The following is a 116,535-nucleotide window of genomic DNA, read 5'->3' on the forward strand; positions in this document are numbered from 1 at the left end:
GAGGAGTATAAGATAACCAGAGGGTTAGATAGGGTGGACAGAGAGCCTTTTTCCTCAGATAGTGACGGTTAACACAAGAGGACACAGCTGTAAACTGAGGGATGATTGATTTCAGACAGATTTTAGCTGCAGTTTCTTTACTCAGAGAGTAGGCGGGGCCTGGAACAGCCTGCCTGCAACAGCGGTAGACTCGCTGACATTAAGGTCATTTAAATGAGCATTGGACACACATATGGATAATAATGGAACGGTGTAGGTTAGTTGGGCATCAGATTATATTCACAGGTCAGCGCAACATCGAGGCCGAAGGGCTGTAACTTTCTAACTTCCATGTTCTATGTAACATGGTTATCATTAGGCCAGCTTTTAGCTCAATGTTTTATTCAATTTATGTTTCAATGCCATAATAACATTCGAAATCATAGCCTGGAGTACTAGATTACGAGTCCTGTGATATTGTCACTGAATCACCAGTTTCACTTAGGAACTACTGTCCACGATTCACATTTCACCAAGGGATGTGCTGCTAATGCCTGCACTAAGGGATGTGCTGGTAACGTCCATACCAAGGGATGTTCTGCTAACGTCCACACAAAGGGATGTGCTGGTAACGCCTGCACTAAGGTTTGTGCTGCTAATGCCCATACCAAGGGATGTGCTGCTAATGCCCACACCAAGGGATGTGCTGGTAACACCCATACCAAGAGATGTGCTGGTAACGCCCATACCAAGGGATGTGCTGGTAATGCACGCACCACGGGATGTGCTGCTAACGCCCACACCAAGGGATGTGCTGCTAACGCCCATTCCAAGAGATGTGCTGGTAATGCCCAAACCACGGGATGTGCTGCTAACGCCCACACCAAGAGATGTGCTGGTAACACCCACACCAAGGGATGTGCTGCTAATGCCCACACCAAGGGATGTGCTGGTAACGCCCATACCAAGGGATGTGCTGCTAACGCCCATACCAAGAGATGTGCTGGTAACGCCCAAACCACGGGATGTGCTGCTAACGCCCACACCAAGAGATGTGCTGCTAACGCCCATACCAAGGGATGTGCTGCTAACGCCCACACCAAGGGATGTGCTGCTAACGCCCATACCAAGGGATGTGCTGCTAACGCCCACACCAAGGGATGTGCTGCTAACGCCCATACCAAGGGATGTGCTGCTAATGCCCGCACCAAGGGATGTGCTGCTAATGCCCGCACCAAGGGATGTGCTGGTAACTCCCATACCAAGGGATGTGCTGGTAATGCCCATACCAAGGCCTGTGCTGGTAACGCCCATACCAAGGGATGTGCTGCTAACGCCCGCACCAAGGGATGTGCTGCTAACGCCCATACCAAGGGATATGTTGCAAATGCCCATACCAAGGAATGTGCTGGTAACGCCCATATCAAGGGATGTGCTGCTAATGCCCACACCAAGAGATGTGCTGCTAACGCCCATACCAAGGGATGTGCTGCTAATGCCCACGTCACGGGATGTGCTGGTAACACCCGCACCAAGGGATGTGCTGCTAACGCCCGCACCAAGGGATGTGCTGCTAATGCCCGCACCACGGGATGTGCTGCTAACTCCCATACCATGGGATGTGCTGCTAATGCCCATACCAAGGGATGTGTTGGTAACACCCACACCAAGGGATGTGCTGCTAACGCCCATACCAAGGGATGTGCTGCTAATGCCCGCACCAAGGGATGTACTGGTAACACCCATACCAAGGGATGTGCTGGTAACGCCCATACCAAGGGATGTGCTGCTAATGCCCACACCAAGAGATGTGCTGCTAATGCCCATACCAAGGGATGTGCTGCTAATGCCCGCACCAAGGGATGTACTGGTAACACCCATACCAAGGGATGTGCTGCTAATGCCCACGTCACGGGATGTGCTGGTAACACCCGCACCAAGGGATGTGCTGCTAACGCCCGCACCAAGGGATGTGCTGCTAATGCCCGCACCACGGGATGTGCTGCTAACTCCCATACCATGGGATGTGCTGCTAATGCCCATACCAAGGGATGTGTTGGTAACACCCACACCAAGGGATGTGCTGCTAACGCCCATACCAAGGGATGTGCTGCTAATGCCCGCACCATGGGATGTGCTGCTAATGCCCGCACCAAGGGATGTGCTGCTAACGCCCACGCCAAGAGATGTGCTGCTAACGCCCACACCAAGGGATCTGCTGCTAATGCCCGCACCAAGGGATGTGCTGCTAATGCCCACACCACGGGATGTGCTGCTAACACCTGTACCAAGGGATGTACTGCTAACACCCATACCAAGGGATGAGCTGCTAACACCTATACCAAGGGATGTGCTGCTAATGCCCATACCAAGGGATGTGCTGGTAATGCCCATACCAAGGGATGTGCTGCCAACACCTGTACCAAGGGATGTGCTGCTAACACCCATACCAAGGGATGAGCTGCTAACACCTATACCAAGGGATGTGCTGCTAATGCCCATACCAAGGGATGTGCTGCTAATGCCCATACCAAGGGATGTGCTGGTAACGCCCATACCAAGGGATGTGCTGCTAATGCCCATACCAAGGGATGTGCTGGTAACGCCCATACCAAGGGATGTGCTGCTAATGCCCATACCAAGGGATGTGCTGGTAACGCCCATACCAAGGGATGTGCTGCTAACGCCCACACCAAGGGATGTGCTGCTAATGCCCATACCAAGGGATGTGCTGGTAACGCCCATACCAAGGGATGTGCTGCTAACGCCCACACCAAGCATTTGGCATGCTTCTGTGGTGAGCTGTCTCCTTGGTTAAAACTGAATGGCTCATTAGCCAATTTCAGAAGGCAGTTAAGAGTCAAACAGGTGGCTCGCGGTCTGAAGTCATCTGTCGGCTGGGCCAGGTAACAACAGTCCTTCTCTAAATGATGTTAGTGAACCAATAGGTTTTTAGAGAAAAAGAAATTCATGGTCACCATTACTGACATAAATTTTCAGTTCCAAATTTGGTCATTGAATTTGTCCAATGTTTTACAGCCGTAGATTTCTGTGGGACTAAGTAATGGATGGTGGTTGGGCTGTTGGCTTTCATGCAGCTCTATGAGCATTTAAATGTCTTTGTTGTTATTGGTGGTCCTCTGTGAGAATATTACTGTGGTTTACCATGTTCTGGGGGAGATTAATCATGATAGACAACATTTGGTTTTCGAGTGTAATGTTTTGGTTTATGGATGTTATCCATTGCTCTAACTGACTGCGTGGAGTTAATGATGATTTAATATTTCAAGATAGAGGCTAGCCTCCACCAGTGTAATAATGTTAGCTGGACATTACTACTCTTCATGGAGGTTAATGTTCCATGGAAGAGCTGTGTACTATTTTGTGAAAATTAACATGTTCACTGTAGCCCAGACTCTCAGCCGCACCGCACGCTGCCCTCGAAGTGGCTGCGAGGGGGGACGAGACTGTCACACACCTCCTTCTGGAATGTGCCTATGCAGAGGAAGTCTGGAGAGGAATGCAGTGGTGTTTGTCGAGGTTCGTCCGAGCAGCGCCGTGACGTGGGACTCCGTGCTCTACGGCCTGTTCCCCGGGACGCACACCGAGACGAACATCAACTGTGCCTGGAGGATCATCAACTCGGTGAAGGACGCTCTCTGGGCGGTCTGAAACCTGTTGATCTTCCAGCCGAAGAAGTTGACCCCGACTGAGTGTTGCAGACTGGCACATTCCAAGGTCCAGGACTACGTGTTGAGGGATGCGCTGAAGCTTGGGGCAGCTGCTGCCAAGGCGCGCTGGGGAAAGACCACCGTGTAACATCTGCCTGTCTAAGCACAGGGGGCCGAAGCAGTAAGGGGGCTCTGCTGACCTCCCTGTTAAATTTGTGGATAGTAATCGTACAGACCTGTCTATGTGAATGATCACTCTGTCTCTGTCAGCAAGGAAATGGAATGTTTACGTATGTATGGCATGACTAATTGTACAGATCATCGCAATATTTATGAATAAAGTATATTTGAAAAACAGTTCACTGCAAGTGAGTACAATGTCGAGGGTTATTGTTGCTCTAAGAGAATCGAATGTAAGTTGTGTTTCGCTTTCAAAAACAGAAGTTGCTGGAAAAGCGCAGCAGGTGTGTCACGTGACCCCTCCTCGGAGGGTTTTGGTTTTATTTTTCAATGCGATGTGGGTGGACATCACTGGCAGCTCACCAGTTAGGACCCATTTCGAATTGGCCTGGAAATGATGGTGGTGAGCTGCCTCAGTGAGGCGGAGTGAGATCTATAGCACAGAGAGAGAAAAAACATACCTAACTTGGCTCACCAAATTTCCAGCACTTGACCCATAGCCTTGGTACCTTCCTGAACCGCCGCAGTTGTTAGAGGTTCTGGGCACTGACGATGCTAATCGGGAGGACTTTGCCCCAGCGACACTGAAGGGACAATTATAATTCCACATCAGGATGGGGTGTGGTTGGATGGAGATTTTGCAGGCGATGCACTTCCGCTGGATCGCAATAGCCTCAGTACAGTAGCAGGATCTAACCTTAAAACCCAATCGACGGGGGAAATCAATGCCAAAGCCGGGCACTGATGTGGAGGAAGGTTTTAATTCGCTGTTCGGTGGTTCCCAGGATCTGTCGCTCACCTTTAGCTGTTGTGAGGAGAGGCAGAGTCAATGTGGCACAATGCCAGACGGGACAGAATTGGATTACCCTCAGGACTGAGGGCGGTGAAAAGCTATACATTTAATGCATTTTCCTATTCTGCGGTCAGCCACTAATAATTCCATTTCATGTCACAATTTGCCTAGTGGGATTGAAGTTTGTGGCAATAAACCAGTAGCCCTCCCCCCCCCCCAACCCTGTGCAACAGTATCCTGTAGATCTCATTCTGGAATTTAGAACAGGGCATGGAAATAAGGAGATTTATGTGATACGTTCCGAGACAGTGGCGTTGTATTGGGTTGACCAGCCCGCGGTGTTTGGAGCTGGTATTGGGTTTGAACTGGTACATACTGCTCCAGCAAACCAGAACAGGGAATAAAACATGTGGGTGTTGGGAATGTGAAGCATTCACAAACAGAACTGCTGGAGAAACTCAACAGGCCTGGCAATAACTGTGGAAAGAGAAACAGAGATAACGTCTCAAATCCAATACGACTTCTTCAAGACTTCGAAATATTAGCCCTGTTAACATTGGGTGGTTCAGTGGTTAGCTACTGCTGTGTTATACCGCTGGGGATCCGTGTTCGGTCCCACGTTTGGGTGACTATGTGGAGTTTGCACATTCTCCCCGGGTCTGCGCGGGTTTCCTCCCAGAGTCCAACGGTGTGGAGGTTAGGGTGAATTGAGAAATTGCCCATAGTGTCCAGGGCCGTGGGAAATGCAGAGGTACAGAGATGGTCTGGGTCTGGGTGGGGCTCTCTTTGGAGGGCCGGTGGGGTCTCGATGGACGAACGATCTGCTCTGTCACCTCTCTCTGCAGATGCGCCAGAGCAACTCTTGCGGGGAGTTGGCTTTAGTTATCTGGATGGAGTTAGTATCCTTTATGAGAGCTGGAGGGGAGAGGAGAGGTAAGGGGCCTGAATGATGGGCGGGTGCCTCCCCAGATTGTATGGGACCTGGGACTGGGCTGTCTCTCTCTCTCACACACACACTCAGCTTGCAGCCGAGTTTATCTTTCACACCAAACTGCAACAGAACAGGAACCTCAGCTTCCCCTTCACAGAACCCCGGGACAATACTGACCCTCAGTGCTCAGTAAAGCAGGCAGAGTCTGTCAGACTGTTTAAATAGATCACACAGCGAAGAGAGGAAAACCGCAGGACGAGTTCGAAAGAGCCAAGCTCAGCGAGTGTTTACAAAAACACCACCAACACAATGGCCTCCTCTGCAATGTGACTCTATCATTTAGACAATAATTGTGAAGTCCAGGATGCTTTATTGTCCCTCCGCTCCCTGTAATTAAACCATGTAATTGTCGTTTTGAACCAGTATCCAATAGGATTCCAAATGCATCTGTTCACTTTAATTCAAGGCGAGGAATCCCCAGGATTGTTCATATCAAAAAAGCCATTTCTCACTGACTGTACCGTCTTATTTTTTAAACAAACCAGAAATTGTTGACCCGAGCATCACTTGAAATCAATTCTAATCTCCTGCACGTTCTAACACGGTCCATGTATGAAGTTTTCTTTAATCTTCTTGAAACTTGTGAGGGCAAATGGAACCAGGTATAGAGAAATATCTTCGATTATTTCCCCCAAAAGGTTCTATAAACATGAGGATTTAACCTTGCTGCTATTTTCCGTGTGCATTTTGCCAGGAGTGTGCGGAGGGAGAGAGAGTTGGACAAACTGTTGGCTTAGGAGCAAGAGGGAGAGGAAGTACAGTATATGCTGTGGCGGGACAGCACAAGGCATGAACTAACTGCACGCTTTGCTGGGGACAAGTTCATCCTTGCACAGCGAGTTTCAGTGTTTGTTCCTTTGAAAAAACTACACAAGAGCAGCAGGTGTGAGTGCACAGGTGCCCTCACGCTGGATAAATATTGATTGGCTTGCCAGGGGCTGATGTATGGCAGTGAATATTTCAACAAGTCAGTGAATTGAAGCTCCAAAAGTGCAGTGGGGCCATGGAGAAATCAGACGAGTAAATCGTGACACCTACTGGTGGAGGCCGGTACTCCACCCAGCCAGGAGCTGTCCAATCTCCTGAGCGGCTTGACCAGCGTCTTGCAGCTGCAAGTTTACCAATTCTCATTCTCAACATTTGCACAGTGTTGGCGAGGCTAGCATTTATTCCGTATCGTCAGTTACACTGGAAAGGCGCTGGTCGCTTTTCGTTTGATTAGAACTAATTTTGATACAAATAGTACCTTCCTGGGCCATTGCAGTGAGCAGTTAAAAATCAACAGTTTTGGTTTGGGACAAGACAAGACAAGACTGGGTCAGAACTTCAGGTTCCCGTCCCCCAATAAAGAGCGTCAGTGAACCATACGAAACAGGAACCGTTCGGCCCCTCGAGTCTGCTCCGTCATTCGGTAGGACCATGGTTAATGCGATATTACTCACTTTAAAACACTGCAGCTGCTGGAAATCAGAAACATAAACAAAAACAGAAATTGCTGGAAAAACTCAGCAGGTCTGGCAGCATCTGTGGAGAGAAATCAGAGTTAAAGCTCCTCAAGCCTACTTTCCTGCCTTTCCTCTGTAACACTTGATTTTCCAACTGATAAAGAATCTAGCTCAGCCTTAAATAAACGCAAGGTCTCTGACCCCACGGTTCTCAGTGGCAAAGAGTTCCAAAGATCTACAGTACTCCAAAATAAATTCCTCAATTTCAGTCTTAAATTGGTATCCCTTTATTCTGAGATGATGCCCTCTGGTACCAGTCTCCCCATGGGGGAAAATACTCTCTCAGCATTTACTTTGCCAAGTCCTTTAAAGGTTTACATGCTGATAGCTTCATAATATTTTTCCTCTGAAATTGGTTTATTTCCAGATTGTACTTTAATGGAATTCAAATTCAAAAAGAGCTGCCATGATATTCAAACTCCTACTATCTGGTTTGTGAGCTCACTTCGATAACTGCAAAGTCTTCACATTGTTGTAAAGGATTGCCGGGTCAGAATAGCAATAGGATACACTGATTGTAATCCTGCTTGCAGTTGTATCTTTGTAGTACCATTGTCATTGGATAATGATGTGGGAAAACGTGAGGTTATGCACTTGGTAGGAAGACTAGAGGAGCGGAATGGTAGTTAAATGGAGAATGACAGCAGAAAGAAACAGCACAGAGGGGTTCAGATATCTTCATGCATAAATCACAAAAAGCTAGCATCCAAGTCCATCAGGTAATGGGGAAGGCAGATGGAATGGAATTTGTAACTAGGGGTGTCTTAATAAAGCAGTACAAGGAATTAGTCAGGCCACACCTGGGGTACTGTGATCAGCTTTGGTCCTCTTCTCAAAGCTGAAAATGTGTTGCTGGTTAAAGCACAGCAGGTCAGGCAGCATCCAAAGAACAGGAAATTCGACGTTTCGGGCCAGATCCTGATGAAGGGCTCTGGCCCGAAACGTCGAATTTCCTGTTCCTTGGATGCTGCCTGACCTGCTGTGCTTTAACCAGCAACACATTTTCAGCTCTGATCTCCAGCATCTGCAGACCTCACTTTTTACTCCTCTTCTCAAAGGAAAGATGTAATGGCATTGGAAGCAGTCTAGAGATGGTTCACCAGATGAATGCTGGATACAGAGGAATTTTCTTATGAGGAGAAAGTGAGGACTGCAGATGCGGCGACCAGAGCCGAAAATGTGTTGCTGGAAAAGCGCAGCAGGTCAGGCAGCATCCAAGCAACAGGAGAATCGACGCATCAGGCACGAGCCCTTCTTCAGGAATGAGGAGAGTGTGCCAAGCAGGCTAAGATTAAAGGTACCTTTTATCTTAGCCTGCTTGGCACACTCTCCTCATTCTTGAAGAAGGGCTCATTCCCGAGGTGTCGATTCACCTGTTCCTTGGATGCTGCCTGACCTGCTGCGCTTTTCCAGCAACACATTTTCGGCTCGAATTTTCTTATGACGAGAGGTTGGGTAATTTGGGCTTGTACTCATAGGAGTTTAGAAAAATGTGACAAGAACTTATTTAAATATATAATATAAATATTACATAGGGAATTGACAAAGTTTGAAAGATCTGTCAGAAACATTTGTCAGAGAGTGAAGGACCAGAAGGTATAACCTCAGAGTGCAAGGTCAAACATTTAAGACACAAATGAAGATTGTTTTTGCTCAGTTGGCATTAAATCTGTGGAATTTCTTACTACATAGGGCTGCCAAGGCTGGTCATTGATTATATTATAGGTTTATCCAAAACGTGTAGGAGGAAAATGAGAAAGGAAATACAAGTGAAGAGAGAGTATGAGAAGAAACTGACAGCCAACATAAAAGAGAATGTAAAGACTCATGATCAACAAACAAATAGTAAAAGGGCAGTAAGCAGGGCTTTGGACACAAAGTTAGGTCAGGGCTTATTAACCAGGCCTCGGGCTCTAGCATACACAGGGCAGATGTGGATCACTGTGTCAAGTCAGAATGCAGAGCCACTGTGCTTGGTATGGGGACAGAGCCATTGTGCTCATGTCCAGAGGTGAGGCTGAACCTGGAACAGCTTCAGAGTCAGTGTTTTCTGTCCCTAGTTGAACGAGTGATAGCGTCAATTAGGAATTAAAAAGACCATTTGTTAGTGGTGGCAGAGGGCAAAGGTTGAGTTACTAAGTAACTGTCTTTACCAAGATAATGCTACTAAAGTCATAGCAAAAGAGGTGATAGCAGTGACATTAGATGGGCTGTAAATTGTTCATGAGGAAGTATCAGAGAGAGTGGCTGTAGTTAAAGTTGGCAAATTACCAACCACAAGGAATGAACGCCTGGGAACCCTCCAACCACAAGAAATGAACTCAGATTTCTCCAGTTTCCTCATTTCCCCTCCCCCCACCTTGTCTCAGTCGGCTCCCTCAACTCAGCACCATCCTCCTAACCTGCAATCTTCTTCCTGACCTCTCCGCCCCCACCCCACTCCAGCCTATCACCCTCACCTTGACCTCCTTCCACCTATCACATCTCCATCACCCCTCCCCCAAGTCCCTCCTCCCTACCTTTTATCTTAGCCCACCTGGCACACTCTCCTCATTCCTGATGAAGGGCTCTGGCCCGAAACGTCGAATTTCCTGTTCCTTGAATGCTGCCTGACCTGCTGTGCTTTAACCAGCAACACATTTTCAGCAAATTACCAGAACTGACTGTGATATATCTAAAGTTACTGAGGGAAATTGCACCAATGCTTGTATTAATTTTTCAGTCCTCCTTAGATTCTGGGACAGGACTGAAACATTGCAAGTTTTACACTTTTTCAACAGCATGTGAAAGGATATGTTCAGCAACAATAGATCAATCAGTTTAACCCCAACAGTAAGAAATCTTTTCAAAACAATGATCCAGCTCAGGAGGAACACACTCTTGGACAAATATGGATTCTTTAAGGAAAGTCATCATGGGTTTGTTAAACATAAATTATACTGAACTAACTTGCTGGGTATCACTGAAATAACTGACATGGTGTCACAGCTTTTTATCTCATGTTCATTGGGACAGGTGCAAAACTATCAAATTAAAAAGACAACAACAATTTATACTTCTTGGGAAAAGACTTGCTGTTTGTTTTGCAAGTGACCCCGAACTTGTTAAGGTATTCCCATAGTCAACCTTTCCAAGTGAGTTGAAATATCTTTTGACAATCTATCATCATTAAACTTAGTCATTAAACACAAATATTTGGTTTAAATCAAATCCCTCATAAAATCAGAATCATCCTCTGAGCTACCACCTCTGATTTTTAATTTAAACTTTACTCCTTGAAGTCATGTTGTTTGGTTTCCTTTCACTTCAAGGTTAAAGCTTCTTAAATTCCATTTCCATTGCCCTCTTCTTGCTATATTCTTTTTTTATGTTTCCTAATTTTCTCTAAAATTTCCTCTAAGTCAAGATTTTCTCTTTATTGTTATTCAAATTCAAACTAAAGTAATGGTGATATTTCAATTTCAGGTTTCTCAGTTTTAAATTCAAAGCGTTGGGTAATCTATTGAAGTATCTCATCCTTTTGAGATCCTGCTTTTACTTCTACTTCAACTTATCTGTGAATTCTCTTATTTTAGTTTGAGTTAAATACTTCAAACAATCCACTAGTGTATTTTCTACTCCCCAAAAACTCAACCAACATTCAAAGCCATTTCAAAAATCCAACCAATGCAATTAACTTCCTCACAATGCTTCTGTTTTCTCTCTAAGACCTCCACATACACATTTCTTTAACAGAGACACACATCTCTAATCCCAGTGAAGCGTTTCCATTTGTTAGAATCCCAGCTGATGGACAAATCAGATTCCAGAGTGAATCCTGGCTTGAAAGATCATGTGGATGTAGGTTTGCTCACTGAGCTGGAAGGTTCATTTTCAGATGTTTTGTCACCATACTAGGTAACATTTTCAGTGAGTCTCTGGACTCACGTATTATGGTGACGAAAAGTCTGAAAATAAAAAAATAATGAAAACTTGGCGAGCAAAACTACATCGAGAACCTCAACCTGAGCTACAAACCGTCTCAAGATTTGCTGAAAGATCATGTGTTATTTTTTGTTTTGCTGAAAATGTGTTGCTGGAAAAGCACATCAGGTCAGGCAGCATCCAAGGACATTTCGGGCATCACCCTTCTTCAGGAATGAGGAGAGTGTGCCCAGCAGGCTAAGATAAAAGGTAGGGAGGAGGGACTTGGGGGAGGGGTGATGGAGATGCGATAGGTGGAAGGAGGTCAAGGTGAGGGTGATAGGCCAGAGTGGGGTGGGGGCAGAGAGGTCAGGAAGAGGATTGCAGGTTAGGAGAGCGGTGCTGAGTTCAAGGGATTTGACTGAGACAAGGTGGGGGGAGGGGAAATGAGGAAACTGGAGAAATCTGAGTTCATCCCTTGTGGTTGTTTTGTTTTGTCAGTTATTGGGGTGGTTAGTCACTGAGCATATTTACACGGCCTACTGATTGTCTTTAACTGAAGAGAATAGAAGGACTTGAAAACAACAAACTATATAAATGTAGAAGACAGTTATCAATATCTAAAACACACCAAGCTTCACTATGTTTCCTGACACTATCCATTTCAGACAAAATCCCAGAGATTTTACACCCTGTCTCAATACTTTCGAATTCTTCTTAAATGATTTCTGACTGTTTCTTTGTCATGGATTGTGAAGACAATCTGATGAGGGGAAACCATCAAATAACATAAAAATGGAGTAAGAGCTTCTTTAAATGTAGAAACAAAAGAGAGAGGTAACAGTGAACATTGATCCCTTACAGACTGAGGTTGGGGACATAATAATTAGAGCCAGGAAATGGCAGAAGAGGTGAGTAAGTAGTTTGCATCAGGCTTTATGGTAAACTACACAAATAGCATTCCAAAGATACTAAATAATCAAGTGGGTAAAAGGGAGGTGGGGAGTGGGGGAGGGGAGGGGGGAGGATGGAGGGGAATAAAATATAATAACCATTACTAGATAAAAGTTACTGAGGAAACTAATAGAGATAAAGGTTGATATGTCCCATCGTGGTTGCATCCTAAGATATTAAAGGAAGTAATTACAGAGACAATTGACGTACTTACAGTAATCTCCCAGGGTTCCGTAGATTCTGGAAAAGTCCTAGAGAATTGGTAATCTCCCAATGGAACACCTTTAGTCAAAAAGAGTGGGAGCCAAAAACAGTTAATCGTTGGTCAGTTGGCTTAACTTTTGTCATTGGAGAATAGAGTCATAGAGATGTACAGCATGGAAACAGATCCTTCGGTCCAAGCCACCCATGCTGACCAGATATCCCAACCCAATCTAGTCCCACCCGGCCCATATCCCTCCAAATCCTTCCTATTCATATACCCATCCAAATGCCTCTTAAATGCTGTAATTGTACCAGCCTCCACCACTTCCTCTGGCAGCTCATTCCGTACACGAACCATCCCCTGCATGAAAAAGTTGCTTCTTAGGTCTCTTTTTTATCTTTCCCCTCTCACCCTAAACCTATGACCTCTAATTCTGGACTCCCTGACTCTATTTAAGACCATAAGACCATAAGACATAGGAGTGGAAGTAAGGCCATTCGGTCCATCGAGTCCACTCCGCCATTCAATCAAGGCTGATGGGCATTTCAACTCCACTTACCCGCATTCTCCCCGTAGCCTTTAATTCCTCGTGACATCAAGAATTTATCAATCTCTGTCTTGAAGACATTTAGCGTCCCGGCGTCCACTGCACTCTGCGGCAATGAATTCCACAGGCCCGCCACTCTCTGGCTGAAGAAATGTCTCCGCATTTCTGTTCTGAATTGACCCCCTCTAATTCTAAGGCTGTGTCCACGGGTCCTAGTATCCTCGCCTAACGGAAACAATTTCCTAGCGTCCACCCTTTCCAAGCCATGTATTATCTTGTAAGTTTCTATTAAGTCTCCCCTTAATCTTCAAAACTCCAAAGAATACAATCCCAGGATCCTCAGCTGTTCCTCATATGTTAGACCAACCATTCCAGGGATCATCCGTGTGAATCTCCGCTGGACACGTTCCAGTGCCAGTATGTCCCTCCTGAGGTGTAGGGACCAAAACTGGACACAGTACTCCAAATGGGGCCTAACCAGAGCTTTATAAAGTCTCAGTAGCACAACGGTGCTTTTATATTCCAACTCTCTTGAGATAAGTGACAACATTGCATTCACTTTCTTAATCACGGACTCAACCTGCATGTTTACCTTTAGAGAATCCTCGACTAGCACTCCCAGATCCCTTTGTACTTTGGCTTTACGAATTTTCTCACCATTTAGAAAATAGTCTATGCTTTTATTCTTTTTTCCAAAGTGCAAGATCTCGCATTTGCTCACGTTGAATTCCATCAGTCATTTCCTGGACCACTCTCCCAAACTATCTAGATCCTTCTGCAGCCTCGGGACTTCCTCAGTACTGCCCGCCTGTCCACCTAACTTCGTATCATCGGCAAACTTCGCTAGAATGCCCCCAGTCTCTTCACCCAGATCATTAATATATAATGTGAACAGCTGCGGCCCCAACACTGAACCCTGCGGGACACCGCTTGTCACTGGCTGCCATTCCGAAAAAGAACCTTTTATCCCAACTCTCTGCCTTCTGTCAGACAGCCAATCCTCAATCCATTCCAGTAGCTCACCTCAAACACCATGGGCCCTCACCTTGCTCAGCAGCCTCCCGTGTGGCACCTTATCAAAAGCCTTTAGGAAGTCTTGATAGACCACATCCACTGGGTTTCCCTGGTCTAACCTACTTGTCACCTCTTCAAAGAATTCCAACAGGTTTGTCAGGCACAACCTCCCCTTACTAAATCCATGTTGACTTGTTCTAATCAGACTCTGCTCTTCCAAGAATTTAGAAACCTCATCTTTAATGATGGATTCTAGAATTTTACCAACAACCAGTGCAGTGTTTATCCTATCCATGACCCTCATAATTTTGTAAATTTCTATAAGGTCACCCCTCAGCCTCCGATGCTCCAGGGAAAACAGCTCCAGCCTGTTCAGCTTCTCCCTGTAGCTCAGATTCTCCAACTCTGGCAACATTCTTGTAAATCTTTTCTGAACTCTTTCAAGTTTCACAACATTTTTCCAATAGGAAAGAGACCAGAAGTGCATGCAATATTCCAACAGTGGCCTAACCAATGTCTTGTACAGCCGCAACATGACCTCCCAACTCCTGTACTCAATACTCTGACCAATAAAGAAAAGCATACCAAATGCCGCCTTCACTATCCTATCTACCTGTGACTCCACTTTCAAGGAGCTCTGAACCTGCACTCCAAGATCTCTTTGTTCAGCAACACTCCCTAGGACCTTACCATTAAGTGTATATGTCCTGCTAAGATTTGCTTTCCCAAAATGCAGCACCTTGCATTTATCTGAATTAAACACATCTTAGCCCCTTGGCCCATCTGGTGCAGATCCTGTTGTAATCCGAGGTAACCCTCTCTGCTGTCCACTACCTCTCCAATTTTGGTGTCATCTGCAAACTTACTAACTGTACCTCTTATGCTCGCATCCAAATCATTTATGTAAATGACAAAAAGTAGAGGGCCCAGCACTGATCCTTGTGGCACTCCACTGGTCACCGGCCTCCAGTCTAAATAGAATGTCATAGCAGTGCATTTAAAAGAACACAATACAATTAAGCAGAAACCGAAAGAACTGTGGATGGTGAAATCAGAAACTAAAACAGAAGTTGCTGGAAAAATTCAGCAGGTCTGGCAGCATCAGTGCAGAGAAATCATGGTTAACATTTTAGATCCGGCGACCCTTCCTCAGAAGTAAATATGATTAAGCAGATTCAGCACGACTTCATGAAGGGCAAATCATACCTGGCAAAGTTCAAGTTCAGCAGGTAATAGGGAAGGTAACTAATGTGGATTCACAGTTAACCCAGGCTTTGTTAGATTTTAAACAAGGCTGATTGACTCTGATTGCTCAGAGCATTGCCCTGAGAAATGAACCAGAGAAAAACTACGAGCTACTTTGTTGAGTTCAACCAGGAACAGTTTATGTACATTTTCTTTTTGTTTGTGAAAAACAGGGCCCTGTGTATTAATGTATATGGCTTCCAGTACACACAGGTACACCACACTGTGAACCCAACTGACAGTCCTATATTGGTTGTCAGTGTAACTCCTCACACATTTGGGATTATCTCGCAAATGTTGTCCAATTGCAGAATCACAGCTCGTTTAGATTAGATTTCTTACAGTGTGGAAACAGGCCCTTCGGCCCAACAAGTCCACACTGACCCGCCAAAGCGCAACCCACCCATACCCCTACATTTACCCCCTACCTAACACTACGGGCAATTTAGCATGGCCAATTCACCTGACCGGCACATCTTTGAACTGTGGGAGGAAACCGGAGCACCCGGAGGAAACCCACGCAGACACGGGGAGAATGTGCAAACTCCACACAATCGCCTGAGGCGGGAATTGAACCTGGGTCTCAGGCACTGTGAGGCAGCAGTGCTAACCACTGTGCCATGGTGATGGGGGAGGGGGGGGTGGTGGTGAGGTCATGGTCAAGGGGGCAGTAGGAAGAGGTATCTTCGAGTTGGTCCCTGGCTTCAATGGTGTAGGGGTCAGTACCACTGTGCCCTCCACGACCCCCCGACCCTGTCCACTGATTTGATGATGAGGTTGGGGTTGGAGTAAAGGGAGTGGAAGGCTAAGCATTGCGAGGGTGAGTGGTTGGAATGAGTGAGGGGGGTGGACAGTTTGAGGCAATCAAAGTCACAATACCAGTTGGAGACGAAGTGGTTGAGGGTGAGTGGAGGCAGGAGAATGGGTCCTCAGAACGTGGTGGGGAGGGGGTAAGTCTTGGTGGGAAAGGCAAGCTCGAAGGCGGAGGCGGTGGAAGACGTTGAGATGGGAAGGAGTGAATCTATGGAGGAACTGGGAAGCAAAAGCCAATGTCCCATCAGTCTGCTGAAAAAGAAATCTAGTCAAGCTATTCTCACCAATTTGCAAGTAAGAACATCAGGATATTAATATAAATTCTGTATCTAATAAACAGGATCCTGTTCTAATCAGTGTGGGAACAAAGGCATTGTCAGTATTAGAGGTAAGAGAAAGGACATATTTAACCCAGTACTGTCAATGAGAAAGCACAAATCATTGTGGTGATCGACTTATCAACTACATGAGAGAGGTGTGTCCCTGACACATGTTAAACGCACCAATAAGAAGCAAGGCTAAAGGTCCTTGTCCTGAACTACTAACAGAGAATCAGCATTGCTGGGGTGGTAGGAGTGAGTCATGCAGTTTGCTTGAATCGAAACAACTCCCAAACTTCAGGCAAGTCAAGCAGCAGTGTCGTGTAGAAAGCCTCAGCCATGGATGCTGCTTTTCAGAGGAAGAATGCTGAAAATGTGAAGGTAATCATTGAGCTGGTAATTCGAATTGAAATGGAATTGTATGCTGCTAGATTCATCTTCTTTACCTTTCTGTCACTTTCATTTCATCAGACCCTCTGTCACCCAGAAAGCTTTTTGAATATCTGAGATTACTCGGGTTTGACATAAGGCATGGACACAGCTGGGCAGCCCATCAAGGGCTTGTCTTTATTGAGTGGAACAGTGTGCTGTGTACTTACCATCTTAGTCTCCTTTCCTTTCCTTGAGCTTTCTTTGATAGAGAGACAGATACCATCGGTGCATGAGGCAGAGAGAAAGTCACTGGGACAGCATGAATGTAACCTATACATCTAGAAACTCAGAGATTAAAGCAAAGCTCATTTTACATGCTGTCCAATTTTGCCATCTGTTTAAAACAATAGGCAGCAATAGCAGTAGGTTATAAAAGCAGTGACTTTGCAGAGTTATCCAATCACTGAATTGTTAAATGCAGAAAAGGCCATTCAGCCCATCATGACTGCATTAGTTATTTTAACTACAGCTAATCTCCTGTCTTTTCCTTGTATCCCTTGCACACTGTTTCTATCCAAATAATCATCTAATATCCTCTTGAATGCCTCAATTGAACCTGCCTCCATCACTTCTCCAGGCAATGTATTCTCTACTTTAACTACTCACTGTTTTGTCTCACATTGCATTTGCTTCATTTGCATCTCACTTTAAATCTATACACCTCTTGTTCTTGTTCCTTTCACAAGTAGGAACAGTTTCTCCCTACCTGCTCCATCCAGCCTGTTAGAACTTAGAACATAGAAAAGTACAACACAGAACAGGCCCTTTGGCCCATGATGTTGTGCCAAGGTTTAATCCTAATGTAAAAAATATTAACTTAACCTACACACCCCTCAACTCACTGCTATCCATGTGCATGTCCAGCAGTCACTTAAATGTTCCCAATGACTCTGCTTCCACCATCACCACTGGCAACGCATTCCATGCATTCACAACTCTCTGCATAAAGAACCTACCTCTGATGTCTCCTCTATACCTTTCCCCTAATATCTTAAAACTATGACCCCTCGTACCCGTCAATCCTGCCCTGGGGAAAAGTCTCTGGCTACTGACTCTATCTATTCCACTCATTATCTTGTATACCTCGATCAGGTCTCCTCTCTTCCTCCGTCTCTCCAGAGAGAAAAGTCCGAGCTTTTTCAACCTCTCTTCATAAGGCAAGCCCTCCAGTCCAGGCAGCATCCTGGTAAACCTTCTTTGCACCCTCTCCAAAGCCTCTGTATCTTTCCTATAGTAGGGCGACCAGAACTGGACACAATATTCCAAGTGTGGTCTCACCAGGGACTTGTACAGCTGTAGCAAAAACTCACAGCTCTTAAACTCGATCCCCTGTTAATGAAAGCCAAAACACCATATGCTTTCTTAATAACCCTATCCACTTGGGTGGCAACTTTGAGAGATCTATGTACTTGCACACCCAGATCCCTCTGTTCCTCCACACTATCAAGAACCTGTCTTTAATCCTATATTCAGCATTTGAGTTCGACCTTCCAAAATGCGTCACTTCACATTTATCCAGGTTGGATTCCATTTGTCATTTCTTAGCCCAGCTCTGCATTTGTTCATAATTTTGAAAATCTCTATCAAATCTCCTCTCAACCTTCTCTCCAATAGCACTGTCCCAGCTTCTTCAGTCTATCCCCATCGTTAAAGTTTCTCATCCCTGGAAACCATTGTTGTAAATCACTTCTGCGTCCTGATGTGTTCACATCTTCCCTAAAATGAAGTGCTCACACATGTACACAATACTCCAGCTGAGGTCTAACAAGTGTCTTGTATAATTTCAATATCTTGTGGAATTTCTGTTTGAGGGGACTTCTTCAAGTTATTCTTTTGTGTTTCAACCTTTTGGTTGAGGAAAAATATATTTCCTGCATTTAATCATGGAATCATAAATTGCATAGCACAGAATGTGGTCATTCACTCCATTGAGTTTGCACGACTTCGCTTGAGTTAGAACCTCCTACTCCCAATAAATTAAACAAAAAAAGAATTAGCAATACAGGCTAACTAGACATTGAATGAGGGTAGAACAACAAGTAGGAACTAAGAGATATTAGTAATTGAGAAAAGGGGAATGATGTGGCTGTGAACTAGAGGGCTTGAATGGCTACTCCGAAACAGTTACTTTATCAAGAACCTATGATCAGACACCATAACTGGTCAGTTCCAGGGGACGCTCACAGGAGCATAATCTGTACTCAAGTTGATGCTAGTCCAAGTGGATTTGAAGGCAATTTAAGTTAAAAAGCCAGGTCAATTAAATAGATTTCAATCTGCTTTGTGAAAGAGAGAGAATGAGGCAGAGAGGTTGTGAACACATTTCCAGAGCTTGAGGTCAGATAGCTGAAGACACAGGTACAACTGCTGGAGTGAACAGATGGGGATTGGACAAGAAGACATTACACTATGATCCAGCATTACAGCAATTAACTTCTGTAAAGATGAATAAACCTTCAGAAAATTGTGACCTTGGTGAAAATGTCTAAACATGAAGTATTAAAATGCCTTTTCTTCTTACAGATGATGACACTTCTGTTATGTATATCTCAAATTCCCAGTTTTAGTTCAACGACAAACACCAGTAACATTTTACTAGCTCAGCTTCACTTTATAAAGGACATGAAGCCTTTGGGGAGGATACAGAAGACAATTAGAGTCATAGAGCCACAGAGTTGTACAACACAGAAAAAGACCCATTGGTCTAACCCGTCCATGCCAACCACATATCCTAAACTAATCTAGCTCCCATTTGCCAGCAACTGGCCCTCATACCTCCAAACCCTTCCTATTCATATACCCATCCAGATGCCTTTTAAATGTTGTAATTGTACCAGCCTCCACCACATCATCTGGCAGCTCATTCCATATACACATCAATCCTAAAGCACCAACTTCTGCCTGAAAGCATTATCCCTTTTAAATCTTTTCCCTCTCACCTGCAACTGGTTCATTTTCTGATCCAAATACATAGATATGGATACGGTAAATAGGCAAAGTCTTTTCCCTGGGGTTGGGGAGTCCAGAATGAGAGGGCAAAGGTTTAGGGTGAGAGGGGAAAGATATAAAAGAGACCTAAGGGGCAACTTTTTCATGCTGAGGGTGGTATGTGTATGGAATGAGCTGCCAGAAGATGTGGTGGAGGCTGGGACAATTGCAACAATTAAGAGGCATTTGGATGGGTATATGAATAGGAAGGGTTTGGAAAGATATGGGCCAGGTGCTGGCAGGTGGGACTAGATTGGGTTGGGATATCTGGTCGGCATGGACGGTTTGGACCGAAGGGTCCGTTTCCATGCTGTACACCTCTATGACTCTATGACTCTAAACCTGTGCCCTATAGTTTGAGACTCCCCTACCCTGGGAAAAAGACCTTGACTATTCACTCCATTCATGCCCCGCATGAATTTATAAACCTCCATAAGTTCACCCCTCAACTTAAATTATTGCAGTGATTCACATCAACACAATCAGATTAACCTTGACCTTAATGAATGGTGGAACTGGCTCAAGGGATTGGATGGTTGTCTTCAGCTCCTATTTCATTTGAGATGTGATGGAGATGTTTCACATCACAAAGGATTGAGATACAGTAAACAAAATTGTGATAGCTTTTTGTTGGGGTGCCCATGACCAGATTTGAGATGATTGACAGAGATTGGTAACATGAGGGAAAATCTTTTTACTCAACTAATGATCAGGATTTGAAATCATTAGATAGAGGATCTCTGTGAGCATCAGCATAACATCTCCCACCAAAGCTATAGTTGTGACCGCTTTCTCACACACTCCTGTCACTCCTCAGCCATTCTGCCCTCGCGCACAGTCTGGTTGATGAGCTTAGCTTCACTGGCACTCAGTTACTGATTCTCTTATTGTGAAAGCTTCCTCACTGGCTTGAGGCTCCTATACCACTTATTTCACTAAGTGTCCTCATTATCAGTTATGATTTTATGATGCAGCACAGAGTGACCTACTCAACATTATTGGTACAGACAGTATTACAACACCACAGACTGACCCTGGGATGTTCCAGTCATTGAAACACTTTTGAAGTGTAGGCAGATCAGAGGGTGAAAGAAACAGGCCAGGCATGGTGATGCAAATACTCCCCAGTTGCCTGGAGGGTGCAACTCCAACAACACTCAAGAAACTTGACGCCATCCAGGCCAAAGCAGCCCGCTTCATTGGCACCACATCCACTCCCTCCACCACCGACACTGAGTAGCAGCAGTGTGTAACATCTACACAATGCATTGCAGAAATTCATCAAAGATTCTTAGACAGCACCTTCCAAACCCACGACCACTTCCATCTAGAAGAACAAGGACAGCAGCTGTATGGGAATACCACCACCTTCAGGTTCCCCTCCAAGACACTCATCATCCTGACTTGGAAATGTATCACCATTCCTTCAGCATCATTTGGTCAAAATCCTGGAATTCCTTCCCTAAGAGCAGTGTGGGTTTACCTACAACACCTGGACTGCAGCAGTTCAAGAAGGTAGCTCACTCCCACCTTCTCAAAGGCAGGTCCTAGCCATAAAGAGCTGTGGAGGCCAAATCATTCAATGTATTTAAAACAAAGATAGATTTCAAATTACTTAGGGGATCAAGGGTTATGGGAAGAAGGCAGGAGAATGGGGTTGAGGAACATATCTGAAAATGTGTTGCTGGTTAAAGCACAGCAGGTTAGGCAGCATCCAAAGAATAGGAAATTCGACATTTCGGGCATAAGCCCTTCATCGAATTTCCTATTCCTTGGATGCTGCCTAACCTGCTGTGCTTTAACTAGCAACACATTTTCAACTGTGATCTCCAGCATCTGCGGACCTCATTTTTTACTTGAGGAACATATCGACCATGTTCAATTGGTGGAGCAGACTCAATGGGCTGAATGGCCTTATTCTGCTCCTATTTCATATGGTCTAACTAGGGTTGGGGCCTAGTCAGCGATCCCCACATCCCATGACTGTCATAGAGTCTTAGAGATATATCGCACGGAAACAGATCTTTCAGCTAAACCTGTCCATGCCAACCCAATATCATAAATTAATCTAGTCCCATTTGTCAGCATTTGGCTTATATCCCTCTAAACTTTTCCTATTCACGTACCCATCCAGATGCCTTTCCGATGTTGTAATTGCACTGAAATTAAAATAAAAAAACTGTCATACTATAGGAAATACAACAAGCCCCCATAAACAGAAATACGATAATGACCAAGGTGAGATGGGCTTCACTTTGGTTTCACAGGTCGGTGCAACATCGAGGGCTGAAGGGCCTGCAATGTGCTGTAATGTTGTATGTTTTATGTTGATCTAATGTTTTGGTGATTGTGGGATAAGTATTGGCCAGGAGTCTGGAGATAGTACCCCTGATTTCCTTTCAAATAGTGCAATGGAATCTTTTACATCTACCCATGAGGGCAGACAGTCACCCATTGTACTCTATGCCACTCTCTCCCCACCCCCACCCTCCTCTAGCTTATCTCTCCACGCTTCAGGCTCACTGCCTTTATTCCTGATGAAGGGCTTTTGCCCGAAACGTCGATTTCGCTGCTCGTTGGATGCTGCCTGAACGCTGTGCTCTTCCAGCACCACTGATTCAGAGTTAGCAGATGAGGTTCAGTGCAGAGAAATGTGAGGTAACTCATTTTGGTTGGAAGAACATTGAAAGACAATAGAAATAGGGGGTCCAATCCTAAAAGGGGTGCAGGAGCAGAGGGAACTGGGTTTATGTATGCACAGATTGTTGAAGGTGGCAGGACAGGGGTGAGAGCAATTAATAAGGCACACAGTGTCCCCGGCTTTGTTAATAGAGGCATAAGGTATAAGGGCAAGGAGGTGGTGCTGAACTTGTACAAGACACTGGTTAGACCTCAGCTGGAGCATTGTGTACGTTATGGGTAGCATATTACAGGAAAGTTGTGAATCCATTGGAAAGAGTGCAGAAGCGAATTGCAACAATGGTTCCAGGAATGAAAAGTCTCAGTTTTGAGAACAGACTGAAGAAATTTGGACAGTTCTCCTTGGACAGAAGAAGGCTGGGAAGAGATCTGACAGAGGTTTTAAAAATCATGAGGGGGTCGGACAGAGTGGGAAAAAATGAGCAAGAATAAGAGCACGTAGATTTAAACTGAGCAAACGTGATGTGAGGCAAACCTTTTCCATGGGGAACAGTCAGTGTATGAGATGTGCCACCTAGAAATGTGATGAAAGCAGGTCCAACTGACGCATTCACAAGGACATTGGATAATTGTTTGGATTGATATAATTTGCAAGGATATGGATAATGGTAATGCTAATGAGTAGGATAATGTCACTTAGTATGATGCTCATTTGAGGAGCTGCAAATATGATAGTCTGAATGGCCTCTTCTGGCACAACAATTCCGTGATTCTGATTCTGATTCTGTGAAAGCTATCTGCACGGTCTCACTGTCTTTCTCGGACTCCATTCAGCTGATTACCTCTGTACCAGCTCTTTAAATGGATTCCCCTCTCAGTCCCTCTCTCCAATAACCTATTTTGTATACACTTGTGTGTGATATATATTCTCTATTTTGCCTCTATTGTTTAATGTGCATTCAGAAACATGCCTAGTAGTGTATTCTGTGTCCCCTTAGGGAAGAAAATATTTCTTCACTACTCCATCTGTTTATTTGGAATTGAGCTTAAATTTATGATTCCAGTCTCTGATTCACTGCCAATGGAAAACTATCTTTCACTAACTCCATCAGAACTTCTCAAAATTTTAGGCACCTTAATGAGAACATCTCTTGGAATAATTGATATTGAGATGAACAGAAAGCCAACCCTGAGCATGAATAAAAAGTCAGTAACAGGAGCAATTTAGTTTAATTTAGAGAGTGTTTTTAAAATTTAGAGCTCTCACTATCCATGGTGCCCTTCGTTATAAGTGGCATGTTAAATGCATTCCTTTCCTTGAATCATTTCTGTGTATCTGTTATAGAGTCGTAGTCATTGAGATGTGCAGCACAGAAACAGACCCTTTGGTCCAACTCGTCCATGCCAATCAGATATCCTAACCTCATCTAGTCCCATTTGCCAGCACTTGTTCCATATCCCTCTGAACCCTTCTATTCATATACCCATTCAGATGCCTTTTAAATACTGTAATAGTACCAGCCTCCACCACTCCATACACACATCACCCTCTGTGTGAAATGGCTGCCCCTTCTCATTTAATCAAAAAAGATGTTCCCATCTAACTTTTGCGAGAAAATGGAACTGGCAAGATCAACATGTACTTCCAATCCCTATTTGCTGTTGAGGTGGTGATGGTGAGCTGCCTTTTTGTCCATTTGCTGTAGTTACACCCAGAATGTTGTTTAATAGGGAATTCCAGGATTTCAATGCATAGCCACTGAAGGAACAGTGATATGTTGCCAAGACAGAATGGAATGGTGAATTGGATGGGAATGCGGAGATGCTGATAAACTGACAACTTCTGGCCCATCTTTTTGGTTGTGGAGGTCAAAGGTTTGGAAAACATGTTGATGAGTAGCATAGGATAACATCTTCAGGGATTGATGTAGAATTGGAACCCTGGAGACTGTGTTATACTTCTGGCCAATCTGTAACAAGTTGTTTCTTTTCACCCTTTCTAGAGGTCAATATACATTGAGGAAAAGTCTACCATTGGTGATGAAGTGACTCTCATTTTCTCGTTAAAGGAAGAAGTTGGTGCTTTGGCCAAAGCCTTGAGACTGTTTGAGGTAATTATTTACTATCTGCTTGTGATCATTAGCTCCATAGCTCATATCTCTGATTCATATTAAAAATTAAAACAACAAAGCTCTGTCCTCTGCTTCTGATTCCTCACCAGTACACCCTACATCCTTCCAATCTGTCTTACTTTCAATCATTGCAGATAGCTACACGATAATTAATTCACTTATGCATATGGAGATTTTAGATTAAAGTATATTAGTAGTTTGAGATATTCAGAGAAGTCAATATTTGATCAGAAGTTGTTTTTAATGAGAAGGACCACACTACCTTTTAAAATTCAGTAGAGCAATCTGCTTTGACTCTTCTTGAGGTGATACAGGTATGTGGAGTTTACATGTATCTTGTACCATTCGGAATATTTTCTGTATTAGTCAATGGATCATATCACAATGTCAGGATTTCGCTAGGTGATGTAAGACCTGCACCATTCAACCCCACAGGGTGCTGGATTTAGGAACTCTGAGGAGAGGGGTGGGAGAGGGTCATGGGTGCGGAGAAGGATTTAACCTTTGAGTTTCCAGTGGGATGGAGAGCTGCGTCATGGATTCCTCCTCCCAGATTGAGCTTGATTGCAAGCTTGTCTGCAGCCATGCTCTCCACTTCATTAACCAACAAGAGTGAAAACTTGAAAAGGACAACTCTTGTTGAATGTAATAGCTGTTCACCTCAATTCACTTCCCCAAATTCCTGCAAGTTTGTCTTCTTTGAGTGCACTTTCAATTATTCTTTGAAAATCCCATTAGAATCCCATTCCAATGTACTTTCAGGTCATGCAATCCAGATTATACCAACCCACTGTGTGAAGAAAATTCTAATAACCCCCTCAATTCTTTTGCCAATTATATTCAATCTATGGCTTCTAGTTGCTAACTCACTTACTGAAGGAAACAGACATTCTGACCCTGCTCTGCCAAACTACTAAACGTTTGAATAAAAATGTCTGAATTTATATGGAGCATTGAAGTCACAAGGCACTTCATAGGAGCATTATCAAACAATATTTGATATATCGCTACATCGGAAGATCTTAGTGACTTAGTCACCGAGCTAGTTTGAACGTGGAGGTGCTGGTGTTTGACTGGGGTGGACAAAATCAGAACTCACATGACATCAGGTTATAGTCCAACAGGTTTATTTGAAGTCACAAGCTTTTGGAGCACTGCTCCTTCATGAAGTGAAGTGGAGGGAAGCACACAGGCACAGAATTTGTAGGTGGACAGATCATTGCAAGATAATTCCAGGTAATTAAGTGTGTCAAAAGATAATACAAATGGCGTAGGCCTCAATTAATCAGATCATAGGTGTTGGAAGAGCACAGCAGTTCAGGCAGCATCCAAGGAGCAGTGAAATCGACGTTTCGGGCAAAAGCCCTTCATCAGAAATTCCTGATGAAGGGCTTTTGCCCGAAACGTCGATTTCGCTGCTCCTTGGATGCTGCCTGAACTGCTGTGCTCTTCCAGCACCACTGATCCAGAATCTGGTTTCCAGCATCTGCAGTCATTGTTTTTACCTAATCAGATCACAGGTCATCCCTTCACTTGTTATTCAGTTGTTGACACTAATCTGACACTGTCTGTCATTAGACTGAATAATAAGTCTCTGTAGGTTATCAAAAGTGTCAGATAGTGTGAGTAAAGTGTCAACAACTGATAACAAGTGAATGATGACCTAGGATCCGATTAATTGAGGCTTATACAATTTGTATTATCCTTTGACACTCTTAATCACCTGGAATTATCTTGCAATGATCCCTCTGCCTATAAGTTCTTGCACCTGTGCACTTCTCTCCACTTCACCTGAGGCAGCAGCAGCACCTCCTAAAGCTTGTGATTTCAAATAAACCTGTTGGACGATAACCTGGTGTTGTGTGATTTCTGATATAGTTTGAAGGCACTTTTTAAAAGAGGATGAAAGAGGTTTAGGCAGGGAATTTAGAATCCAGGCAAGACTGCAAATAGTGCATTGATTAAAACCAATCATGGTTAAGAGATTAGATTTAGAGGAGTGCAGCAATTGTGGAGAGCTGTAGGGGAGAAGAATGTTACTGAGATAGAAGTGAGGATTCAGATCAATCTGAGTCATTTAGTGAACAATCTGTTTGTACGATCTCTCCAGAGAACTGAAGTCCCTCACCTCTGCTCCTACTGGCAAATATTCCCGGTAACAGAGAATCCCTGGAGTCATACAGCGTGGAAGCAGATCAACTCATCCATGCTAACCAGGTTTCCCATACTAAACTGGTCTCATTTGCCTGCGTTTGACCCATTTCCCTCTAAAGCTTTCCTGTCCATGCACTTGTCCAAATGTCTTTTAAATGTTGTAATTGTACTCATTTAAACTACTTTCTCTGGCAGCTCATTCCATACACACACCACCCTCTGTGTGAAAAAGTTGTCCCTTTTGTGCCCTTTAGATCTTTCCCCTCTAACCTTAAACCTATGTCCTCTAGTTTTGGACTCCCCTACGCTAGAGAAAAAGAAACCTTGGCTACTCACCCTATTCATGCTCCTCATGGTTTTAAAAACCTCTGTAAGGTCAGCCCTGAACCCCGATGCTCCAGGGAAAAAAGTTCCAGCCTATCCAACCTCTCCCTATAGCTCAAACCTTCTACTTTTGCAAATTTTGCAAAGCAGTTTTTAAATATATTCATATTGTGTCTTTTCCTTTGGTGTCACAACAATGTCTGACAGGTTCCATGAAGCCACCAGAATCATGGAATCATAGAATCCCTACAGTGTGGAACCAGGCCATTCAGTCCATGAGACCACACTGTCCCTCTGAAGAGCATCCCACCCAGACCCAGACCCCTACCCTACCCTGCATTTCCCATGACTAATCCACCTGATCTGCACACCTCCGGGCACTGTGGGCAATTTAGCTTAACCAATGAATCTAAATTGCACATCTTTGGATTGTGGGAGGAAGCCCACATAGGCATGGGGTGAATGTACAAACCCCACACAGGCTCAGGGAGAATGTACAAACCCCACACAGGCTCAGGGAGGATGTACAAACCCCACACTGATGGGCACCAGTGGGTGGTATCAGTAGATCCAGCATCATTCCTGAATTGCTGGAGTCCCTTTGGTGAAACTTGCTATTTTCACCTTCATGCAACATTGGAATTGACATCCCTATGTACTTCATTTCTGCTGTTTTGCTGAAACTTCGTAAATATTTGAGTTCTGAATGACGCAAACTTGGCCAAGGTCAGTGACTGTATGCCAGTGACTCTCAGTTAAGTCATTTGTACTTGTGCAAATGGACTTTAACAGATCAGATAACGGGAAGGGTTCACTTTGTGTGTCAGTTGGCTGCAGCAACCCATGCAGAATGTCATAATGGCTGTTACCACTAATTATCTCTCGCAAATAAAATCCTAACCTATAATTCATTGTATCTAAGTACCAACTGCCAAAGTGAAGAGAGAAGTGGTTTCTGGGAGTATTTTCTTTTACTATTGTCCATTACCTGGACCATCTCTGACACCCCCCTCCCTTTCCTGGACCTCTCCATCTCCATTAATCATAACCCACTTGACATTGACATTTTTTACAAACCCACCGACTCCCACAGCTACCTGGATTACACCTCTTCCCACCCTACCTCTTGCAAAAATGCCATCCCGTATTCCCAATTCCTCCGCCTCCGCCATATCTGCTCCCAGGAGGCCCAGTTCCACCACAGAACACACAAGATGGCCTCCTTCTTTAGAGACCGCAATTTCCTTTCCCACGTGGTTAAAGATGTCCTCCAACGCATCTCGTCCACATCTCGCACCTCCGCCCTCAGACCCCACCCCTCCAACCGTAACAAGGACAGAACGCCCCTGGTGCTCACCTTCCACCCTATTAACCTTCGCATAAACCAAATCATCCGCCGACATTTCCGCCACCTCCAAAAAGACCCCACCACCAGGGATATATTTCCCTCCTCAACCCTTTCCGCCTTCTGCAAAGACCGTTCCCTCTACCTGGTCAGGTCCACGCCCCCCTACAACTCACCCTCCCATCCTGGCACCTTCCCCTGCCACCACAGGAACTCCAAAACCTGCGCCCACACCTCCTCCCTCACCTCCATCCAAGGCCCTAAAGGAGCCTTCCACATCCATCAAAGTTTTACCTGCACATCCACTAATATCATTTATTGTATCTGTTGCTCCCGATGCGGTCTCCTCTACATTGGGGAGACTGGACTCCTCCTAGCAGAGTGCTTTAGGGAACATCTCCGGGACACCCGCACCAATCAACCACACTGCCCTGTGGCCCAACATTTCAACTCCCCCTCCCACTCTGCCGAGGACATGGAGGTCCTGGGCCTCCTTCACCGCTGCTCCCTCACCACCAGATGCCTGGAGGAAGAATGCCTCATCTTCTGCCTTGGATTACTTCAACCCCAGGGCATCAATGTGGACTTCAACAGTTTCCTCATTTCCCCTTCCCCATCTCACCCTAGTTCCAAACTTCCAGCTCAGCATTGTCCCCATGACTTGTCCGGACTTGTCCTACCTGCCTATCTCCTTTTCCACCTATCCACTCCACCCTCCTCCCTGACCTATCCTCTCCCCCACTCACCTATTGTACTCTATGCTACTTTCTCCCCACCCCCACCCTCCTATAGCTTATCTCTCCACGCTTCAGGATCACTGCCTTTATTCCTGATGTAGGGCTTTTGCCCGAAACATCAATTTTCCTGCTCCTCGGATGCTGACTGACCTGCTGTGCTCTTCCAGAACAACTCTAATCTAGAATCTGGTTTCCAGTATCTGCAGTCATTGTTTTTACCACATTAGCTATATCAGTTGACATCAGTCATGGGACTTGATCAACAAACCAAGTCCATTGTGTTAATCAAGTTTATTCCTAGACTTTTCTTCACATCAATTCTCTCCCAAAGACAGTGACATCATGTTTGGATGTATTTAGACATTTTTGATGATGGTTTTGGAGTGCCTGTGGCAGTGTGCTGCCTATGGGCCAAAAGACTCAAGTTCACATCCTTTAGCCATTGCAGATTGTTTTTAAAAATCTTCATGTCTTTGATTTTATTTGTTCTTTGGATGCAGGTGTTGCAGACAAGGGCAATATTTATTACCTGGCGTTGTTCAACCTTTGAGAATGGGGGTCCTGGGTCTTCCTCTGTAATTGCTCCAAGCCCATGTCGTGAAGACACACTCATGGTATTGTTCGTAGAATTTATGCTCATTTTGACCCAGTGACATTGAGAGAATGTCATGTCCTGGTCAGGATGATGTGTGACTTTGAACAAAATTTGGAGTTAGCGATGTTTCTATTTGTCTATTGCTGTGGCCATTCTAGCTAGTGGAGATCACAGGTTTGGAAGGAGCCATGGTGAGTTACTGCAGTGCCTTGCAGATGCTGCACACTGCAGTTATTGTGCAGCGGGGAAGGAGGGAGTCAGTGTCTAAGGTTTTAGATGGGTCCCCAATCAAAAGTACTGATGGTGCCAGATTTCTTAAATGTTGTAGAACATCCATCTAAGGAATTGGCCCAGCAATATCTTTCATTGCTATATTCATTATGAGGGTATCAATGAACTTACTGACAACAGTACCATTTCAACTGACCCTGCATTGCTCATTTCCATATAGTTCCAGCGACTAACACCAGCTAGAATGACCACAGCAATAGACAAATAGGCATTGCCGGATTTTGGATCTGGAACAGAGATCAGAGCCGATAGAACTGCACTGATTTTAGCATAGTGTGTGGGTATCACTGGCTGGGCCAGAACTTAGTATCCATCTCTAATCATCTAATGGCCAGTTAAAAGTCAATCACATTGCTTTCGTCATATGGAAGCCAGATCAAGAAAGGGCAACAGATTTCCTTCCCTACGAGACAAAGTCAGTTATAACCATCATGTTATCAGTCCCATTGAGGTAAGCAAGGGTCAACCATTCACTTGGGATATTCAATACACAGCATTCTCTGGAAAGAGCCCCTTCTCAAAGCTATCCATAATCTCACTGCTCCTGTAGCCTCCTCCAGTCCCACAACCCTCCAAGCTCTCTCTGCACTCCAATTCTAGCCTTTTGCTCAGCTGTAAATTTTAATCCAAAATTGGTCACTGTCCATTCAGCTGCCTGGGAGCTAAGCTTTGGAATTCCCTCATTACCCTCTCCGTCCTCTCTACTCCTGTCTGCTCTTTTGAAACATACTTTTCAGAGCAAATATGTATTTTTCTAACCAAACCTTTGGTTATTTGCACCAATATCTCCTTTTGTGGTTGGGTATTGTGATTTGTTTGCAGCATCCAAGGAATAGGAAATTCCTTGAATTTCCTATTCCTTGGATGCTGCCTAACCTGCTGTGCTTTAACCAGAAACACATTATCAACTGTGATCTCCAGCATCTGCAGACCTCATTTTTTACCCTTATTGTGATTTGTTTGTTGATCACTCCTGTTGTGGGATGTTTTGTTAAAAAGATGCTAGGCATAAGATGTTGTTGTTATTGGATCCACCTGTAGGCCCAGCAAAAGTAAAGCCAAAAAGTGCCTTTCCCAGGTAAATCAGTTGGACTTTTACAAAACTGGAACACTTAAAGTAAAAATGATGCCAACTTTTTATTTTGGTTCAACTCCACGTCATAAATTGCCATGCTAGGATTTGAGGCCCTACAGTATGGAAACAAGCTCTTAAGCCCAAGAAGTCCACACTGACTTTCCAAAGAGTAACCCATCCCTCATTGTTGCCCTTGACTAATGTACCTAAATAGGCAATTTATCATAGCCAATTTACCTGATCTGCACATCTTTGAATTGTGGGAGAAAACCCCACACAGACACGGGGAGAATGTGCAAACTCTGCACAGACAGTCACCCGAAGCTGGGATCCCTGCTGCTGTGAAGCAGCAGTGCTAACCACTGAGCCACCATGCCACCCCAACAGGATATTAGATCTGAAGTATAACCAGGATACATAAGGCAAATGTGGCAACATCTCTCAAAACATGGGTTGAAGAAAGGATCGGAAAATTGACTTATATCTTTAAAATTACTCAAGGTTAATGCTGACTCTGCATTGATCTGCAATATTCAATGTAAGGCAGGCAAGCCTTGTAGATGATAGCAGAAAAAAAAATGAAGCTTTGAGAACAACATTCAAGAAGCTTGACACCATCCAGGACAAATCCGTCCACATCCACCCCCTCTGCCACAAACACTCAGTAGTAACAGTCTGCACTATATAGAAGATGCTCTGCAGAAATTCACCAAAGATCCTTAGACAGCACCTTCCAAACCCAGGACTACTTCCATCTGGAAGGGCAGTGGTGTCCTCCTCATGAGAACACAACCCCCTGCAAGTTCCCCTTCAAGCCGCTCACCATCCAGACTTGGAATTATATTGCCGTTCCTTCAGTTTCACTGGGTCAAAATCCTGGACAGCAGCATTTCAAGAAAGCAGATCACCTTCACCTTCTCAAGGGTAACTTGGGATGGCTGAGGCAGCAACATTCACATCCTCTAACGGTATGAAAAATACCAAGATCTTGACACTACTCGTTCACTCTTTTTGCTTCTTGATTTATATCCTTTCCTGCCTTCTCCACATTTTAGCCAATTCTGTTCACATCCCACTCACATCAGCAGAATTTGTCAGATCAAATGACCATAAGCACATAAGACATTGGAGCAGAAATTAGATCATTCAGCCCATCGAGTCTGCAAAGGTACTCGACCGTGGCCGACATGTTTTTCAGGCTAATTTTCCCACTTCCTCCCTGTAACTTTTGATCCCCTTGGCAATCAAGAACGTATCTATCTCTGTTTTAAATATACTGAACGATCTGGCCTCCACAGCCTTCTGTGGCAATAAATTCCACAGATTCACCACTCTCTGGCTAAAGATATTGCTCCATATCTCCATTCTAAAGGGTCTTCCTTTTAATCTGAGGATATGCCCTCAGGTCCTCGTCTGTTCTGTCAATGGAAGCATCTTCCTGGGGTCCACTCTACCCCAGCCATTCAGTATTCTGTAAGTTTCAATCAGATCCCTCCTTATCCTTCTAAACTCCATCAAGTATAGTCCCAGAATCCTCCAACGTTCCTCATATGTTAAGCTTTTTAATTCTTGGGATCATTCACATGAATCTCCTCTGGTCTTGCTCCAGGGTCTTTACATTATTCCCGAGCTATGGGGCCCAAAATTGCTCACAATGAATCATGCTGGGATATAGGAATGACTTTATGATGTCAATTTCAGTTATGAGATTGGTTTCAGTAAAAACATTGACCTGGGCAGCTGAGAGAAGAGAAGGAAACCTCGATGCTGTTATACCATTCTCTGACATTGCCAACTCTCCACTCTTGACCTGAAACCTCCAATAATTACAGATTGATCTCCAGAACTTTGCTGCGAAAAAACACCTAGGAGGGAAATCACAAATACAACAGCAATTTATATTTATATAGCACCTTTAATGTGATGAAACATCCCAAGGCATTTTGCAGCAAGTTTATAAAATATGATGTGGAGGTGCCAGTGTTGGACTGGCACGTACAAAGTTAAACATCACACAACACCAGGTTATAGTCCAACAGGTTTATTTGGAAGCACTAGCTTTCAGAGCACTGCTCCTTTATCAGGTAACTAGTGGGGCAAGGATCCTACTGCATTAGCTAACCGATGAAGGAGCAGCACTCCAAAAACTTGTACTTCCAAATAAACCTGTTGGACCATAACCTGATGTTGTGTGATTTTTAACTTTATAAAGTATGACACTGACCAAGATAAGGAATCATGAGGGTCAATTGACCACTAAGTGGTTGCTTAGTCAAAGAGGAAAACTTTAAGAAGAATCTTAAAGGAAGAGAGGGAGGTGGGGAGACAGAAAGATTCGGCAATGGAATTCCAGAGTTTGGGTTACAGGTAACTGAAAGTACAGCCACCAGCGTGAGGCAAATATAACAACAAAAGCACAAAGTTTAGAGCTACAGAGATCTCTGAAGCTTTTTTAAAAAGCTGGTTGGGCATAACTGTTTATAAATAAGGAGATGCCCTTTAAAGAGAAAAATGAGCAAAATTGCGAATCTTTGTCACAGAAAATTGTGAGTCTTTGAACACTGAAATTGTGAACTCTTGCTCAAAAGCTGATGGAAACAGATTTAATGGACATTTGAGGATAAGAGCTGGCAAGTCATGTTAACATTGTACAAGACATGGGTTCGGCCGCATTTAGAATATTGTGTACAGTTCTGGTCGCCACATTACCAAAAGGATGTGGACGCTTTGGAGAGGGTGCAGAGAAGGTTCATAAGGATGTTGCCTGGTATGGACGGTGCTAACTATGAAGAGAGGTTTAGTAGGTTAGGATTGTTTTCATTAGGAGAAAAGGAAATTGAGGGGGGACCTGATTGTGGTTTACAAAATCATAAAAGGTATAGACAGGGTGGATAGAAATAAGCTTTTTCCCAGGGTGAAGGTTTCAATAACGAGAGGTCACGCTTTCAAGATGAGAGGTGGAAAGTTTAAGGGGGATACAGACAGCAAGTACTTCACACAGAGGGTGGTGGGTGTTTGGAACGCGTTGCCAGCAGAGGTAGTAGAGGCAGGCATGGTAGACTCATTTAAGATGTGTCTGGACAGATGCATGAGTAGATGGGGATAGAGGGACACAGATGCTTAGGAATTGGGTGACAGGTTTAGACAGTGGATTTGGATCGGCTCAGGCTTAGAGGGCCGAAGGGCCTGTTCCTGGGCTGTAAATTTTCTTTGTTCTTTTTATTAAGATAGATTCGTGATAAGTGAGAGTGTGAAAGTCTATTGGGGATAGGTAGGAATGTGAAGTACTCAAGTCAGCCATAATCTTATTGAATACTAGAACAGACTCAATGGACTGAGTGGCCTACTCCTACTCCTCAGTCGTATGTTCTGATGTATTTATCTTATAAAAAAAGTGTATTCAGAATATCTGACTGACAGGTAGCAACATCTGATTGGATCATGAATATTCTGTTTTCAGTTGGCCGTTGTGAGGCAGCTACTCTGTCATTACAGTGAGGGATGACTGGTGGTGGTTTAATCTGGGGTTCACCACGTCTTAAGTGAGGTAAGAGGTTGAGAAGGAGAGTCCTTCATGGTAAACCTCAGCCATACAGAAACCACGCTGTTGGTATCACTCTGCTTCATAAACCAGCCGTCCAACTAATTGACCCTTACCCCCAACACTGGCCATTTGATATAACAGACGAGAATGGGTCAATTGATCCTCTTCACCCCATTTACTTGGTTTGGCCTACATGTGACACTAGGAAGAGCATTGTGGTTGACTCTTAACTGCCCTCTGAAGGTTAGATTCCTTACAGTGTGGAAGTAGGCCCTTCCGCCCAACCAGTCCACACTGACCCTCCGAAGAGTAACCCATCCAGAACTAGTGGGCAATTTAGCATGGCCTGCACATCTTTGGATTGTGTGAGGAAACCGGAGCACCCGGGAGAATATGCAAATATATTTACTGTCTATCCACACAGACAGCCACCCGAGGCTGGAATCAAACCTGGAACCCTGGTGCTGTGAGGCAGCAGTGCTAACCACTGAGCCACCATGCCGTCTTAAAAGTCATTAGAGAGAGTTGAAATGAGCCCAATCAATCCATTCAGTTCAAAGACAATAAATAATGGACAACAATTGGCCCAGTCATCGACATTCACATCACACCTGAGGTAATACTGACCTCTAGGAACATTCTACTGTGAGCTGTAGGCATTAGCTAACCACCTTGCCCAGAGAACCAAGTTTAAATGGCAGATTACCATAAGCAAGGCTGTTCATTTTGAATCATCCCAAAATAGATCCAGCCATCCCACAATTGCAACTGGGTTTCCTCCTAAACTTCCTCAAATCATTGTCTGTGCAGAAACAGGATGTAATCAGAATTAGGGGCATTGGTCGAGTGGGAAGTGAACGGAGGATGGATGGATATTATTAGTTTACAATCTACAAACGTATCCCAAGGATGGTTTGATAGCCTGTGAAAATTTCAGGTTTCAATGTATTTCGGGAGAAGGTGACGACTGAGATTTGCTACGGTATCGGGGATAAAGGAGTTATTGAGTAAAGATTGGAGAAGCTGAGATTAAAGAAAAGAAGGTCTTTATTAAATTTGCAAGGGGACGTGACTGACACTTGCTAGGCCAGAATTTATTGCCCGTCCCTAGTTGTCCCTTGAGAAGGTGGGGGTGAACTGCCTTCTTGACCCGCTGTAGTCCATGTGCTTTAGGTAGACCCACAATGCCCTGAGGGAGGGAATTCCAGAATTTTGACCCAGCGACACTGAAGGAAATGCGATACATTTCCAAGTCAGGATGGTGAGTAACTTGGAGGGGAACTTGCAGCACTGGTTCTCCCATATATCTACTAGCCTTGTCCTTTTAGGAGTTGAAAAGTGTGGTGCTGGAAAAGTGCAGCAGGCCAGGCAGCATCCGAGGAGCAGGAGAATCGATGTTTCGGGCATACGCCCTTCTTCAGGAATGAGGCTGGTGTGCCAGGTGGGCTGAGATAAAAGGTAGGGGGGAGGAATTTGGGGGAGGGGCGCTGGGAATACGATAGGTGGAAGGAGGTGAGGATGAGGGTGATAGGCCAGAGAGGGGGTGGGGGCGGAGAGATCGGAGAGAAGATTGCAGGTCAAGAGGGCAATGCTGAGTCTGAGGGTTGGGACTGAGATAAGGTGGGGGGAGGGGAAATGAGGAAACTGGAGAAACCTACATTCATCCCGTGTGGTCGGAGGGTTCCTAGGTGGAAGATGTTTCGCTCTTCCTCCAGGCATCGTGTGGCCAGGGTCTGGCAATGGAGGAGGCCAAGGACCTGCATGTCCTTGGCGGAGTGGGAGGGGGAGTTAAAGTGTTCAGCCGTGGGGCAGTTGGGTTGGTTGGTCCAGGTGTCCCAGAGGTGTTCTCTGAAACTTTCCGCAAGTAGGCGGCCTGTCTCCCCAATGTAGAGGAGACCACATCGGGTGCAGCGGATACAGTAAATGATGTGTGTGGAGGTGCAGGTGAATTTGCGACGGATATGGAAGGATCCATTGGGGCCTTGGAGGGAGGTGAGGAGAGAGGTGTGGACGCAATTTTGCACTTCTTGCGGTTGCAGGGCAGGTGCCGAGAGTGGAGATTGAGTTGGTGGGGGGTGTGGACCTGACAAGGGAATCGCGGAGGGAGTGGTCTTTCCGGAACGCTGATATGGGTGGGGAGGGAAATATATCCCTGGTGGTGGGGTCTGTTTGGAGGTGGCGGAAATGATGGCAGATCATACGATGTATCTGGAGGTGCAAGGTGGTGACCAGTGGGGTTCTGTCCTGGTGGCGATTGGAGGGGGCGGGGTTCAAGGGCGGAGGTGCAGGAAGTGGAGGAGATGTGGTGGAGAGCATCGTCAACCACATAGAAGGGGAAATTGCGGTCTTTGAAGAAGGAGGCCATTTGGGCTGTACGGTATTGGAATTGGTCCACCTGGGAGCAGATGCGGCGCAGGTGAAGGAATTGGGAATTTGGGATGGTGTTTTTACAGGGGGCAGGGTGGGAGGAGGTGTAATCTAGGCAGCTGTGGGAGTCGGTTGGTTTATAGTAAATGTCTGTGTTGTGTCGGGCAACTGGCCACACGACGGCTGGAGGAAGAGCGCCTCATCTTCCGCCTAGGAACCCTCTAACCACACGGGATGAATGTAGATTTCTCCAGCTTCCTCATTCCCCCCCTCCCCCCCACAACCTTATCTCAGTCCCCACCCCCAAATTCAGCACCGCCCTCTTGACCTGCAATCTTCTTCCCGACCTCTCTGCCCCCATTCCCTCTCCAGCCTGTCACCCTCACCCTCACCTCCTTCCACCTATCATATTCCCAGCGCCTCTCCCCCAAACTCACCCCCCCCACCTTTTATCTCAGCCCGCCTGGCACACCAGCCTCATTCCTGAAGAAGGGCTTATGCCCGAAAAGTAAAAAATGAGGTCTGCAGATGCTGGAGATCACAGCTGCAAATGTGTTGCTGGTCAAAGCACAGCAGGTTAGGCAGCATCTCAGGAATAGAGAATTCGACGTTTCGAGCATAAGCCCTTCATCAGGAATAAGAGAGAGAGAGCCAAGCAGGCTGAGATAAAAGGTAGGGAGGAGGGACTAGGGGGAGGGGCGATGGAGGTGGGATAGGTGGAAGGAGGTCAAGGTGAGGGTGATAGGCCGGAGTGGGGTGGGGGCGGAGAGGTCAGGAAGAGGATTGCAGGTTAGGAGGGCGGTGCTGAGTTGAGGGAACCGACTGAGACAAGGTGGGGGGAGGGGAAATGAGGAAGCTGGAGAAATCTGAATTCATACCTTGTGGTTGGAGGGTTCCCAGGCGGTCCTGAGCTGGGGTAGAAAGTCGATTCTCCTGCTCCTCGGATGCTGCCTGGCCTGCTGAGCTTTTCCAGCACCACACTTTTCAACTCTGGTCTCCAGCATCTGCAGTCCTCACTTTCTCCTAGTTGTCCTTTTGGGAGGTAGAGGTCAAGGGTTTGGAAGGTGCTGTTGAAGGAGCCTTGATGAGTGTCAGTTTTGACATGATGTTTTGATAGAATTTTCTGAATTCTGAGTGTCAATAACACGATGACATAAATTTAAGGTCATTGGCAACAGACTAGAGGCGGAGATGAGCAAATTATTCTTACAGTGAGTTGTTAAAATCTGGAGTGCATTGCCTGAAAGGAAGAAAATTTGATATTAACTTCTAAGATGGAATTGGTTGTTTAGAAAGAATTTGTAGGACCATGAGAAAACATTGGGTGAAGGAGATCAATCAGAAAGCTCCTTCAAAAGAGTTGACATAAGTAAGGTGGGCAGAGTGGCCTCTTTTTGAGTTCTCTCATACTAGCATTCCCTCTCTTGGGAGTTTGCTTCTGGGTAAGGGATTGCTCGAGAATGCGTCTTGATCAAGAGCAGGTATGTTAGTTTACACATGGCAAATGTGTGAAGTGTCGGGGTAAGAAGTCTTAGTTCCAAATCAGTACTCACTAGCTATTTGTAAAAACGTCCCTGGTGATACCGACTTGATAAAAATCCAGGCCATTAAGAGAGGTGACCAAAAGCTTGCTGGGTATTCTGGAGTAGGGAGTGTGCTGTCAGTGACAATATGGCTGCCAGCCACACGTACATGCAAATGCTGGAGATGACATAGCCCTCAGCCCAAGTGTTGGATAGTGCCAATTCCCCATCCCCTGCTGTTGGCCAATCTATCTTCCCCCCCCCCCACCCCACTTCCTGCTGCTGCCCAATGCCCTCCCTCACCCGCTACTGCTGGTCACTGACCTCCCCAACCTCCTGCTGCTTGTTACTGCCATTCCCCCCACCCCCTGTTATTGGCCATTGCCCTCTGCCATCTCCAGCCCCTGGTTTTGGCCACTGCATTCCCCACCCCTTGCTGATGAACACTGCCGTATCCCACCCTTTGCTGCAATTCACACAGAACCTCTTAGCGAAAGAGACAGAGCTCTGATAGGAGGAGTGGTTTAGCTAGGGAACCATGGAGGTAAAGACAGAGGTAGCTGAAGGCATGGCAGCAAATGACAATTACAATCAGGATGGACAGGAAATTAGAAATGGAACTGTGTAGAGATCTTGAAGGGTTGTAGAATTTGAGAACGTTACCTGGAGAAAGTGATATGGAGGGGCAAACTTTCAGATGATTCCTCTGCAGAGTTCTTCAGGTTTACTCCTCTGAATTGAATCAGAGAATTGTTACAGCTATAGGGCAAACATTCGGCCCATTGTGTCTGCACTAGCTCCCTGAGCATTCTCTCCATAACAAAATCATCTCCAATATTTGCTACTAGCCATGGGTAGGATTTATTGATGGGCGTCATTTTGTTTTCTATCAGTGGAATCCTGCTGTGTACAAATTGGCAGCAGCTTTTGCCTCAGGACAATTTCAAAATGTATCCATTAGTGATAAAAAGCTTTCACGTGTCATGAAAACAGAAAATGCTCTGTATAAATGCAACAGTCTCGTTTATCAGGAGAAAGCTAAAGCATTCAATGGAACCACATACATGACCTGCCTGTAAGTTATTAAACCTGGGCTTTGAAATAAAGACCAGCAACTTTTGAGAACTTCAGGTTATGAAAAATGCCATTTAAATAAAGGTTACATTGAATAAAAGTAAAGGCACCATAGTCTTACAAGACCTTAGGGCTTCTCTATTATCAGAAAGAGAGATTCCTGGTGGTGGTGGTTTAACCTGAGGGTCACCACACCTCCGGTAAGGCATATGATTGTGAGGGAAGGCCTCACAGCAGGTGTGGGACTTGAACCCATGATGTTGGTGTCACTCTGCAAACCAGCCATCGAAGCTAAGAGAAAATGAAGACCACAGATGCTGGAGATCAGAACCAAGAGTGTGTTGCTGGAAAAGCACAGCAGGTCAGACAGCATCAAAGGAGCAGGAGAATCGACACTTTGGGCAATAGCCCTTCATCAGGAATGAGGCTTATGCCTGAATGCTTAAGAAGGGTTTAAGAAACTGTTTAAGAATGGTGGTAAGGTCAATCCAGGGAACTATAGACCAGTGAGCCTGACATCAGTGCTGGGCAAGTTGTTGGAGGGAATTCTGAGGGACAGGATGTACATGTATTTGGAAAGGCAAGGACTGATTCAGGATAGTCAACATGGCTTTGTGTGTGGGAAATCATGTCTCAAAAGCTTGATTGAGTTTCTTGAAGAAGTAACAAAGAGGATTGATGAGGGATGAGCTGTAGTTGTGATCTATATGGACTTCAGTAACGCATTCAACAAGGTTCCCCATGGGAGACTGATTAGTAAGCTTAGGTCTCATGGAATACAGGGAGAACTAGCCATTTGGATACAGAACTGGCTCAAAAGGTAGAAGACAGAGGGTGGTGGTGGAGGGTTGTTTTTCAGACTGGAGACTTGTGACCAGTGGAGTGCCACAAGGATCAGTGCTGGGCCCTCTACTTTTTGTCATTTACATAAATGATTTGGATGTGAGCATAAAAGGTATAATTAGTAAATTTGCAGATGACGCCAAAATTGGAGGTATTGTGGACAGCGATGAAGGTTACCTCATATTGCAAAAGGATCTTGACCAGATGGGCCAATGGGCTGAGAAGTAAGAGATGGAGTTTGATTCAGATAAATATGAGGTGCTGTATTATGGGAAAGCAAATCTTAGCAGAACTTATGCACTTAGTGGTAAGGTTCTAGGGAGTGTTGCTGAACAAAGAGACCGTGGAGTGCAGGTTCATGACTCCTTGAAAGTGGAGTCACAGGTAGATAGGATAGTGAAGAAGGCATTTAGTATGCTTTCCTTTATTGGTCAGAATATTGAGTACAGGAGTTGGGAGGTCATGTTGCGGCTGTACAGGACATTGGTTAGGCCACTTTTGGAATGTTGTATGCAATTCTGAGCCTTTTCTGGATTGGTCCCATTGCCAATCTAGCTTTCTTTATGCATCCAACCTGCTCAACCTTTCCTAACTAGCCAAACCCCATTGATCAATGTTGGCATCTGCATCCATCTTTCTTCATTTCATTCTGTCACTTCCTATTCCCTTTTCCCATGTGAATCTAATCAATGTCTCCCCAAGTGCATCAGCACTGTGCTTTTGGTAGTAAGTTCGACATTCTTTTCACTCTCTGGGTAAAGAAGCTTATCCAGAATTGCCTATTTATTAGTGTCTGTCATGTTGTATGGCTGTTATTTTGGTCTCCCTCCTCATTAATATGAAACACTGTCTCCCTAACAAACACTTCCATAATCTTATAATCTTCTTTCAGGCCCCCACCTCTACCATCCCTCTCCTGAAGATTTTGTTCAGCCCATTTCATAATTTTGCTTATGTGGGACATTATCTGAACTCTCCACTGACAGCCTTGGAGCAGTTTATTCAATACACATATTGCTCCATGTACATTTCGGGGAAAATAAATTTCTTTGTCCTTCTCTGGATCATCTGACTAGACAAGTAACTCTTTCGTTTGTGCCAAATGTTATGAAAGGGACAATTGGGAAATAACAGTTCTAGGAGGGATATTTTCAAACAACCTATCAGATCTCTTGTTCAGTTTCCGCCTTTCATTTTCCATTTTGCATGTAGTCAATTTATAGATCTGGAAATTATGCAATTATTCTTTAACATTCCAAACAATTCGTTTGGTACTGATTCATTTTTTATGGCTTGCAGTGATCTCCATGCCCCTATCCGCCCACTGCACACTTTCCTTTGATCTGTGACACTGCTTTCTAAACACACACCACGTACTACAGTTGTTTACAAAATACAAGGTGCACTAGCGGTCAGACATTCTCCTCATGGTCACAACATTAAATGTCACCCTGTTCCAAAGCAGTTGTTTCAATGTGAGTGCCTGCAATTTGTTATTCATATCTGGGGTACTGATCCCAGATGTGGGCCAGTTGATAAAATGATGCCTTGGTTAATCTGACAAGCTTTAAAATATGACTCGATGTGAAAGGCTATTTGTACCAATAATAGGATCTGTTAGAGACACAGCATTCCAGGAACACAAATTGAAGATCAAGCAGTTTGAGCATGTTTTGAATTCATAGAAATCCTGCTGTGCAGAAAGAGGCCAGTCAGACCATAACGTCTGCACTAACAAGCATCCCACCATCAACTCTATACCCATAACCCCACATTTGCCATGGCTAACCCACCTAGCTGCTCATCTTTGGACTGTGGAAGGAAACCCACACAGACATGAGAAGAATGTGCAAACTCCACACCAATACTCATCCAAGGGTGGAATCGAGCCCAGGTTCCTGGTGCTGTGAGGCAGAAGTGCTAACCACTGAGCCACCATGTCGCCTTTTTGGGATTGGACCCAAAAGGATTGGCTGCTGCTTTCAGTTTTAGCATGAAACAGGCAATAACAAATCTGCACTTCCAACAGGACCACCACATCCCAAGAACAAAAAACAATAAGCAGTTACCCACTTCGACTGGGATGAAGAGAAATTTATTTGTTCAGAGATTTTAAATGTTTGGAATTCTCTATCCCATACAGACGTGGGAAGTCATTCTGTAATATGCTCCAGACAAAGTTTAATAGAGTTTTTTTGGGGCAAATGAAACTAATAGATAACCAATGAGCTGAAAAGTGCAGTTGAAGTAGTAAATTGACCTTGACAATAATCACAGACAGAGTTGGTTCCAAGGGCAAATATTCTATTTCCTATGTCCTTATACTACAATGTAAGAAATATAGCAGCCAATTTGTACACAGCAAGATCGCCAAACTGTAATGTGATAATGGGACTATTTGATTATGTTATTTGAGAGATAAATATTAACCAGTGAGCCGTGGAGAATGCCCCAACATTTCTTTAAAATAGTAGCCATGGGATCTCTCACCCGAAAGGGCAGAATGGGTTTCATCCTAAAAAGTGGCAACTCCAACAGTCCTTCGAGTAGGACATTAACACACAGCCATCTAAATCTGACGCATGAGATCCAACCCAACCGATGTGTTTGCTGCAGTTCGAGTTACAGTGACATGTTGTTGTCTCAATACTGAAGGGGAAACAAACATAACCAATGAAGTCACCCAGTTAAATAATGCATTCAGCACTGGAAATGTCCACTGGTTATTTGCAGATCTGAGAAAGCAAGCACAAGTTCAAATCAACTGACAAGCAAAATATCTTTGTTATGTTAACTTGGCTGAGTACCATAATGCATGCTGTCATAGATTCATGTCATATCATGGCCCATCGAGTCTGTACCACCAAAAACAGACTAACCCCACACCAGTCCCACTTTTCAGCACTGGTCCTATTGCCTTGAATGTTATGTCCCTACAAGTACTTATCCAAGTACTTTTTAAAGAATGTGAGGTTTCCTACCTCAACTAGCTTTCCAAGTAGTGCATTCAGGACTCCACCACCCTTTGGGTGATGGGATGTTTCCTCAAGTCCCTTCTGCCCCTTCTGCCATTCACGTTAAACCCCCAACCCCCTCCTTGTTCTTGTTAGTCTCCATGACCTGGCTATATTAACTCAATATTATTCAAGAACAATAAGCTAAATATCTCTGCATCCCTGCAGCCATTTGATCATCCAGAACTAGCACCAGTGCCATCTACCCATCGTCCCTGTGCTTCCTAACCCATACTGCCTTCTAGTCCAGTTTCAACCTGATTTTAGATCTTTGTTTTCAAGTCTCACTCCTCCATATCTCTGTAATCTTCTGCAGCCTTACTTCAATAGCACATGTCACAAACAGAATTTCAAGTGCATCTCTTCTCAAACTATTTGAAATCTGTCTACTTGCACAAGCACTTGCAGTTACTTACTTGAAAGATATTTTTCATAAACAAGCCTTTCCATCTTAACTGCTCTCAAATTCTTCGAAGAGTAAGCTTAATCAACTATTACCCATTCCTGCTAAAATTGATGGTTCTTTCTATCAATTTTTATTACATTAGATATTGTTCCAGTCACCTTTTTTCCTCTCACAAGCATTTCTTTCTCAATAGTACTCAGTCTGAGATTTTAGAGAAGATTTGTAGCTCAGGTTGTGAATCAGGTTGTCGGTTTGCTCACTGAGCTGGTGGGCTTGTTTTCAGATGTTTCGTCACCATGCTAGGTAATGTCATCAGTGAGCCCCTGGTGAATCTCAACTAGCAAACAGACAACCTGAGTACTTAGACTATGACATCAACAACCAGGAACTTTTCTCCAGACACTTGGTTCGCATGTGGATTAAATATGCTGAGGAAGTGGTGAATGCGGACACAATTGCAAAGTTTAAAAGACATTTGGATAGGAAAGTTTTGGAGGGATATGGGCCAGGAGCAGGCAGGTCAGACAGTTTAGGTTGGGATTATGTTCAGCATGGACTGGTTGGACCAACGGGTCTATTTCTGTACAGTTCGACTTTATAACTTCAATTTTCTTACCCTCAACTTTCTTATATTTGAATTTTGTCATTTTGACAACATATGGGGAAGTTTGATGATTAATCTGTAACTCTTCAAGATTCTTAACTCAATTCTCCATAACAAAAGCAAAACCATGCAGATGCTAGATATCTGAAAAACAAAACAGAAATGCTGAATATACTCAGTGGGTCAGGTCACATCAATGGACAGAAAGAGAAATTTAATATTTCTTATTGTGGCATTTCATTAGAATGTAGTTCTTCTAAAAGCTCTAGACAAGCATAAGATTGGGGAAGGGAATGAATAGCAGAGTTATATGAAAAACGAAGTGAGGATGTTTGATTGGAGCATGAACCACCAGCATGGACTGGTAGATCAATTGCTGTGACAGATATTCTGTGGAATCCCAACAGTACTGATCTCATGCACACTGACTCAGCATTGTGGGAGTGGCATGGCAGACTTGTCCAAAACAAACCGCTTGTGATACACTTAGGGTTATCAAGTATATCTTTATGCAACATGTTCTAGATATCGTCGGTGTAACTGGGTATGTGACAAAGCTATAATGGTCTGAAGGTAAAGATACAAAATTTAAATATCCCAGACTCCATCCTACCCTGGGATCACTTGAAGCATGGCACCCTACTGAGAGAATTCCTGATGAAGGGCTTACACCTGAAACACCGATTTTCCTGCTTCTCGGATGCTTCCTGACCTGCTGTGCTTTTCCAGCACCACACTCATGACCCTATTGCAAGCATTCTGCTCTATTATAACTTAATGTTGATGTATAATTGTTAGCTGTAATAAGCATCTGTTTGATTCTTCAATACCATAATATTCAGCTTCTTATATTCTGGGAGATAATGTAAACATTGCCCCCCTCATGTAAAATACCATTAGAGGAAAACATACATCATGGTTTGCAGCAGTGACTGTACATAAAACACTCCAATAACTTGTTGGTAGATATTTGGAAAACTGACTGAAGATCAATTGGACAACAGATTGGACAACAGAGAATTCAGACAAACAGCAACATCAGATACAGATTCTAAGATTGTCTTACTTTAGAATAAAACAAATGCTGAAGTTACAAACACTGTCAAACCTAGTGGCTGCAGGCCTGTACATGAGCAGTATACATCTTTCTGTTGTGGTTCTGTTCGCCGAGCTGGGAGTTTTTCTTGCAAACGTTTCATCCCCTTTCTAGGTGACATCTTCAGTGCTTGGGAGCCTCCTGTGAAGTGCTTCTGTGCTGATTCCTGTGGCATTTATACTGGTTTGAATCTGCCCGCTGCAGTGGCCGGTATATAGGGTCTATGTCGATGTGTCTGTTGATCGAATTCGTGGATGAGTGCCATGCTTCTAGTGCCAAACAGAGAACAGCCAGGGAATTCCTAGAAGCATGGCACTCATCCACGAATTCGATCAACAGACACATCGACATAGGCCCTATATACCGGCCACTGCAGCGGACAGCTACTGACAACCGGAAGCGGCAGATTCAAACCAGTATAAATGCCGCAGGAATCAGCACAGAAGCGCTTCACAGGAGGCTCCCAAGCACTGAGGATGTCACCTAGAAAGGGGATGAAATGTTTGCAAGAAAAACTCCCAGCTCGGCGAACAGAATCACAACAACGAGCACCCGAGTTACAAATTTTCTCACAAACTTTGAATACATCTTTCTCCATCTTCAAAAACCGCAACAGACTGTTCCTAAACTGAAAATAGAGTTTAAAAAAAACTAATGAAGCAATTTTCAATGTTAAAAAGCCTTAACTGTGTCCAGACCTTGACTAATTCCATTATACTTTTTCTTCAAATCAGCATAAATCTAAACAAAGTATATGTTATAATTTCACTCCTTAGTTGGTGTGAATCTCACCTACAAACATAAACCTGATAATATAAGCCTGCAATTTCTAAGTTAGAAACCTGCAATTCTTCAAGGAGCAATAACAGGGGAAACATAAAGAGAAGCAGAAGCAAAAAACAGGCAAATTAAATGAGAGAGAAGCAAAACCAGCAGAAGAAACAAAGACTGCATAGCACTTCACTTCTTAAAAAAAAAGACCTGCTCAAAGAAATGGAAGGCAAACATGTAATTATGGATTAGGCAGCATTGAGTGACAACTTTACTGAGTTACAACTTTTCAAACACCATTTTCAGTTCTGTTTTACAGATCAAATGATAGGTGATCCCATGGAAAACACTTTAAAAATCTTGTTTGTTATTTGGAAGCACTCGCTTTCGGAACACTGCTCCTTCATCAGATAGTTGTGGAACAGGATTATAAGACACAGAATTCATAGCAAAAGATTACAGTGTCATGCAACTGAAATTATATATTTGTTCAATGTATCATTTAATTTGCATGACAGCGTAATCTTTTGCTATAAGTTCTGTGTCTTATGATCCTGCTCCACAGCTACCTGATAAAGGGGCAGCGCTTTGAAAGCTAGTGCTTCCAAATAAACCTGTTGGACTATTACCTGTTGTCGTGTGATTTTTAACTTTGTACACTCCATTCCAACACCGGCTGCTCCACATCTTGTTTGTTATTGGCACTCTATGAGGACTTCATAAGATCAACACATCCAGTCTTTCCATGAGCAATCAGACAGATCCAAAAATCATCTGGAAGGTACTTGAAGACCAGCTCAAGATAAGCCAGAACTTCAGGGTTAACAGGCTCCAATTATGTCATGAACACAGTAATCCTTAGTATCTATTCACCAGTATCTTGGAATATAATGCATCAAAGAGTGTGAGAATTATTTCTCTGAAGAGAGTTTGTCAGAGACACTCACTGAAGATAGTACCCACCTCTACACCAATTAAAAAATTACAGGAGTAGTGCCTGAGGACGGGAGGATAGCAAATGTGGTTCCCTTGTTCAAAAAGGGTAATAGAGACAACCCTGGTAATTACAGACCAGTGAGTCTCACTTCAGTTGTTGGTCAAGTGTTGGAAAAGGTTATAAGAGATAGGATTTATAATCATCTAGAAAATAATAATCAGATCAGGGACAGAGAGCACAGTTTTATGAAGGATAGGTCAAACCTAATGAATCCTTTTGAGTTTTTGACAAAGTGACCAAACAGGTAGATGAGAGTAAACCGGTTGATATGGTGTATATGGATTTCAGCAAGGCATTTGATAAGGTTTCCCAAGGTAGGCAAATGTACAAAATGCAGAGGAATGGGATTGTGGGAGACATAGCGGTTTGGATCAGTAATTGGCTTGCTGAAAGAAAACAGAGGGTTGTAGTTGATGGAACATGTTCATTTTGGTGTCCAGTTACGAGCGGTGTACCGCAAGGGTCGGTGTTGGATCCACTGCTGTTCGTCATTTTTATAAATGACCTGGATGAGGGCTTAGAAAGGTGGGTGAGCAAATTTGCGGAAGACACTAAGGTCGGTGGAGTTGTGGATAGTGACGAAGGATGTAGTCGGTTGCAGAGAGACATAAATAGGATGCAGAGCTGGGCTGAGAGGTGGCAATAGAGTTTCGATTAGATTAGGTTACAGTGTGGAAACAGGCCCTTCGGCCCAACAAGTCCACACCGACCCGTCGAAGTGCAACCCACCCAGACCCATTCCCTTACATTCACCTAACACTCCGAGCTGTAGGCCTCAGTCTCTCGGAAGACTTCGCGACGGCTGGTGGGTAAGTTTGGTCGTTTATTTAATAGTTAAAAGTTTAAAGTTTTCCTTTAAAAAAGCGGTAGCAGACCCGGAAGGCGCGCTAGGTTACCTGGGTAAGGTTTTTTTTTCTCTCCCCTTATTTAAACGCGTAGGTGAGTCACCCGAGGCACTACACGAGTAGTGCCTCCCACCCTTCCACCTCCTCTAACCTAATAATAAGACCAATTGTGACTAGCGGGTAAGTGCTGCATTTTCCTTGTTTGTTTCTTTAGATTTAGTTGGTTTTTGTTGTTTTTTAAGGAAAGCTTACTTTTAGAGGGATGGCAGTGCAGAGAGGGCAATGTTCCTCTTGCAACATGTATGAGGTGAGGGAAGCCATTAGCGTCCCTGCTGAGTACACTTGCAAGAAGTGCACCCATCTCCAGCTCCTCCAAACCCGTGTTAGGGAACTGGAGCTGGAGTTGGATGAACTGCGGATCATTCGGGAGGCAGAGGAGGTCATAGATCGGAGCTTTAGGCAAGTAGTTACTCCGAAAGTTCAAGATAGATGGGTGACAGTGAGGGGGAGTGGGAGGAGGAAGCCAGTGCAGGGACCCCCTGCGGTCATTCCCCTCAAGAACAAGTATACCGTTTTGGATACTTGTGGGGGGGATGACTTACCAGGGGCAAGCAACGAGGTTCAGGCCTCTGGCACGGAGCCTGGCCCCGTTGCTCAGAAGGGTAGGGTGGAGAAAGGTAGAGCGATAGTTCTTGGGGACTCGATAGTGAGGGGTACAGACAGACGGTTTTGTGGGGGCGACAGGGACTCACGTTTGGTATGTTGCCTCCCAGGTGCAAGGGTACGTGATGTCGCTGATCGTGTTTTCCGGGTCCTTAAGGGGGAGGGGGAGCAGCCCCAGATCGTGGTCCACGTTGGCACCAACGATATAGGTAGGAAGAAGGGTGAGGATGTCAGACAGGCTTTCAGGGAGCTAGGTTGGAAGCTCCGAGTTAGAACAAACAGAGTTGTAGTCTCTGGTTTGTTACCCGTGCCACGTGATAGAGAGTCGAGGAATAGGGAGAGAGAGCAGTTAAATGCGTGGCTACAGGGATGGTGCAGGAGGGAGGGATTCCGGTTTCTGGACAACTGGGGTCCTTTCTGGGGAAGGTGGGACCTCTATAAAAAGGATGGGCTACACCTGAACCTGAGGGGCACCAGTATCCTTGGGGGGAGGTTTGCTAGTGCTCTTTGGGAGGGTTTAAACTAACTCCACGGGGGCATGGGAACCAGGACTGTAGCTTTAGGGTACAGGACCTTGAGTGTAGGGAGGTTAGGAATAATGCAGCGATCTCTAAGGAGGGTGCCTGTAACCAGAAAGGTGGATTGAAGTGTGTATACTTCAATGCCAGAAGTATAAGGAATAAGGTAGGTGAACTTGCAGCGTGGGTTGGTACCTGGGACTTCGATGTTGTGGCCATTACAGAGACGTGGGTAGAACAGGGACAAGAATGGCTGTTGCACGTTCCAGGGTTCAAATGTTTTAGTAGGATCAGACATGGGGGTAAAAAAGGGGGAGGTGTGGCATTACTTGTCAAAGACAGTATCACAGCAGTGGAATGGACGATGGAAGAGGACTTGCCATCTGAGGTAGTTTGGGCTGAGGTTAGAAATAGGAAAGGTGAGGTCACCCTGTTAGGTGTTTTCTACAGGCCTCCTAATAGTCCTAGAGAAGTAGAGGATAATATTGCGAGGATGATTCAGGAAAAGAGTGAAGGTAGCAGGGTGGTTGTTATGGGGGACTTTAACTTCCCAGATATTGACTGGGAGAGCTATAGCTCGAGTTCATTAGATGGGTCGGTGTTTGTACAATGTGTGCAGGAGGGTTTCCTGACACAATATGTCGACAGGCCAACAAGAGGGGAGGCTATATTGGATTTGGTTCTAGGTAATGAACCAGGCCAGGTGTTAGACTTGGAGGTAGGTGAGCACTTCGGGGACAGTGACCACAACTCGGTGACTTTTACTTTAGTGATGGAGAGGGATAATCGTGCGCCGCAGGGCAAGAGCTATAGCTGGGGGCAGGGAAATTATGATGCAGTGAGGCATGACTTAGGATGTGTGGATTGGAAAAACAGGCTTCAAGAGAAGAACACTAATGAGATGTGGGGATTGTTCAAGGAGCAGCTACTGCGTGTCCTCGATAGGTATGTACCAGTCAGGCATGGTGTAAAGGGCCTTGTGAGGCAGCCGTGGTTTAGTAAGGAATTGGAGTCCCTTGTGAAAGGGAAGAAGGCGGCATATGTAAAGATGAGGCGTGAAGGTTCAGTAGGGGCGATTGAGAGTTATAAGGTAGCCAGGAAGGAGCTAAAGAGGGAGCTAAGAGAAGCGAGAAGGGGACATGAAAAGTCTTTAGCTGGTAGGATTAGGGAAAACCCAAAGGCTTTCTATAGGTATGTCAAGAATAAAAGGATGACTAGGGTAGGTATCGGTCCAGTCAAGGATAGTAGTGGGAAGTTGTGTGTGGAGGCGGAGGAGATTGGAGAGACATTAAATCAGTACTTTTCATCAGTATTCACTCAGGAACAGGACACTGTTGCTGATGTGAATATGGAATCACAAATAATTAGAATGGATGCCCTGGAAATCTGCAGGGAAGAGGTTTTGGGAATATTGGAAAGGATGAATATAGATAAGTCTCCTGGGCCTGATGGCATTTACCCCAGGATCCTATGGGAAGCTAGGGAGGAGATAGCAGAGCCATTGGCCTGGATTTTTATGTCGTCATTGTCAACGGGAATAGTACCAGAGGACTGGAGGATAGCGAATGTGGTCCCCTTGTTCAAGAAAGGGAGTAGGGATAGCCCTAGTAACTATAGGCCAGTGAGTCTGACTTCAGTGGTGGGCAAAGTCTTAGAGAGAATGGTAAGGGATAAGATTTATGAACATCTGGGTAGGAATAACGTGATCAGGGATAGCCAGCATGGTTTTGTGAAGGGCAGGTCGTGCCTCACAAACCTTATTGAGTTCTTTGAGAAGGTGACTAAGGAAGTGGATGAGGGTAAAGCAGTAGATGTTGTGTATATGGATTTTAGTAAGGCGTTCGATAAGGTTCCCCATGGTAGGCTAATGTTAAAACTACGGAGGTATGGCATTGAGGATACATTAGAGGTTTGGATTAGGAATTGGCTGGCTGGAAGGAGACAGAGGGTAGTAGTTGATGGATTATGTTCATCTTGGAGCGCAGTTACTAGCGGTGTACCACAAGGATCTGTTTTGGGACCATTGCTTTTTGTTATCTTTATAAATGATCTAGAGGAAGGACTTGAAAGCTGGGTAAGCAAGTTTGCGGATGACACAAAAGTCGGTGGAGTTGTGGATAGTGAGGAAGGAAGTGGTAGGTTACAGCGGGATATAGATAAGTTGCAGAGCTGGGCGGAAATGTGGCAAATGGAATTCAATGTAGCTAAGTGCGAAGTCGTTCACTTTGGTAGGAATAACAAGATGATAGATTACTGGGCTAATGGTAGGCTACTTGGTAGTGTGGATGAGCAGAGGGATCTTGGTGTCCATGTACACAGATCTCTGAAAGTTGCCACCCAGGTAAATAGTGCTGTGAGGAAGGCATATGGTGTACTGGGCTTTATTGGCAGAGGAATTGAGTTCCGGAGTCCAGAGGTCATGTTGCAGTTGTATAAGACTCTGGTGAGGCCTCATCTGGAGTATTGTGTGCAGTTTTGGTCGCCATACTATAGGAAGGATGTGGAAGCTTTAGAACGAGTGCAGAGGAGGTTTACCAGGATGTTGCCTGGAATGGTAGGAAAATCTTATGAGGAAAGGCTGAGGCACTTGGGGCTGTTCTCATTGGAGAAGAGAAGGTTTAGGGGAGATCTGATAGAAGTGTATAAGATGATTAAGGGTTTAGATAGGGTAGATACTAAGAACCTTTTACCGCTAATGGAGTCAGGTGTTACTAGGGGACATAGCTTTAAATTAAGGGGTGGTAGGTATAGGACAGATGTTAGGGGTAGATTCTTCACACAGCGGGTTGTGAGTTCATGGAATGCCCTGCCCGTATCAGTGGTGAACTCTCCTTCTTTATGGTCATTTAAGCGGGCATTGGATAGGCATTTGGAAGTTATTGGGCTAGTATAGGTTAGGTAGGATTCGGTCGGCGCAACATCGAGGGCCGAAGGGCCTGTACTGCGCTGTATCCTTCTATGTTCTATGTTCTATGTACTATGGGCAATATAGCGTGGCCAATTCTCCTAACCTGAACGTTTTTGGACTGTGGGAGGAAATTGGAGCACCCGCAGGAAACCCACGTAGACACGGGGAGAATGTGCAAACTCCACACTGAGAGTCGCCTGAGGCGGGAATTGAACCCAGGTCTCTGGCGCTGTGAGGCAGCAGTGCTAACCACCGTGTCACCGTGAGTTTAATGTGGACAAGTATGAGGCGATATACTTTGGACGGAGTAATCGGAATGCAAAGTACTGGGCTAATGATAAGATTCTTGGGAGTGCAGATGAGCAGAGAGATCTCGGTCTCCATGTACACAGATCCCTGAAAGTTGCCACCCAGATTGACAGGGTTGTTAAGAAGGCATACAGTGTTTTGGCCTTTATTAATAGAGGGATTGAGTTCTGGAACCAGGAGGTTATGCTGCCGCTGTACAAAGCTCTGGTACGGCCACACATTGGAGTATTGTGTACAGTTCTGGTCACCACATTATAAGAAGGATGTGGAAGCTTTGGAAAGGGTGCAGAGGAGATTTACTAGGATGTTGTCTGGGATGGTAGGAATGTCTTACGAGGAAAGGCTGAGGGCCTTGAGGCTATTCTCGTTAGAGAGAAGAAGGTTGAGAGGTGAGTTAATAGAGACATACAAGATAATCAGAGGGTTAGATAGGTTGGACAGGGAGAGCCTTTTTCCAAGTATGGGGATGGCAAACACAAGGGGACACAACTTTAAAGTGAGGGGGGATAGGTATAAGACAGATGTCAGAGGGAGTTTCTTTGCCTGCATCGGTAGTAGATTCGCCAAGTTTAAGTGCATTTAAGTCATCATTGGACAGGCAAATGGACGTACATGGAATAGTGTAGGTGGGATGGGCTTCAGATTAGTATGACAGGGCGGCGCAACACCGAGGGCCAAAGGGCCTGTACTACGCTGTAATGTTCTATGTTCTAAAACCTTTAGGAAGAGTCTTTTGGACAAAAAAAGGGCAATACTATTGACACATCACTTGAAGGTACCAAAACAGCAAGCCAATAACAACTGCATGCCTTAATGCAGTTAACAAACACGATTGCTACAATCAAGGCCAAGCCAGACCCCAGAATAAAACACAGGTGAACAAAACTGAAGAGCACCACAACATTGGCAGCAAGGAAAGGATTAAGCAGGTGCACAACTCAAGCCTATCAACGAGACTCAGAAAAGGCATCTCCGCTTGAGAGATTTGCTCACGAAGGACCTCTCCTGTGTGTCGGAAGGCAACCACCAACTACAGGCTTCATTTCGCTCAAGCTGGTATTGCCCTCAAGATATGGTTAACTGCAATGCGACAAACACAGGAATATCATGATTCCAAAATGGATACATCAGAAAAGGCAATGCGTGCATCTTGGTCAAAGGACAAAAACGCCTCTTTTACTGTTTGTCCAAAGAGCCTGTAGTTTGTATGAGTCAATTATTCCAATATCAGGCACAAGTTCGGTTTTATACATACTAATTCATCAAGAAATTCACTGTTGAAATGACTTGCCACAAATTACTAACGTAGACAAGCTGGAGGTTGGAAGGATACAGCGAGGCAAGCGGGATCAGGAGAAGGAGCTGTTTCGGGTGTAATGCTTCTTCAGGAAGGGTGTGACCTCTTCCATCCCCTTTCTCACTTCCATACAGCCGTAACTCTTCAGTCTCCTTTCTCACTGCTACACTGCTGTAACCTCTTCAGTCCCCATTCTCACTGCCATACTGCTGTAACCTCTTCAGCCCCTTTCTCACCGTCACACTGCTGTAAACCCTTCTGTCCCCATTCTCCCTGCCACACTGCTGTAACCTCTTCAGTCCTTTTCTCACTGTCACACTGCTGTAACCACTTCAGCCCCTTTCTCACTGTCACACTGCTGTAACCACTTCAGCCCCTTTCTCACTGCCACACTGCTGTAACCACTTCAGCCCCTTTCTCACTGCTACACTGCTGTAACCACTTCAGCCCCTTTCTCACTGCCACACTGCTGTAACCACTTCAGTCCCTTTCTCACTGCCACACTGCTGTAACCACTTCAGTCCCTTTCTCACTGCCACACTGCTGTAACCACTTCAGTCCCTTTCTCACTGCCACACTGCTGTAACCACTTCAGTCCCTTTCTCACTGCCACACTGCTGTAACCACTTCAGCCCCTTTCTCACTGCCACACTGCTGTAACCACTTCAGCCCCTTTCTCACTGCCATACTGCTGTAACCTCTTCAGTCCCTTTCTCACTGCCACACTGCTGTAACCACTTCAGCCCCTTTCTCACTGCTACACTGCTGTAACCACTTCAGCCCCTTTCTCACTGCCACACTGCTGTGACCTTTTCCACTGACTTCTCCACCTCCTGATGCTGCCACACTGCTGTGTTGGTCAAGCTTCCTGCCTTTCTACTTTGTGTTCCACATCTGCAGTTTTTGGTTGTCTCTTACAAATTGCTCTTGAGCGCACCACCACATTTGTGGTGTCTTCTGTTCAGGATGAAGGATGTAGAGTCTTAGAGCCATACAGCATGAATATAGATCCTTCGGTGCAACCCGCCCATTATGAACATAATCCTAAGCCAAACTAGTGCCACATGCCTGCTCCTGGCCCATATTCCTCCAAACCCCAACTATCTATCCAAATGTCTTTCAAACATTGTAACAGGACCCCCATCCATTACTTTCTCAGGAAGTTCATTCCACATATGAACAACCCTTTATGTAAAAAATTTGCCTCTTATGTCTTTTTTAAATCTCTCTCCTCTCATCTTAAAAATACGCCCCCGGCCTTGAAATTCCCACATCATATGGAAAAGACAACTACCATTAACTCTACCTATAACCCTCATTATTTTATAAACTTCTATCAGATCGCCTCTCGACCTCCTACGGTCCGGTGAAAAATGTCCCAGCCTATTCAACCTTTCTTGAGAATTTAAACCTTCCATACCCAATAACATCCTGGTAAATCTCTTGTGAACCTTCTCCAGCTTGATAATATCCTTCCTATAACCAGAAGACCGGAACATGCTGAATAGGTTACCCGAACCACACATTTTACACTTGATGCTCGAGATGACAAAGTTTAAGGCATTCTCCAATGTGAAAAGTTAACATTACCAAATGCATATGATATGCAACTACAAGACTTTGCAAAAGATTGTTCTGAAGATACAGCCTGACAGTATTAAAGAAGTGAACCCCATATCCTTGGAAACAAAAACAGAAATTGCTGGAAAAACTCAGCAGGTCTAGCAGCATCTGTGAAGAAAAATCAGAGTTATCAGTTTGTGTTGACTGACCCTTGGACCCATAGCCTTGGAACACAGTGCAATGATATTTTTCTTTCCCTCCATTCTAAATCTCTGGTGTTTAACCTTCCATCCATCGCTCTTTCTTCTTCAACCCTGTACTACTGGAAACAATTGGCTTCACATGCTTTAATAATAAAAAAAACCCTTTCTTTAATGATATCATCTATTGTTTCAATGAATAGATTTTTTTCAATTTTTCAATCTTCCAAACCTACAACCACTTCCATCTGGAAGGACAAGAGCAACAGACACATGGGAGCACCACCACCTCCAAGCCACTCAAAGTTTGCAAAGGGATATAGACAAGTGAGATGAGTGGGCAATCTAGGAAAATGTGGACTTGTCTGCTTGTATAGAAACATTAGTAAAACAGAATATTATTTTAATGAAGTGAGTTTGCAAAACTCAGATACAAAGGAATCTGGGTGTCCTTGTCCTGATTTGGAAATATATCACTGGTCTTTCACTGTCACTGGCTCAAAATCCCAGAATTCCCTCCCTAAGGGAATTGTGGGTCAACCCACAGCACGTGGAATGCAGCGGTTCAGAAAGGCAGCACATCCCCACCTTCTTAAGGTAACTAGGGATGGAAAATAAATGCTGACCTCGGCAGCAATTCCCATACCCCATGAACAATTTTTAAACAATCATTTCCCTTATTTTCACCTAAGGATCTATCTCAGGGCTCCTCACAGCATATCAATATTGTGTGTGGTATATTAACATTCAGACATGAATCCAGCCCATCAAGGTTCCTCACCTTTTATTTCTGAACCCACCATGACGGGCAACTTGTATGAATTCAATAAATGGGATAGCGCCAGAGATTTTAAAAAGTCAAATTAGAGCAAAATACTGAAGGTGTCAGAAATCTGAATCAAACACATAAAGGATGCTGGAGAAATATTAGTAAAGCAGAATATTATTTTAATGAAGTGAGTTGCAGGACTCAGATATGGTTCTGTGGGGAAAGAAACTGAGTTAATGTTTTGAGTCCAAAGACTCTTCTTGGAACTTGTTTTTGAAAACTCCAGCTTTTAATTTGTTATGGAATGTGGGCCATATTGCAAGGTCAATATATATTGCTGATTCCTTGTGACTGCTTGAGAAGGTGGGAGTGGTCTACCTCCTGGCGTTGCTACTGTCTTCCTGGTGCATCCCACAGCACTTGGTCTATTCCCCTTTCTGAAGGCTTGGTGCAGGGCAGTTAAAAGCCAATCAAGTTGGTGAGGCCCTGGAGTCACATACATACCAGGAGTGGGATTGTTGGCTTCTTTTCCAGATTCCCCAAATGGAGTTGAAATTTTCCAACAGCATGATAGGATTTGAACCCCAATGGTATTGCACCTCATAGTTGGTGGTGTAATTAACACTGATACTTGATATGGTGATACCTAGAAGTTCTTGCTGAGATCATTGAGAGTGGTATTTTAGCACAGATAGAAGATTGGCTAATGAGTGGAAACCAAAGTCGGGATTAGTTAGTATTTTTAGGCTGGCAAGTTGTAACTAGTAGCTGCAGGAATGAGTGTTGTGATCTCAGCTATCTACGATCAATACTATTGATTTGGATGATGAAGCAACCTGTTTGCAGTCAAACAATTAGGACCCATGGACACAGCCTTAGAATTAGAGGGGGTAAATTCAGAACAGAAATGCGGAGACATTTCTTCAGCCAGAGAGTGGTGTGCCTGTGGAATTCATTGCCGCAGAGTGCAGTGGAGGCCGGGACGCTAAATGTCTTCAAGGCAGAGATTGATAGATTCTTGATGTCAAGAGGAATTAAGGGCTACGGGGAGAATGCGGATAAGTGGAGTTGAAATGACCATCAGCCATGATTGAATGGCAGAGTGGACTCGATGGGCCGAATGGCCTTACTTCCACTCCTATGTCTTATGGTCTTATGGTCTAAATTGCTGATGTAACAAGGATAGGTGGGAAAGCACGGTGTCAGAGTCTGCAAAGGGACAGAGGCCAGTGAGATCAGTGGACAATGCGGGAAAATGTGGACTTGTCTGCTAGTACAGAAATATTAGCAAAGCAGAATAGATTTTAATGAAGTTGGTTTGCAGAAATCAGATGCAAAAGAGATCTGAGTGTCCTTGTACATGAATCATTAAACCTCAGCATGCCAGTTATTAGAGTCAAAAAGTGTGGCACTGGAAAAGCACAGCAGGTCGTGCAGCATCTGAAGAGCAGGACAGTCGATGTTTCAGGTATAAGCCCTTCATCAGGAATGTGGAGGGGGTCTCCAGACTACATTCAGACCGTCGCAATTTGGACCTCACCAGGACTACCGCTTCCCTCCACAAGGATACCAGTTATTAGGAGGGCAAATGGAATACTGGCTTTTATTGCCAGTGAGTCAGAGTAACAACTGTTAGGGCTATAGTGAGAACACTGTGCACAGCTTTGGTTTCTTTGCTTAAGGACGGATGTACTTTGCAAATAGTTCAGAGACTGTTCACTCTGTTGATTCCCAGGATGAGGGGGTTGTCGTATGAGGAAACATTGGCCAGGTTGGGCCAATACTCACTGGAAGCTAGGAAATTGAAAACTGATCTTATTGAAACATACTGAGGGGCTTGTCAGGGTTGATGCTGAGGGATGTTTCCCCTTTTGGGGAGTCAAGAATTATGAAGTACAGTTTTAAAGGAAAGGCTGTCCCACTGAAAAGGAGATGAAGAAGCATTTCTTCTCTCAGAGAGCTTTTAGCTTTTGGAATTCTCTTTTCCAGAGATTAATAGTGGCTAGATCATTAAATATACTAAAGGATGAGTTATACAGACATGAAGGGAATCAAGAGTAATCGGGGACATCAGAGCAGATAGAGGTGGAGTTAAAGCCACAATCATTTTGAGCCATGATCCTGTTGATTGTCAGAAGAGGCTAGTGGGCTGAATGGCTTACTTCTGCTCCAGTTCCTTCTGGTCTTATCCAGTCTAGTGCTGAGGCTGCTCCATTGATGGATTTGTCATTTTTCAACTGAGATACTAAGACAAGACCCCATCTGCTAGCTTTGCAAAAGACCCCATGACACAAGAGCAGGAGCATTCACTTCAATGAAAATCACTGCACCAATATTCACCCATCACTAAGAGCAAATTACCCAGTCACTAACACTGTGTGTGAGGGCTTACTATGCAATAATGGTGAAATACTTTGGGGCATCCAGAATGAACGAATTTGTTCTCCTTCAACAAATCCTTTTCAAGATACTTACCTAAATAAAGGGAGACATTTATTTCTTTGCTTTTGGCAGGAAAAGGGTGTGAATCTCACTCACATTGAATCCAGGCCTTCCCGCATCAAAAAGGGACAGTACGAGTTCTTCATCGACCTGGACTGTAAAGATATCACTAGCCTTGAGGAGATCCTTGACAGCTTGCAACAAGAAATCAGTGGCACTATTCATGAATTATCACGGGACAAGAAAAAGGACACAGGTACCAGCGACATATTCTCTCTGATTTGTTCACAGACAGGAGTATGACCAGGGTTTACGGGAGACAGGTGTGTGGTATACAGAGTGTGTGTGGGATACGGAGTGTGTGTGGGATACAGAGTGTGTGTGGGATCGGAGTGTGTGTGGGATACAGAGTGTGTGTGGGATCGGAGTGTGTGTGGGATACGGAGAGTGTGTGGGATACAGAGTGTGTGTTGGGGAGATGGAGTTTGCGTGGGATATGGATTTGGAGATGCTGGTGTTGGACTGGGGTGTACAAAGTTAAAAATCACACAACACCAGGTTATAGTCCAATAGGTTTAATTGAAAGCACTAGCTTTTGGAGCAACACTCCTTCATCAGGTGGTTGTGGAGTGTACATGGGGGGTGATGTGCGCATGGGAGATGCAGTGTGCATGGAAGTGAGGAGGGCTTATGGATGAGGAATTGTGTGCAAGTATGGGGAACAGTGGGGTGGGGGTTGTTTATGAGTGAAAGGGGTGGGGATTGTGTCTGGGTATAGAGAACATTGCGGTGGAGGTTTTTATGAGTGAGGGAGTGGGGGTTTATATGTAGGCATAGGCAACAGTGAGGAGGGGTTGTCTATGAGAGAAGAGGTGGAGATTGTGTGTAGGTATGGGGAGTGTGGACATGGTCCTTGCAGAAAGGTAGCCTCAACCAGAACCCAGGTCTGTGCCACATTGTTGATTATTTTTCCTTTATTTGTTCACGGAATGTGGGCATCGCTGGCTGGGCCAGCATTTATTGCCTTTGAGAAAGTGGTGGTGAACTGCCTTTCTGAACAATTGGAGTCCATTGGTAGGTTGACCTACAATGTCATTAGAGAGGGATTTCCAGGATTTTGACCCAGTGAAGGATTGGCAATATATTTCCAAGTCAGAATGGCAAGTGGCTTAGAGGGGAACTTGCTGGTGGTGGTATTCCCATGTATCAGCTGCCCTTGTCCTTCCAGATGCAAGTGGTCAGGGATTTGGAAGGTCCTATCTGAGGATTTTTGGTGAATTTCTGCAGCGAAACTTGTAGTGCACTTTTGTTACCGAGTGTCAGTGGGAAGGGAGTGGATGTTTGTGATGCCCATCAGGTTGGTTACGTTGTCCTGGATATCGTCATGCTTCCTGAGTGCTGCTGGAGCGGTACTAAAGGCAAGTTGTTTCTTTCTAATTGTGTGAGGTGTGTATGAATGAGCCCATGTTCTGTTATCAACTCCCTGTGGGTGAGGGGCCACACGGAGAGAACAAACTGCTCAATGTATCCATTAAGTTTGTAAAATGTATGCAATTTCTGCACCTTGATATTGGTGTGCATTATGACATAGACATAAAATGCAACAATTTCCCTCCCATGACCTGAATCTAACGCCTGGCTGAGTAAGTCCTCAATGAATAATTCCACTTCCATGTATAAAAATATTAACTTAGCCTCATTAGTAACAGTCCAGCTGCATCAACCAAGAGAAAATCGCTGCTCCTGTGGTCTCCCAGTGGATTTATTGTCATGCTGTCATTCATTAAGAACTGACCAAATCATCAATCCAAATTTCTGTTTGGCAGAATTACAGTGAAACTTTTTACTAACAAGTACATTTGTTCCAAAGCATTGTATTAATGGGTAGCAGACAGACAGGTGCTTGAGATACCAGAATGAAGCTTTATATCTACTGGAGATTTATTATTCTTCACAGAGTTGAATGAAAGTACAAGATGCTGAGAAACGAGGCTTCTTTTCCGAAATTCCCCTTACCCTGAGGCAGAGTTGAGTTGTTAACTTTGTTTAGACAAGAGCTTAATGAGTGTTATGAATTCTCATAAATTTAACAAATCTTGGGACATCTAACCCCATTCAGAGTGACCAGAATACAGGACAAAGGCATAACAACAACCGTTTGATAAATGAGCAGATCAGAATAAGTGACTGATCAGAACCTTTGCTCACTGACTTGTTTTATTGCCTGTTCCTTGGCTGACCTGCTAGTTACCTCCCAACTGTCAATGCAGTCAGTATCTGAGGGAAGAAATTAAAGTTATAAATGGCTGTGGAGAATTAAATTAGCTAGTCTAATTTTAAAATCTGCCAGTTCTCATCCACTGTTCCTCTCCCTTCTTTTCCTGTTTGATATTCGTTCATTAGAACTCATTTGCTGTCTTGTTTTTTGATTATAATTTATACATGGTTATGTTCTTCCCTACGCAATGAACCCTACTATTTGAAGAAGGGCAGATAGGAGGTTACATTTTAATTGTGTTCCCCCCCCCCACCCCGTCCAGTGAATTTTCATCTGCAAAGCAGCTCAGATTTCTCATGAATAGGTTAGAATTGTTTCATTAGATTTTGAGAAACTGTCATTAATTGGTTTTTTCATTGGCACATTTATCGATGAACTTGTTCAGTAAGTTGGTGCACCCTTGTGTGTACATGCACTTGTGTCAACCCATGAGTTTGTATATGTTTCAAGCACCCCCATGATTGTGTGCACATAGATCTTGTGTACCCGTGTGTTTACATGTGTGTTGTCAGTGTGCACTGAAAATCAAGCCCTACTGTTCCCATCACAAATTTAACAACGATCGATGTAACGGTCAAAAAGATGGATTTGCATGATTTTGAACACTATCTAGTAAAGGAACAAGGCACTAATTTTCAACAAAAATCACACATTCCAGTAATCTCATGATTTCCTGTTTGGTTTAGGAATGGGGAAATATAATAGAGTCTTCACAATTGCCCATAATCTTGGATGTGACCTCGGAAAGTTACTCTCAACTTCACAAACACACTCTGGGGAAGATTTGTTAGAGCTGCTTAAATATGTCTTCTCCTTTTTTTTTGTTATCATGTAGTTACTTGTTAACTCTGTTACAATGTCTTACTTATTTTATATGCCCTTTAGGTGTATTGTATATCATGCTATTTATGAAACAAGCCATACAGTTAGGCACTTTAGTCTTTTGTATGTAGCTGGAGTATTTTTAAACCCAAATAACATGATAAAACATTGATGCAACTTATTTGGTGTAACAAAGCCTGATAGCTCTTCAGCCCTTGATGTTAATGATACCCCTTCAATAGATTAAACTTAGAAAGGAAAGAGGCACTACCAATCCACTCAATGCTATCTACAAACAGAAGAATTAGGTATAAAGCTGCTTTAATACGCATTTACATTTCTATAATCTCTGCAAGATCTATTCTGCCTGTCCAATTTAGGAATTAGTACCACTGGTGCCCTCTAGTTGCTTTTGCTAGATTCCAGTAAGTGATTTTCTACCATGGATTGCATTAGGTTATTGACACTGATGTCCCTAACATCCACAATGTGACTGGGTAACACTTTACAACTTGGTGTATCTCTGTAGATTTCCTTGAATTTTCTAAGTAATTCTACATGATCATCAAGTTTACCTGTCTCTGAATAGGAACTATCCTGGTATTTCAGTGTTGGATAGTGGATTATAGAAGGTTTGCTTTGTGAATTCTCCTTCTCCTCACTCTAACTGCTCTCTCTGTCAATCTCCTCCACATTTACCACTGGACAACTTTTTTATCTTCCTCTCTATGATAATATTGATTTAACATGTTATGTAACATTAATGATTCTTCTTCCTGTGATCGGGACTATCTTCCAGATAAATTACTTTAATAATTCTCTCAATTACCCTGTATGGACCCTGAATCCTCCTTTCAGATGTTCACTTTGTAAAGAGAATAGTATTAAAAACTTCATCTGCACCATAAAATGTTCTAGTTACAGCATGTTTGTCTGCTCATTCTTTCATCCTTTCATTCTTATAAGCTAGGACAAATGTTTGGCACAACATTGTGGGCCGAAGGGCCTGTTCTGTGCTGTATTATTCTATGTTCTATCCTTACCTGTGAGATTTTTAATTGCTCCCTGCCACTTCACCCGCTCCTGTGAGTCTCTCTAGAAACATAAGCACATAATCCAATAAGGAATATTCAGCTTTTTGTCTTAAAACATTTTCTTGATCAATTTTAATTGTCCTCATATCTCACAATCAGAGATCAATTTAAATGGACTAAGTCCAGTAGATTGACTGGGGGAATCGCTGGTAGTAAACAATAAAAAAATGTCAATCCTTTATCCTAATCCTGTGGTTACTTGCAACACTATACCTTAATCATTATGTTGAGAGTCTAATGATAGCGCTCCAAAGATCAAAAGAACTTGCGGATGCTGGAAATCAGAAACAAAAACAGAAATTGCTGGAAAAGCTCAGCAGGTCTGGCAGTGTCTATAGTGAGAAATTAGAGTTAACGTTTCGGGTTCAATGATCTTTCCTCAGAATGAAAAGCAGGAGACACTAACTGTTTTATACCAAATTGCTTATTACATTCTGAAAAGGTTTAGACATAAAGTTGGAACCTTGGTCCAGGTGTTTTTCAATTGGTAGTGCCAAACAATTCATAAACAGTATTAATATTTCCACTATTTCTTTAATTGTATTTTTTTCTCAGAGGAATAATTTCTGGAAATCATATTAGACAATAGAGAATAGGTGCAGGAGTAGGCCATTCAGCCCTTCAAGCCTGCACCACCATTCAATATGATCATGGCTGATCATTCCTAATCAGTATCCGCTTCCTGCCTTATCTCCATAACCCTTGATTCCACTATCCTTGAGAGCTCTATCCAACTCTTTCTTAAATGAACCCAGAGACTGGGCCTCCACTGCCTTCTGGGACAGAGCATTCCACACAGCCACCACTCTCTGGGTGAAGAAGTTTCTCCTCATCTCTGTCCTAAATGGTCTACCCCATATTTTTAAGCTGTGTCCTCTGGTTCGGCACTCACCCATCAGCGGAAACATATTTCCTGCTGCCAGAGTGTCCAATCCTTTCATAATCTTATATGTCTCAATCATATCCCCTCTCAGTCTTCTAAACTCAAGGGTATACAAGCCCAGTCGCTTCAGTCTTTCAGTGTAAGGTAATCCCGCCATTCCAGGAATTGACCTCGTGGAACCTATGCTGCACTCATTCAATAGCCAGAATGTCTTTCTTCAAATTTGGCGACCAGAACTGCACACAGTACTCCAGGTGTGGTCTCACCAGGGCCCTGTACAGCTGCAGAAGCACCTCTTTATTTTTATATTCAATTCCTCTTGTTATGAAGGCCAGCATGCTATTAGCCTTCTTCACTACCTGCTGTACCTGCATGCTTGCCTTCATTGACTGGTGTACAAGAACACCCAGATCTCTCTGTACTGCCCCTTTACCCAAATTCATTCCATTGAGGTAGTAATCTGCTTTCCTGTTCTTGCCACCAAAGTGGATAACCATACATTTATCCACATTAAACTGCATCTGCCTTGCATCTGTCCACTCAACTAACTTGTTCAGGTTAGCCTGTAATCTCCTAACATCCTCATCTCATTTCACCCTGCAATTGTTATATCCATAATGGTAAGGATATACTTGTGTCCCACTTTCATTTACAATAGTAGCCCTACAGTCTACTAACACACAAGAAAATAGTTTTTCAAAGACTTGCATGGATATTTCTGAAGAAAGGCTTATGCCCGAAACTTCGATTCTCCTGCTTCTTGGATGCTGTCTGACCTGCTGCTCTTTTCCAGCAACACATTTTTCAGCATGGATATTAAAGATGCTAATTTGATTACAGGTTGAGCCTGTCCCATGACCTGTTTTGTATGGCATGCTTTACAGTACTGCAGTAGATCTTCATGAAGTTTTGGCCATGCAAAATGCCCATCTATCAATGCTTATTCCTGAATATCCTGGCACGTTCTACTCCCAATGGCTCCTTATGATATCTAGACGTTACCACAATCTGATGAACAACTGTTCACTCTTCATCTGCAGGTTTGTGAAGATGTCTCCACATCCTCATCAGAATTCCATTTTGAACATGATAGGAATCTGGAAATCCTTCAACCTCAGCTTCAGTGGGATCTGCCAATGTTAAATTGTTTCCATCTGGATCTTCTTCCTGAGCCTCAATGAAAGAGGGCATGCCAAGCATCTCTTTTGAATTACCCCCATCAGCCTGAGGCAGCACTGGCTCAGTGGTTAGCACTGCTGCCTCACAGCACCAGGGACCCAGGTTCAATCCCAGCCTTGGGCAACTGGCTGTGTGGAGTTTGCGCATTCCTCCCACAGTCCAAGTGAATTGGCCATGCTAAATTGCCTATAGTGTTAGGCGCATTAGTCAGAGGGGAATGGGTCACACTTTGGAGGGTCAATGTGGATTTGTTGGGCTGAAGGGCCTGTTTCCACACTGTAGAGAATTTATCTCAAGAAAGTTTCAGCTACCAGAACACCTGCTTGCAGCATTACAATGATTTCTGGTGATATACTTTGTTTAACCATTGTCCTGGTCGTCACACAATGGAAAAATACTTGGAATTTATTCCCATAACTGTTTCATTGTTTTATCCTGTCATTGACTTTCTGTTATTATAGACAAAGTTATATCTTTCATTTCAGCCAAATCACTACTCAAGAATAGGTCAATTCTATTCTCAGGCATAAACATAGAAACTAAGAAACTTAGATAAATAGGATCAGGAGTAGGCCATTTAGCCCCTTGAGCCCTGTCCCACCATTGTATATGATCATGGCTGATCATTCAACTCAATATTCTGATCCTGCTTTCTCCCCATATCCCTTGATCCCTTTAGCTGCAAAAAAAATATATCTTTTTCTTGAAAGCACTGAATGTTTTGACCTCAAACTGCTTTCTGTTGAGGCATTTTCTGAACAACTCCCGCTAACCTTGCTCTGGCCACCAAGTTACATTTTTAAGTGCCCTTTGTACAAAGGAATGGGTACACACTCTGTACTTATCCCAATCATTAAATTATGACTTTTGATGCACTGTATGGAAAAAACTGAAGCTATTCCAGCAAAAGAGTTTCTGCAAAAGCTTTTACCCTTCGTATTGTTGGAGATTGAGTTGTGTAATTTGAAGAAAAGACAGTTAACTTGCCTTTTGACAAAAATCCTTCAAATTTTAAACAGTGCAAACATGTGAGAAGAAGTTAAAGCTTTTTGTTGTGCACTTATCACTACAGGAAATGAGAAACAGATCGGAGAAATAGGACTGAAAGCAGAAAATGCTGGTGTAACTCAGCAGGTCTGGTCTGGCAGCTCCTGTGAAGAGAGAGAGAGAGAGACAGAAAGAGCGAGAGAGAGAGTTAATGACTCCTCTTCAAAAAATTGCCTTCATTTGTAAGGAGATCTCAGTTATCTGTAAAAATAATAGGGTGGTTATGGGAGGGGATTTTAACTTTCCAAACATAGACTGGGACTGCCATAGTGTTAAGGGTTTAGATGGAGAGGAATTTGTTAAGTGTGTACAAGAAAATTTTCTGATTCAGTATGTGGATGTACCTACTGGAGAAAGTGCAAAACTTGACCTACTCTTGGGAAATAAGGCAGGGCAGGTGACTGAGGTGTCAGTGGGGGAGCACTTTGGGGCCAGCGACCATAATTCTATTAGATTTAAGATAATGGTGGAAGAAGATAGACCAGATCTAAAAGTTGAAGTTCTAAATTGGAGAAAGGCCAATTTCAGCAGTATTGGGCAAGAACTTTCAAAAGCTGGTTGGGGACAAATTTTCGCAGGTAAAGGGGCAGCTGGAAAATGGGAAGCTTTCAGAAATTAGATAACGAGAATCCAGAGAAAGTATATTCTTGTCAGGTTGAAAGGAAAGGTTGGTAGGTATAGGAAATGCTGGATGACGAAAGAAATTGAGGGTTTGGTTAAGAAAAAGAAGGAAGCATATGTCAGGTATAGACAGGATAGATGGAGTGAATCCTTAGAAGAGTACAAAGGCAGTAGGAGTATACCTAAGAGGGAAATCAGGAGGGCAAAAAGGGGACATGAGACAGCTTTGGCAAATAGAGTTAAGGAGAATCCAAAGGGTTTTTACATATACATTAAGGACAAAAGAGTAACTAGGGAGAGAATAGGGCTCAAAATGTGTTGCTGGAAAAGCGCAGCAGGTCAGGCAGCATCCATGGAACAGGAAATTCGACGTTTCGGGCATAAGCCCTTCATCAGGAATCGGGCTTATGCTCGAAACGTCGAATCTCCTGCTCCTTGGATGCTGCCTGACCTGCTGCGCTTTTCCAGCAACACATTTTCAGCTCTGATCTCCAGCATCTGCAGACCTCACTTTCTCCTAGAGAATAGGGCTCCTCAATAATCAGCAAGGCGGCCTCTGTGTGGAGTCGCTGGAGATGGGAGAAATACTAAACGAGTATTTTGCATCAGTATTTACTGTGGAAAAGGACATGGAAGATTTATAATGTAGGGAAATAGATGGTGACATCTTGAAAAATATCCATATTACAGAGGAGGAAGTGCTGCATGTCTTGAAACGCATTAAGGTGGATAAATCCCCAGGACCTGATCACGTATACCCAAGAACTCTGTGGGAAGCTAAGGAAGTGATTGCTGGGGCTTTTGCTCAGATATTTGTATCATCAATAGTCACAGGTGAGGTGCCAGAAGATTGAGGTTGGCTAACGTGGTGCCACTGTTTAAGAAAGGTGGTAAGGACAAGCCAGGGAACTATAGATCAGTGAGCCTGACCTCGGTGGTGGGCAAGTTGTTGGAGGGAATCCTGAGGGATAGGATGTACATGTATTTGGAAAGGCAAGGACTGATTAGGGATAGTCAACATGGCTTTGTGCGTGGGAAATCATGTCTCATAAACTTGATTGAGTTCTTTGAAGAAGTAACAAAGAAGATTGATGAGGGCAGAGCAGTGGATATGATCTGTATGAACTTCAGTAAGACGTTCGACAAGGTTCTCCATGGGACACTGGTGAGCAAAGTTAGATCTCACGGAATCCAGGAAGAACTAGCCATTTGGATACAGAACTGGCTCAAAGGTAGAAGACAGAAGGTGGTGGTGGAGGGTTGTTTTTCAGACTGGAGGCCTGTGACCAATGGAGTGCCATAAGGATCGGTGCTGGGCCCTCTACTTTTCGTTATTTATATAAATGATTTGAATGTGAGCATAAGAGGTATAGTTAGTAAGTTTGCAGAAGACATCAAAATTGGAGGTGTAGTGGACAGCGAAGAGGGTTACCTCAGATTACAACAGGATCTTGACAAGATGGGCCAATGGGCTGAGAAGTGGCAGATGGAGATTAGATTAGATTAGATTGCTTACAGTGTGGAAACAGGCCCTTCAGCCCAACAAGTCCACACCGACCTGCCGAAGCGTAACCCACCCACACCCCTACATTTACCCCTTACCTAACACTACGGACAATTTAGCATGGCCAATTCACCTGACCCGCACATCTTTGGACTGTGGGAGGAAACCGGAGCACCCGGAGGAAACCCACGCAGACACGGCGAGAATGTGCAAACTCCACAGTCAGTCACCTGAGTCGGGAATTGAACCCGGATCTCAGGCGCTGTGAGGCAGCAGTGCTAACCACTGTGCCACCGTGCCGCCCACTAATTCAGATAAATGTGAGGTGCTGCATTTTGGGAAAGCAAATCTTAGCGGGACATATACACTTAATGGTAAGGTCCCAGGGAGTGTTGCTGAACAAAGAGACCTTGGAGTGCAGGTTCATAGCTCCTTGAAAGTGGAGTCGCAGGTAGATAGGATAGTGAAGGTGGCGTTTGGTATGCTTTCCTTTATTGGTCAGAGTATTGAGTACAGGAATTGGGAGGTCATGTTGTGGCTGTACAAGACATTGGTTAGGCCACTGTTGGAATATTGCGTGCAATTCTGGTCTCCTTCCTATTGGAATGATGTTGTGAAACTTGAAAGGGTTCAGAAAAGATTTACAAGAATGTTGCCAGGGTTGGGGGATTTGAGCTACAGGGAGACGCTGAACAGGCTGGGATTGTTTTCCCTGGAGCTTCGAAGACTGAGGAGTGAAATTATAGAGGTTTACAAAATTATGAGGAGCATGAATTGGGTAAATAGGCAAAGTCTTTTCCCTGGGGTCGGAGAGTCCAGTGCTAAAGGGCATAGGTTTAGGGTGAGAGGGCAAAGATATAAAAGAGACCTAAGGGGCAACCTTTTCACACAGAGGGTGGTACATGTATGGAATGAGCTGCCAGAGGATGTGGTGGAGGCTGGTTCAATTGCAACATTTTAAGAGGCATTTGGATGGGTATATGATAAGGAAGGGTTTGGAGAGATATGAGCCGGGTGCTGGCAGGTGGGACTAGATTGGGTTGGGATTTCTGGTCGGCATGGATGGGTTGGATTGAAGGGTCTGTTTCCATGCTGTACATCTCTATGATTCTATGACTGTATAACAGTGGACCAAAAGCAGATTCTTGTCGTACTCAATTACTAACTGAACTCCAGGATGAATATTTCCCATCAACCACCACCTTCTGTCTTCTTTCAGCTCGCCAATTTCTGATACAAACTGTTAAATCACCTTCAATCCTATGCCTCCATATTTTATGCAATAGCCTACTGTAGGGAACCTTATCAAACGCCTTAATGAAAACCATATACACCTCATCCACCTGATTGGTCACCTTCTCAAAGAACTTAATCAGGTTTGTGAGGTATGACCTACCCTTCACAAAACTGTGTTGACTATACCTAATCAACTTATTCCTCTCCAGATGATTATAAATCCTATCTCTTATAACCTTTTCCAACACTTTACCCACAATCGAAGTAAGGCTCACAAGTCTATAATTACCAGGGTTGTTTTTAACTCCCTTTCTTGAACAAGAGGACAACATTTGCTATCCTCCAGTCTTTTGGCACTATTCTTGTAGGCAATGATGACATAAAGATCAAAGCCAAATCTTTGGCAATTTCCTCCCTGACTTCCCAGAGAATCCTCAGATAAATTCCATCCAGCCCAGGGGACTTACCTATGTTTATACTTTGCAGAATTGCTAACACCTCCTCCTTATGCACCTCAATCCCATCTAGTCTAGTAGCCTGTACCTCAGTATTGTCCTCAACCACATTGTCTTTTTCTCATGTGAATACTGACGAAAAATATTAATTTAATGCTTCCCCTATCTCCTCTGACTCCACGCACAACTTCCTATTACTGTCCCTGATAGGCCCTAATCTTATTCTCATCAATCTTTTATACCTGATATAGCTATAAAAAGCCTTAGGGTTTTCCTTGATCCTATCCACCAATGACTGCTCGTGTCCCCTCCTGGCTCTTCTAACTCTCTCTTTAGGTCTTTTCTGGCTAACTTGTAACTCTCGAGTAAAAAGTGAGGTCTGCAGATGCTGGGGATCAGAGCTGAAAATGTGTTGCTGGTTAAAGCACAGCAGGTCAGGCAGCATCCAAGGAACAGGAAATTTGACGAAGGGCTGATGAAGGGCTCTGGCCTGAAATGTCGAATTTCCTGTTCCTTGGATGCTGCCTAACCTGCTGTGCTTTAACCAGCAACACATTTTTAACTTGTAACTCTCAAGTGCCCTAATTGAGCCTTCACATCTCATCCTAACATAAGCCTTCTTCTTCCTCTTGACAAGAGATTCAACTTCTTGAGTAAACCACGGCTCCTGCTCTTGACAACTTCCTCCCTACCTGACCGATACACACTTATCAAAAACACACAGTAGCTGTTCCTTGAACAAGCTCCACATTTCAATTGTGCCCATCCCCTGCAGTTTCCTTCCCCATCCTATGTATCCTAATTCTTGCCTCATCACATTATATTTGCCTTTCCCACAGGTATAACTCTTGCCCTGCGATATATACCTATCCCTTTCCATCGCTAAAGTAAACTTAACCAAAATGTGGTCACTATCGCCAAAGTGCTCACCTACCTCCAAATCTAACACCTGGCTGGGTTCATTACCCAGTACCAAATCCAATGTGGCTTCACCTCTTATTGGTCTATCTATATACTGTGTCAGGAAACCCTCCTGTACACATTGGAGAAGACTCTAATCTAGACTCTGGTTTCCAGCATCTGCAGTCCTTGTTTTTACCACATTGGAGAAAAACTGACCCATCTAAAGTACTTGAATTATAGTATTCCCAGTCAATATTTGGAAAGCTGAAGTCCCCCATAACAGTTACCCTGTCACTCTTTCTTCTATCAAGGATCATCTTTGCTATCCTATCATCTACATCTCTGGAACTGTTTGGAAGCCAATAGAAAACTCCCAACAGGGTGACCTCTCCTTTCCTGTTTCTAACCTCAGCCCATACTACCTCAGTAGATGAGTTCTCAATGTCCTTTCTGCAACTGTAATACTGTCCTTGACTAACAATGCCACACCACCTACTCCTTTACCATTTTCTCTGCTCTTACTGAAACATCTAAATCCTGGAACTTGGAATAACTGTTCCTGTCCCTGCTCTACCCACATCTCCAAAATGGCCACAACATCGAAATCCCAGGTACCAACCCATGCCGCAAGTGCACCCACCTGATTCCAAATGCTCCTGGCATTGAAATAGACACACTTCAAACCAACCTCTTGCATGCCAGTGCCATCTTGTGATCTTGAAATCTTATTCTGACTTCACTACTCTCATCCTTCCAAATACGTGAACTACAATTCAGATTCCCATCCCCCTGCTGAATTAATTTAAACCCTCACAAAGAGCATTAGCAAATTCCCTTTAACCTCAAGATATTGGTACCCCTCTGGTTCCTGTTTGTAGAGGTCCCACCTACCCCAGAAAGAGCCCCAATTATCCAGAAATCTAAAACCCTCCCTCCTGCACCATCCCTGTAGCCATGTGTTCAACTCACTCTCTCCCTATTCCACGCTTTGTTAACATGTGGCACTGGCAACAAACCAGGGATAACAACTCTGCTTGTTTTAGCTCCAAGCTTCTACCCTAGCTCCCTGAATTTCTGCCTTAAATCTCCATCTCTCTTCCTACCTAAGTCGTTGGTGAGTATGTGGATCACAACTTGGGGTTTCTCTCACTCCCCCACAAGGATCCCAAAAACATGATCAGAGACATCACGAACCCTGGCACCTGGGAGGCAACACACCAAACATGAGTCTCTCTCATTCCCACAAACCTCCTATCTGTCCTCCTAACTATGGAGTCCCCAGTGACTAATGCTCTGCTCCTCTCCCCCTTCCCTTCTGAACAATAGGGACAGACTCTGCCAGAGACCTGTGCTCCATTGCTTACCCCCTCAACAGTATCCAAAACAGTATACTTGTTGTTGAGGGGAACGGCCACAGGAGATCCCTGCACTGCCTGTCGGTTCCCTTCCTGCCCCTGGCAGTAACCCATCTACCTCCTTCCTTTACCTGAGTAATCTCTGGTTAATCATCTAATGATAATTTCAATAGGTCATTGCCTCCACAAAATACTGCCAAAGGTAAATGGTCTCAACAATTATCCGTTGTCATTTCTGCCACCTCCAAACAGACCCCACCACCAGGGATATATTTCCCCCCCCTCCCCTATCAGCATTCCGAAAAGACCACTCCCTCTGTGACTCCCTCGTCAGGTCCACACCCACTAACCCGACCTCCACTCCCGGCACCTTCCCCTGCAACCGCAGGAAATGCAAAACTTGGGCCCACACCTCCTCCTTACTTCTCTCCAAGGCCCCATGGGATCCTTCCATATCCGCCACAAATTCACCTGCACCTCCACACACATCATTTACTGCATCCGCTGCACCCGATGTGGCCTCCTCTATATTGGGGAGACAGGCCGCCTACTTGCGGAACATTTCAGAGAACACCTCTGGGACACCCGGACCAACCAACCCAACCACCTCGTGGCTCAACACTTCAACTCCCCCTCCCACTCCACCAAGGACATGCAGGTCCTTGGACTCCTCCATCGCCAGAACATAACAACACGACGGTTGGAGGAAGAGCACCTCATCTTCCGCCTGGGAACCCTCCAACCACAAGGGATGAACTCAGATTTCTCCAGTTTCCTCATTTCCCCTCCCCCCACCTTGTCTCAATCCCAACCCTCGAACTCAACACCACCTTCCTAACCTGCAATCTTCTTCCTGACCTCTCCCCCCCTCACCCCCACTCCGACCTATCACCCTCACCTTAACCTCCTTCCACCTATCGCATTTCCAACACCCCTCCCCCAAGTCCCTCCTCCCTACCTTTTATCTTAGCCTGCTGGACACACTTTCCTCATTCCTGAAGAAGGGCTCATGCCCGAAACATCGATTCTCCTGCTCCTTGGATGCTGCCTGACCTGCTGCACTTTAGCCAGCAACACATTTTCAGCTCTGATCTCCAGCATCTGCAGTCCTCACTTACTCCTAGGTCTCAACAATTATGTATAGATTACCATAGGATCACTGAGGTGACAAGGCTGAATACATATAAGGCTGAGGCCCATATTGAAAATACAAAAATTGATCTATTCAAGGGATATCAGCAATTTCTATTCCTCTTGCTGAGATATTTGTATCATCAATAGTCACAGAAGACGTACCAAAAGACTGGAGGTTGGATAATGTGGTGCCATTTTTTAAGAAGGGTAGTAATGACAAGCCAGGGAACTATAGACCAGTGAGCCTGACATCGGTGATGGGCAGGTTGTTGGAGAGAATCCTGAGGGACAGGATGTACATGTATTTGGAAAGGCAAGGACTGATTTGGGATAGTCAACATCGCTGTGTGCGTGGGAGATAATGTCTCACAAACTTGATTGAGTTTTTTGAAGAAGTAACAAAGAAGATTAATGAGGGCAGAGTGGTAGATGTGATCTATGTGGACTTCAGTAAGGCATTCGACAAGGTTCCACATGAGAAACTGATTAGCAAGGTTAGACCTCATGGGATACAGGGAGAATTAGCCATGTGGATACAAAACTGGCTCAAAGGTAGAAGACAGAGGGTTGTGGTGGAGGGTTGTTTTTCAGACTGGAGGCCTGTGACCAGTGGAGTGCTACAAGGATCGGTGCTGGGCCCTCTACTTTTTGTCATTTACATAAATGATTTGGATTGAGCACAAGAGGTACAGTTAGTAAGTTTGCAGATGACACCAAAATTGGAGGTGTCATGGACAGCGAAGAAGGTTACCTCAGATTACAACAGGATCTTGACCAGATGGGTCAATGGGCTGAGAAGTTGCAGATAGAGTTTAATTCAGATAAATACGAGGTGCTGCATTTTGGGAAAGCAAATCTTAGCAGGACTTATGCACTTAATGGTAGGGTCCTAGGGAGTGTTGCTGAACAAAGAGACCTTGGAGTGCAGGTTCATAGCTCCTTGAAAGTGGAGTCACAGGTAGATGGAATAGTGAAGAAGGCGTTTGGTATGCTTTCCTTTATTGGTCACAGTATTGAGTACAGGAGTTGGGAGGTAATGTTGCGGCTGTACAAGACATTGGTTAGGCCACGATTGGAATATTGCGTGCAATTCTGGTCTCCTTCCTATTGGAAAGATGTTGTGAAACTTGAAAGGGTTCAGAAAAGATTTACAAGGATGTTGCCAGGGTTGGAGGATTTGAGCTACAGGGAGAGGCTGAACAGGCTGGGGCTATTTTCCCTGGAACGTTGGAGGCTAAGGAGTGACTTTACAGAGGTTTAAAAAATTATGAGGGGCATGGATAGGATAAATAGACAAAGTCTTTTCCCTGGGATCGGGAAGTCCAGAACTAGAGGGCATAGGTTTAGGGTGAGAAGGGAAAGATATAAAAGGGACCTAAGGGACAACGTTTTCACGTGGAGGGTGGTACGTGTATGGAATGAGCTGCCAGAGGAAGTGGTGGAGGCTGGTACAATTTCAACATTTAAAAGGCATTTGGCTGGGTATATGAATAGGAAGGGTTTGGAGGGATGTGGGCTGGGTGCTGGCAGGTGGGACTAGATTGGGTTGGGATATCTGGTCAGCTTGGATGGGTTGGACCGAAGGGTCTGTTTCAATGCTGTACATCTCTGTGACTCTATGACTCTATGACTGATACACAAGAAGAAATATAACCTTTTGTAACCTCCAGGTAGACTTTATCAACATAACATCAGAATGAAAATTGTGCCAGGAAATGTTCAAAGATTAACCAACAAGGTCATTGAACAATTATGCAATTGTGTTGTCTAAACCCGAAAGGAATATTTTTAGTACTTGAATGAATTATTTGATCAAATACAAGGAGTTAATTTGTCAATGCCAAAGTGATTTACTGAGGCCTAGTAATATCCCGAGGAGCATAAGTAAGGGATTTTCCGAGGCCAAACCAAGAGATTTTGCAGGATATTGGCATGAATGAATTCAGTCAGAAATTGATTCTAAATTTTAGAGTTGCAATGGCTACCCTGACAAATCTGTTAAAGAAAGGCAAGAAATTTGACTAAACAGAAGACTGTCAGAGTACCTTTGACATCTTGAAAACTGCTGAGTACCACACCAGCGATGTGGAGTTGGAGTGTTGGACTGGGGTTAACCTCACACCTTTAATGCATTGTTTGAGCTGAGATGTCACCTTTTTATTCTACAACTTTAAATTATCCCAGGAATGTGACTCGAAACAAGTTCTGGAATTTACATATTAATGAATTGAAATCTGCAACCCAATTTAAAAGATAAAAGTCTTAACAGCAATCTAGGTTTGTTCAATATATTGCATCAACATATGACACTATGATCTGTTGCTGTAAATTCTGTGTCCTATGATCCTGCTCCACTAGCTACCTGATGAAGATATAGTGGTTCAGTGGTTAGCACTGCTGCCTCACACTGCCAAGGACCTGGATTCCATTCCAGCCTCGGGCAACTGTCTGTGTGGAGTTTGCACATTCTCTCTGAGTCTGTGTGGGATTCCTCCGGGTGCTCCTGTTTCCTTCCACGATCCAAAGATGTGCAGCTTAGGTGAATTGGCTGTGCTAAATTCCCCGTAATGTCCAGGGAAGTGTAGGTTAGGTGCATCAGTCAGGGATAAATATAGGGTAGGGGAATGTTTCTGGGTGGATTACTCTTTGAAGGGTCAGTGTGGACTTGTTGGGCCAAAGGGCCTCTTTCCACACTGTAGGGATTCTATTCTAGAAGGAGCATTGCTCTGAAAGCTTATACTTCCAAATAACCTGTTGGACTACAGCCTGGTGTTGTGTGATTTTTAACTTTTGCCACACCAGTGTTGGCAGCAGTAAGTAATTCTAAACCACTGAAACTGGCTGTTGATGTGAGTGATGTTAGGTTTGGTGCATCTTATTACAGTGGATGAGATGGGAAACTAAAGGCCAGTCAGTTACTTTTCTAGAAAACTGAATTCTTGTTAGCAGAAACACTCAATTCTGAATGAAAAGAGTTTGGTATTGGCTCCACAGTCCTTTGAAGTTGATGTTATGTAATGATGCTGTGATTAAAGTAGTGATCCAGAGAGCTAGGTAATGCCTTGGAGACTTGGGTTCTCACCATGGCAGAGGGTGGAATTTGGATTTAAGAAAAATTAAAACCTGGAATTAAAAGTCTGATGATGATCATGGAACAATTATTGAGTCTTGCAAAGTGTCTAGTTCACTCATATTCTGTAGGGAAGGAAAAAATTGTTGTCCTTACCTGGTCTTGTCTACATGTGACTCTATAGCAATGTGGCAAATTCAGCCCCGTTGACTCTACAAAGTCTTTCTTCCTAACATCTGGGGATTAGTGTGAAAATTGGGAGAGCTGCCTCACAGACTAGTTCAACAACAGCCTGACATAGTCAAGTTCACAGAATTATCCCTTACATGCCCCAGACACCATCATCACTGATCCTGGATATGTCCTGTCCTACCCAGCTGTGGTGACACCATGTTGGTGTACAGTCAGGAAGGAGTTGCCCTGGGATTCTGCAATCTTGTTCCTGGACCCCATAAAGTCTCTCAGCATCAGGTCAAACCTGAACTAGGAAGCTATGTGTTGACCAGCTGCACTCATGCTGATGAATCAGTGCACCTCCATGTTGAACACTACATGGAGGCAGCATCGAGGATGGCAAGGGTACAAAATATACTGTGGGGGATTTCAATGTCCATCAAGAGTGGCTCAGCAGCAGCAATGCTGATTGAATTGATTGGATCCTAAAGGACAGTGCTGCAAGACTGGGCCTACAGCCAGTGATGAGGGAACCATCAAGATAGGAAAACTCTCATCGTGACCAATGGAGTATTGAAGGAGGTGACTATAGGAATGGTGATTATCATCCAAAAATTCTACATTCTGGAATGATTTCTGCAAATTGGAAGGAAGCAAGTGTCATTCCACAATTTAAGAAGGAGCAAGAGGGAAATTGTGACCTGTTAGCCTAACCTCAGCAGTAGAGAAATTAAAGAATTATAAAGGATGGTTTAAATAGACACCTAGTTAATAATGATCTGACTGGACCTAGTCAACATTGCTGTGCAAATGACAAACTTGTTGGAGTTTCTTTAAAGATGCTACTGACGAAAATGGAAAAGGAAAGCCAATGGATCTAGTATGCTTCGAGTTTTGGAAGGCCTCTGATAAATTCCCCCACTGGAAATTCATGAGGCAGGATGTGATGTATTGGCATGAACTAATGTTCAGACAGGAAACCGGGAGTGGGAATAGATGGGTCATTCTCACACTGGCAGGCTGTAACAAGTAAGGTGCCACCAGATCAGAATTCAGCTCCAGTGATTCACAATATATCTCAATGATTTGGAACTGGAGACCAAATGGAATATTTCTCCAAACATGTGAATGACACAAAGTTAAGTGGGAAAGTGTTTTGTGAGGAAGATGTAAAGCAATTTTAGGAGGATTTGAATAGACTTTCTGAATGAGCTCCCACCTCTGGAAGCAAGTGAGACTTGAACCTATGCCTACTTCTTCAGTCAACAGGTGCACTACCCCTACATTAAATGATTCCGGTGACTGCATAGATATATTCTGGATTAGTGGTGCTGGAAGAGCACAGCAGTTCAGGCAGCATCCGAGGAGCAGTAAAATCAACGTTTCGGGCAAAAGCCCTTCATCAGGAATCATTGTTTTTACCCACTGCATAGATATATGTTTATTTTCTAAACAACCTGTTCAGAGATGTTAATATCTACCTCTGAACTATGGTCTCCTGGTTCAAAAGAAGGGGCACTACCACTGTGCCACAATAGACTTTCTGAATGAGCTCCCACCTCTGGAAGCAAGTGAGACTTGAACCTATGCCTACTTCTTCAGTCAACAGGTGCACTACCCCTACATTAAATGATTCCTGAGACTGCATAGATAGTTTTGTCTTTCTTTTTTAATCAACCGGTTCATAGAGTCATAGAAAGGTACACCACAGAAGCAGACTCTTCAACTTGTCCATGCTGACCAGAGATCCCAACCTAATCTAGTCCCATTTGCCAGCACTTGGCCCATATCCATCTAAACTCTTCCCATTCATATACCCATCCAGATATTTTTAAACATAATTCAATCGTACCAACCTCCAGCACTTCCTCTGGCACTCATTCCATACACACACCACCCTCTGCGTGAGAAGTTGCTCCTTAGATCCCTCTTACTCTAAACTTATGCTCTCTGGTTCTGGACTCCCCCACCCAAGAGAAAATTCTTATTTATTTATCCTATCCATGCCCCTCATGATTTTATAAAACTCTATGAGGTCACCCCTCAGCCTTCGGTGCTACAGGGAAAACAGCTCCAGACTATTCAGCCTCTCCCTGTAGCTCAAATCCTCCGACCATGGCAACATCCTTGTAAATCTTTTCTGAACCTTTTCAAATTTCACAACATTCTTCTGATAGGAAGGAGATCAGAATTGCATGAAATATTCCAAAAGTGACCTAACGAATTACCTGTACAGCCCCAACATGACTTTCCAACTCCTATAAGCAATGGTCTGACCAATAAAGTTCAGAGATGTTATTAGATAATTCTGGAGCAAATTGGAGTTGAATCTGGGTCTCCTGGCTCAGAGGTAGGGACATTGTCACAGTGCCACAAGAGCCCTCTGACTGTATAGATATTCACTGAAAGGAAACTGGTTTCACTTGTCACAGTCTGAGTCTGAGCAAGGAGTGTTAGTGTACAGATAGTGGTAACTGACTGAGTAATGAGTTGGTTTAAGGTTAATGTTGGAATAAATGAGGTCATGTAAAATTTCCTGATGTCTGTAAGGGAATCTTTCCAACCTTTCATTTTGACTAGTGCAATGTAATTCACATTTTGTTTTCTTTTGTAATAAATATTTTAATTTTTGTGTTAAAAGTACATTGGCAACCATTTTGGAACGTGTTTCATAATTGACTGCCATAATTGAAAAGACAAATTTAGGATCTAAGAAGCCATTCTGGGATCCCACCTGTACAGTCAGCTTAACATCAGCTGTGATTATAACAGAGATACATTGATGTTTGTGAGAGCTTCCTATGTCTAAAATGGCTTTGTATTGTTTATTAATTTTTCTCTTTTGGTGACTCATCATTTGCACTTTGTAAGAATCTTGAGAGTGTGAACTGAACCTGAAGGATAATGTAGAACCAAAATACTGTATTAGGATCTTGTTCAAAATGAGCAAGTTATTCTCTGACAATGAATAATTTTATCAAAAACTACATTTTTTTTTCTTTTTGTGTTTATTTAGTACCATGGTTTCCTCGGACAATTCAAGATTTGGACAGATTTGCCAACCAGATCCTATCCTATGGGTCAGAACTTGATGCTGATCATCCTGTAAGGACCTTATTTTGAGAAAGTAATGCACATTATTATATAAGGAAACAGGAAACAGCTCAAAATAAATGTCGAAAGAGCTGGGAAAACTCATTGGGTTTGAAAGCATCTATGGAGGAAGGAACAGATATAATGTTTCATGTCTGTTAATTATGTTTCTCGCTCCACAGAGGCTGCCAAACCTGCTGAGTTTCTTCAACACTTGCAGATTCCAATTCATATTTCCAGTATCCTCAGTACTTTGCATTTATTCATGAGAGGCAATTCATGCGGAGAGAGTGCTGCATTGACAGAGGTGCTGATTTTTGAATGAAACATTAAAAGATTTGTTCTCTCAGGTGGATGTTAAACATCTCATGTCAGGAGGAGAGCAGGGAAGCTGTCCATGATTTCTCAGCCAATGTCCATTTCTTAATCAATACAACTTAAAAGCAAATTTAGTTGTCATTATCTGGGAACAAATTGGCTATTGTGCTTTCTTACATTACAACAGTGCGTATATATCCAAACTGATTCATTGGTTGTGTAAAGTGACTGGCTACATCACGAGATCACGATCTATGGTTTTCTTTTTCTCTCTGTTATATCATGCCATTTCCTGTTAGTCACCACATGAGGGAGCAAACCAGCAACCACTCAGAAACTGACTTCCCCCAGCGTTGCCATTTTGCAAAATGAATGTCAACTTCTATATTATTTGTGGCTATCACTCAGTGTGAGTATTGACAGGCATTATTGAGTTGACAGAGTCAATAGGGAAAAGTTACTCCCTCGCTTAGGGACAGTCCTTGGCTGTAGATAACACTAAAGTGAACATTGATACAGAAACTCAGACACCTTGGTGGGGTCTGGATCACTGACAGCATAAGGTTTGATCCTCACTCTGACAGAGATGGATTTTTAATATTTAATTCTCAGAATGTGGGTCCAGCATTTATTACCCAGAGTGTCAGCCATGTTGCTGTGGGCCTGGTGCTTCATGTAGGTCAGGCAAGGTTAGGACGGAAGATCTTTCCCTAAAGGACATTAATAAAGCAGATGGGCATTCCCCCCCGCCCCCCCCCCCCCTCTCCCACCGCACCCCCCCCCCCCACAGCACCAACCAAACAATCATTTCATTAGACTTTTAATATCAGATCTATTTTAATTCAGTTTGAAATTCACCATATGCAGGATTCAAACGCAGGTCCTCAGAACATTACTGGGATCTCTGGATTAACAATCTGGTGATAATGCCATGAGGTTATTATCTCCTGCACCCTGTCGTACCCATGGTGGAGACTGGGCCACACTAGGTTAGACATGTCTTTGGGTGAAGAACTGAAGATGAAAGATTTCCTGAATGCATTTTAAAGTTCTGCATTTTCTATACAGCTTTTATCCAAGTTAGTATTTGAAATCCATACTGTCCTTCTCCTCCTAACCAGTGGCAAAGCACACACTTCCAGTCTGTTTTTTTTCCCTGTAACAGGTCCTGAGCTGTTAACCAGACATTGTGGTATGGACACGTCTCTACATGATGCATGGGCTCCTGCCCTTTCTGTCCACTGGAGACACAATAGAGTGACTTACAAGTTGGCAATCAACTGTTTGGTCACATTACAAAAACATGTTCTATGCCTATTAAGTCCTGGAGTCAGACTCGAACCCAAAACTTCTAGATCAGGGGCAGGGGCACTATCCACTGCACAACAAGACCTCCCATTTCCTTTGCTATGAATAATCTAATTTTTTAAACATTTCCCAGCATTACAGAATTGCTCTTTTCTCATTCTGACTGTCTGGGAGTTGAATGGTATATTTGCAGTATGTCAACGTCCTTTGCTGTTCCTTAGTTCAATCTCCTTGGTTTCATTTGATTTACCTTCTTGCATTGTCAGCTCCCAAACCCCACCCTCACAGCACCTTTGCACCCCCCTCACAGCACCTCTTCCCCCCCCGCCCTCCCAATCCTTTTACCAACACTACAATAGCCCATCTCCAAACTCCCCTCTTTTTATCTTTTCAATGTGATGGGAGTTTGTGCCTCTCCCACCCTTACAGGCAGGGAGTTCCAGATTCCCACAACACTCTCAGTGAAAAGGTTTTTCCTCACACCTCCTCTGAGCCTCCTGCCCCTTCCCTTAAATCTATGCCCCTGGTCATTGATCCCTGCACCAAGGGGCAAAGCTTCTTCCCTTATTCCCTGTCTATACCTCTCATAATTTTATCCATCTCAATCCTGTCCCCTCTCAAGCTCTTCTGCTCCATGGAGTACACTCCAATTTTTAGATTAGGTTCCCTACAGTGTGGCCCTTCGGCCCAACCAGTCCACTCCGACCCTCCGAAGAGTAACCCACCCAGGCTCATTCCCCTCTGACTAATGTACCTAACACTATGGGCAATTTAGCATGACCAATTTACCTGACCTGCACATCTTTGGACTGTGGGAGGAAACCGGAGCACGCGGGGAGAATGTGCAAACTCCACACAGACAGTCACCCGAGTCTGGAATCGAACCCTGGTGCTGTGATGCAGCAGTGCTAACCACTGAACCTCTTTCCAAACAAAGCAACTTCCTGGTAAATTTCCTCTGTACCCTCTCCAGCGCTATTGGGCAGGCAGTGGATGGTACTAGTGTTGGACTCCTTGGGGTGGCACGGTGATTCAGCAGTTAGCACTGTTGCCTTACAGCACAGGGGTCCCAGGTTCGATTCCTGACTTGGGCGACTGTCTGTGTGGAGATTGCACATTCTCCCTGTGTCTATGTGGGTTCCTCCCACAATCCAAAGATGTGCAGGTTACATGAATGGACCATGCTAAATTAACAATAGCATTCAGGGAGGTGTAGGTTAGATGCATTAGTCATGGGAAATGTGGAGTAAGGGTAGGGGAACAGGTCTTGGTGGGTTGGCGTAGACTTGTTGGGTCAAATGGTCTGTTTCCACACTGGAGCGATTCTATGGTTAAACCAGAGACCCAGCTAATGTACCGGGGACCTGGGTTTGAATCCCACCACAGCAGATGATGGAATTTGCATTCAATAAATATCTGGAAGTAAGAGCCTAATGATGACCACGAATCCATTGTCGATTGTTAGGAAAGCCCATTTGATTCACTAACACCTTTAAGGGAAGGAAACTGCCATCCTTACCCGGTCTGGTCTATGTGTGATTTCAGACCCATAGCAATGTGGTTGGTGCTTAACTGCCCTCTGGGATGGGTAATAAATACTGGCCTATCCAACAATGCCCTCATCCCATTAATGAATAAAACAAAATCACATCGCTCCTGAACTGCACATAACACTCTCACTGTCCTAACCAATGTTTCATACAACACCAGAATAACCTCTAAAATAAAACAAAGATACTGGAGATCTGAAACAATAGCCGTCCTACAGTTTATCCACTCTTGACTCCCCATCCATCCCCACACCCCTGCCAACTCCGGTCATGAACATAAGTGCCATGTTTTCCAATCTGCTATCAGTTCTGAAGAAGTGTCATTAGATTCAAAACATTAATTCTGCTTTATGTCCATATTTGCTGAGTTTCTCCAGCCATTTTTGATTTGTTGCAACATAACTTCCCTGCTCTTAAACTCTAAGCCTCAAGTAATAAATTATGCGTAGTGTCCAGCGATGTGCAGGCTAGGTGGGTTAGCCATGATAAATTCAGGCTAGGGGGCTGGCCCTGAGTGGATGCTCTTTGGAGGATTGATTCAGATTTGATGGGCCAAATGGCCACTTTCTGCACTGTAGGGATTCTATCACATTCTATTTATGATTCTATAATATTCTACTAAAGGCTCATATCTCATATATCTTCTTAACCACTTTATCTATTTGTCCCACTACCTGAAGGGACTGGTGTACATACACACCAACCTCCTTCTCATCCTCAGTGCTTTCCAGGGTGCTACCATTCATCATATATTCCATTTCCTTGTTTGTCCTGCTCATGTACAACACCTCATACTTATTCCATTGAATTCCATTTGCCACTATTCAGCCCATCTATATCCTCCTGTAATCTACTGCCATCCTCCTGTCTATTTAATGCCCACTGATTTTTGTTTCATCTGTGAATTTAGTGACAAACTTAATTGTCATAATAATCCACATATTTAGGACATTCTTACCTGGTCTAACCTGTATGCAACTCTAGGCCTACAGTAAAGTGATTGGCTCTTCACTGCCCTCTGAAATAGCCAAATAAACTATTCCGTTCAAGAGCAGTTAGTGATAGAGAACAAATCCAGGCCTTGTCAGTGACACCCACATCCCAGGAAAGAATAAAGATACAAAAATCATGAATTAGGAGCAGAAGTACATCATTCACAGAATCACTATAGTGTGGAAGCAGGCCATTCAGCCCAAGAACAACCCACCACCTACCATAACCCTGCATTTCCCATGACTAATCCACCTAGCCTGCACATCCATAGACTCTATGGGGCAATTTAGCATGACAAATCCACCTAATGGACACATCTTCAGGTTGTGGAAGGAAACTGGAACACCTGGAGGAAACCCACACAGACAGTCACCTGAGGCTGGAACCTGGGTCCCTGGCACTGGGAGGCAACAGTGCTAACCATTCAGTCACCATGTCATTCAGCCCCTTAAATGGGCTCCATTATGGAATAAGAACATGATCTAATTACACAGCATTTCCATATACTTTCCTCTTTCAGTAAGAGGGGAGCTGATGGCCGAGTGGTATTATCGCTGCATTGTTAGTCCAGAGACCTAGGTAACATTCTGGGGACCTGGACTCAAATGTTGCAATGGCTGATGGTGGAGTTTCAATTCAATAAAAACAAATCTGTAATTAAGAATTGAATGATGACTGTGAATCCATAGCCAAAAGTTGGAAAAACCCATCTCATTCACTAATGTGCTTTAGAGAAGGAAACTGCTGTCCTTACCTGGTCTGGCCTACATGTGACTCCAGACCCACAGCAATGTGGACAATAAATGCTAGCCTAGCCAGTGATATCCACATCCCATGAATCAATTAAAATGAATTTGTTCACTCCCTCACTTTTCCAGAGTTAATCTATCTCTGTATTAAAGAGATTAAAACACTCTGCTTCCATCATCTTTTGAGGAACAGAGTTCCAAATACTCACAACTTTCTGTGAGAAGAAAAAAAATCTCCTTTTCTCTGTCTCAAAATGTGACCCTTATTTTTAAACAGACATCTCTAGTCCTAGATTCTCTCTCGAAAGGAAACATCCTTTCCACATGCACCCTGTTAAAACCCCTTTGGATCTTATATTCTTCAACCAATCATAAAAACGAAACTGACACAGAGAGGTACAGATAGATATGCACAAAGGAACAGATAGATGTGTCCACAGGCACACGGATACACACTCACCGATATAAATGTACACAAGTAAATGTAAATTACAGGCAGCTGTAGATTTTGTGATAAGTTGGTTTTCATGATTAAAGATGTGGAGTTTTGCCAGTACAGCACAAATTGCAGTTATTAGAGTGTAATTGAGGTAATATAATAAGATATAATTACACTTCTTAACCAAAATGCATTAGTTCTTAAAAAGGAGTATCTTTTGCAGATTGACAACATAATCATTATGCGTTTGCTAAATTGGACAGTGGCTGATCACACTGATTATAGATCCTGGCCTGTAGTTTGAAATGCGTCACTCAAACCTGCCACCTTCAGTTACTGAGCCTGCCATTTCACTGATAGATAGTGAGTCTGAGCTGTCTGTGTTCTTTTGCCTTTGCAGGGTTTTACAGATGCTGTGTATCGAGCTCGTAGGAAGGAGTTTGCAGACATTGCGTATAATTATCGACAGTAAGTACGGAAAGTTTACAGAGTTTGCCTCTCCAAACTTATATAGGATGCTAAAAGTGGCTTGGATCAAGCAAATAGGGAGAAATTGTTTCCACAGACAGGATGGTTGGTAACCCCAGATCACAGCTTGCAGATAACAAGCAAAAGGAACAAAGAGGAGATTCTGAGGATGAGAGGTAGGCCATTTAGGACTGAGATGAGGAGAAATCTCTTCACCCAGAGAGTAGGGAGCCTGTGGGGGTTTCTGCCAGAAAGTAAATGAGATCAAAAGCATTTACTGTTTTCAAAGATGAGTTAGAGATAGTTCTTAGGGTTAAAGGGAATATTAGAAAGTGGGAACAGGGACTAAGTTGGATGATCAGCCTTGGTCGTATTGAATGCTTCTGCTTCTCTATGTTTCCATGTTTCTGTGAGATGTGAAGGGCTTGGGTCTGCCTGAGGGACCTGTAAAAGCCAAATCAAGAATAGCTATTAAAAAGGGGAATAAGATCAGAAATTGTTGGAAAATCGCAGCAGTTCTTGCAGCATCTGTGGAGAGAGAGCAGATTTAATGTTTTGGGTCCAATGACCCTTCTTCAGAATTTCATTTTTTAAAAAGGGTAAATTGAATCAAGGGAAAAACATTTACAGGTCCGCAGGAAACGAACAAGAAGTACAAGTCGGGTGAATTAGCAACTCCCTGAAAATGCTGGCAGCGAAATGGTGGGCCGAATGGCCTTTTTCTGAGCTGTAAGATCCTGTTGTTCTATAACAAAATGCTTTCAAATAACTAACTCTGCATCCCAAATATGTTGATTGTGCTTCTTTTCTCCTTTGAGTAGCAGAAGTGAATAGAGCTGTGCCGATATGAATATATTTATTATGCGAGCAGTCTTTGTTATCTAATTGCTGAGCTTTATTGGTCACAGCTACAAAGGAAGAAATATTGAATGAAGCTGCTCTAAGCAATCTTCTTCACAATTCTGAAGAGGTTAGAATTTACACATTGAAGTGGGGACTGTACACAATATGATAATGATGAGTCATTTTAGCGACTGATGTAATTCATCCTTTATTACTCTTCATTTATTCTGTCACAGCTGTGTTCAGCAGTTTTAATTCCACACACTGCCACCCTCCACTCTCAAACCTTCATTATTAACTGTACCCCAAAGAGTTACAACAGACAGTGTCTTCAAAAGAAAGGTCCTTGTGATGGTATCCTGGCTTGGCTGGAAATTTACTGCATTGGGTTTCCCTCTATAATGGGCAAAAGCTTCCGATCTTTTCTCTGAGTGTGTGCTGGGATGGGTGTCTGAATTGGCAGGATGTGTACCGCTCCCCACACCCTGTTGCCTGTCCCCTCCCCTCACTTGGCTGTGTGGAAAGCCCTTTAAGTGATCACTTGGTGGACTGCCTGGGAAAGGGATCTTGATGAGAGACAAAAAAAACTGCAGGTGCTGAAATCCAAAGTAGACAGGCTGGAGGCTGGAAGAACACAGCAAGGAAGGCAGCATCAGGAGGGAGAGGGACACAGCAAGGCAGGCAGCATCAGGAGGGAGAGGGACACAGCAAGGCAGGCAGCATCAGGAGGGAGAGGGACACAGCAAGGCAGGCAGCATCAGGAGGGAGAGGAACACAGCAAGGCAGGCAGCATCAGGAGGGAGAGGAACACAGCAAGCCAGGCAGTATCAGGAGGGAGAGGGACACAGCAAGGCAGGCAGCATCAGGAGGGAGAGGGACACAGCAAGGCAGGCAGCATCAGGAGGGAGAGGGACACAGCAAGGCAGGCAGCATCAGGAGGGAGAGGAACACAGCAAGGAAGGCAGCATCAGGAGGGAGAGGGACACAGCAAGGCAGGCAGCATCAGGAGGGAGAGGAACACAGCAAGGCAGGCAGCATCAGGAGGGAGAGGAACACAGCAAGGCAGGCAGCATCAGGAGGGAGAGGGACACAGCAAGGCAGGCAGCATCAGGAGGCTGGGAGAACACAGCAAGGTGGGCAGCGTCAGGAGGCTGGGGGAACACAGCAAGGCAGGCAGCGTCAGGAGGCTGGGGGAACACAGCAAGGCAGGCAGCGTCAGGAGGCTGGGGGAACACTGCAAGGCAGGCAGCATCACGAGATGGAGAAGCCAACGTTTCGGGAGTATCCCTTCTTCAGGATGAACCGTCAGCTTCTCCACCTCCTGTTGCTGCCTGGCTTGCTGTGTTCTTCCAGTCTCCTGCCTGGCTGCTTGGGAAAGGGATCTTGCCTCATTCGGAAATGATAGCTGCCGAGCTGCATTGGAGCTGTCTCTCCTGGTCGTACAGCAATGGGGAGGTCTAGGAACACTGGGCACAGGACATAGATTTTGGGGACTGATCATGGTTGGGAGGGAGTAGGAGTGGGCATGGGGGTGGGGGAGTGTGTTGAGATGTGTCCAAAGCAAGGGAATGGAATGGCTTTAGCCAACCACCTCACTGCTCCCCACTACCCCACCAGTCCTTGTTCCCAGTCACCCACAGATTAAGTTCACCCTGATCTCCCCACCTCCCTATTATCAAGCTGGCCACTCCAGTTAGAGTTAGGAAGGCTTCCTGGGAATGGAGCTTATTGTGGTAATGGTCAGAAAAGGTCAGTAACTAGTTGTTAATTGAGGGGGAGTGAAAAGGTGTGGCGCTGGAAAAGCACAGCCAGTCAGGCAGCATCCAAAGAGCAGGAGAGTCAACATTTCAGGCATGAGCTCTTCATTAGGAATGTTGGGGGAGGGGTGAGTGATGGCGGGCAAAGTGGGCTGAGAGATAAATAGGTGGGGGTGGGGCAGATAGCTTGGAAGGCGATTGGTAAAACCTGGGGTTGCAGTGAGAGAGAGACTCACTGAGATCCTTGTGGAGGGAGAAGGAGAACTTCTGCAAGGTGGACATTCTTGGAAGAGGCTTCGCAGTAAGGTTATAACGACTAGGAGAAAGTGAGGACTACAGATGCTGGAGATCAGAGTCAAAATGTGTGGCACTGGAAAAACACAACAGGTCAGGCAGCATCCTAGGAGCAGGAGAGTCGAGGCTGGAATGGGATTCTTGATGGAGTAGTAATCCAGATTCCTAGGTTCATTCTCAGGAACAAATTCCCGTGACAAAAATCTGGAATTAAAAGTCTAATGATAACCATGAAACCATTATTTTTCATAAAAATGCATCAAGTTCAACAACGCTCTCCCTTTAGGGAAGGAAACTGCCATCCTTAGCTGGTCTGGCCTACATGTGACTCCAGACCCACAGCAATGGGGTTGACTCCTAACTGCCCTCTGAAATGCCACAACAAGCCAATCGTTTGTATCAATCATTTAAAAGTTGTAAAGGAATGAAATCAGATGGATCACCTGGCATTGATCAAGGCACCAGAAAAGATAATGGCAGAAACAGCCCTGTCAATCCTGCAAAGCCCCCCTCACTAACATCTGGGGGCTAGTGCTGAAATTGAGAGTACTGTCTCAACAGACTAGTCAGCATCTGCCTGACACAGTCATACTCACGGAATCATACCTGACAATGTTTCAGACCCTACCATCGCTATCCTTGGATATGTCCTATGCCACCGGTAGGATAGACCAATCGAGTTTGTGGCACAGTGCTACACAGTCAAGAGGGAGTTGCCCTGGGAGCCCTCAACATTGATTCCAGACCCCATAAGATCTCAGGGCTTCATGTTAAATGTGGGCAGGGAAATCTGCTGATTGCTACATATCATCCTCCCTCGGTTGATGAATCGGTACTCCTCCATATTGAACAACACTTGGGGGAAGCACTAAGGGTGGCAAGGTCACAGAATGTTCTCTGGTTTAGGATTTGGTCCATCACCAAAGTAGTTCCACAGCAGTACTGCCGATCGAGCCAGTTCTGACCGAAAGGACACAGCTGCTAGACTGGGTTTACAACAGGTGGTGAAGGAACTAACAAGAGGAGAAAGCATACTTGACCTCATCATTACAATCCAATGGCTGTGATGCATCTGTCCATGGCAGTATCACTAGGAGTGACCAGTGCATGGAGACAAAGTCTCACCTTCACATTGAGATTAAACTCCATCATGTTGTGTGACATTATCATCAATGATGAAAGTACCAGAGTAGAGGAGGTCAACTTCAGACAAATTACTTTTCAAAGAGGAAAAAGAAATGAGTAAAAGTTTACTGATCATAGTTGACAATCTGGTCTGGCAGTAGTTATCCAAAGACTTTGATCCTCAGCTGGCTGTTTAAGGTTGTAGCGGTTGGTAGCTTTTGCAAACAAAGTTATGCAAATTACTATCTTACCTTAATAGTTCTTGGACTGCTGCAGGGGTATAGACAAAATTACTCTGCAGATGGTTGATGTAGGAGAGATATAATTATACTTAGAGAGAGAGAGAGAGAAACAACAGCTTTTCTTCATTGATGCTGATACATTTTGCCAACCCAAGTCCAAGACTACACACACAGCCTAAACTTCTGTGATTTTTAAAAATTATTTACAGGATGTGGATGTCACTGGCTAGACCAGCATTTATTTCCCATCTATAATTGCCCAGAGGGTAGTTAAGAGTCAATGACGTTGTTGTGGGTCTGGAGTCACATGTAGGCCAGACCAGGTAAGGAAGGCAGTTCCCTTCCCTAAAGGACATTAGTGAACCAGATGGGTTTTTCCTGACAAGCAACAATGGATTCATGGTCATTATTAGATTCCAGATTTTTATTGAACTCAAATTCACTTTCTTCCATGGTGAGATTCAAGCCCCAGGTCCCCAGAACATTACCTGGATTAACAGCCCAATGATAACACCACTAGCCCATTGCCTCCCTTAAAGATGTAGTGCAGTGGCAGTGACACCACCTCCAGGCCAGAAGGTCCAGCTTTCTGGTCCCACTTGTTCCAGAGGTCTGTCATGAACAGGTTGATTAAAAATATCTTCCCACAAAGCCTGGTTGGTCACACCACTTGTCACAGCTGCCAACAAAAGTTCAGAAATCTGTTGTATATTCCAAAACCACAGCGTCATCTGTAAAAAAAAATCAATATTGTTTACCTTACCCAATTAAATTGTGAATGTTTCCTTCTTCCATGATTGCATGGAAGATGCATCTCCATTTTTGATGAGGTAAAAAGGAAGGTGTTTATACTCTGTTTATTGTCAACTGTTGGATCTTCATAGACTCTGTGTTTCCATCCCAATGGAGTGGAATATGAACTGCATAGTAACATAAAGTTGCACCGTTTATTTACTTGTGGTCAACATCTTTGTTTTGGTTAAAAATTGAATTGTTGAAGAACACCAACATTCATCTTCAGCCGATGAATTACAAATGAATAGCTGTCTTGAATATGGGTCATCATAACAACATCCATTGCCTTAACACTGGAGTGGTGATGCCAGGAAGAACCTGAGATAGTAGAATCCTGGAACAATACTGCCCCCCAAAAGGTTTTTTGATATTAGATATTTCTAAAACAAGAACGATAGAGTTTTTGTGGCAAGAATATGGACATGAGGCAAGTTAATGGAGTTTCAAATCAGCCAATGGTTAAATGATGAAACAGGCTCAAAGGGATAAATGGCCTCCTTCTTGTCCATTGTTCTAAGCAGCATGTCAATCTTACCTGAGGGGTTGCAGTGACTGATAGCTATACTCCCCCTGCTCCAGTGTTTTTTTTACAGTGCGGTTAATACTAACACGATGTGCCATTCTGTCCTGTCACAGTGGCAATGTGATTCCCAGAGTGGAGTACACAGAGGATGAGATAAGAACCTGGAGTATTGTCTATCGAGAGCTGAAGACCCTCTACCCCACTCATGCATGTCGTGAACATAATCGTGTCTTTCCACTGCTGGAACAGTACTGTGGCTATCGGGAGGATAATATTCCCCAACTTGAGGATGTCTCCAAGTTCTTACAGTGTAAGTAATTTTTTTAAAATGCAAGAATTTGCATTTATATAGTGGCATTAACTGAGTAAAATATGCCAAGATTCTTCCCAGGAACCATTAATACACAAGCATTTTACATCCAAGATTCACAAGACAGGTCGGAAATGTAGGTTTTAGGAAACATCTTAAAGGAGGTGAGACAAAAGAGGGTTAAGGAGATAAATCAGAGCTAAGGGCTCAGTCGATGCAGAGGTATCAGAATACAGAAATCCTAGACTATAGAAGATCTGGAGCAGTTTACAGAGATCAGGAAAGGTGAAGCCATGGAGGAATTTGAGGTCCAGGATAAGAGGTTTAAAATTAAAATATTAGGGCATTGGGAGCCAGTACCAATCAGTAAGCAGAGGGAGAATGTGTGACTGGAATTTAGTCCAAATTCAGCAGCTGCCCAGATTTGAGTAAACTCAAACTGATAGAAGCTCGTCCATAAAAGGTGACATTTCCAATTGCATGTTTCAGCATGAGTACAGAACAGACTGTGATCTTCAGTGAATACACCCCACACTCACACACACACCAACTCAGACAGACACATTAACACTCTCACTTATACACACACACACACACACACACAGACAGATATACACTCGTTCACACACTCACACAGTCACTCATATGCACCACATACTGACATCCATACAAATGCACACAGATACACACACACACATGCACTCATTCACACACTCATCCATACACCACACACACACACACACACTCAACCACATGCACACATAAGCATACTGACCCACACACGTGCACCCTCACACACACACTTATCTTGATTCCTCCAAAGGTGAATGACCCGATGGGGTAGCTTTGATGGTGTTTTGACATGTATGTCACTCTCTGACTGAAGAGGAAATACATCAGGAACAGAAACTGACTCCTGCCTTTTCTTTGATGTTTCAAAGCTTGCACAGGCTTCCGTCTGCGCCCAGTGGCTGGCCTCTTGTCTTCCCGGGATTTCCTGGCAGGTCTGGCATTCCGTGTCTTTCATTCTACACAGTACATCCGACACGGATTGAGACCGATGTACACGCCAGAACCGTAAGTGTTCCTTTTTAATGGAAAGACTTTGTAATTTGTAACAAGATCAAACTTGGAAGCCCTTAAGAGTCCATAGCATGGAATTAATTCAGCTGGACATTTGAAAGAGCCAGTGATTTCAAAGTTGCATTCTTTCCATAAGTAGATATAAAAATAAGCAAAGTGATTAACTGTTAGTGTTAGGAACAAATGATAGAAAAACAAAAGTGATAAATGCATAGGAACACACTCCTGTAAGTTCCACCCAAGTCACATCCTATCCTGACAGGTTTGTAAAATGGTTAGGCAGGCATATGGTACGCTCACTTTTATTGGCCAAGGCATGTAGTTTAAGAGCAAGACGGCGATGCTGGAATTGTATAAAACATTAGTTCAGCCACAGCTAGAGTATTGTGCGCAATTCAGAGTCCACATTATGGGAGAGGTGTGACAGCACTACGGAAAATCCAGAGGAGATTTACCAGAATGAAAAAGGGGCAGCACAGTGGCTCAGTAGTTAGCACTGCTGCCTCACAGCACCAGGGACCTGGGTTTGATACCAGCCTCGGGCGACTATCTGTGTGGAGTTTGCACATTCTCCCTGTGTTTGTGTGGGCTTCCTCCAGATGCTTCGGTTTCCTCTCACAGTCCAAAGATTTGCAGGTCAAGGTGAGTTGGCCAAGCTAAATTGCCCACAATGTTCAGGGGTGTGTAGATTTGGTGCATTAGTCAGGGGTAAATATCGGGTAGGAGAATGGGTCTGGGTGGGTTACTCTTCAGAGCGTTGGTGTTGACTTGTTGGGCCAAAGGGCCTGTTTCCACACTGTGTGGGTTCTATGGAAAAAAGACAAATGTTGAAAATCAGAAATGCAACAGCAATTGTTGGAAAACTTCAACAGGTCAGGCAGCATCTGTGGAGAGAAAGCAGAGTTAATGTTTTAGGTCCAGTGACCTTTCCTCAGAACAGATTTACCAGGATGATACCTGGGCTGGAGTTATGAAGAGAGAGTGGACAGACTGGGATTGTTTTCCACCGAGCAGAGGAAATTGAGAAGGGACACGATTGAGGTGTACAAAATTGTGGAGGGCATTGATAGGGTAGGCAGGAAGAAGTGTTTCCCCTTGGTGAAGGGACCAATGACCAGGGGGATATATTTAAGTACGAGAATGGGTTATGAAGAAAAGCCTTCTCCCCAGAGGGTGATGGGAATCTAGAACTCACTGCCTGTAAGAGTGGGAGAGGCAGAAACCCTCATCACATTGAAGAAGTGTTTAGATATGCCCTTGTTATGCTAAGTCCTGCAAGACTATGGGCCAAGTGCTGGGAAATGAGATTAGGATAGTGAGGTCATTGTTTCTGACCAGCACAGACTTGATGGGCCGAAGGACCTTTTCTGTGCAGTAGATTTCTATCATCGTAACTCTATGGGCAGGCCCCCTGCAAGTCAACCTACTGCAGTGGTTAAAACCCTTTGGTACTGGTATCATCCTTATAGATATATGTTTGCACCTTCTCCAATGCCTCCGAAATATTTTTGCAATGTGGAGAATATAACTATTATTCACAGTTATTCCAAGTGTGGTCTTAATGTATGTTCATTGTAAGTTTGCCATAAGCTCTCTGCTCTTTAATTCTATCCATCCAGAAAAGGCTCACAGTTCATGGCTTACATTTTTGTTTGACTTTCTTCACACCTGTCATGACATTTAGTACAGTCGGCCCTGCTCCTGGGAAGACCTGAATGCTGTTACTCATTTGTGTGTTTCTTCCCATCTTTAGGGACGTGTGTCATGAATTGCTGGGGCATGTGCCCCTCTTTGCTGATCCAAAATTTGCCCAATTTTCACAGGTCAGTGCAACATATTTCACACTACATCCTGGAATGTTTCAAAGTCTTGACATGAAGAAAACTGATTTGAAGAATAATGGTTTTTGTTGCTTCTCTATCTCTATCTCTCACTCTCTCTTTCTCTCTCTCTCTCTCTCTCTCTCTGTCACATTCTTTCCCTTTTCATTCGCGTGATGTGAGAGACAATGTCAAGGCCAGTCTTTACTGACTACCCCCAATTGCTCTTGAACTAATTGAGCTATTTTTCTAAAAATTATTTTGAGGCGTTACTGGCAAGGGCAGGATTATGGCCCATCCCTAAGTCCCTGTGAACTGATTGACAAGCTCAGGCTATTCAGAATCAACTGCATTGCTGTTGATCTAGAGTCACGTGTAGGCCAAACCAGGTAAGGATGGCAGATTTCCTTCCTGAAAGTGTATTAGTGAACCAGATGGGGTTTTACAACAATCTAGTTACTTACATCAGCATCACTATTAGTGTTTTGATTCCACATTTATCTATTAATTGGATTTGAATTCAGGGCAATTGGAACATTAGTGCAATTCTCTGGAATATTGCAAATGCAGAAAATTTGAAATAAAAACCACAAGTGCTGGAGAGACTCAGCAGGTCTGGCAGCATGTATGGAGAAAGAAACAGAGTTAATGTTTCTAGTCAGGTATGACCCTTCTTCAGAAGTCTGAACTCTGAAGAATCATTCCAGACTTGAAACATTAACTCTGTTTCTCTCTCCACAGATAATACTAGATCTACTGAGTTTCTCCAGCACTTCCCAGTGCCAAATGAGCTTCAACCACATCAAAGGAGGCATACATCCAGCTGTTAGATTTATAGACCCCAATCAGTAAGGCACCCAGCAGGCTTTAGACCTTCTTCAATACATTCACTGGGGTCTAACTGTGCTAAAGGAGCCCGTACTTAAACCAATAGTCTACTTTAGTAAATGACAATGACAGAAGAGAACGTAGGAAATAGAAGGAAAGGTAGACTATTCAGCCCATCAAATTTGCTCCTCTATTCAAGCAGATCAAGGCTGATCACCTACGTCTGCTATCTCATATCCCTTGAGACCATTAGCATCGAGAGACCTACCAATTTCTAGGGTGTAGGTTTGCTCGCTGAGCTGTAGGTTTGATATCCAGATATTTCATTACATGGCTAGGTAACATCATCAGTGGCGACCTCCAAGTGAAGGAAAGCTGTTGTCTCCTGCTTTCTATTTATATGTTTGTCCTGGATGGGGTTCCTGGGGTTTGTGGTGATGTCATTTCCTGTTTGTTTTCTGAGGGGTTGATAGATGGTATCTAGATCTATGTGTTTGTTTATGGCATTGTGGTTGGAGTGCCAGGCCTCTAGGAATTCTCTGGCATGTCTTTGCTTAGCCTGTCCCAGGATAGATGTGTTGTCCCAGTCGAAATGGTGGGGTTTTTTTCCTCTGTGTGTAGAGCTACGAGGGAGAGAGGGTCATGTCCTTTTGTGGATAGCTGGTGTTCGTGTATCCTGGTGGCTAACGTTCTTCCTGTTTGTCTACATAATGTTTGTGGCAGTCCTTGCATGGAATTTTATAGACGACATTGGATTTGTCCATGGGTTGTACTGGGCCTTTTCAGCTTGTTAGTTTCTCTCAAACAAAAACTCATGGATTTACAGGGGATGAATCATAGAGTCAGTACAGAAAAGACCCTTGGCCCATCAGGTCTGTACTGCCTAAAATACCTACACTAGTCCCACTTTCCCTCATAGCCTCAAATGTTATAGATGTGTGGATAAAATCTGATTGAAGATTTGTAGCTCGGGTATCCGTTGTTGTGGTTCTGCTCGCCGAGCTGGAAGTTTTTGCTGCAAACGTTTCGTTCCCTGGCTAGGGAACATCATCAGTGCTGTTGGAGCCTCGTGTGAAGCGCTGCTTTGATGTTTCTTCCGGTATTTATATTGGTTTGTTCTTGCCGCTTCCGGGTGTCCGTTTCAGCTGCTGTGATTTGTATGTGGGGTCCAGGTCGATGTGTCTGTTGATGGATGTTCTTGCCGTTTCCGGGTGTCAGTTTCAGCTGTAGTGGTTTGTATATGGTGTCCAGGTCAATGTGTCTGTTGATGGAGTTTGGGGATGAATGCCATGCTTCTAGGAATTCTCTGGCTGTTCTCTGTCTGGCTTGTTTTAAGTTAAACTATGACAAGTGAAGAAACACAACTTCAAGTTCCCTTCCCCCAATCATGCCTCAACCTTTAAAACTCTTGAATTCTCTCCCTAAACCACTTTGCTGATTCTCTTTTCCCCTTGCCTTTAAGATTCTCTGTAAAACCCATCTCTTCGATCTCTTGTTGGTTGCCTGTCCTAGTGTCTCCCCTCTTGCCTTTTTTTTTGTCTGAAGACATGAAATGACATGGTTTCTCAATATTAAACCTGCTTTATAATTGCAAGCTGTTGCTGTAGGACAAAAGTAAAATGTAAGGTCCGGGGTAGAGGTTCTGCGATTGGGTGGGAGAAGGGTGATATAAACATTGTTATGATTTAATGTGCAATTAACAGGGGCCTGTGAATGGCCACCTTCCAATTTCATCTTGTGTCCAACTGGTCAATGCCTTTTACTAAATAACTGTTGTTTGTCATTCCCTATTCTTGCAGGAAATAGGACTTGCATCTCTGGGTGCTCCAGATGAATATGTTGAGAAGCTTGCTACGGTACGTAGGAAGTCTCATTTCATTTCCGTCTGTCTGTAATGTAAATTTTACCTGATCACTGGAGTGCACACATGTGGGAGAAATGGATAGGAGGATGTACTGAGAGAATTAGATCTGGAGGCCACAAATTTTGTGGAGTATGAACAATGAGACAAACCATTTGGGCGGGAGAGACTGTCTGCAGGCTCCTGACAACTTTCTGCAGTTCTATTTTACAGGATCTGTGAGCCACTTTGGTCTGCATAATATCAAAATATGAAGTAAGGGTGAAAAAGATTTACTGGAATGGCCAGAACAGAAAGCTTATGCCTATTTAGAAAGATTGAAGAAAGGCTGGTTGGACAAGCTTGGGCTGTTTTCTCCAGAAGATGAAAGCCTTTGGGATGGGCTGAAGATATCTTTAATGTTTGATTGGGTAGAACATAGAAAGGATATTTACACTTATGGGAAAGACCAATACTACAGGCTATCAATATAAGACAGCCTTATCCAGGGCCTTGATACGGCCACATCTTGAATATTGTGTACAGTTTTGGTCTTCTAGTCTGAGGAAGGATATTCTTGCTCATGAAGGAGTCCAGCAAAGGTTCACCGCACTGATTCCCGGGATAGCAGAAATGACACATGAGGAAAGATTGGATCGACTGGGCTTGTACTACCTGAATTTAGAAGAATGAGAGGGATCTCATAGAAATATATAAAATTCTGATGGAACTGGACAGGCAAGGTGTGGGAAGAGTGTTCTCAATGTTGGGCAAGTCCAGAACTAGGGGTCGTAATCTAAGAGTAAGGGATAAGCCATTCAGGACTGAATGAGGAAGAATTTCTTCACTCAAAAGTTGTGAACCTGTGGAATTCTCTCCCTCAGGAAGCTGTTGGGGTCAGTTCATTAGATAGATTCAAGAGGGAGCTGGGCATGGCCCTTGTGGTTAAAGGGATCAAGGGGTATGGAGAGAGGGTGGGAATGGAATACTGACAGAGCATGATCAGCCATGATCATATTGAATGGTGGTGCAGGCTTGAAGGGTCAAATGGCCTACTCCTGCAGCTATATTCTATGTTTCTAATAAACCCAGAGAGCAATCCAGAAACGTTCCCACTCAGAGAACTTTGGGAATGTAGAAGTCGCTCTCACAAAGAATGATTGAAACAAATGAATTAAAAAGTAATCTAGACACGCATGTGGGGAAGAAACAGATAAGAAGATACAATTTGTTTGATTTAATCTTGAGACGTGGTCATTGATGGCTGGACCAGCATCTATTTCACCTCCCTAACTGCCCTTGAGAAGGTGATAGTGAGCTGGCTTCTTGAGCCCTTGCAGTTCACTTGATGCAGAGATGTTTACAATGTGGATAGGAAGGGAGTTCCTGAATTTTGACCGAGTGACAGTGAAGAAGCAGTAATATATTTCCACGTCAGTATGGTGACTGGCTTGGAGGGGAACTTAGAAAAATGGAAGGAGACTATTGTGGTGCAGAAACTCTGGGCAGTTAGTTGATTAGTTTACTTCTTTGTTCCAAATACTTTGTCAGAATTTTAAAATAATTGATTGACAAAACGTACAAAATCACCATTAACAGGATTTAAAATGCAACATGCTTTGCCAGTGACGCTCCAAATGGGCACGGTGGCTCAGTGTTTAGCACTGCTGTCTCACAGCACCAGGGACCTGGGTTCGATTCCAGCTTCAGGTGACCGTCTGTGTGGAGTTTCCCCATCTCCCGTGTCTGCATGGATTCTGTCCAGGTTCCTCCTAGGCTTCAAAGATGCGCAAGTTAACTGAATTGGCTATGCTAAATTGCCCATAGTGTTCCAGGATGTGTAGGTCAGGGGCATTTGTCATGGGTAAATGTAAAGTAATAGGGGAATGGGTCTGGGCAGGATACTTGTTGGAAGGTCAGTGTGGACTTGTTGGGCCAAATGACATGTTTCCACACTGGAGGGATTGTATTCTATGATTATTGTTTCTGCTCTTCCTGTCATAGTGGGTTAGAAACAACCTTAGAATTGTCCACTTCTGTTGACATACAATGGGCTGAATCTTACCCAGAAATTGGTTTGTGTCTGTTTTTGGCGGTTTCCTGGAGGTTTCTCTCTATGAGTCCTGGTGAGTTATCTCCCAGAAACAGAATCATAGAGTCGTAGAGCTGTGCAGCATAGAAACAGACCCTTCAGTCCAACTCGTCCATGTGGACCAGAAATCTTAAACTAATCTAGTCCCATTTGCCAGCATTTGGCCCATATTCCTCTAAACCCTTCCTATTCATATACCCATCCAAATGCCTTTTAAATGTTATATTTGAACCAGCCTCCAGCACTTCCTCTGGCAGCCTCCATACATTCATCACCCTCTGCTTGAAAATGTTTTTCCTTAGGTGCCTTTTACATCTTTCCCCTCTCACCTCAAACTTGTGTCTTTAAAATTGGACTCCCCCACCCTGGGGAAAATACCTTGTTTAATCACCCTATCAATGCCTCTCATGATTTCATAAATCTCTGTAAGGTCATCCCTCAGCCTCCAGCATTCCAGGGAAAATAGCCCCAGCCTGTGGCTCAAACATCCTAAACCTGCCTCATTAGCTGCGTACCTTGCCACTACGGTGCACGGCTTGTATGTTTTCCCGCTCATTGCAGGCAGAGCTGCTGCAAGCTGCCTGGGCTTCCTGGCACCAGTTCCATCTTTAAAGCCTGGCACAGTTCATTTTATTTGCCCTAGAGGTGCTGATAGAGGGCAATGGCATCCCACTTTGTCCAGAGGGGTCCTCGAGATTCTGTTGGATGGAGAAGGGGGCACTGTGCACTCACTGTCCATGGAGCATACCCTGTGAAGTCAGTGAGTGGTATTGGAGTCGGAGGAGCAAGCAGTGAGCTGGAGTCACCAGGTACCTGCTTGGACTTTCATATCAGGGATTGTCACCCTCTGGTTTCTATCTGGGAAAATTGGAAACTGTATAACAGTGAGGAGCGGTGACCAAATTATGGTGTTAACACGTACTGATAAGCTTCTCACTGCTCAGAGTCTCATCTCACCCATCAACACCTTTGGTTAGGAAATGGAACGTTTTGTTCTTGACCGTGAGAACTCCTCACTGTTGATCCCACACAAATCTCCCAACTTTCTTGCCAATGCCTGCATGGTTCAGGACATGGGACGATTACACCAACCATCCGAGAAGGGTCCCACCCAGATCCATTCCCCCTACCCTATAACCCTGCATTTCCTATGGCCAATCCACCCTAACCTGCACATCTTTGGACTGTGGGAGGAAACCCACACAGACACAGGGAGAATATGTAAACTCCACATAGACAGTCGCCCAAAGCTGGAATCGAACCCAGGTCCCTGGCACTGTGAGGCTGCAGCGTTAACCACTGAGCCACTATGCAACCCATAATCTTTTTCCATTATTCTTTCACGAGATGTCAGCACCACTGGCAAAGTAATCCATCTCTAATCGTCATTGAAAAGAGCGGCCTGCTCAGCCATTTCAGAGGGAAAGAAAGATGAAATCACATTGCTGGGGATGTTGAGTAATGAATGGTTCAGACCTGGTAATAACAGCAGATTTCATGCCCGACAGGCCAATGCTCTGATATTCTGGGGCCATGGTTTGAATTCCACAAATGATCGATGACAGTTGAATTCAATTTTTAAAAATCTATAAACAAAGTGTAGCTACGCAATCATTGTCAATTTCCTTAAAAAGCCATCTGGTTCACTCATGTCCTTTAGGGAAGGAAATCTGCCATCCTTACCTGATCTGGCCTACATGTGACTCCAGACCCACAGCAATGTGGTTGACTATTAACAAAGGGACTATTCCTTTGAAAAGGTCTCACAAGCCATTGAGGTTAAGGACAATTAGGAGAACTGACCTTGATAATGACACTTCACACGAACAAACATGAATAAACTATATGAATTAATTTCAAAAACATATCCATACTTCTTAAGGTGAAACACAGGGAAATATCGATAAGTTGTATGTTGTGGTAAAATAAACAACCTTCAGTAAAATTCTCAAGAGAAAACCCGGCAGCTCCCAGGATGCAATCAGGTTCCATTCTTTTTGTAACTTGAATTGTACGTGAGCCAGAACATAATACATGACAATATAAAGTAGCCGTTTGTAAGTTAGGGAACTTTTGTATGTAGGATCTTTAAAATTGCTCCCCTGCATGGCATCATGTTGGTAAATATAAGCATTTGTAAGGTGGACATTGGTAAATTGGAAGCCCCTGTGTATTCCAAGTTGTAATAAAGTTAAAATTAGCATTAAAACAGAGTAACACTTGCTAGCAGATTATAAAACGTCAATTTTAGGTGTCCAGCCTGTTATCTGAAGGAAATCTGTTGACTTGCCATTAAGATGAGACTGTAGCCTTTCTAATCTAACCCAGGAACAGCCTGGAAGCAGTATCTTAAAGGTTAAGCAATTATATATCATTATCCCATGCCTTTCAGCCTCAATGGGATGTAGAAACAAAATCAAACAATTAAAGAATTAAAGCCGTGGTAATTATGAGCTGGGTATTAAATAATGAGAACAACAGCGTCAATTGCTTCAAAATGATGAATGCTTTAAACTGCAGCAGCTGGGACCAGCAGCAGAGTGGGTTTGTTCTCCTGAGCTCTGAATGTGGGCCAGACGGATGGGATCACTAAACAGAGAGTGCCATCACAAACCTCAGGAGGCTCTGTGCTGTTCTGTGAACCACCCCTTAGATGACAAAAGTGGTTAGGAGTTAGACGCAGCAGGAAAAAAGGGGCATATGACAGATGTCAGGTTAGAACCCCATAGGAGCAAGGGTGGGCCATTCAGTCCATCAAACCTGCTTTGCCTATCAATTAGATCATGGCTGATCATCTGCCTCATCACCTGTACTATCCCCATATTCCTTGGTGTGATTATTAGTCTCCAGACATTCATCGATTTCTGTCTTGACCCTGCTCAATAATTGAGCCTCCCTAACTCTCTGAGGTAAGGAGTGATATCAAGGGTAGTCACTCTCATCTCACCTCTCAGATTCTCCTGATTGGTCCATGTTTGAAACAAGGCCATAATGAGGTCAGGAGCTAAGTGGCCCTGTCAGAATGCAAACAGGGCACCAGTGAGCAGGCTATTGCTGAGGAGATGCTGCTTGATAGCACCTCCTCAATGCAGTAGGTACCTCATGGGAGAGACTAGGACTGGAGGGCCTACTCTCTGAATCAGGGGAGACACGTTTAAGACAAAGCTGAAGAGAAATTTCTTGTCTCAGAGGCTATTGCGTCTGTGAAATTCTTTACCAAAGAGGGCTGTCGAGACTGGGTCATTAAGTGTATTCAAGGGATAAACAGATTTTCATTCAAAAAGGAACCAAGAGGTGTGCAGAGAGGTTAGGGAGTGGAGTTGAGGATTCTCACATCAGCCATTACCTCATGGAACGGCAGAACTGACAGACTCAACAGCCAGCTTCTGCTCCTACATCTTATGACCTTGTAATCTTATGGTTAGGATCTGAAATGTCCTGCCTGAGAGTGTGGTGGAGACACATTCAATCATGGCTTTCAAAAGGGAATTGGAGAATTGCCAGAAAGGGATGGTTTGTCAGTTGCAGGGAAAGGCTTTGGGGTTAATTCAAACGGTATCACAGAGAGCAAGCACAGACTTAATGGGATGAGTGGCCTGCCTTCCTTCTTCAGTGGACGTAAACGGTCCCAAGGTCACTAATTAAAGAAAACCAGGCAAGTTCGCTCCTGTGCCTTGATCCATATTAATCTCCCAGGAAACATTGATTAAAAAGCAGATATCTGGTAATGGTCATATTGCTGTCTCAGGGATGTGGCTGGTTCCACTGTTTTTGCATTACAGCAGTGAGTACACTTCAAAAATAGCTTGTTATCCATAAAGTACTTTGGAATGTCCTGTCATCCTCAAAGTTACCATATAAATTTAAAGCTTTATCTATTCCTTTAGATTTCGGACCATGTAATATCACTTTTTCAGACACTGGTCAACTCCAATATGGGAACATATCAGCCCACATGTGTAGTTGAACCTAACCTCTTAGGAGTTGCAAGGACTGCAGATGCTGAGATCAGAGTCAAGGGTGTGGTGCTGGAAAACACCTAACCTTGATTCCTGATGAAGGGCTTTTGCCCGAAATGTCGATCCTCCTGCTCCTCGAAATGCTGCCTGGTCTGCTCTACTTTTCCAGCACCACACTCTCGACTCTTTGGAGTTGCCCCAGGACCAGGTAAGGACTCCATGTTCAAGACTATGAACAACGTCCAATAGCAGAACAATTGAATCTACAGTGATGAAGGGAAACAGAATAGAACTTCCAAGGAAGACAGCTGCTTCCAGGCTGATGACCTTTCAGGAAGATGACTTTAAGCAGACACGAGGAAGACATCAGCAAACTAATTTATGCTCTTTTCCCTCATCATAATATACTTTGACATTAAAAAAAGGGCAGTTCTTACAAGTAACGAAGAGGAGAGAAAAGGACCTTGAGGGGAAATGAGCATGAGTCATCAAAAAGTAGAAAGTAGGAGCAGGAGTAGGCCATTAGGCCCTTCAAGCCTTCTCCATTATTCAGTATGATCATGCTGATCATCCAACTCAATCGCCTATTCCCACTTTCTCCCCTTTAACCCTAAAAACAAAATCTAACTCTTTCTGTAAATACATTTGACTTTTTGGCCTCAGCCACTTTCTGTGGCAGAGAATCCCACAGGGTCCCACTCTCTGGGTGAAGAGATTATTGGATCCCTGGCTCACATTTTCACCTGTCACATTGGATAAGAATTTTAAAAATACACATCCTTTCACCAAACCAGATATCTGACACATATGGCATTATATATCTCAGATTGATTTGCATCAAATTCATCTTCATTTGAACAATCTGAAAACAATTGCATCCCAAGCACAAATACACACTTGCTTCTTTTTGAGTGGTGGCACTGGGGCATGTGAGCACCTTGATAAACCAGAATGAAATTCCCGAATAATCCGAGGAGCAGGAGTAGGCCACCCGGCCCTTCGAGCCTGCTCCACCATTCAATAAGATCAAGATCTTTTCGTAGACTCAGCTCAACCTACCCACCCGCTCACCGAAACCCTTAATTACTTCACTTAATTCCTTCACTGTTCAAAAATCTATCTACCTTAGCTTTAAAAACATTCTATGAGGATGCCTTAACTACTTCACTGGGCAGGGAATTCCATAGACTAACAACCCTCTGGGTGTAGAAGTTCCTCCTCAATTCAGTCCTAAATCTGCTCCCCCTAATTTTGAGGCTATGTCCTCTTGTCCAAGTTTCACCCACCAGTGGAAACATCTTCTCTACTTCTACCTTATCTATTCCTTTCAAAATTTTACACGTTTCTATTAGATTCTCCCCCCACCCCCATTCTTCTGAATTCCAGTCTAATATAACCCCAGTCTACTCAGTCTGTCCTCATAAAAACAACTGCCTCATCTCCAAACTCAACCTTACACATGGTGGCTGTCAGATAATAGGATGAATGTCACCATCAGGATTACATGCCAAATGATTTCATGCAGGCTCAGCCACACTTGAGGGACCAAGGTCTCTCAGAATACTGTTTGCCTCATTCAGAAGTCTGGCTGAAACTGGAGAATTCACATCTGAGATATTGTCAAGCACTGACATTATTGCCTATCTTGGTGTTGGGAGGGCACCTGCCCTGTTGGACAGCAGTGTGCTTATTTCATCACTGTTCTTTGGGCAAGTAAATGCATGCCTGCCCGCATCCAGTGAAATAATTCTTTTGAAAATGAAACTCTAAATATCTAGTTTTGCTCTCAGCATTTTCCCACACAATCTTAGTGAAGAGCTCTGGCTACAGGTGTTCCCAAGCGAGTCAGTTTGATAATGCAATTTGCCAGCCCAGATCCTGCTGACTAGATCCTCCTCCTGTTCTGATTCACAGGTTTATTGGTTCACAGTGGAGTTCGGTCTCTGTAAGCAGAATAGCGAGATTAAGGCATATGGCGCAGGGCTACTGTCATCCTTTGGAGAGCTGCAGGTCAGTTGTTTTCCATTTTCCTTCCCTCTCAGACATTTGTCTTTCTGTGCTCATGTTTACAGTAGAACATTGCTCTAGTCTAAGTGAATGACATTTTCCTTTCCAGTATTGTCTAACAAATGAACCAGAACTGCGTCCCTTTGACCCAGTAAAGACAGTTGATCAGAAATATCCAATCACTAAATTCCAACCAATCTACTTTGTTGCTGAATCGTTCGAAGATGCAAAGGAGAAAGTGAGGTAACTTGGCACATTGCAAATAAGATGAGCCCCTTGAGCTGGTTCATGACTCTGCTTTATCTCAATTCCATTTTCCCACCTTTATACATTATCCCTTGAAATGCTTGGAGGAGGTTGTATTGTAGTCGTGACTAGCCCACCAGAGATCTGAGCTACTGCACTTGGGCCATGAGTTCAAAGCCCAACATGGCAGCTAGTGGAATTTAAGTTCAAATTCATAAAAGCATTCTCCAATATAAAGCTGGTGTCAGTCATGGTGACCAAGAAAGCTATTATTAATTGTTGGAGAATCCCTTTGGTTCACTTTAAGGAAGGAAATCTGCTGCCTTCACCCACTCTGGCCTACATGTGACTCCAGACCCACAGCATTGTGTGGTTAGTGCCTAGTTACAGGCTGACAGTCTGTGTGTTCAGTGCTCAGTTACAGGCTGACATTCTGGGTGTTCAGTGCTCAGTTACAGGCTGACAGTCTGTATGCTCGGTGCTTAGTTATAGACTGACAGTCTGTGTGTTCAATGCTCAGTTACAGGCTGACAGTCCGTGTGTTCAGTGCTCAGTTACAGGCTGACAGTCTGTGCTCGGTGCTTGGTCACAGGCTGACAGGACCTGATCAGGTGTACCCTAGAACTCTGTGGGAAGCTAGAGAAGTGATTGCTGGGCCTCCTGCTGAGATATTTGTATCATCGATAGTCACAGGTGAGGTGCCGGAAGACTGGAGGTTGGCAAATGTGGTGCCACTGTTTAAGAAAGGTGGTAAGGACAAGCCAGGGAACTATAGACCAGTGAGCCTGACCTCAGTGGTGGGCAAGTTGTTGGAGGGAATCTAGGTATAGTCAACATGGCTTTGTGCATGGGACATCATGTCTCACAAACTTGATTGAGTTTTTTGAAGAACTAACAAAGAAGATTGATGAGGGCAGAGAAGTAGATGTGATCTATTTGGAGTTCAATAAGGCGTTCGACAAGGTTCCCCATGGGAAACTGATTAGCAAGGTTAGATCTCATGGAATACAGGGAGAACTAGCTATTTGGATACAGAACTGCCTCAAAGGTAGACGACAGAGAGTGGTGGTGGTGGGTTGTTTTTCAGACTGGAGGCCTGTGACCAGTGGAGTGCCACAAGGATCGATGCTGGACCCTCTACTTTTTGTCATTTACATAAATGATTTGGACGCGAGCATAAGAGGTACAGTTAGTAAGTTTGCAGATGACACCAAAATTGGAGATGTAGTGGACAGCGAAGAGGATTACCTCAGATTACAACAGGATCTGGGCCATATGGGCCAATGGGCTGAGAAGTGGCAGATGGAGTTTAATTCAGATAAATGCGAGGTGCTCCATTTTGGGAAAGCAAATCTTAGCAGGACATACACACTAAATGGTAAGGTCCTGGGGAGTGTTGCTGAACAAAGAGACCTTGGAGTGCAGGTTCATAGCTTCTTGAAAGTGGAGTCACAGGGAGATAGGATAGTGAAGAAGGTGCTTGGAATGCTTTCTTTTATTGGTCAGAGTATTGAGTACAGGAATTGGGAGGTCATGTTGCGGCTGTACAGGACATTGATTAGGCCACTGTTGGAATATTGCGTGCAACAGGTCTTCTTCCTGTTGGAAAGATGTTGTGGAACTTGAAAGGGTTCAGAAAAGGTTTACAAGGATGTTGCCAGGGTTGGAGGATCTGAGCTATGGGGAGAGGCTGAACAGGCTGGTGCTGTTTTCCCTGGAGTGTTGGAGGCTGAGGGGTGACCTTGTCGAGGTTTATAAAATTATGATGCGCATGGATAGGATAAATAGACAAAGCATTTTCACTGGGGTGGGGTAGTCCAGAACTAGAGGGCATAGGTTTAGGGAGAGAGGGGAAAGATATAAAAAAGACCTAAGGGGCAACTTTTTCATGCAGAGGGTGATACGTGTATGGAATGAGCTGCCAGAGGATGTGGTGGAGGCTGATAGAATTGCAACATTTAAGAGGCATTTGGATGGGTATATGAATAGGAAGGGTTTGGAGGGATGTGGGCCAGGTACTGGCAGGTGGGACTAGATTGGGTTGGGATATCTGGTCGGCATGGACGGGTTGGACCGAAGGGTCTGTTTCCATCTCTATGACTCTATGTTCTGTGCTCAACTACAGGCTAACGGTCTGTGTGTTCTGTGCTCAGTTACAGGCTGACACTCTGTGTTCGGTGCTCAATGAAAGGCTGACAGTCAGTGTGTAGTTTAAAGTGGTGCTGGAAAAGTGCAGCAGGTCAGTCAGCATCTGAGGAGCAGGAAAATCGATGTTTCGGGCAAAAGCACTTCATCAGGAATAGAGTGGAGACATAAATGAGAGGGGGGGTGGGAGTGGGGGTGGAGGGAAAGTAGCATAGTGTACACTAGGTGAGTGGGGTGGGAATGGAGGTGATAGGTCAGAGAGGAGGGTGGTGTGGATAGGTGGAAAGGAAGATAGGCAGGTAGGACAGGGCATGTGGGCGGTGCTGAGCTGGAATGTTGGAGCTGGGGTGAGGTGGGGGGAGGGGAAATGAGGAAACTGGTGAAGTATGACCTGGGGGTTGCAATGGGAGAGAGACTCCCAGAAATTCTTGTAGAGAGAAGAGGAAAACGTCTTCAAGGCAGGCATCCTTGCAAGAGGATTCGCAGTCGGGTTAAAATCAGCCAGGTACAAACAAGGACTGCAGATGCTGGAAACCAGCCAGAGTGTTCAGTGCTCAGTTACAGGCTGACAGTCTGTGTTCAGTGCTCAGTTACAGGCTGACAGTCTGTGTTCAGTGCTCAGTTACAGGCTGATAGTCTGTGTGTTCAGTGCTCAGTTACAGGCTGACAGTCTGTTTTCGGTGCTCAGTTACAGGCTGACAGTCTGTGTTCAGTGCTCAGTTACAGGTTGATAGTCTGTGTGTTCAGTGCTCTGTTACAGGCTGACAGCCTATGTTCAGTGCTCAGTTACAGGTTGACAGTCTGTTTTCGGTGCTCAGTTACAGGCTGGCAGCCTGTATTCGGTGCTCAATTACAGGCTGACAGTCTGTGTTCAGTGCTCAGTTACAGGCTGATAGCTTGTGCTCAGTGCTCAGTTACAGGCTGACAGTCTGTACGACTTTCATTGCTATCTAATGACAGGGGATAGATGGCAGCTTGTGACAGTGTGGAGCACTAAACAGACAAGGGGGGTGGACATGTGGTATGGTACTGTATCAATGTCACATTTGAAGCATGTATCAGCAATTTACACTGCAAATACACTGCATGTGCTACAAGCAAATGGTCATTTGTGAAAGTAAAAGGGGAGCAGTCCTTAGTGTGTTGAAGGGCAATTACAATCAGCCAGTCAGTCAGTGCCCATTGCCACAGTCAATCACAGAGACTTGCCCAATTCCAGTTAAGGCAGTTGGCCATGGTCAGAAAGGTCCCAGAGTCAGGGAATCCATGTAAAGTCATAGTAGTACTTTTACAGCTTTTACTGCGCATCAAGACATTTTTCAGCCCATCATGTACAGGACCAGTCTTCAAGAACTTGTCTATTTTAATCTCATTTTCCAGCAATTGGCATATATGCTGTGATGCTTCAGTTATTCTGATTCATAATTCTTCAATGTTGTGAGGGATCTCATCTCTCTCAGCCTTTCTGGCAGTGAGTTCACGATGCACCCACCTCTGGGTGAAAAACATTTTCCTCAAATTTCCTCTAAACCTTCTGCCCCAAACGTTAAATCTGGTTATTGAATTCTCTGCAATGGGGAAAGGTTTCTTCCTATCTACTCTATTTATGACCCCCATAGTTCTGCACATGTTCTTTGACTTTGATATGACCTTTGCCTTTGATGTGACCTTTGACTTCGGTATGGCCTTGTAGATTGGGGCTGCTGTTCAGAGGGGTGGGCCAGTATTCCTTCCTGCAAAGGGATAAAGGGAAAGATTGAGTTTGATGAGAGTGAATGGAGAGCAGTTAGTGGGGGATGCAGGATATGAGAGATGCTGAAGTGTCCCAATGAGGGAATAGAAAGCAAAGAGCACAGAAAATGTTAATAGTTCAGGAGGATAGTGTGGGAGACCATGCTGAAGTGCACATGATGCATATAATAGTGAGAGTCGTAGCCCTGGAGAGGAGTGTACAGTGGCAGATTTAGAGTAAGTGGTGGCCCTGTGAATGTGAGGCAGCAGAGAGAAGATTATAGCACTTACCCTTTTGGAATGCAGATGATTATTGACCTTCTTCTTGCACTGCTGACCGTTCCTTACCCCCAGGACACAGCACTGATCTGGGCTGCAACTTGTGGTGGTCAGCTGAAACCAGGACTACCCTCCTCTCCGTCATTGCCTCCAGGTCACTGTCCATGAAGCAGAGAGTGAGCTTTCCTTTGATCTGGGCCAGGTAGAGACTCCAGCACCACAGGGGGGTGGGACTGGACTGAAATATCTGAAGTAGTGTGCACCTGGGCGTTAAATATGTCTAAACTAGACACGTCTCCAGCCATATGATCTCAGGGAAGGTGCCTGAGAGCCTAGTTACATGACTAATTAAGATGAAGAGTAGGTGATTGGTGAGAAAAGTCACTCCAACTACTTTAATGGAAAATGGGAGAATTCCACCTGGGGACTGGGTTTCTCTCTTTACAGATTGTCCAATCTGCTGAGCATCTGCAGCAATTTCTGCAGATTATCTTGTTGCTCATTCCTGGAACTTTTTGCATGCAGACTCTCACTCCTGTCTCCTGGAATAGTAACTGCACTTCTAAAAGTGCATCATTATTTGTAAACCATTGTGGAATGACCTGAAATTGTAAAAGGTGCCAAACAAATTCAAGTTCTTTCTTTCAATCATCACCCAATAAGTAATAGAAAACTGAACAATCAAATCTCTCAGGAAGTTTGATTTTGCTTGTTTCCATGGCATTGTTGATTTTTCATTGTCAGAGCTTGATGAGAGCCCGCATCAGAGTACTTCCTGACAAGTGACAACAATATTTAAGCAGCAAAAGCACCCTCCTGATTTCATCTGGGAACCAAACCAATCCAATTGATTCATCTTTCTTTCTCCTTCAAAGGAAATTTGCTGAAACAATCCCTCGACCCTTCTCTGTCCGTTATAACTCTTACACCCAAACTATTGAAGTTCTGGACAACATTGAACAGCTAAAGAACCTGGTTGACAACATCAGCAGTAAGTGTTTTTCTCTGAGTGCTCAGGCTTTTGTACCAGTTCTGAATATCCAATGATAACTAACCACATTTGTGCCTCTGACCCATTTTTATATAGGCATTATTCAACCTGTATTAAATTACTTTGGATTGGGAAATTATAGGGACTTTTTTTATTCATTCTGTGGGATCTCTGTGTCGCTGGCTGGGCCAGTATTTATTGCCTGTCCCTATTTGCCTCCGAGAAGGTAATCGTGAGCTGCCTTTTTGAACCGCTGCAGTTTATGTACTGTAGGGACACCCACAATGCCATTAGCAAGGAAATTCCAGGGTATTGACTAAAAAAAAACAGATCTTCTCAAGTCCGGATGGTGAATGGCTTGGAGGGGAACTTGTGGATGATGGTGTTTCTGTGTATCTGCTCCTATATCCTTCTAGGTGGAAGTGGATGTGGGTTTGAAAGGTGATACTGAATGACTATTGTTGAGTTGCTGCTGTGTAACTCATAAGTGGTACACATTGAGTGCACTGCGCATTGGTGGTGGACGGAATCGATGTTTGAGGTGTCAGGAAGGATGCCGGTCAAGCGGATTGCTCTGTTCTGAATGGTGTCAAACTTCTTGAGTGATATTGGATTGGTACTTATCCAAGCATGTAGAGGGTATCCCATCATATTCCTGATCTGTGCCTGGTCAGTCCATCAACTGGCTTTGGCAAGGGAAGAGGTACCTTTCTCAAGAAGACCCTCAACAACCACTAATAATCATGGTATAGGATTTCAAGGAATTAGTATTGTAATTTTTTAATTGGTGTGACAAATTATGTTCGGGGATTGGGAAAGATTAAAGGATGGACAGACGGGTGGAAGATGCAGTTCAATGGTATAAAGGAAATGCTTCTATTTATACAGAGTCCAAAGTTAAGTATCATAAATGTAAGAGATACTAATAAATCCGATCAGAAATTCAGGAGAAATGTCTTTACCCAAAGATTGTTGAGAATGTAGAACACAGGGAGGAGCTGAGGCAAATAACACAGATGCATTTAAGTATAACATGTATAAACGCATGAGGAAGAAAAGAATGAAGGCTTTAGACTACAATTAAATGAAGAGAGGTGAGAGGAGACTTGGAAGAACTAGTTTATTTCTGTGCTATAAATGCTATGGAATAATGGAATGTTTATCGTTGGGTTGGAAGCTGTATGAATCCAATAATGAGTGAATACAGCAAAAGCAACCTTTATTTATATGATGCCCTTGATATAGTAAAATCCTCCAAGATGCTTCAGAGCATAGGTATCAAACAAGCCTGATACTGAGCCGCACAAGGAGATGATGGAATAAATGAGAAAAATCTTGATGATAGCAATGAGTTTCAAAGAACACCTTAAAAGAGGAAAGAAAGATAGAGAGGTGAGGAGGTTTAAGGAGGGATTACAGAGCTACAAAAGGAAGAGCAATTAAAATCGACGGTGAGTAGGTGACAATAATTGGAGGCATGTAGAGGTCTCAGAGAGTCTGAAAGAGATTGCAGAGATAGGGCAGATGAATCATAGAAAAAACACACAATCAGTTAAATGTTAGTAACTGGAATCTTAAGATATTACAATTGTTTGAACAGAAAGTGAATAATCTCTGACTGTTGCTGTTTAAAATTTGCAGGTGAAATGGGAACTCTCTACCATGCTCTCAGGAAACTTCAGTGAAAATGGCAAATCATAATTACTTCCTGTAAAAGCCAAGTTATCAATAAGTGTGCGGGAACTCTTTAAAATTGTACAGAATGAGAACAGTGTATTCAGCCACCAACCTGATCACTTATGTCTACTCACCTCATATACATTGTGTGCAATTTGCCACATTCAACCCACTCAATTTTCCAAGTGAGGTAGCCCATTTTAGGGAAAACTTTGAAGAAGTTAGAGTCCTGTGACATTTATTTCCAATTCAAACGGTGATTGTAAGGATATCAATCCAACCTTGCATCCCCAATTCTTCCAATTTGACTAATAATATTCCAGGGGTGATATATCCACTATCCCGAGGTATAAAAAGGCATGTTGGAGGTATTGAATCTTTATTGACAACCATTCTAATTCTTTGTAACGTGCATTTTATTCATTTGCTTATATAACATTGAAGGTGATTATTCAGGTGTTATATCATTGCTGCTTTGTTGAAAGAGATGCTTAATTATTTTTACCCCAGTAGTTGGAGCCCTGATAGACATGATGCTTTTTAAAAAAATGTTCATAAGTTTATCGAATTCAAAATTGAAGGTGTGTATTGAATCAATTTCCACTATTTGTTCAGGCAATACATTCTAGATTAGATTAGATTCAATTAGATTCCCTACAGTGTGGAAACAGGCCCTTCGGCCTAGATCACAGCAACTCAATGTGTCAAATAAAATGTATCTTCATCTTCTCCATGAGTTATTTTCCCAATCTGCACCCTCCGGTACAAACCCTCCTGCCAAAGCAATCATTTTTCTACATTTACTGCATCAGAAACTATAATCAATCTTCAGAAAATGTGTATCTGTCCCATTTCATATAATTGTGGTGTTGGAAATGTTACAGATCTGAACAGTGAATACTAATTCAAATGCAATTGTGCCAAATTCACTGTTCCTAATCATCAGTAAGATGCAGTAAAAATTGGATATTTCATCATTTTTATGAATTATTTGGATGTGAACATAACAGGTATAGTTAGTAAGTTGGCAAATGACACCAAAATTGGAGGTGTAGTGGACAGCGAAGAAGGTGACCTCAGATTACAGCGGGATCTTGATCAGATGGGCCAATGGGCTGAGGAGTGGCAGATGGAGTTTAATTCAGATAAATGTGAGGTGTTGCATTGGGGGAATGCAAATCTTATCAGGACTTATACACTTAATGGAATATTGTATCCAGTTCTGATCGCCCTACTATAGGAAAGGTATAGAGGCTTTGGAGAGGGTGAAAAGAAGGTTTACCAGGATGCTGCTTGGACTGGAGGGCTTGCCTTATGAAGAAAGGTTGAATAAGCTCGAACTTTTCTCTCTGGAGAGAAGGTGGAAGAGATGAGACCTGATCGAGGTATACAAGATAATGAGAGGAATAGACAGAGTCAATAGCCAGAGACTTTTCCCCAGGGCAGGATTGACTGGTATGAGGGGGTTAAAGTTTTAAGATATTAGGAGAAAGGTATTGAGGAGACATCAGAGATACGTTCCTTAAGCAGAGAGTTGTGAGTGCATAGAATGCGTTGCCAATGGTGGTGGTGGAAGCAGAGTCATTGGGGACATTTAAGTGACTGCTGGACATGCACATGGATAGCAGTGAATTGAGGGGTGTGTAGGTTAAGTTATTATATTTTGCATTCGGATTAAACCTCGGCACAACATCGTGGGTCAAAGGGTCTGTTCTTTGCTATATTTTTCTCTGTTCTATCTATGTTCTATGTCGTAGGGAGTGTTGCTGAACAAAGAGACCTTGGAGTGCAGGTTCATAGCTCCTTGAAAATAGAGTTGCAGGTAGATACGATACTGAAGAAGGCATTTGATATACTTTCCTTTATTGGTCAAAGTATTGAGTACAGGAGTTGGGAGGTCATGTTGAGGTTGTACAGGACTTTGTTTAGGCCACTTTTGGAATATTGCGTGCAATTCTGGTCTCCATCCTATCGGAAGGATGCTGTGAAACTTGAAAGGGTTCAGAAAAAGATATACAGGAATATGGCCTGCGTTGGAGAATTTAAGCTATAGGCAGAGGTTTAAAAGGCTGGGACTGTTTTCCCTGGAGCTTCGGAGGCTGAGGGGAGACCTTATAGAGGTTCATACAGTCATGAAGGGCATGGATAGGGTAAATAGACAAGGTCTTTTCCTGGGATGGGGAGTCCAGAACTAGAGGGCATAGATTTAGGATGATAGGGTAAAGATACAAAAGAGACCTAAGGGGCAACTTTTTCACACAGAGGGTGGTCCCTGTGTGGAATGGGCTGCCAGAGGAAGTAATGGAGGCTAGTACAATTACAACATTTAAAAGACATCTGGATGAGTATATGAACAGGAAGGGTTTGGAGGGATAGAACATAGAACATAGAAAAATACAGCGCAGTACAGGCCCTTTGGCCCTCGATGTTGTGCCGATCCAAGCCCACCTAACCTACACTAGCCCACTTTCCTCCATATGCCTATCCGATGCCCGTTTAAATGCCCATAAAGAGGGAGAGTCCACCACTGTTACTGGCTAGTGCACACTTATCCGTCTCCATCACTAAAGTAAAAGTCACCGAATTGTTGTCAATGTCCCCAAAGTGCTCACCTATCTCCAATTCTAACACCTGGCCTGGTTTGTTACCCAGAACCAAATCCAGGATGGCCTCACCTCTTGTTGGCCTGTCTACATATTGTGTCAGGAAACCCTCCTGCACAAATTGGACAAACACCGACCCATCTAACGTACTCGAGCTACAGCTTCCCCAGTCAATATCTGGAAAGTTAAAGTACCCCATAACGACCACCCTATTACTTTCACTCTTATCTTGAATCATCCTCGCAATCCTTTCTTCTACGTCTCTAGGACTAATAGGAGGCCTGTAGAAAACTCCTATCAGGGTGGCCTCACCTTTCCTATTTCTAAGCTCAGCACAAATTACCTCAGATGGCGAGTCTTCATCCATCGTCCTTTCCACTGCTGTAATACTATCTGGGCTAGTTGTTGGCAGGTGGGACTAGATTGAGTTGGGATTTCTGGTTGGCATGGATAAATTGGACCAAAGAGTCTGTTTTCATGCTGTACATCTCTATGACTTTAAGTCCAGTCAGTTTAGTTGAGCTCATCATTGGCTGCACTATAACATTGTGGTATTTAAGGCCCCTTAGGACAGAGCAGAGCAGCACCAAATGTGTTAATCATAGTACATAGAATGCCGAAAATAGGACATAGAATAGTATAGGCCCTTTGGCGCACGATGTTGTGACCTCACTTCCTTCTTCTCTCCAGTGTGAAAAGCCGTACCTCACTCAACCTCTCTGCATAAGACAAGCCCTCCCATCCAGGCAGCATCCTGGTAAATTTCCTTAGCACCCTCTTTAAAGCATCTGCACCCTTCCTATAATGAGGCAATCAGAACTGGACACAATATTCCAAGTGTGGTCTAACCAGGCTTTTATAGAGCTGCAGCAAAACTCATAGCTCTTAAACTCAATCCCCCTGTTAATGAAAGCCAAAACACCATATGCTTTCTTAATAACCCTATCAACTTGGGTGGCAAATTTGAGGGATCTATGTACATGGACACAAAGATCCTACCTTTCCCCCACACTGCCAAGAATCCTGCCTTTAACCCTGTGTTCAGCATTCACATTTGACCTTCCAAAATGAATCACTTCACTTTTTTTTGATTACTTGCAGTGTGGAAACAGGCCCTTCAGCCCAACAAGTCCACACCAATGTGCACCCACCCAGACCCATTCCCCTACATTTACCCCTACACCTAACACTACGGGCAATTGAGCATGGCCAATTCACCTAACCTGCACATTTTTGGACTGTGGGAGGAAACCGGAGCACCCGGAGGAAACCCACGCAGACACGGGTAGAACATGCAAACTCCACACAGTCAGTCGCCTGAGTCGGGAATTGAACCCGGGTCTCAGGCGCTGTGAGGCAGCAGTGCTAACCACTGTGCCACCGTGCTGCCCACAAAGGTTGAACTCCATCTGCCACATCTCAGCCCAGCTCTGCATCCTGTCAATGTCTTATTGTAACCTGCAACAGCCCTTGACACTACCTACAACACCACCAATCTTTGTGTCATTGGTAAACTTATTGACTCACCCTTTCACTTCTTCGTCCAACTCATTTATAAAAACTACAAAGAGCAGAGGCCCAAGAACAGATCCCTGCAGGACACCACTGTTCATTGACCTCCAGGCGGAATACTTTCCGTCCACTATCACTTGCTGTCTTCTTTCGGACAGCCAATTCTGTATCCAGACAGCCAAATGTCCCTGTATCCCATACCTCCTAACTTTCTCAATGAGCCTGCCATGGGAAACCTTATCAAATGCCTTACTGAAATCCATATACACCACCTCCACCGCTCAACCTTCATCAACTTGTTTTATTACAACATTAAAGAATTCAATAAGGCTTGTGATTCATGACCTGCCCCTGACAATCAGTTGGTACTACTCTTGATCTTAATCAAATCTGGATCAGAGGGGTTTGCTGGGTGGGGGAAGCACACTACTCTTTGCCTTTGTGTTAAATTTGTTCACTTTGAAATTGGTAATGGGAGGTGGGTGGGGGTGGCTGGGGAATTTTCAGTGTTGAACCAAGCAATTTGAAACACTGAAACCGCTTGGTCACAAGATGTCTGACAACCATGTGATCA

General features: G+C 44.0%; 1 protein-coding gene across 1 annotated transcript; it reads left to right on the forward strand.

Annotated features, from left to right (window-relative positions):
* The first annotated feature begins 16,459 nt into the window (after nucleotides 1–16,459).
* pah (phenylalanine hydroxylase) lies at nucleotides 16,460–111,881 on the forward strand. Its single transcript, XM_060839193.1, has 14 exons — nucleotides 16,460–16,493; nucleotides 21,033–21,045; nucleotides 24,186–24,291; nucleotides 58,659–58,842; nucleotides 79,358–79,446; nucleotides 85,192–85,259; nucleotides 90,952–91,148; nucleotides 92,090–92,225; nucleotides 93,985–94,054; nucleotides 96,679–96,735; nucleotides 104,685–104,780; nucleotides 104,887–105,020; nucleotides 110,054–110,169; nucleotides 111,811–111,881. Exons 1-14 carry the CDS (start codon nucleotides 16,460–16,462, stop codon nucleotides 111,852–111,854), a joined length of 1,344 nt encoding a protein of 447 aa, XP_060695176.1. The 3' UTR covers nucleotides 111,855–111,881.
* Nucleotides 111,882–116,535: the final 4,654 nt, after the last annotated feature.

Source organism: Hemiscyllium ocellatum, chromosome 19 (genome assembly GCF_020745735.1).
Source record: "Hemiscyllium ocellatum isolate sHemOce1 chromosome 19, sHemOce1.pat.X.cur, whole genome shotgun sequence".
Classification (NCBI taxonomy): domain Eukaryota; kingdom Metazoa; phylum Chordata; class Chondrichthyes; order Orectolobiformes; family Hemiscylliidae; genus Hemiscyllium; species Hemiscyllium ocellatum.

Coding starts and splice junctions, on each gene's coding strand:
- pah (XM_060839193.1), top strand. CDS start 16,460: ATGGATGCTGCTTTTCAGAGGAAGAATGCTGAAA. Junction 85,260..90,951: donor ATTGCGTATAATTATCGACA/GTAAGTACGGAA, acceptor GTCCTGTCACAG/TGGCAATGTGATTCCCAGAG. Junction 94,055..96,678: donor AATTTGCCCAATTTTCACAG/GTCAGTGCAACA, acceptor CTATTCTTGCAG/GAAATAGGACTTGCATCTCT.